This window comes from Neolamprologus brichardi, chromosome 12 (assembly GCF_056152115.1).
Source record: "Neolamprologus brichardi isolate AB-2024 chromosome 12, ASM5615211v1, whole genome shotgun sequence".
NCBI lineage: Eukaryota > Metazoa > Chordata > Actinopteri > Cichliformes > Cichlidae > Neolamprologus > Neolamprologus brichardi.
The window spans coordinates 33,239,327-33,355,514 of NC_142115.1; the positions used below are offsets into that span (position 1 = coordinate 33,239,327).

The following is a 116,188-nucleotide window of genomic DNA, read 5'->3' on the forward strand; positions in this document are numbered from 1 at the left end:
TTCAGCTAGCAGCAGCTATAACTCAGTCCTACTTTTGTTATACCCCTAACCCTATATTTTGAAGGAAGACTAAATGGACTTTTAGGAGCAAAAGTGTAAGGTGCATTTGTTGTGCTGCATTTCCACTGACACTTTTCTTTGTTGGCTGTTTGCAAAGGCAGGACAATTTAGTGAAACCAAAAATGACAGGTTCTGATTGCCTAGATTTTAGAGTTCAGGTTATTGATTGGATTCAGGTTGTCACTGATGACGACTTCAGAGGGTTAATAAGTGAACATTCTGGCTTAAAAAAAAGGAAGTAAATAATTAAAGGCTGTATGTGAATCTCATTTCATCTGTCCCACTCTTGTAAACACTGACTGCTTTTCATTTATTTTGTTGCATTTTCTGTTTTCAAAAGCATTTTTCTTTGAGTCTTCTGTCCGTATGTTTTGATTTTAAAACCCGATTTTTTTTCCATTTTGGTTGTACTTGCTCCAAAATTTTAGACACAAAAAGACAACTGGAAACAACCATCATCCTTTGAAACAGACTTGAAGGAGTTGGATCATCCTTTCCATTGTTTCAGTTCAAAGTCCAATTGTTTCAATTGTCTCATTGGGTGTAATTATGACAAAATGATGTCTGATATGAAAACAATCAAAAAGAGAAGAGGTGCCAACTCAGTTTGTAAATAACATCACTTTTGCATCACAGCTGCTCCTGGCTTTCTTTGGAAACTTATCAAGTAAAAACATCTTTTAGAATAAAAACAGTGACATCTGAGCATCATTTTACATCCTTCTTATGCATCAAATTGAATTGAAGTTTTAAAAGCTGGAGCTAAAAACGCAGAAAGCCGACGAGACTTGAAAGGATTTCGCTTTAAACATCAACATTTTTTCACTTGACTTTTTCTTTACGTCTTCCTCTCGTCCTCGTCTGCATGGATGAGCTGAAACATCTGCTCACCGTCAGCACACACTAATGCATCTGCGTGTCGGAGAGAACATGTTCTACATGTTATAACACATGTCGTCTGTCTGCTCAGCGCAGTCCATCTTCAGCTTTTGTTTCATTTCACTTTGGACCTAAAAGTGTTTTGCATTTTTAGGATTTACTCTTCTATATTTACTGCTTTTAAAAAAATAATTCTAACAGCTGTAATTAACAGAAACTTTGCAGAACTTACAGATTAATAATCAATTGGATGGATTGTAGGAAATATTTTGAGAATTTAAAATATCCCGATGGCACATGGAAGTGTGCATCATAAATGACCTCACTCAGTTACTTGCGTCCTGTATTACTCGAGTCCTTAAGCTCCAAACAGTCCAATGAGCAACAGCAGTTATAGATTCATTTTTAAATCATCTTCCTCCTCATTTGGTTTAGAATAAAATCACATTCAGGACTCCAATGAAATATTCTCATATTTACATTTACTGGCGAACAGAGAAATGAATTTATTTAAAAGAAACGGTTTCATGAGAATTTAACATTTTTAATGATGAGTAAACATACTGATCTCCTCTTTAAAAAAACACTAATGAAAGACACACAGCAGCTTTTCTCTCAAAATAATTTATTCCAGACGTGCACACAGATCAGTCATCTCTGATCATTAAAAAATAAATTAGATCTCAGTGTTTGCAGGAGAGTTTCTGAGGCTACAGCGCCACCTGCTGTCAGATGGAAAAACTCCTCAACGCTGCACACAGGCTCATCAGAGTCTCTAATAACTTAAAAAGATCATTTACTCAGTAATGCTTCAGGCTCTAAAGGATCACTCTGCTGGTTTCCTGTTTTCAGTAAATAAACGTCCGATCTTGTTGATTTTAACAAGATCCAAAAGTTAGTTTTTATTATATTATAATTTATTCTCTGCTTCCTAAGCAGCCATTATATAAAAATGAGCATAATAACTTCAACAAAATAAATAATCTGCATGGAGTGAAAAAAGGAAGTTTTCCTGATCCTCTGTTAAACTAAACCGAATATCTTTTTCAGATATTCACAAAACATGAAATAAAGGAAGAAATCGAACAATTAACTAATCGTTGTTTGAGTCTGTGGTGCGTTCACTGACACAACAAATGAAGGACGAGTCTATTTACACAGTTAATACACTAACAGACACTCAGTGAATGCTGCAGTGTCCTTGAACGTTATGCATTTGTCATTTTAAAGGTAAAACACTGAAAATCAGCAGGATGATGCTTTAAAAGCAAAACTGAGTTTTTATACAACACTCACTCGTTCACAGATAAACACAGATTTTAAATAGAGGTCGATTTATGTAACAGACGCTGTCGAAGCTTCAGGACTCCGGGAGAGTTCATCCACCATCATGCGCTTGAGTTCTGTTTGGAGACAGATTTTGGCGCACATGAGAAAAAGATCTCATTCAGGTTCTAAGTAGCTGTATTTTCTATCATATCTATTCTATTGGTGCACGTTCATAATGAGGTCGATAAATTTTTTAAATAACGAGGTCAGTGCATGTACAAGTACTCTCTTTGGGCTAAAACCTCTGACTTCAGACTGCTCTGAATACTTAATATCACAGTTTTTTTTTACTGCTTGCTCTGTATGATGTCACAGAGAGGGGGTATCCCTAATACAGTTATCTCAGACACAGAAGCCATAGAAGCTACATGCTGTTGATCTTTGCGTTAAAGTGAAAGCCAATCGTAGGAAAGCTGCCTTTTTCCATATAGACGCTGCTGATATCGAACTTTACTACATTAAACTCCATGATTAAGGTACATGTGACATATCACTGCCAGCACAGGAGGCTCAAGGCCTTGTTTAAAAAATAAAAATACTTACAGAGAGCGCAATAATTCAATAATATGCTGCATTTACTTTAAAAATGTCCCCGCTGCTCGGTAATTGTCTTATAAGGACCATTGTGCACGTCTCATTGCTTTATGTGATAAATACAGAGGCAAACTGTTTTACATTTAATCAAACTGTAACACAGCACAGATCTGCACGAATGCACAAAGGTCTAGGTTAACATTAATTATTTATATGTTATACACGAATACCATAATAATGAAAAATTTAACGCCTGATTGTGCAGCACAGAGGAAAGATGTTTATTCAGCAGTCGGGATCTGCTGAATAAACATCTTTCAGACTGACGTGGTCTGTGGTCGGTTGGAGCCCTCAGGCTCTGCTTCGCCCGTGTGTGTCTGAAAGTGAGGGTGGTCCTGAAAGGGGAGGAGCTAAAACAGTGCGTTTCAGATAAGCCGAGGGGATTACTTTGAACTGTAAATCATGAAAAGCTGTTGTAGTATTTTCCAAAAATATCAAATCGGACTCAGGTTTTGAACTGAATTCAAACAGGTAGCCGATTTACCTGCAGCCTCAGGTGTGACTCAGACTCTGATTGGACGGCTGCAGCAGCGGTCAGAGCTTCCCTCTGTCCGTCATGGCTTCCTGTATCTGCCTGTTGAGCTCGGCGATGATTCGGTCTTCGTGGGTATAAACTCCAGTCCTTAGCAACGCGTCTCTCTCTTCCAACAGGCGGCTCAGGTGCTCCTCGGCGCTCTCGCTCAGAGCCAGAATGGGGGCGGGGTCAAGCACAGAGGGGGTGGGGCCTAATCTGTCATCTTGCTGTTTTAACCTGTTGAAGAAAACAAAATGCCTTGCAGGAGTCTGTACTGTGAAGCAGGCTTTGGGGCAATATACTTTCAGGTTCAATGCTCAGATTTTATTATTACAAATGAGGCACGTTGCCATGGTAACTTATGCTGCAGATTTGCAAAACTTTTATGTTCAAGACGAGAAAAAGCTACTGCCAAAGGATGCATCAGTCCTCTGGAAAGTAGTGTAAATAAGAAACTGAATTTTATTCATTCATGTTTTAGGTGCAACTTTATTTTTTTTCCCTGTTGGCTGTAATTAAAAAAAGTAATTGCTCACAGCTGTTTGCTGGCTTATAGTGCATTTTGTCTACAGAGGCATTTCCAGTCTTAAGCGTGCAGACAGCTTTACTCCTGTCATTCTCTATGATGTTCCAACTGTTTCGTGTGAGCGTGCTCACAGCTAGATCGGGAAACTCTGGGTTGGCCGAGCTGATTTTTGCGACCACTTTGCGGTTGCTGATGTTGGGATAAGTGCAGCCACGTAACAGAAAGACACCTCGAGTCTGTTGAACTTGATCATCACCTGTTTAGCTCGTTCCTGATGCTGTCCAGCTCCTGTCTGTCCTGTCGGACCGCCTCCTTCTCCTCTGTTGCTAGGTAACGCAGCCTCATGGCTTCGAGCTCAGCCTGTTGTTTCTTCAGACGCGTCATGGCGTTTTCCTGCTCCCGCTGCAAAAAACAAAACAAAACAAGAGAAACTATGAAGCTGTGAATGTTCGTTAAATGTGAGCAGAATCAAGTTCTCTTTCACCTCACGTAACCTCAAGATCTTCACTGTGACTTCCAACACGTTTGACTTGAACCTTGGCATTCGAGCACCGGTCAACTGATCAGATCTGAACTGAGAATATTTGAAAATAAACCTCTGACCCGTGCGCTGAAATGTGTGAGTTCAGATGCCAAGAAAGTGTTTTTCCAAATTGCACACAGAGCACTGTGGTGATAAATTTGTCTGGTTTCACATTTTCATAAAGCTGGCCTGAGAAAAATGCCGCAGGGCTTCGAGAGAATTCACACGGAGACCAACAGCAACGCGGTGAGAACTCAAAGGAAACTTAATAAAAAAAATGTCCAAAAGCCGTATTTCTCTCAGCTGCTCGGGCCTCCAGCTCAGAGTTCCCAAAACCGTCCCGAACAGCAATCTGAGCCGAGTCAGCTGGACGCTCATAAATCAACAAAACCGTCTGAAGGGAGAAAACAAATGTGGCGTTCCTTCAGACCTTTAATTATAAATTTAAAGAGTTATTATTTAAAGGCTGCAGGTTATACATCCAACAACCTGCAAGAAAAAAAATCTGATATAAGAACATAAAAGATTGAAGGTGATGACATGAATCCAACATATGAACCTACTGTCTACGAGAAGGGATAAAAAGAGCATGTGTGTTAAAACCTCGCGCTTTCAAACCGTATTTAAGACATAATTAAATGTAAAGAAATGATCAAATAATCTAGATTAAAAAAAGTACAAAGTCTTTTTTGGTCAATAAAATAATAAAATGGGAGAAAAATAATGTGAAATCTGAACATACAAAAGCATAAAGTGATGTTACCAAATGTCTTTTTACTTTTAAATTAGAAAAATATTACATATTCAACACGAGAAGAGAAGCAGAAAAGCTCACTGGGAGAATTTTCTACTTTCAGTTTATTAAAAATGACCGAAAACGTTGAATAAATATGAAAACAGCTTCCGATGAATCATCTATTGGCTAATCACTGCAGCTCACGTTTTATGGAGTGATTGGAGAAAACAGTTACTGGGGTATTTCTCATTATTCTGACTGTCACCATTAAAAGTGACAAATATCTGGCTACACGTGAACCCTGTGTGAATGTTTCCAGCACTAGCAGAGGGTCAGCAAGTCATCAAAATCACTCATAACCCCAGTCGAGGGCTGACGCTAACACTTACTTTTGTTATTAAGCAAATTTGAGAACGAATTATGTGGTTAGAAATGATGATCCAGAAAAGTGGTTAAAGTAAATTCTCATGTTTGGTAATTAGTTACCGCTGGAGGTTTAAAGTTATAGTTAATTAATCAGTTAAACCATTTTTTAAATGTATTAATTAATCTGATGACTAATTTCATGATCATGTGATGTGATGTGAGATTTTAAATTAAACTGAATGAACTAAAAAGTAATGAGTCATTTAGAAACATCTAATATTTGCCCTTTTCCTTTGAAAACAGGGTGGTGGTTAGCAGCTACTCAGCTGTGACATTCTTCTCATGTCTAATGTTTTGCTTGCAAAGTTGCATTTGCAAAATCTAAACAAATAGGAAGATTTTTAGGAAGATTATGATGGACCTCTCCCATCCCAACAATGGACTCTTCTCACTGTTGAGGTCTGGGAAGCGCTTCCGCTCCCTTAAGGCCAAAACAGAGAGAATGAGGAGCTTCTTCCCCCAGGCTATTTGGGCCCTGAACCAGGTGCAGGACTGGACTCTCACACACATCACATCACCACACGCACTCTAGTTTTTATTCATGCACACTTCCTATAACTTATAATCTCTTTCTGCTATTTGCACATTTTTTACTGTAAATTTCTGTACCTGTAAACCTGTAAATTGTAAATACTGTAAAACCACTGTCATTTAATGGTCGGGCATTGCATTGCACAGCTACAAGCATTTCACCTCATATCATACTGTGTATGGTTGTGTGTGTGACAAATAAAATTTGAATTTGAAAATAATTTATTTCATTATAAAAGACAGAAAAAAGCTGAATATTTGGCACATTGGTTTTTAAAATTATTTAAAGAACTGAAATATTGAAGTGATTGCATAAAACACAGAGGCAAGCTGACCAGCAGCTTCATTGACATTAACAGAATTTGAGACCAAAAAATGCAGGAAAGTAGAAATATTTTGTCTGAAAAACAGTCCAAAATATTTAATCTGTCATATGTCAGGATCAAGATTAGCAGCAGTTAATATCAAACTATTACATGTTTCACTAACAGGTAAACAATTAATCAAATCAACCAATTGGGTTTTAGGTTTTTTGGGTTACTTGCAGGATGAAGTTTGTCTGAGCTTTAGCACAAAGGTTTTAAGTCACTTGGCCACTGGTTTTGGTTTATAGCAGCTTTATGTGCTTTTTAGCTTTATGTGGTAACTTGTTTCTTATCTTCATGCTGTGCTGAAGATCTGGAGGTTGTCCACTGTCTGACAAACAGACCAAAATATTTAATATCTGATGGCTGAACAGCAAACAAACAGTAGGAAGTTATGACAATCAACACTTTGGGTTTTTTTGTTTTTGTTTTTTTAGGGGGGGGGGGCCTTCTTTTTTCTTATCATGAAAAAGCTGAGATGCTCTCTTTAACAGCTTAAACTAAAAATTATGTTGATTTATTAGGTAACTGATTTTTAAAATATCTTTAAATAAATGATTTTCACAGGGGAGCTTAATGTTCTTGCTGCACCTCCCTGCTCTCTCTGGGTATGACAGCTGCCTCCCACTATCCACAAATCGGCACATTTGATTAATCGCTGATTCAAAATTGACTGTAGGCATGAATGTGAACCAGAATGTTTCTCTGTGTTCGGCCTACGAAGGGCCGGCAATCTGTCCCGGGTTTACCCTGCATCTCTGACCAAGCTTGCCAAAGTGAGCTGGGACAGGCTCCATCTCACTGCAGCCCTGAATCAGATCAGCTGTTCAGACAACAGATGGATCAAAGGTCTATGAAAACAGTGAAAGCTGTTTTGTCTAACTTCCGAAATATTAAATTGATCATAATTGAAAGGCAAATAAAAGTAGCAAATGTTGACAATTGTTAATTCTCCCTAAAGCGAATGGCAGTGTGTGGTTACGTGATGGTTAAGCACTTTGTTTTTGATGCACTCAAACTATGAACTCTTTTGTTTTTCCCCAGCAGAAAGAGTTTCACTGGAGTCTGGTGTGAGGTTTTGGTTTTTCCGTTTTGAAATCGGACGACAGTTTACATTTTTAGAGAACAAAATCCAAAAGTCTTTAAATTTACAGAAATGAGGCCCAAAAAGCAGAAAGTTCAGAGAAATTGTAAAATGGGAACAAAAGCTTGACGGTTAATATGTAATCATATATCAAAATAATGGACAATAACTTTCCATTGATGAGCTAATGGATTTACTGACTAACTGCGGCTTTATTTTCTTAGTATCCATTAGTTACAGTGCAGATTGACCATGATCTCATGGAGAAGGCGCACCAAAGGTCGAAGGCGATCCTCTAAATTTAACCACTAAAAGCAGTTGTTAAAATATCTTTAATAGGCTGAGCAACATTACCATCCCATACTCAGCTGACGGCGCAATAATGAGGAAGAGTGCGAGCAGCAGAGCGCCGGCAGTGGGGAGGTGATCGGAGAGGCTGGAATCTGTCTGTGCGCTCGGCTGATAGAGAGCAGATCGAGCAGCCGGCTCATTCTGGATGGGAAAACCAACATTTTCACATTACACACACACAGAAAGCTTCCACTTTCACACGGCTGATCGCCTCCTCACAGAAAAAACACACCATCTCTCTCTCTCTCACACACTCACACACACACACACGTGTGTTGACACAGGCTCAGCTCTCTGTGGACCATTAACAGTCTGTATTACAGGCCGTTTTAGGGCTAATTACTAGAAAAACAAACAGGCTAAACATTTTCTCTAGTGCCCGCTGCCAAGGACAACCTGAGGCCGAGTCCTGAAACAATCAGAGGACGAGGTGATACCGAGGCCTCAACAGGGGGGTAGGAGGAACGGGGGGCACCGAGAAAAGTAGCTAAAAGTCGAGACTCTGAAGCAGATATTACACAGTTAGGCTCTGAATCACAGCTGACAGCATCAAAATAACCACATGGACAGTTCTAACAAAATGTGGTCACCTACCTGAGAAGTGTATTTGACAGGACAGACATGGTTCTGGATGAAGGGAGACCAGTGGCCACGGATTGTAAACTAAATATAAGACAACACAATTAATCTGATTTTGGCTTCCACCATGAAAACAAAATAATCTGTATAAAATTATTCCGTTGGTTCCTTTTTCTGTTCAGCTCCCTTTAGAGGTTGCCACAGCAGATCATCTCCCTTCATCTCGCCCTATCCTTAGCACCCAACCCTATCACAACAACTATCATGTCCTCCTTCACGACATCCATGAACTTCTCTGTGGTCTTCCTTTTTTCCTCCAACCTGGCAGAGCCGTCTTCAACACTCATTCCCCAATATATCCACCATCCCTCCTCTGCACATGTCCAAACCATCTCAAACATGCCCCTCAAACCTCAACCTGAGCTGTCCCTCTGATATTCTAATCTTGTCCCTTCGGGTCACTCCCAGTGAAAATCTAAGCATCTTCAACTTCTCCCACCTGCAGCTCGACTTCCTGTCGTTCATGCATCATAGCAGGTCTCGCTACCATCTTGTAAACCTTCCCGTTCACTCTGCTGTCCTGATGTCTTGTTGATTTGATCTGTCCATCTATCTTTCTGTTATACTCATTTCTAATCCTGTTCATCCTGCTCACTCCCAATGAAAATCTTTGCATCAGCTGAGGTAACCAAAGGAGAAACTTCACTTAACAAAACCCATGTAGAAGAAAGCTCAAGGTATGCTTTGACTCTAGGGGCAAATGCCAATTTTTGGAAGTTTTTGGTATTGTTCATTAAATAAAAAAAAGAAATAAAAAAAGCTTCGGTCACCAAAAGCGATTAAATTAACGAAATTAATCTCAGCCTCTACTCAGAAGTGTCATCTCTTTGCAGATAAGATTACTCAAAAATCCACAATCATGCAGCGATAATATTTATATTTCTCCATGAATATGCAAGCGTCCAAGTGGACTTCACTCTGCTCTTCAAGTTTTTTTTGTGACTGGTCATTTATCTATGATCCATCAACTACGACCTTCAGGTGCATTTAATAAAATATAATAGGCACGACTGCTTGTCCGTGGTGTATAAACACGACCTTACTGCTCAAGCACAGACCTCCCTCTCCCCGGCCACCTCCTGCAGCTTGTCCGGGGGAACGCCAAGGCGTTCCCAGGCCAGCCGAGAGTTGTAATCTCTGCAGCGTGTCCCGAGTCTGCCCTGAGGCCTCCTCCTGGGGCCTTTTTACATCCTTTGATGTAATTGAGAGACTACGAGCATCTTGTGTAGAGCATCTAGCATGTGAAGCCCACTGGTGTGGTTCAAATCACAAAAAGTCAAACAATCAAAAATCACGACAGAAAGAAAGTTGGACTTGGAATTTCCAGTTTCATAGACGTTGTGTTGGCCTATTTTTCATTTTTCAACATTAGTGGTACTCTGAATAGATAGCTGTGTCTATTATATCAGACTGTTTGAATAAAAGAGCATCCATCTTAAGTTCCCGATTCCTGAAACACATTCAAATGAAATGTTTAAACAGACCGAAAATATAAACTGAGATAAAACGACATCCACGACCACTGTGAACCACAACATCCAGCCTTCACTGGTCCTTTATCAACGGCTGTGAGCCTGGAGATGAAGACCAGGCTGGATGCTGGTTTCTGGGATGGACGCTCCGAGAATGACTTCTCCTCCCCCGCTGTCTGACCCGCCATTACTCGCCTGTACTGTCAGAAGTCTTGAGCAGCTGGGTGGGGGATGCCTCGTACAAACACTTTCATCCCATCACTTACATGTGGACACACTTTTCTATAATCATGTGAAGTTTTCTGAGCAGCTCGCCACCTGTGGGAGTTCAGGGGGAGTTTTTCACCAGCGCTCTGTGAGCTTGTTTAGAGACATGACGGATAAAACACGAAGGAAATGAGGATGATTAGAGATAAACGAGGGTTCCTAGCTTCATATACAAAATCTCTGGTTTCCATAAGAAGCTGGGTGAGCTTCACACACAAGAGCAGTTTTGTAAATCACTTAACCCACATTTTGGCCGTCTGGAGAAAAACAAAGTGGAGTTTAAGTAATAAGGACTCACAGATGTTTTTAGAAAATGTGCAACTTGCATTGTTTGAGTAAATCGCTATACAAATACAGGCCATTTACCATTTCCTCACATGAAAAAAAAATATATCAGCAAGTTTTATTTATTCAAGAAGTGGACTGATGAGAAATTAGCCAATTTTAGGAAATAAAACTGGAATAAAATGTTTTTGAATATAGAGACGGATCAACAAGTTTTCAGAATTGTAGTAATCAATTTCATCTTGAGAACTCTTACCATCATACTGATATAATTATTAAGTCAATATCACAACCAATAGAGGTGGGAATCACCATACATCCCACGATACGATATTATCACAATACTTAACGCACGATATGATATTATTGCAATTTTTTAAAATATTTTGCGATATTCAGATTCTGTACATAAAGGTAAACTTTATCAATATTCATTTTATCTAATATCAAAGTCTCACACTCAGTCTTTCTCTCATTTCAGTTTTATTGTTGACAAACTGAACGGTTTGTATTACAGTCTAGTCCAACTTACCTGAACGCAACCATCTGGTACAATTATAGCTATTCTGAACTATGCAGTTTATGAAAACTATGCAGCCCCTTCAGCAACTGAAGAATTTGAAAGTAAATTAAAACAAAATATAATTTTACATTAAATAAAAAAGTTTTAAACTTAATTAAAATAAAACACGTCTTAAATTAAAATAAGTAAACTGTCATGTTTATTGCTGCCAAAAAAAAAGTTCAACACATTTGGACAGTGAAGGAATGTCAGGATTCTTGCTCAGAAAAAGGATCAACATGCTCTGAAGTCAGAGCACAAAAACCTTTTTTGTAACAAAATATCGATTTCTGCTGTCCCTGTATCGATACATTATTAGCAAACAAAATATCACGATACTACACAGTATCGATTTTTCCCCCACCCCTAACAACCAGCAGCCTAAATAGTGTAATGTTTGCAGGCTTTTCAACCTCACTAATTAAATGTAGCACTGAGAGCAGATGAGATCTTTGCAACAGAGGGTTAAACATCCCTGCAGCTCTGTTGTATCTGCTGTGTTTGAAGGGTTAAGGTCCGTATGTTCAGGCTGCAGGGACATGCAGAGTGGAGGTTTAAGATAAAAGCTGCAGGAGCAGAGTTGAAGAATGTCGCCCGTCTATAATGGAGACCGAAACATTTAACATTAAGCACTGGGTTTGTATTCACTCTTTGAAGTGAAATTTCAATGTATTAGTAGCACTGAAATATCGGAGTTGCGATACCTAGTTAAAGCTGAAGTTCTTATTTGTTCAATCTTTACCACAAGCAGCGACACACAAAATAAATGGTTTAAAAATAAATTATGGGACCAAAAGCTCAATAATCAGCTTTCAAATTTACAATGTTTCACATTGGTTGTTTGCATATTATAACTTCAGTCAACACAGTGAGCTGAAGAAAGAACGGCGCAAACAGTGACAACATGCAGACGAGTGTGTAAAGCTGTGATCGGGCTTTTTGTAAGACCAACTCTGAACCATGTCAATCACTAAAAACTGCAGTTCTGCCCGACATATTAGTCGTTCAACTAAACTGTGATGTCAAAACAGGCCTAAGCTTAAGACTCACTGCAGTAAAGACCAGAAATAAAAATCAAGCCCATCAGTGTTGTTGTAGAGCCAGAAGTCAAAGCGGCAAACAAAGTGATCGTGAAGGGTTTTCAAATGATCTGAGAAAGTCATCTTTTCCAACTGTCACAAAAACTTCCTCTGTCATCTGGGAATCTCTGTACTGCTGCATGGAAATAAAAGTGAAAAGCAGTTAGAGACTAAACTGCTTGTGCACCCATGTCTTCTCAACCCTGCCTCAAGCATGCCTGGTGCCAGAAGGCAAATACAGAGCGCTAGTCTATTCCTGGGGCAAAACCAGGCTCACTTAACTTTAAACAGCAACGTTTTCCTGGACTTAACCAAACTAAACCTATCTGAGTGGAAATGCAAGAAAACGACAAGAGAAAAAACAAAAATGATAAAAATCAGCCTCAGCTTTATAATAACCATCCAGAAAATGCTCTACAAACCAATTTTCACTGTTAATATCCAACCAGCTTCCTAACAGCTTACTCCATTTCAGAGTTGTGGTGGGGGGGCTGGACCGAAGCCTAGCTCAGCTGTCGCAGGGCGAGAGGCAACTGAAGTTTAATTAACGGTCAATTTACCATTTATTAACAGTGGTTATAGTAGAGTCTTTCCCATTTTTCATTGTTCGACACATTCTTTTGGCTCCGTTTGAGGTTTCTGTTCCTGAGAAAAAACTGATGTTCATTACCAGCTCTCTGACCGACGAGTGGTCAAAACGTCATTTCTATTCCAACTGTTTGCAATTTGTGTTAAATTCAGGTTCCCAGTGGAGCTGCTTGGCTCTTTATATTAAACTTCTATGAACTACCACTGTTTGTCTTTCCTGCTTTGCTTATGTGTTTTCAGCCTCGTTTTTACTTCCAGATGGACTGAAAACCATCCAGCAAAGCAACTGTGTGGAAAAAATTGGAAAATGTGTAGAGTAATATTCCTTAAAATCTCTCAGTACCGATCAAACCCTTTGACCCTCGCTGTCTGGGACAGCACCCCTCACACTGGGACTCCATAATATTTCAGGAATGACCAGTGGGAACCATCAGAGTGTCCACTGAGACCAGTAACACTGAAATACCCTCAGACAACATGTTACATCTGCTGTTTGACAGACAGTTTTATACAAACACACTCACGGCGTCATGAGAGAGGACACTTTTAGTCTGGATAGCCCCGAGGGGAGCTGAACTCAGCAGCAAGATCACATGACCAATGAAACCAAGACACGATGGAGGTTAACTGGTCTAAGCAGAGAATGATCAGTATGGACCTTCAACAACCTGTTATAAAACTTTAACCCCCGGCAGACTCTTTGCCACAGAAGTCTTTGGTTTCCCATGGAAAAGGATTGCATTTTTCTACGTGGTAAGATAAAAAGCATTTGCAGGTATGTGGGCACATGGAAGATGCTGCACTTAAAATCAATAAAATAATAAATACTCTGTATTGACCAACTCCAACTCTACTGCTACATCTTTAAAAGGTCCAGAAGACTGAAGAATGTTATCTTGTGTGACAGAAGTTTGTGCATCGCCACATTGTAATCAAGTAATTCTACCCTGTACATGTATACCCTATAATGCTACCCTGTGTTCTTCTTGTGGTCCACAATATTTTGAATGAAACACTAATCCATCAAGTTTTTTTCCCCACTTATCTAACTCAGGGTGGTTGGGGGTCAGAACGTGTCTCTGGTATCATAGGGCGAAGGGTTGAGTACACCCTGGAAAGGTCACCAGGCTAACACAGACAGACAGACAACCATTCACGCTTACAGCCAATTTAAAAGCCCACATCTTTTTGGATTGTAGGTGTATCTGGAGAGTACGTGCAATCTCCACATGTAATGTACTAAAAACTGCACTACTGAGTACATTATGTGCACTTTTATATAAGTAGTTTTACATGACTGCAAAACTGATACACAGACTGTATGATTATAGATAAAACCGCTGAAATATTTCCGAACGTATGCTTCCGTTTAACCTTTAATTTTTCTTTTTACCTGGATCTTTCTCATCACAATACACTGATGTTTTGACATAAAGTCATAGTGGGCATTTCTTTATATTCTGTTTATAGTTTCAATTAATTTTCCAAGGTTTTACATCATTTTAAGCTCACAGAAGTACAAAAAGTACCTTATTATTATTATTATTATTATTATTAATAAATAATTGTATATATTCAAATATTTACTTGAATTCTAAAAATATAAGATTCATGGTTTTTAAAATGGCCATCTGCAAATTCCAGCAACGGCCTCAGTAGTAGTTCAAATGTGAGCGGTACCCAAAGCTAAAAACAATAGATTCTTTAGGGAAAAAAAAAAAAAACTGCTAAAATGTGAAGCAAAATGTACTTGAGTGGCCTAGAAATGCTGAAAAAAGGCATTAAAAATAACCCACTTTTGCATAATTTGTCCGTCAGACGCAGGCAGGTGGTTTTAATGTTGTGGCTTTGATTATATTTGACTTCTATGTTGGACTTCAGTTCACATCAGAACAGCAACAGCCCCTTTTCTTTCCTCCATAAACTTGGATTTTGTATCAAAGCCTTTGTTACTGCTGGATCTGCTGAAATAAACTGGCCAAGAAGTCTTTGCTTCTTTCTTTTCAAGAAAATGACCAAGTGTAATTCTCTGTCCCACAACACCTAGCTTCTAAAAATACCACATTTAGCTTCTCGTCCCAAAACTTTAATCTCTTTGTGCCCTAGTATTTTTTCTTTGAAAAGACCAACTTAAGCTCCTTGTCCCAATATTTTGAATTCAAAAAGGCAGGGGCCGACCCTCTGATCTAAAACCACAGTCCTGTGTGGGTATTAATTCTCCAGCCGCTTGCACCTCCTGGGTAGAAAAGCACATTATTCCTTGGACAAGAATTTTTATGATCTGACTTGAGCTAAACAGCACGCCATGCGAGGCGCTGAGAGGAGAGAATAAATAGGCGAGGAGAGGCCGAGAAAAACCAAACAAGCGGCGGCTTTAAAAACCGCGGCGCACCAAGACGGATGGTCGTGTAAACACAGGCCTGATATTTTATAAAAAGCGAGAGTGTGACATCTGAATAGTTAGCGCCTGACTAGCTTATTGCTCAACGCAAACCCAGGGAATGATTAATAGGTGGGGGGTGACACTCAGAGCTGAACCCCCTTAGAGGTGCATAAATCACTCTGTGTTTTCTTTACAATGATGTGGCACTTAAGAGAGGGGAGGAAGGAGGGATGGGGAGGAAAAACCAAAAGAAAAAAAAGTGAGAACAAAGATGGGAAACGAAAAGGAAGGCGAACCAAAAGGAGGCAGACAGGAGGTACAAGGAAGGATACGTGAGGCAGACGAAGAAACTAAAAGAGAAAGAAGGCAAATAGTGAAGGTTACAAAGAAAGTCAAATGCCAAAATTAAGAAAAGAAAGGGGAACTAAAATGAGGAAGAAGTTTGAAGGTGATAAATAGTGAAGGCACAAGAGAAGGAGAAACTGTCAAACAAGAAGAAAAAAGGAGACAGGAGGAAACAAAAGAGGCAAGGCTGCTGTAAAAAGGAAAAATGAAAGAGAGACGGAGAGCGAGGGGGAGGAAAAATGTCCGTCCAGTTTTCCAGCTGGTTAATGTCGGTAACAGTTATTAGTTTGTCAGATAAGGTCTGTGCGTCTGCGTGTGTTTACATTAGGCTTAGTCTGACTAAAGCCCCACTTAGTGCTGTGTGTGTGCACGTAAACGTCTACCCTTGTGAGGACAAGTTTCAGTTGTAGGCCTGTGGAGTGATGACGTGCTCACTCACTTTGTGACAGACCTTCAAAGGGTTTGGTTTCAGGGTTTGGGTTGGTATTAGGTTTAGGCATTTAGTAGTTATATGTGAATCAGAGTCCTCACAAAGATAGGTGGATGAGTGTGTATGGGCTGTTAAGAACTGATGGCTGTCTACTTCAACTCTGCTAAATATTTGACACCAATGTAAAAACACACTTCGTTCTCCACCCGTTTTCTTTCTCCTTCAGACATACAAACACACACGTGTGTCTTTTCAAACTTGTGAGGACACAAAACCAACACAAATCCACTCTTAATCCTCAAACAGCATAGATATATACACTTTGATGCTTTTTGGGCCTCTGACCACAGAGTGTATACTGTAAAAGATGCATGTAGCAACGTGAAAGTGCCTTAAATCTTTTTAATGACCAGCAGAGAGCAACTCCTCCGTTTTCAAAAAGACTGCTTTCATGCGTTATTAAATACAACGTCATGGTCATTTTTTAAGTTATGGTCCCTATTAGAGTAGAGCAGCAGCAGACGTCACTAACCAAAAGCTGAATTCCAGTTTTCCATTTCCATCTTTTGCTGTTGATGCTTTCACGTAACTTCCCATGATGCACCAAACATTGCTTCTCCACTCTTTGCACACCTTCAGCTTTTGTCCAGTTTCTCTTGTAGTTTAAGTTCTGGCCTTTTTGTTTGTCATCTCTCTACGCTCCTTTATCCTCTCTTTTTACCCCCTAGCTGGTCATCGATGGTCACTCCCGCTCAATGAGACTGTTCCTAATGGAAATTTCTTCCTTTGAGATTATGTTTAAGCTATAAACTTTAAACTAAAGTGAATTACTCAACTTGGCGACCAACTGCAGGGTGATGAAATCTGTCGCAGTATTTGGACCAACACACTGAATGGCAACCAAACATTCACTCTCATATTCACACCTACAGCCAATTTAGAATCACCAGTTAGTCTAAAAAGAACATGTTTAGATTGAGGAAATAAAAAGACAACACCAAAAAAGGTGACAGCAATATAAAGTCTACAGTAACTTTTAAATTGCCTTAAAACTCAATCACACATCTCCATGCTGCTGCATCCTCAGTATGATGTGACGTTTGTGGAGCTATGGTTGGTTTCCTCTGCTCACTCTATGTCTTTAAACAGAGCGCTTACATGTCCTAACACTGACAGCTCCTCTCTAGCAGCAGATTTAAAAACCTGCAGCATCCCCTCACTGAAAAACTACAATTATCTGCTGTGAAATATGACCGCTGTCAAGACGGTCCGAGGTCAGCTCCTCTCACTCGCTTTGTTTTAATGGTAAAGTTTGGGTTTTGTTTTTGTCAGTTTCAGGTAGTGCTGTCATCATTCTGTCCTGTTCTGTCCAGATTCTGGACTACTAGTCTTGTTTTCATCCATCTGGTTACTGATGTCATTACATACTGGAATAGTCTATGAATATCAACTTGCAACATTTAGCTTCAGATGTTATTGCGCTTTTCTAAAATCAAAAATAAGTAACTGTAATTTGCTGAAAAATCCCTTTTATGTTTGGTTTGTTATGAGTTTTTAAACACATTTACATACTTAACAGGAATAACCACTGGCCCATATTTTTATACTTAGACAACTAGTATGAACATACATTTACAGCCCATACTAACATGCAAACATGCATTGTTAAGACTACCCATCCTTTAAATCTGTAACCCCGGTATAAAAGTTTAGCACTCTGCAGTAAACACCTCCTATAAGAATGGGTGAACCATACCTGTTTGAATCGAGCGAGCTCCTTTAAGGCACGCCCCCACTGCTGCTTGTAGTGTAGCTTGGATTTAGTGGCGGACTCCAGCTTCCTCTCCAGCTCCACCTGACAACGAAAAACACCTTTTGTGCTTTTTTCAATAGCATATTTATTGTGTTGCATTTTTTTTTTTGTTTTCATTTTTAGTTTATTTCTTTCAGTATTGCTTTATTTTTACTTATTTTAGAGTTATTATTGCAAAAATTTATTAATGTTATTTAACCCTTTTAGCTTAAAAAGGTTATACAGCACTGTTTTATGTAATATTGTAATATTACATGTTGTATAATATTTTTTATTATTTTAGACTTTTAGCAGCTTTTTTAGCATTTTCTCTAATATTGCTTTATTTCACTAACTAACCTGTAGAGTGCAAATTGTGTAATTTTCTGTGAGTTTCATTAAATTTCATCTTGTAATATTTTGATATATTACATTTGCTCTGTCCCATCAGCTTATTGTATATCTGTGAAGAAAACCTGGAAACCTGCACAGAAAGGTGATGTACAAATAAGGTCTGTCAGTTTTTTATTTCTTTACTCTTTTGCTGTAACTTTGACTTTAATTTCCTTATAATGAGTACCGTCTTTCCAGGTAGTACTATTCCTAAAGCAGCTGCTTTACCTTCTCTAGGGTGAGCAGGTTGATCTCTGACTGCAGTCTGAACTCGGGTCTGATGTTCTGTTGTTCTCTGAACAGCTGGAACTCTTTCTCCAGCTGTTTGTACCGAGACTCACCATCTGCAATCTGCACAACAGGAGCACAAAGAAAAGAATAGAAGAAGTCACTTTACTTTACAATCAGAATCAGTCAAACAGATTAATCCTCTATCTCTACCTGCAGCAGTAAACGGGCTCGTTCCTCCTCCATCAGTCGGCCTTTTTCTCTCTCTAGCGCCACCCGGTGGTCACACTCTTGTCGCAGTCGCCTGCTGCTCTCCTGCAGTTCCCTCTGGGTCAGCTCATGCTCGGCCCGCAGCTCCCTCTGCAGCCTCTGAGTCTGAAAACAGAGATGCACTCACTTTACTGTAGAGAAACGGTTTGGTCAGTTATAATCTTGACTAGAGTGAATGTCACTGCCTGGTCACTTCCCTCTACCTTTGTATGTGCGAAATATACGTAGAATGCATGCATTTCATATTGTCTATAATCAATACATTTTTAGATATTACACTTCGCAGAGAGCTAAAATCTACAATCTACCAATGAACACTTTGCCTGCAAGAGTCAAAGGGTCTGCTTAAATGGGGTCTTTAAGAGGTCTCAGAAAAAAATTATTATTCTGATAATAATACTAAAGGCTTTTACATACATTCTATGGTCAAAATAGCCCTGGAGAAGCTTTAATGAAGACTTCTGTGTAGCATTTCATCTTTAATCTACATGTTAAACATCAGCACAGCCGATGTTCTGACTAAAAGTGTTTTAAAAGAGCCAAAGATCTAAAACATACACTTGTATCTTTAGATTTATTGAAGTGTCTTTGTTATGCTTACATTTTCTAGAATAACAAAACCTGCTATAAAGGGGCAAGATTACACTTACATAATTTCTAGTCTATGTTAAACAAGAACTACAAAAAGTACAGTTTTACTGATAGCTGCTTTTGAAGTGTGAGCTATTAGCATTTGGAATGAATGAAGAATCGGTTTTATATATAACGTTGTACACAAGATGGTGCTACAATGTGTGGCATAAAAGTCATAAAGCGGTTCAGGTGATGGATGATGACAGATGCTGATAAATTACTGAATGATGCAATGATCCAAACACTTCATGTGATGTCTGATGATCAATTTTCTGTCTACAGTCTTTCTTCTGTCAAGCAATTCTTAAGTGTTGACAACATACTAAAACACACATTTACAGAATTACAATTACAATAATTTGTATGAATATTATGAGCCTTTGATACTGTATGTTGTGTCATCAGCTAGCATCAGACCTCCAGCTCAGCCTCAGCCAACTGTTTTTCTCTCTTCTCCAGATCAGACAAAGTCTTCTGAAGCTGCTCCTCCAGCAGGTTGTACTCCACCTCCTGCAAACACACACAGATGTGGAGAAGTGAGCAGGGGGGACCTTTCAGTAAAACTTAAGCATATATTGATATGTGAATTTGTGTAGGCGGGTGTAGACTCTCCACCTTCTTCTTGACCAGAGCTTCTCTCTCTCTGTCTCTCCTCCTCCACTCTTCTGCTAACGCCTGCATGTGGCTCAGCTCCTTCTTCCTCAGCTAAAACAAGCATATTTTATAAATGTTATATAATAGTCGACTCCTACAGGGAAAGAAATTGTTCAATTTTTGGCAAAAGTAAGAAAATATCTGAGCGCCGTAAGAATCCAATAAACTGCATGGAGCTAGTGGTTACCTGATCATCAAACAGATCCTCCTGCTCCTCCTTCCACATCTCCAGCTCCAGGGCTGTGCGGTACTCCAGAGTCTCTCTGGGGACTGTAGGACCCAGGGGCGCTGTGTGGAGGCTGAAAGCTGCAGGTCTGGGCACTGCGGGGTGGAAGGATGGCTGCGAGCGAGGTGCAACTTCATTCTGTAGATATGTAGGAAAATAAACATGTCAAAAGTGATCTAGTTGAGCTAGAAACAAACAACATTTTACTCCAAGTAATCCGTGGTGATAGAAGACTAGAAAGACCAGGCGACTTTTTTTTTTTATCTCTAAAAGAAAACTAGCATGGACAGAAAAAGGTTGTTTTTAGAGCAGAACACATTCCCAGCTCTCCAGTGTTTATATAGTTTTATTTTTGGAACATGACTCAGTTAAAAACATATTTTTCAAACCCTGGCACTCAGTTTATCCTTTGAAACAAAGGTTTACATCCTGTTTCTTTAAAAGGCACTTATTGTAGATGACGTGCTTAAAAATCATTTAAACCTTATAAAATCAACTAAAGCTGTGACTCCACATCCAATACTTCGTGTATCATGTTGGAGAGTTATGAACTGAAAGCAGCTTTTATAGAATAGCACTCTGTACCACAGATGGTGCAGCAAGTAAAAGAAGTCAGTTTTCAGTCTGACTGATGGTGAAAAATATTGCACGGAGGGATCGACTAAAACACAACTAAGTCATCTAAATCCAGAAAATCTTTGTTCTTTATCTTGTTGAAAGGAAGATGCACCATACCGGCTGTTATTTGCGCTGCTCTCTCACCTGTGATGAGTCAGACACTATGACCTCTGTGGCTTTAACCAATCCCAGGTCCTCTAGCGTTGCCATGTAACCCAACTCTGCCACCTTCTCACCAGGCCTGAGAGACAGATAGAAATGCAGCTGTTAAACAGAGGTTAATCATCATTACGTGATCCATCAGTCAGTCTGGTTTCTACCGGTGTTTTTGGACGACAGGGATTCTGTCCAGGTGAGTCTGTCTCCAGCACTGCTCTCCAGTTGATCCCAGGAATCTGCTCTTCTCAGTGCTCAACAGCTGAGACAGTTGGATGGAGGCTCGTCCAATCAGCTGGTCACGGCTGGTTGTATCTCTGTGCCAAACCTCCACCACCAGAGGAACTCTACAACACACAGTTAAAACACATGAAATCCCCCTGCTGCTTTTTTAACACTTCTTCTGAACTAACATCAAACTAATGAACATTCCTCCATTTTTTCTTTAGTGGTTTTATTAAACCACTTTTTAGGACATTTGTTACCAACCGGTTCACTTTAAAAAGTGGAGCTCATCTCATCAAGCATAGCTGGCATTCATGTACAAAGCTGCAGGAGTATGAGCTGTAGCAGGAGAGCTCGTGCCGCTACACTGAGATCAATGAGGCGTCATAAGAGAACAAGGACAACTATCGCCAGCTGCAATTCAAAACTGTGGAGCTGAAGTCTGTTCACAACATTATTTATGAATCCAGTTTAAGTACGAGTGAGCCATCTTTCTCACAAAAACACATCCGTATACATGTTCCCCAGCCTCACTACTGCCACAAATACAATCTGATTCTATGGAAACACTGTATCAGGATCAAAATGTTTCCTCTAAGAATAAGAAAGAAAGAAAAACCAGGTGACTACCAGCATGCATGGTGTTTCTGTTTGCTGCTGGCGCGGGGCGATGTCATCGGTGACATCTCGAAGGTGGGATGTCAACGTGTGTGCATGTGACAGTGAGTGAGTGGTCTATGAGTGTGTGTGTGCATGGCTGAGCCCCGGACCCTGTGGGACATGGTCACCGCTCCCTGCTGGACGCTTATACCTCTTCCCTGGGATGTGGTTGCTTGTTGGTTCCAGGTTGCGTGCTCTGGTGTGGCCGTTGGCCCGCTCCCTTTGTGAGTCAGGGTAGCTTGGTCGATCTCGTTGGGGGGGGGGGGGATTGCTGCGTGCTGGGTGGCTGTGTTATCAACTTGTAACAGGGTGGCCCGCCTCTAGCAGGTCCACTGCCTATTGCCTCTGGGAGTCTCACCCTTTGCCCGTGGGCACCCCATCTGGGGCCTCCATCCTTCTCCTCCTTGGATGGATGTGCGGGTGTTGCAGTGATGTGTGGCCTTGGGTCCTCAGTACTCTTTGGGGTCTTCGTGGTTCCATCTCCATCTGTCTGTTGCTCTTGTGGGGTTGTTACTGCAGCTTCCCACCCTCATTATCAAGTCAATTCATGACAAATACACATAAACATCTCTCAGGTGATCAGTGTATTTTCTCATTTTTGTGTTCCAGGTGCTGTATGTTTGGTTTTCTTACAGGTGCAGCAGGTGTCGATACATTGTTCATTTCTATTTGTGCTCCATCCTATTATTATACTCCCCCCCCCCCACACACTTTTTCCCCCTGCCTGTCCTACCTTACACATTGTCATAATTACACATTGTCATATTTCATCACATATAATGTAATAACTGAAATAACACAAAAGGAAATGAATAAATAATCAGATAAAAGATTCACATGAACACAAGGAGGCTATAAAGATTTTATATAGCTGTTTTTGGAAAAGCAAAATGTGTTTGGCACCACAGTGCACTCAGATCACAACTCTGATTGCAAAAGCTGCCAGACAGGACAGGATTTAAAAATTAAAAAAAAGGGCATCATGTTCATTTGCAGTGACCATTCCCTGAAAGGTGTCACAAAACATAACAGCAAAATGTTCTCTACAGCAGAACTAAGAGAAAGGAAATCACTGAAGGGTTCAATCGTTCAGGTTTTTCCTTTAATTTTTCACCCATTTATGTCATTTATACTGTCATAAAAAACAAACTTTGAAGTAAAAGGAAAAGATAATTATAGATGATAACTTAAAAGGAAACACTATTCGAGCTGCCATTATAATAGGTCTGGAGTTATTTTTCCATCAGAAGAGTTTTGTGCCTGTTGGCTGACACAGAGTCAGAGAGCTGATCCCTCAAGCAGGAGGACAAAAAGCAAACCCACGATAAACCTGACAGCTCAGCTTTGTTTAAATAATGTATGAAGGTGAGATGGTTTCTTTGCACTTATTTATGTTTTACTGTGTTATCATTAAAAATATCACCACTGGACGTTTATAAATATACAAGGTAAGTTACACTGAATATTTTTCCCTGATAATATTTACTGATACTGAATGAAAGTGAATTATTTAACTGCGATCAACTTTGATCTCCTTCCATATGTTTAAAGCATGATGAGGCTCCATCAGTTGCTATAATAGTTGCACTTCTTTAAATTTTGATGGAAGAATGAAGTTTTTTTCCCTACCTGCTGAAGGTTTCCTGTAGCTGCTGTGGCAGGGCAGCAAAGTCGAAGGCGCAGTAGGACTGAGGCAGAGACACCTCCGTGTTCCTCTGCAGCTCCACAGGAGGGTTAGTCATGATCGGAGCAGCACTGCCGAAGAACTGGTAGGAATACCTGAAGTGTGACAAATATACAACCATCAATGAACAGATAAAATTAAAACCACTGCACTAAACATTTGGATGGATTCCTAAATAGAAAATTATCTCAATCAAACACCAGACAGAAGTCCATGGAATCTTAGGATAATAATTTTTTTAAAGGCATGTTTGTTATAACCGATTTTTTAAAATAAACTGTTAGAAGTGATGATTGTGAGTAAAATACAGGAAAACTACTTCCTCTATGTTGAACAGTAGATAAATTAACCATCCACACTTATACAGACCTTTAAAGCACTAAAAGTACTTAGTTACTGGCCCCATTAACCCAGTTTTCAAGATACTTAGCAGGTAGTTTACATCTTAAACTACATTTAAACAGGTTTAATGGCACTGATAGCATTGCATGATTGCAAGTCGCAACTGGGCTTGATTTTTATATGGGAACGAAATCATGGCAGACAGGATTTGTAGGTTCTTAATGCAAATAATTTGTGTATTTCATTAATAACAACTTTAGGCCCAGAAATTTTAGTTATGCTGGAATTTGTAATTGTAATTGTTAGTCTGCTTGCTTATCAACTCCACTTATCGGTTCCACTTGCACTACAATCAGCTGATTTCAGTTTGTGTGCCAGATAAGGGAAATAGTGGTATAGTCTATAACGTGGATATGGCCGTTTCATTTTTAAAAAAAATTGGTCTAAAAGACTAGAGCGAGATGGTAAAGTTCAAACTGCATCCAGGACAGAAACAACTGCATTATGATGCTAACATGAATCTGGCTGTTTACAAGCACCTGCACAGACAGCATGCTAACACTAAGCTAGCCAAGACCCCACAGCTGAGTGAATGCAGACCCCAGTCAAGCAGCCAGACCCTGAACCTCAACAGCTAACAAATAGATGACCACTCAGGCTACAGCCTCAGTTTCCACCTGCTAATGTTTCTAAAGTAGAATCACTGTGGCGATCGCTTTGTGCTGGTTTTCATGTTTGTTTTGTGTTGCCGGTGTTGTGCTTACATACTAAGAGAAAGATCATGTGTGTGCTCATTAGGATAGTGCATTAGGTGCCGGTATGTTGGGTGTGGCCTATCGCCTTATATTGTAAAATGTAACTATAAGAAAATGCATTTCAGGTGACTTTACGGAGAAACAAGAAACTAATGCATCACATTGTGTAATTAATTAATTTCTCCAGTAAATACTTAAGTAAAACCAGTAATGACTCAGAAAAAAGAGGAAAAATACCTCCGACAAACCTTCGACCCACAGCATGCAATTAATTTGCAAGAATCGAATGTCTTCGATATCTTGCTTAGTGATGGTGGTGACTCTCAAAGTGGAGTCAATGAGAACTCCGTGAGAATTGATAAGGATATGAATTAACAAGTAATATCAATAATGGCATCAGAATCGCTAAATTCTTATCAATTCAATTGACATAATTTTTTTTTAATTGTTGTTGTAAACAAGCTGCGATTTCCAATGCTTGGCACCATGTAAATAAAACTGAATGGAAATTAAAATGCTTCCTCCTGACTCAGGCTCAGTGCTGCTGAGTGTTTGACAGATATTAATGTGAACATCTAAAGTTCCCTAAAATCTCTGCACAGCACCGTATGTGGAAAAACTCATTCTGACAGCTGAGAGCAGATAAAGTGTTTCACCTGAGCGTAGCAGCAATGGGGTGGGGTAAGCTGAGGTTTCCCAGGCTGCGAAGGTCCAGAGAGAAGCAGTAGTGATGAGCGGAGGGGGGGATGGAGACTTTGGGAGCAGAAACACTGACGGATGACATTCCACCATCCGCTGCAACCTCAGGCTGTCTGGGCAGCGATGCTGGAGCCTCCAAATCTGTAGCTGGACACCAGTGAACAAACTCAGCTCTAAACTTTTCAAACTTCTCGTGTGAAAATGACAGCTGCTTATTTTAAGTTCTACCTGCCAATCCTGTCGGCTCTCTGCCGTGCCGGAGCTCATCCAGCAGACTCTCTGCTTCGCTCTCTGTATGAGATGAAGGAGGAGGGAGAGGAGGACCGCGAGGACCAGGATGTGGAGGAGACCCTGCAGGCTTATGGACTGGAGAAGAGCTTCGAGGTCTCTGTTCAGCAGGAGGAACAGCAGGAGACAGCGCTCCACTAGCCTCTTTATTCCCCACAGACTGCTGAAAGGACACAAGACCATGCAGCAGGACATGTAGTGTGATACTCAGACAACAACTCAGGTCCATCATAAAGCATAACAAAAACAACCAATGCATCAGGAAGTTATAAAACCACAGTGGTAAAAAACACATGGAATCTAGTCTGAGGCTCTTTGCAGAGTTCTGCTCTCCCTCCAAATTGCTGTGAGTGCAAAGATTCATCCTTCATTCATCTCATGTAATTTAGAGCTGACAACATCACAATCATAAATGTTTTAGAAATTAAACTCTGAGTACTTGTTTTCATTTACCTGCAGTGTGACCTCCTCCCTCCTCAGGGTTACAGCCACTCCCAGAGTCGGCTGCAGGTCGGTGGGCAGAGCAGGCAGCGTCTGCTTGACTCGCTTCGGAGGCTGCAGGAGAAAGGCTCCCTCTAGTGTCGCTGCTTTGTTATCCAGATCCGTGGAAATACCAGCCAGAGCTGAGAGAGAAATGTCAGTGCTGCCCAAAGAGTGATTCCCACAGCACAGGTGGATCTGAGGAAGAGAAAGGACTAAGACATACAGGTACACAGCAGGTAACTGGGAGGCAGGAGCTCCCAGTCAGCACTCACCTGTAAACTGGGCTGCTGAGACAGGAAGGCTTTGAGGATCTGTTTGCTACTGCGGATGCGCACAGACGCGCGCTCTGGCTCAAAGTCAGGACTCAGGAGGTTGTGGAAAGGCTCGCTGGTTATGTCGTTCCCCAGTAAAGAATAGTAGAAGAAGAACTCTGAGCCCTCCGCTGACAGTTTCATGGTGCTGGGGACCAACTACAGCGAAACAAAAACATATCTGGTTTTAAAGGATTCTCTTTTAAAGTCTACATGTACATGTGAAGATGATTTTTCAGTTTCAGTCAGCATGATGGTAAAATACGAGTGTGTGCATGTGTGTGATAACATTATAGAGTTATATATATTTTACTATTTTATTGAAGAACTGTTTTATAACAATTTTAACTGCCACAGAAGCTGCAGATTTTCATAAAATGTATTAATTTAAAGTGAAATATGAATAAATACTTGAAGTTCACTTTTAATTAATCGATAGTTAACTCAAACATACAGTTTTTAAGAAAATGTTAGCAAAAGTCAAACGACTTGACTCGGTTGCGTGACCCTGAAGTACACCGACAGAGAAAACGGGCAGCTGTAAGTGTTAATGGTCCTTCCACATGTTCCCCTACAGAACATTTCTCAAGATTTACTTCTCTAGATATATTTCAATGGCCAGAGGCTTTCTTTCACTCATGGTGGTTCTTGCTAAACAAGTCAGGGTTGCGGAGGGCTGAAGCCTAAATTAGCTGTCATCCAGCAAGAGGCAGAATTCACCCTGGACAGTTTCAGGCTCAAAGACACACCTATGACCAATTTGGGATCACATCATGTGTTTTGACTGGGAGGAAGCCTGAGAAGCCAGAGAGGTACAAAGAGAACATGCAAACTGTACACAGAAAGACAGCTGCTGGATTCAACAGCTGCTGTGATGTAGCAGCGCGAACCACTGCAACACAGTCGTCAATTTAAATTAAAATCTGATTACATTTAGGCTATTCAACAGTGAGTTATTGTCAATATGACACTCATTTATTTGTTTATAGAGAATCACTGCTAGTACTTCTTGAATTCTGTTTTTATATTTTATCTGTTTCACTGAAGAGCACATCAGCCATCAGAGCCACGCAGCGCTTCCTTTCTTCTTTGCAGGGCTGGTCGACTAATTGGATTTCCATTTAATTACATTTTTGGCTTCTGGGGATAAAACGATTACTTTTCTGCCTTTATTTTTGCTATAAAAACCAGAGCTTTTGGTCAAAAAATCTACAGCGCATGAAATAATTGAAAATGGCTCCCATTGGTGAACCAGTAGAAAGATAATTAATGGGTGCCTGCAGGTTCCTTTGTTTTCTCTCACCCGCTCTGCTTTCGGGTTTCTGGGACGTCATTTGGTTATCAGCTTCAGCTCTCCCTCGTTTCTTATTGCCACCTGCAGACATCTTGTGGGAGAGGCTGTAGGCCAGCAGGGATTGGCTTATTTAAAAGCAACTGCTAATCTGGGCCCCTGACACCACAGCCATGTTTTTTCAATTTATTTATTAGTTTTAGTATGTTTAATATACGCATGACATTAATTAATAGTTATACTAAACATTCAAGATTAGAATTACTGCCACATTAAGCTATAAAATAAAAACACCCCAACTACACATTAATTAAGATTTATAACTAATGCTGCGCAGCGTGTAATGTGAAAACAATTCTAATTGCAATGGTTGGAGAAGAGATTGGTTTAATTTGGCAGTGAGATACTCAGTGTCTTTGCTCTCTTATTATGACACTCCAAAGGAGGCAGTCCCTGTAGGAGCAGTTGAGAGATGAAGCAATAATGTTTCAACAACAATAACCACCTGTGATGTTCTTCATCCATATTTTAGAAGTCATTCTGAGAAAACTGCTGTGCTTTTATTTCTTTAATACGTTTCTCAGCTTCTCCCAGAGTGCCTTTAGATGACCCCAAATAGCAGGCCTGGGGATGCTGTCAGCTGGGTTTATCATCATTATCTGACACGTGGAAACAGAAACAACCCATGCAGCAGTGACAACATACGAGCGAGCCAAGAAAAAGAGTGTTTCTCCATTTTCTGTTATCAAACTTTAGTCCAGATACTGGAAATTCGTGGGTGTGACATCACTTTGGCTACATTATCTTAAGCAATAACAATTCGACATTTAGGTGTGACGTGATCAGTCAGGCATCAGGGTCAGAGTTCGGTCTTTACCTGCTCTAGTTTGGTTGCGAAGGCCACGGTGACAGACAGGACAAACATGTCGGGGCAAAGATCTGCCGGCCCTACTTGATGGTATCCCTGGTCTGGGATCAGTATGGCCTCCAGCTTCTCTGGGAGGAGATCGGTCACCGAGGAGGAACCTACACCAGCATAGCAAGGAGATCAAAACAAGCAGTAAATAAAAGAGCAAAAACAAAAATCTTACAGGTTGTAGATGTGAAGAAACCACAAGTTTTATTTTTATTCACTGAAACCACCAATTATTCCTCTCCGATGTTTGCTGGTAGCAGAGAAACGCTTACACAAAACCACAAGCAAGACATCATGGCTGCAAACCAGGAACTGTGTGAACAGAAGTTTAACTCTAAATCGAGCAATGTTCACCTCAGACACATTTTCAGATGTGACGTGTACAAACTGAGATGTCAGAACAGGTTGTTACAGTAACTTGGCAGCAAAAAGGACTCAGAGTTAGGGCTGCAACAATAAACTAAATGCTTAGGTAAAAACGGCTCTTTAGCACGCCGTTGTGTTAAACGAGCGTTTCATTCACATTTGTTACTAAAAACAGACCTGCTACTGAACCTTATTTAGGCGCAAGGCATGAATAAAACGTCTGACAACATTAAGCCCATGTAGCCCCCAGTTTTTCAACAAAAACACTGATATGGCAACAACAGCAGTGATGATGACACTGTCACATACACACACACCACCGTGACTGAGAAAGTGAGCTCAGATTGAGTGAAAGAAAACGTGTTTCTAGCATCCAAAATATCCTGGAATTACCATTAAAACCTTCCCTGGGAAAAAGCTAACGTCCTTCATCAAACCACCTGGTCAACAAACTCTGACATGAAGAACTTTGTAGCTGCTCCATCCACTGCCGTTTGGTTTACACAGCAAATAAATCTGCAATAAGTCTCCAGAGGTTGTATTAAAGTCTGCAGAATGTTAACTTGGTCTGAAAGGATGTTTAAATTACACAGCTTCCTGAAGACTGACGACAGACGTCTTATTTTACGTGGCGCGATGCCTGCAGCACACACGGGTGAGTCTACAGGGGGGCATTTGGGTGTACAAGAAATTCCTCAGATTGAAAATGAAATAATACAAAATACTGTGTTAATTAAACTGCATTCATATTTTGAAAAATGAATATAACATATTTATAAAAATAAAAGCTTTTTTTTGCCCTACAAGCCAATAAAAATGTTCATAGACCAATAAACTCTGAACCACTGACCTGAGGGTTGTTAGGTAGAACGCTGAATTATTATTACGTCTACATCATTATCTTGTTGTCAAAAGCACAAAAACTTGTCTCATATTAATGTCAGAAAACCTTCCAAGATTTTGCTTTAGCTTTGACTGCACTTGAGAGTATTTATTTATTCAAAATATCTAATATTTATATATTTTATTTTTTTAAAGTTACATTTTAATATGGCACATAAATACAATAAAAGGATGTATTTTTTATGACAGACGTTATATGCAGTTAAACTTTAAAGCATTACAATTTCTAAAATAGAAAACAATGAAAAGTTCATTCTGAAAGACGTGCTTTTTGTCTTTTGAATGTTTATTATTTCTTATTAAAAAAACAAAAGCATTTCTTATCGGACTTCTCGATTAATCGACGGAATAATAAGTTGATTACTCAATTAGTAAAATAATCAATAGCTGCAACCATTCTCAGTAAAAATATTTTCTGAATTACCCTCTGTATGTAATCTTGCGAAAAAGCGGCACATAGCATTTAGACTAAGTATAAACTGTGATAATCTTAACCTCCTTGGACCTGGCGTCCACATATGTGGACATCACATTTTGGGTTATTTAGATCAAAATACTAAATTTTGCTCTACAAGGGCCTGATATCCACTTACGAGGACATTATACTGCTACTGTTCTATCAAAATTTTAAACGATATCCTCATATGTGGCTCTTATTTTTCTTAAAAACAAAAATAAGGTAAAAAAAAATCTGGTAATTCTTTGTTTTTACATTCATCGGGCCCCAATATGCCCAAATATCAAAGACAAATTAAAAATGCATGCTGTGGAAGAGTTCGGGTCTTAGGAGTTAATGAAAATATTATATTTGTTTTAAATGTAATGAGTAATAGAATAGTAGTTCTTCACCCTCATAAGTAAATGCTTAGAGTGCTCCCTTATGATTTTTTCCCTGCAGTAACAGCCGAAACACAAAGCCCTCGCAGTCAGTGCACTTTAACAGGCAAATATGAACTAAGTGAACTTCAGCTCGAGGCTCAACTTTATAGATTGGGAATATTTTCACAGAGAAATGATGAGATTTTTCTGAATGTGCGACTTTATGATCTTACAAGTGCTCACTTCACAGAAAGGAAATCCCACGATCTGAGCTCCTTCTGCAGCTATGACCCTGTAATGACTAACATAACACATGACTAATGCTATGTTATGAAAGAGACAGACCATCAGATCACTGTTCTTTACAATGTCAGTAAAAGTTACACCAGATCCACCATCAGTGCACTAATCTGTCAAAATGATGGATAAGCTCTGGAGTTGTCTGTCATTGTCAGAAAAAAAGACAAGAATTTCTAAAAATTTGATTTTTTTTTTTCACATCTAGAACCCTGGAGGAGATTAAAAGTATGCCCGGTTTAAATAGAGGCGGATTTTACACATTAAAAACTCCATGTATGCTGCCAACCCACTATTCTCCCTTCTTACATGAGTCAGTGTTTTCTCTACAACTGAGCCAAGATCTGGACCTTTTTCTTCTTACTCACACCTTATATTTAAGGGTGACCAAAACCTAAACAGTAAGCAGTAACTTTATAGAAGGATGGTAAAGGGAAAAAAACCCAAGCTTTGTCTTTTGCTCTGATTCTTTTAAGTTTCTTTAAGGCGGAAATATGGCACAGCAGTGACGACTCAGCACAGAGTCCGACTGGACTTCAGAAAGAAAAATTGTTTATTAGAATGTAGACTGTTCCAGCTCATCACCATCAAACATATGTAATACAGTTAAATAGAGAAAAGATAAAACCAAGGAAGGTGAAAACAAAAGAAAGAGAGCTGGGGAGCTCACCTTGTCGGGGCGGGGCTTTCTTGGCTTTGAACCTATCAGGGGAAGGTTCAGAGGGCTTGTTGTCATTCTCCAACACCATGCTGAGCAGTAGGGAAGGTTTCTGTTTGGTGTACTTACTGCTGAGCAGTGGATACCAGCGCGGCTCCTGATACACACAACAGACATTTATCAGAACATCAGCCCTGCACATCGAATCTTCTACCAGCACAACTTTGAACAGACAGATAGAGAAGACGTTCACCTGTTTGACCTCCTGAACTGATCGAAGGTCAAGGACAATGTAGCCGACGCTTTCTTTTTTCTTGCTGACAGGGTCAACAGCAAAACACTGAAGCTTGATGGGAGTTCGCTGCAGTCTGAAGAGACAAGGCCATCAAGAGGCATTAGTGTGACTCGGCTAACATTTCCACAACCCTACTTTAGAAAGTTTTTTTGTGGTTTGAGAGAAAACTTGTTTCTGTAATACTTCAAAAGGTAGCTGCCTAACAAATCAAAAGTATTATAAAGAACATCCAAACAGTCAGACAAACTGCTGTGATCGAACACCTGGGGACAAAGGGAAGGAAGAACTTCCTTTCAACAGGAAAAGACCTCCACCAGGGCCAGGCTCAGAGAGGAGTAGCTATCTATTGTAACAATTTGGGAGGTGAGGAGAAAAAAGAAAAAAGACACATTGAGCAACGAGGACAAAACATAATTAGCCAAACGATTAAATGAGAAAATAACCAGGGAATCATGAACTAGCCAAATAAACATTTGTTACAGCTCAACAGAAACCTCTTTGACTTAAGTCTTAAGAAAGTCCAAACATGTGAATTGTGGAAAATTAATAACAATAATCAGCCTCTGTACAGTTGTGAAGAGGCAGAGCATTAGGTACGGACATCAAAAACCTTTTTTGGTTCCTGGTTGTTGTTTTTTTTCTTCCAAGGTTGCAGTTCCAAGTAACTTTACATGTACTTGGCTATGTCCATCTTTAATATACAGTCTATGGAGGCATGTGGTTGCAGTTCTACAGTCACTTTTCAGCCTACTGTAATTTAATGGAAATTGTTCTAATATTAGTATTTTGTGGTTCTTAATTAAATAATTAGATAATAATAATTAGATTTTTACATTATTACCACAACTTTAACCTCAACATAATTTTCAAAAAAACAGCTGAGTCATCACATAGTAAATCCAGTAGAATGTGCTATGTTTCCACTGTTTACAAGCATGTAGCAAAGAAGCATCGCAGCTAAACACAGTGGGTGGAGTCAAGAACAGACAATATAAAAGATAGACATGAACAGGGCTGGAAAAATTAATCCAACGACGAAGACCTTTTGTATAAATCTATGATGAAAATAACAGCTGTATCATGAGATCAAAAATATTAAATTGCTCATAGAGCCCAGGATGTGATTAAAAAGTTTCAAAAACACATGATTAGGGATGGGTACCGGTATCCGGTGCCGTGATGGGACCGGTTCTGTCATAAACGGTAGTAACCAGACCGAAAAGCAGCGCACATTTCGGTGCTTTATTTCGGTGCTTTTTTCCTGAGCTGTGATACACTTTAGATTCTAGCCAATCATTTTACGTTTAAAACATCCCCCAAAAACCCGAAGAGTAGAGTCCTGGCCCCTAGCCCTGCCAGTGTAGCAGAAATGATGACGGATGATGATGCAGCAGCAGCCGTTCTTCTCTGGGTCAGTAGCTTGATGTTGTTTGTGTGTAATTTACGTTGAGTAGGCTAACCACGTTATTACATTAATGCATGTAAGGTAAACTAGCAAACACGTCGTAGTTACATGCGGCTGTCTTCTTGTTTGATGGCAGATACTCCCTTCACCCTGGCCAAAAAGGCTAAAATGACCAAAGAAAAAGTGGAAAACAGTTGAACATGAGAGGTTTTTGGACAAAGTTTGTGTTTTTTCCATTGTTTAAGCACTGCTTCCAGCCAAGAATGATACCATATATGCCCCATAGCTGCAGAAAAGGCTAACACTGTTATCATTTTACAAAAAAAACAGCTGAACATGAGAGGTTTTTGGACAAAGTTTGTGTTCTCCATTCTTTAAGCACCGGTTTGAGCACCGTTTAAGCACCGGCACCATTTCAAAAGTACCAGTTTGGCACCGGTATCGGATAAAACCTAAACGATACCCATCCCTACACATGATATCTAACCTGTGCTGGTGCAGCGTCCTGCGGTCAAGCTCCCAGGCCAGCTCGGTGCTGAACTGCGGTTGCTCTCGGTGCTCTACAGGATCCGTGGCCAGCTGCTCTCCGTCAAAGCTCGCCTGAACCACCAGACTGAGCCGAGGACTCTTGGGGAAGTGACGACCTAGGGATTGACACAAAGTGTTATTTTCCTAATTGTGTTTTCCGACACACTGGTTACACAGATGCTGATCAATTCTCTACTTTGTCCCACTTTCAAAAGGTTTTGATGTACACAGTAGAGAAGCACTATATAAGAATCAGTCCATTTACTTTTTACCATCTAAGTAGCTGTATTAAATGATCATGACGTCAGTATAAATCAATATGTGACTATGACTTATTCGTTAATTGAGCTGGCCATTAATGTCATGGTAAATTTGGCCTTTTAATTCGAAATAATTTAAAACTTTTGCATTCAATTCTTGTTTGTGAATGTCACTAAAGATGTATGCTGTATAACTACTCCACCTTGTAAAAAGAATAGTTTAAAGAAATCATATAAAGGCCAACAAAGGCCAAACAGGTGGACAAGAGACAGAAAGCAGTGAACTCCCACATGGGGTGTTGCACCTGGCCACCCTATCTGCTGTGTGCTGAGTCACAAATCAGAATACTAATGCATTATCTCTGAAAGCCTTAATTCATCACAACACCAACACAAAGTGATGACTTGCAAATTCAACGATGATATAGAAAGTCATAGGTGTAAGAAGCTTTCTCAGCATAAATGACATTTAACGTGACTTCTATACTGTCTCCTGTGACAGGAATAGCTGCTTCACCAGCTTAGGGCGTGTCATTCGAGCAGCAAACACTTAATGCCTCCTCAGCCTGGATTTAATTCACCGACCTGAGATCACCACCAACACTTGCAGCAGCAACAGGTTCGGCTTTTCCCCATGGGACTAACAACACCCGTTAAACGGCTGCGGTTGTGGTACCAACGAGTCAAACACGTCACGTATAAGCAAACATGGCTGGTAGCTCCAATGTAGGAGGGTTATCGGAGGATATCCAGCTCTTTAAATCGCTCACCTTCCAGAATGGACAAAACGATGAGAAGTTGGTCAGTCTTCGCAGCCATGTTGACATTTGTACAGCAAGGAAGTGAAAAAAAAGTTTTATTCAAAATGGGAAAACTCTCCTTCCCGCCGCTGCTCAGCTGAGTTTTGACGAAGATGTCAAGGTAAAGAAACGTAGTTTACATAAAGAATAACTGTACGACCGTTACAGGCAGCAAACAGCCGCTTTGTTGTCAAGCTTTGGCGCCACCCATTTTGTTTTCAAAGAGGAAGTGATGATAAAGGCGCCCGAGTTCTTAGCACCTCATGCTGGTAGGAGGTGGAACTGCAGTAAAAGTAAACCACTACTACTACTATTACTACTACTACCACTAGTACTGCTACGTCTGCTATTACTACCAGAGTTATTATAGTTTTGTGTTTTCTTAGTATTTTGTAATTTAGTTTTGATTTTTTTTTAAAATTCTAATATAACTGATTTTCATTTAGTTTCCAGTGTGGGTTTACTTATTTAAATTTACTTCCTATAGTTTGAAAATGTTAATTTTGAAAGCATTATGTTAGCACATGGAGGGAATGTGCTGAAGGTGATGTTTTGGACAGTCCTTGTTAACCACAGCCATGAATATGGTGGCCCTGAGAGGCCAAACAGACTGCAACTTAAGAAAACACCAGCAATAAAAAAAATAAAAAAAAATGCTGCAAAAGCGAAAACAGAAATAGAAAAAGAAAAAAAACAGACTTCCAAAAGCACAAGGGAAGTGTTTCTGGGGAGACAATAATCCGACGGACCAGTTGCAGGAATTTATCATTACTGCTTTCAGTTTTCCTATTTCCATTGTCGTTTTTCCTATTTCCGTTGTGTTTTGTGTGCTTTTGCAACCTTTTTTCTTATTGCTGGTGTTTTTTTTAAGTTGCAGTCCGTTTGGCCTCTCAGGGCCACCGTACATGAAGGCCTCAGGTAGGTTATGATAACAAATTTTTTTTTAACCAAATTAATATTAATGCTGAATTTAAACAAAGTTACTTTTGCAAGTTCAGAAAATCATTTCACTTATTTTTATTAAAAAAAAAATTATTTTTTTTCAAGTCTAGTTTTCATTTTAGTTTAATTTTAGTTAGTATTAATAACCTTGATTACTACTATCAAGTAAGCAAAGAGCAACACACTTAAACCGAACTTCTAAATTCAACCATGTCAAATAATCATGTATTATTTTGAATGACTGACAGATTGTTCATTAATATGAATTAACTGAAATATTTTTTTCTCGTATTATTACTATTAGTATCATCTTCTAACCGTTTTCCAACAGGACCCTATAAATCACTTGTACCTTACAGAGGACAGATGTTTGCCTGTCATATGCAAGGTGTTACACTTCATCACATAAAACAGTTTTTCACATAGTTATTTTTCAAACATTTAAAAAGCCAATGGTCAACATGCTGTTGAAACACAAATATCCTGAAGAAACAAACAAACAAACAAACAAAAAAGAAAACTTCACCGACCAAAAATGTATATAAACATCCTTTAATCATGATTGCCAAACATATGAATTAAGGCATATACAGTATAAAAAAGCAACAGCAGGTTTCATGTTTTTGTACGTTTTCAGTGTGTGAATAACTGGATATACCAGGTGGATGAATTGAACATACCAAGCAGCCTTTTAAAGACAACACTGTGTCTCCCAAAAGTTGACAGCATCTTGTAAACAGAGTTCATAGCACTATATTCAAGTAATAGAATGATCACTGATACTATGCAGGTAAGGTGTTGTGAGTGAGGCAGAGCTACTCATAGACAAGGTAGACCACTGGGATGACGTCGTCAGTCAAGGGGCCACAAGAGGTTATTTATAATAAATACAATTATACAAAAAGGAAGCCCCCTACTGTTCAGTAGGGTTATAACCCCAGTGCACACTTTCCTGGCGAGGTTATAGTCACAATTGTTTGTTTAGTACTCATTAGTTAAAACATGATTATTCTGTTAATTATATCGGGGGTCCATTTAATCTAATGGCTGTGTCTACTTTGTGATCTACAATTTTCTGTGATATTTGATCTATTTGATTCACCTTTCATATAAAGGCTATTGTCTAATTAATACTCACAAATACACATACTGCAGCACTGTGATATTGAGCTACTCATGGCTTTAGCCTAAACCAATAGTCATTAGTCAGTGCTTCCAAATATTTGGAGATCATACTGGTCATACTTGGAACTGTTTGGAGTCTGTAGCTGATATCGAAACCATTAACTGGCCCTCACTCTCGGCCATAATCCTCTTGACATGGTGGCTATTGATAATAGCTGACCATCCAGAGGCTTTTGGATCAGAGGGCTGGTGAAATAAGCCTTGGATTATTTGCTTGACTGACAACCTGAAACTATATTTGCAGAAACAGCCTATTAGAGGTCTACTGTTGGTCTTTTTTTAAGCACATATGCCAGATATAAACATTATGCCTCTGACAGTAGTTCTCCAGTGAGTTTTGAACAAATTTTGGATCATCCGTAAACATACATGCATCTACCGAACCTTATTTAAGCTGGCAGTGGTACAACACCAATGGTAAAGTCAGGCCTTTGTGTCTATCAGGGACTCTGCTGTGAGCTAGTTAACTTGTAGAAAGCATGGGAGCAAGAGCATGAGCAGGGCGAAGGATTGTGGCACTCCACATATACAGTATGTCCCCACAGTCATCACTGACAATACAAATGTGGGCATTTCAACAAAAGGATCATTCCAGTGTGCATCCACGTTTCATTATTTGAGTGCAGATTTGATCTCATTAGATATTTCTGGCAACTTTTCTATCACTGTAAATGTCATTGAAAATAAATATTGTAATCACACCAACTAGTTTTTTCCTAGAGCCCAAGAATCTTAAAATATTCTGTTTTATGCATCTAAAAACTGTTTAGCTGGTGAAGTGTTGTAATCGAAACTGAGCAGAATCTCATGCAAGTCAATGATTTAATGCACAATGTGAAAAAACAAAAGATTAACAATAAAACAGAAATCAACCCCAAGTTCACAGTCTGCATCTAGTCGTTCCATTTGATAAACAAATCGGTGCCAGTTATTGTTTTTGGTTTTTTGCCATCAACTCACTATTTTACCTGAGTGAAAATACCATGTTTCAGGCAGCCTCGAGGTTATTGTAAATAATTTCCATTAGAAAGGAAAACGTTCACTGGACTTATCCTTCACAGAGAGGTGTTTTAACAACAGAATTTATAAGCCCCAGCCCCAGCTGTTTAACTTGAGCTCATCAGATTAGACGTATCATGTCACATATCATATGATCTTTCACAGTAGATCAAACTATAACTGTTCTAATTTGCATTTTTTAGTCTATTTATAGACTTTTAGAGTAATCTGTATTTGACATGACTGCGAGCTCCAGAACTTCAGTTAGATGGACCCTGCGCATGCTTCAATAAACAATTCAGTTTTTGAAAACACGATCCCTATATTACTCATAGCCGCTGCTAAACACTGTTGCTTTCGCTGGTTTTATCAGTCTGGCTTGCTCAAACATGCAAAAACATGCATGCGATGTTGCTGTTGAATTGCAGTCTTTCTAATAGCTGCTGGAGGCTAGCTCCAAAATGAATCAATGCTCCTGCAAAAAAATTAGCTATAAAATTAGTTAATTCTGCTCTTTCATAAGAACTCTATAAGGGACGAATCTATTTTTCTGCTCAGCTTTGGATTTTGTTAAGGGGGACAGGTGTGCCAACCCAGGTAGCTGTACCTGATCACTGTCTGCTAGCCTTCACCTCTTCTCCTCTCTCAACTGTGTTTGTGCCGTTGGTGCCTTTTGAAACATTTTTAACAAAACTCTATATACATTCTACATTGTATGACCTGCTGCGCAGGACATGCTCGTGCAAAAAAAATTAAATTGTGCTTAAGTTATAGTTAGTAATTAGTGCTATGTAAATTTCTCTTATATAGCACTAATTAGCAGATATCTGTGTCTGTGCATTGCACTGTTAGAGTCTATGGATGTAACTAGCTAGCTGATAACTTAGCACCCCACTCCCTAGGCCAAATATGAACTCCAAACAGACTAACATGGTGGGAACCAAAATGGTAAAGGTGAGGCTTCAAAAGTAAAGGAAGTCACAGTGGCCATGTCCTTCTCTGATGTACAAATCTCAGATGCATGAGATGTAGATTTGCAATGCGTTCAAAAGAAATCATCTGCTACTTATACTTCACTCAACAGTGGCCTAAATATAGCACACCTGAAAAACTATCTGTACGCAAATAATGAAAGTGCATCCAGTAGGTGTGAAGATATTTCACAGACACTAACATCCCTCAGGCACACTGCCACTCATAAGAAGCACAAACTGATTGTATTCATCACGTATGAGTCTAACCAATGACATCGCCACATGTGCTGCAGACAAACTGAAGTCAGCGAGATAAACAGTGGCTCTGTTCCTGCCGGTCGTCCCCGCTCTGCCCTCTGCTCCCATACACGGCTGATGGAGATCAACATAGTGTACGATAAAGCATGTTAGTGCTCTGCCATGAATCTGTACAGAATATATACACCACTGGGTTCCTACATGGCACTGGGCAGGTCAATGTGAAGGTTTACTCTCACATAAAGACAATACAATCAACATGGTTACGCTCAAGTTACAGGTTAGTAATACAAATGTAGCGTCAGCACTATGGAGGGAGGAGGACTTCCACTTCAATAATCATAATGAGAATAATAAGGATAATAATAGACTTTTTAGCTTCCTAATGCTGTTTTTGTCCCATTTTAAAAAAAAAAACAGATCCACACTAATGTGGTAAAGTGTAAGTCATCATCAATACATTCAGTCATATCATCATCATAATACACGACAATAACTGTGCATTTCTAAAGTTAAGTACCACAGCCCTGGTTGGGCTGAGTGCACGGCGCTCTGGGATGTTTTGTTTCGTACATGCCGCCTGCTTCTGTCAAAACTCTGTAAAACCAAAAGCTCTAAAAGTCAGTGATTCTGGATTTATACAGGTAGTTCGTCCTCAAACAGGTCCTGGTCCTGCTTCCCGTCCTGCTGTTAGCTCATCAGTTCCTCTGTGATGAGTTATAAAAGTGGTTCTTCTTTTATTAGTAAGAAATGAAAGAAGTTTTTTTTTCTTGATTTTTTCTTTTTCTTTTTTGTTCTCTGCCTCTCAGCGAGGCGAAGCTTATTCAACACCATGGAATTGATGTCTGATAAATCTGCCATTCCTCATGTGAGACGTGGTCACATGGTCCTACTTCTTCCCTTCGCTGTCTGTGGAGACAGGAAAAAAAAAGGCAAACTTTACTACAATTAGGATTTATGCTAAACAGAAGTAGAGATGCATCTGTGCTGGGTGAAAACAGTCAGGCTTCCTGTTTAGATTTCACTCAGGTGACAACACAATTTCAATTGTTCAATAACAAACACTGCCTATTAACTGCTATGATTGAAATTGCAGCATTGTTGTTAGGGCTGCCACAAACATTATTTTGATAGTCGACTAGTCACCGATTATTTTTGCGATTAGTCAACTAATCAGATCATCATCCATTGGACATAAAACGTACAACTTATTGCACCAGCAGCATCTGCTGTTATATAACTATCATTAGCTTACAGCTTTAAGTGTTTAAGGTATGTGCTAACTAAAAATAAAGACAAGATGATCGTTTATTAAATTTTAATGAAATTTGGAGATTGTTCGGTGAAGTTTAATAAACTCCTTGCTATCTAAAATATAACCGGAGTATATTCTCGAGCATCTCACACTTCTGATAATCAGCTGTCTTCTTGAGGTTTATTCAGCTGTGTAAAAACTATAACTTTAATCTCAACCAAACCGATTCACTCAGGAACAAATAAAATACTAAAAAAAGCCAAACAATAACATTTTTAAGTTATCTAAGTGACTTATATATGTTTAACCTGAGTAGCGAAAGACAGCGGTGGGTTGATTTGCCGGGAGTCCGGTGTTCTCACGGACTCTAGTGAGCCTAGCCCCCGGCTAGCTATCGAGCTAGTGGGTAACAGACGTCTCCGAAAACGTCGGAGCGCTTTTGAAAATATGTGGTGTCTTGATAAACTGAGCAGATATTTGAGGTTTACACAGCTACATTCTCGCCTGAAAATATGTTAAACGTTTATTTTGTGACCCAGAAAGAATAATAAGAGTAATATTAAAACTAACTAGCTGCCGCCATTGTTGGAAACTGAGCTGTGAATTCTTGGACACAGCTTCTTCTTCTTCAGGGTTTAACGGCAGCTGGCATCCTTGTACATGCAGTGCTGCCATCTTCTGTTTCAGTCCGTTATTACACTCTTAAATCCTACTACTTATTCCTGTGTCTTTTGGGATCTTACAAAGCTTCAAACGACGCATCGACTATTAAATCAGTCGTTGACGATTTTGATAGTCGACGTAATTGTGACTAGTCGACTAATCGTGGCAGCCCTAATTGTTGTGCTTTCTGTCATGTTTTTCAAGAACCAGGGTGGACAACCTGCTTCTTAATGTGTAAACATACCATAAAACTGGCTACATCTACTTGTTGTTATCTCATGTTAATGATATCCCTAACATTGCATGAATAGCTGTTATAGTCCATGAAAATTCTTCCTCCTCTCAGAGGACACTGAATCGTGTAAACTATAAACAGGACAGATTATGATTGTTTCACTTTGTATTTTTATTCTTTAAAGCTAATAGAGTCACTATTAGTTCGTGGTTCAAAAAAAATCCTAGTTTAATCAAATTTAAATTATACCGGGCGTTGGTGCAGCCCCCTCAGTTCATCCTCTGTGTGACATTAAGATGTTTTCACTCCTGTTCATTGAAGGTGACTCTCCCGTTAAAGGTACTTATTGTAAATTCTTGTGCTTAACACCAACTTCAAACTTTTCAGAATTAACTAAAGCTTTGAAAAGAACATTAAGATTCAACTGCTACATCTTTATGACCCGCACACATATATGCTGAAGAGATATCAACTGAAGCTGAACTGGGGCTGTGCTCTACTTTCGTGTAATACCAATTTGTACCACAAGATGGCACCGTGAGTCAGTGTAACCTTGAAGCAACACCCATTTCTGTGGGAGCAGCTAAAAATAAATTAATGAGTAGCACACATCCTGAAAATATCTCAATACAGCATTTGATAAGATGCCGATACTGGCGGGAACTTTTTTTGCTAAATTCTTGAAAAGATGATTAGAAAAGACACATTTAAGCCACCCTTCTCCTGATCACTGTCCACTTACAAAAAGAAGTTTCAAACATCAGGTGGGTGGGACATATGTGCCTGAGATGACCATATTAAGGATCTCCTTGCAACAGTATATTTATATAACAGAAAGCCAGTAAAATCGAAATAGGTTCTCTTATAAGGGGCATTTTATTATTTGTTCTTTCAAGTAGTTTTTTGTAACACAACTCTTTAATACCTGAAGGAAAAACAGAGATAATTGGTACATGATCTGTAGATATCACTCCAGGAAGATTACAAATTGCTCCTGTTTTTGGATTCTACAGAGAAACGTGGATATTCTTCATTTCTCTGCAGCTGTGTGCCTCCACTGTTGCCATCACTGCTGTTAATCTCCTCTATTTCACAGCAATTTACATTTATAGACAACTGCAGTCTCTGCAGCAGTACTGTAATCATCACATTAAGCTTTTTAACTGCCTGTCAGGTTCCCTCCGGAATATTTCACAATTTTAAGCAAACATGGTGATATATGGTTTATGAAAGTATATGGAAAACACTGGAGAGAGGGTAATGATCTACTGGAGGATAATTTCAGCAACGAGGTACGAGTGTCGCACAGCCGAATAAGCAGAGAGCTGTTATTCCCAGCAGAGAAGTTTCAGATATTAGATTTATTGACCTGGCAGACGGCATGAAAATGAGACAATTGTCCAGCTCGTTTTGCTCTCAGTTTGCATTTTATGAGAGAAAATTTTAGCCAATTCATTTCATGATATGAAAACCTGGTGGATAATTTATGAGTCTGTGAGCCACAATGAGAGCAGAACAGGATATTCTGCACATAAATGATGAGTAATTTCAGCAGTAAAACAACACCCTGGCCACTTCAGTACTCTGTGTGCCAGAGCTTTAATACAAAAATGGGTCTAATTTTTATAGTATTCATATCCAAGCTAACGTAGAAAATGCTTCCATGATTTGAAGGCAATCTGCATTAAAAATCTAAGCAGCAGTTGTGCTTAATTTGTCTCCTTATTAAGGTGACATAAACCTTTCTTTTAAGAACTTGTACATGAAAATAAATAATAAAAAATGAACTAAAGCAATATATAAAGTCTAACAATAAAAACAGGCAGAAACGATAAATATATGTGCAGCATATCAGGATCTTTCAAGACAGTGAAGTAGAGACTAAAGAGCAGTATCCCAACAATGAGTCCATGCTGCTCCACCCTTTTCAATCAAAGTTGTACAAGGAAGTCTCATCAAAGATGTCTAGTCTATGTATTAAAGATTTACCCTGGTTTCCCAGGTGGAACCAGTGAAGCTTTAACATAATTTCAGTGTGTGTTTCAAACGTACCAGTTGAGGAGTGCCCTGACACCTGCTGACTGGAGACCAGCGACCTGGAGCTCAACCCTTAAAAACATAGGAATAGGAACATGAAGAGAAAGTTAGTTGTGATCAATGTTGGAGTTGTTACTCAAAAAAAGGTAATGTATTACACAGTACTTTACTTTTTTGAAACAGGTAATGAACTACATTCCTCAGCTGGTACCTGAGGAAAGTCATTTATCTAATACAACTTCTCCTTTGTGACATCACGTATGCTTTGCATGGCCTGAGATGCACTGTCAGATAATTACCAATTAACAGTATGAGAGGAATGTGTGACTTAAGTCTTTTAGAGCCTACGTCGTAGTACACTCAAGTGGCCGACACTGTTGTGTGTTGTGTGCATGCATTGCTCTGCAGTTCCACTGCCAATACACTACTTGGTGCTGAAGATTCTCTCTTTGAATTGATCCATTGTCTACAAGATGAGCCAATCACAGTTGATTACAATCTCTGTTAATGTGACATCTTGTTACATTTCTAGGGAGATGCATGTGAGGTTATGGCGTAAGTTAAAGCACGGGGATTCAGAAAGGTTTGTGGTTATGGTGCATCTATGGCATAGATTTATCACAGAAGCTTAAATCTCACTTTAGGCTATAGCCCCACACAATGATACAAATCTCTATCCTAACCACGACAAACACACAAAATATGTTTTCAGTGTTTAAGAACAAACATCAGGTTGACAACAAAGCTGAAAATCAGCAAAAGGAGTCACGTTAGCAACAGCTTTTTAGTCTGTTTCCACTTTAATATTAGCTCCTCACCCGTTTTGTGAAATTAGATAAGAAGTATTATTGATGTGTCCACTCCTGAAAACTTGCAACCACTCAACTAATTTTTGCCTCCCTGCACATGATGTGAAGTCATCTAATTGTAGCATGTGCAGGAAAAAAATGCACGTTTGATTTTTTTATTTTGAAATCCACCAATCCTGTAGGGCAGCGGTCCCCAACCCCCGGGCCTCGGACCGGTACCGGTCCGTGAGTCGTTTGGTACCGGGCCGTGAGAGTTGAGGCTCAGGTGTGAAATGTATAGTTTTCAGGGTTTTTATCGGTTTTTATCGGTTTTCAGCGTTATTTTGTTATTGTTTTTATTGTTTACTTGGTTTTCCTGGGTCTTTTCACGTGTGTTATGAATAAATCTTCTTTTTTTTTTCGGTACCAGTACTAGTTTTATTTTGTTGTATTTATCCGCGACACCTTAAAGGCCGGTCCATGAAAATATTGTCGGGCATAAACCGGTCTGTGGCGCAAAAAAGGTTGGGGACCGCTGCTGTAGGTAACTGAAGAACTTTCTTAATGCAAGTAACACCATAACTGTAATGTGATTACTATGTTACAGAAAAATGTAATGTGATTCCAGTAACATGTTACTTTGTATAGCATATCTCATTATCTAAACACTGTCTGCGTTTGTTTTGCAGATTCATACCTTGGTAGATGTCGTACTGTCCTGACATCAGATTGTAGCTCATACCCAGGTGTGTGTGATGGTGTGTGTGGAGGTGTCGGGCGAATGACACATGGTTCCTCTCTCTCTCCGTCTCTCTCTCTCCCTCAGGGGATCCCTTCTCACCAGGCTACAAACACACACACGCACGCACATACACATACAGACATACACACACACACTTACACTGTGCCTTTCACTTTTCTGTCTCCATAAGATTTTAGATGTGATCCCTATTTTGATCTATTACATTCACATCATGCCAAGAGAAGTTATTTTATATTGATAAAATCAAATCAAGAATCGTCTTGGCTAATTTTGCCAAGCTTAAGAAAAAATTGCAAAATTGTATCTCTATGATTTTTTCAGCGAACAGCAAAAAGTTTGTTTCTGCCTTCTGAAGTGACCCATGTAAGACAAGACATCCTGAAACAGTCATGCCTTTGTTAACAAGTTTGCATGGTGATAGTGTTTAAATACACACATATTCAGGCCTATAATAAGAAGCTAATGAGTAAAATCCAAGTTCAGGTTGGGAGATGTTATATATGAGATAAGCAGCCACCACTTACAGACTAGCCAAAATACCCTTACCAATCCTGGAAGAGCCTGTGGACCACAAACCATGATGTAGGAGGAGCATCTATGGGTTTTAGTGTCAGTCTGAAGTCGAAAGTTGTGCATGTTTTGTTGCGTACGTTGTGTTAGAAGCAACTTGATTCCTGCTTTTCTCCTGTTACCTGCAGGCTACTGTAACACATTTTTGGTTATTTAAGCTTTAATATATGCGCCTTAAACTTGTTAAAAAATGAGATTTGTAAGTGTGCTAATATTCAAATTATTTTATTTTTCTTTAACTGTTAAACTTCACAAAGGCTAAAACTGTCTAGGGTCCATGTACTAACCCCATGTTTGCCTACTGGTGGTGGCCAGAGGGCCCGGTGGCGCCAGTGTCCGGCAGCCTCGCCTCTGTCAGTGTGTCCCAGGGCAGCTGTGGCTACAATGTAGCTGCCATCACCAGTGTGTGAATGTGTGTGTGAATGGGTGAATGACTGAATGTAGTGTAAAGCGCTTTGGGGTCCTTAGGGACTAGAAAAGCACTATACAAATGCAGGCCATTTACCATTTACATTTACCATTTACATCTAAACACTCATTTAATGGAATAGAAATATAATCCATCACACAGTTAACTTATACAGTCAACATTTTGCCGGCTTTACTTCGTAGCTTCCAGGCTGAACTTTATTAATATAATAAGTCCAGTCTTTACGAACCAAATCATTTGCGGGACACCCACATGCAGGGCTTTTATTATATTTTTCCTCTCACTCTCTGTTGCTTTGTCAGCAAAGGAAAAACAAAACAATAACCTGATTATAAAAATAATCCTAAACCTTTCTTTGGTCATCACAATAGTTTCCTATTTAGGGGTTTATAAGGCATGTTTATGCCACGCTGATGTTATGTGATGGTCTTCATGAGTGACTGCTTTAAAATGCAGAGTGGAATCAAAGCAGTCTACCATTTTTACCCCCATCTTTATCTTTCCCTGAGGTGTTTTTCCTGTCTGAGGAAGATATCAGATCTGTGTCGTGTGAAGGAAAACAAACATCAGAAGTGTGTCGCTGTGAGCTGCAGTGTGGATGTGGCAGTAAAGCCTCTCACAGCAGGTGATTTTCCGTGATACTGATGGCTCTGCTGCTGCAGCAGCTCCATGGCTGAGGATGAGGATGAGTCGCTGCTCTGCTTGCTGCTCACCGCTCCTCCTCTGCCGGGTGGTGTCACCTCCGACTCTTCCCTGCCTGCAGTCTTACCGTACAGAGGATAATGAAAACCTATGACGACAAACACAGAAACAAAGAAACAGGCACACAGTAACTTTACATATCTATAAAAAAATACAAATTATATTACCAACTCCAAACCAGTACATTCATTTGCAATACTTAACATGATATATATAATATTTATACTTGCACTTATTAAACTTTATTATAAATCTAAATGAATTGCACTTTACATTTTTAAGAAATACACAACGTAGCTATATGACACTATTAAAACTCATATATGCAAATTGATATATTTATAATTTGCCACCAAATACTCAAAAACGTTGAATTTTCTGACAGTTATTTCATGGTTCAGGCTTTAAAGAGTTAACTAAGCCAAAAATAATCAAGAAAATTTCATAATATAGTTTTGCATGTTAAGCAAACTCATCTTTTGCTGTACACGAACGAGGAGAATGAACAGACGCAATATATATGAGAGATTATGTTGTGAATTGGTTTCATAAATAAAGGCCTGCTGTTGCAGTTGCCTTTCATACTCCAGTATAGGGGGCAGCATTGTGTGACAATATCCTTTCAGACAAAGGACCCCCAGCCATCCTGCTGAGGCTGAGCTGTCATCAGCTGTGAGTGAAGAATGAGTGACTCACCGGAGAAGCAAATTTATGTATTGCTCAGTTATGTTCACTGATATTCTCAGTATTCACAAAGTGTTGGGAGATTAGACTATATGCAGCGGAGCACTGCATAACGTATGTGATGTGTGCAAGTGTACGCACTTCAGACTGCACAGGCAACCCACTTCTTTTTGTGTGAGGAGAACAAAGAAGAAATGCTTGACTGTTTCATAGTCAGCTCATCTTCATCTTAGGATGTTATTGAGCACAAACCTGATGTGACACCAGCCTCTGTCATCAGTGAAGGGTATTGTATTTGCTGAATGGCCAATGACGGCAGGTAAAACTCATATGATGGCTAATACTATGTAACTATGCATCTTCACTCATTTAAAAGCCTTTCAGTTATTCAGTTTCAACTAGCACATCAATTCTTGTTATTGCTTCAGCTGAAACTTAAACTGAATGTTTCAGATGTAGCACTCTACTGTATTTTAAGATGAATACGCAAGTATAAGTGTAAACAAGAACTTTAGCTAAACGACTTAGCTGAGCCGAGACTAAATGGTGGAAACAGAGGTAAATAGCTAACAGTTCCCTAGATTAAGTTTTGCATTGTTCCACCTTTGTCTTCTGAGCTCTTATAACATATTTACCAAAATGTTGAACTACTAACATTAACTCCGACCGTCACTCAGAGTCTTACCTGGGTAATTGTGGACCAGGGTTGGGGACACCCCTCTGTAGGAGCCCCCACTGCTCTCGCACATTGCCAGGTAGGGTGGATAGGAGGAGTGCTGGTACTGAATGTAGGGCTGCTGAGGGGTCATTGGAGGAGAAACTGCCGCCCGGGCACTTTGTGACTCCTCAGACAGCCCTCCCATTGGCTCCTGGCCCTGATCATCCAGCCCTTCCAGCCTGTCTGAATCCTCCGTGTCGATGGCAGGCGGGAGATCGTGCGATGCATGGACCCTGGCTTTTTTAGCATCTGCACCCACAACTCCTCCTCTTTCTCCTCCACCTCCTCCTCCTGAAGTCATCTTGGCTCCGGCAGGCTCCATGGTAGCTCCCCATTCTTTTCCACTGTCTGATTCGCCCTCCTCAGCCTCCTCCCCATGCTGACTCTGTAGCTCTGAGTATTTGCTGTGAGCGAGGCGGTGAGCCCAGGTGGGGCCGTCTGAGGGCTAGATCGATGGGGACAAGTGTTGGTGCTACTTGCAGTGTTTCCCCTATAATTCTTTGTTAACAGTGGTGGGTGGGAGTCATTTTGCGGTTGGTTCAACTCCAGTCCACGTCTGTCCCAGTTTGTGTTTACACGGCTAGTCGAAGGGCTAAAACTAAATGCCTTTTTTTGGATTAAGTCTAAATGTTATCTCTTTGTCTCTTGGGATTTTTGGAGGAAAAGCAAAGCAAATTTATGACTTTCATTGCACATTTTCTTTTTAACCTGGGTGGAGAATTTCTTGTTGCGGCGGCCCACCGCTGCTGAATGACTATAGAGGAAACACTGAGTGAACAGAGCCATAGACAGACCATCTATCACTGGCTCTGGGTGTGATGTTGATGAAGGATGACGACGTTTCAACAGCAGGCGGCCATTCAGAAGTGGGATGTGAAGACTGTGGCGTCCCTCTCAATGACACGAATCAAGACACGTCTCACACATGATCAAGTGCAGAATTTAGGCCAAGAAAAAAAATGAACCTACCCTCCCCAACGCAGCTTTCGCTCAATTTGTACAGCCTTTGTTTGTTTGTTTTTTCTTTTTTACATCAGCATGGCTAGAGTCAGCGATTAATCGCATTGTGAGAAGACATGGGTTACAAATCTGTACAAGCTTATGGGTTAGAAAGGGGTTTTTTTTTAGCTTCTTTACAGCTAAGGTGGTAATTCTCTCTCTAAACATCAAAATCGTTTGCCTCCATCAAATCAAACAATTTTGAACGAAGTAGCATGTCAAAGTAGAGCTACACCACCACAGAAGCCACATGGTCTTTTTTTATTAGCACCTATTGGTTTAGCTGTACACACTGTGTGATTAATCTCTTTGTGACACTCAACAGCAGTCATTAAAGCACACCAACAACACCATCAGCGGCGGCGGCAGGTTATAGACACAGGGAGAAACTTACACTGGAAAAGGAAACATTTGAGTCCAGATCTGTCTGACTGTTTGGGTTGTGGAGTGATGAAGAAGAGGAAGAGGAGGGTGACTTGATGTCATCACAGTCTTTCATTGAGACCTGGTGCTGGTCCACCATGCCACCGTGCACTGCCTTTATGCCCAGGCTCTGTCCCCTTTCTCCCCTCTCACTCATCTCTACATAGGACAGGACAGGTTTGGCACAGCAACCTTTAGCACCGTCTGGACCTTTACCTAGCATGGGTCCACCACCTGAACACCCAACCATATGTTTAACTTCCTCACTGTCTCTCACAGTCTGTGCCCTCTGCTTGGCACTGGATGTCTGGTCACAGCATTTGGAAGATAATAACAGTTTTTGGTCCATGTACAGTCCCCTTGAATACTGGCCATAATATAGGGACTGGGCCAAAGCTGTCTGGGTCTGACTCATAGCCAGCTGTAGCTGAGACTGAGGTGGTCCGTCACCTTTCTTGGAATCAGAGAACTCGTGGGAGGAGTTTTTATCATCCTCTTTCATCTCTTCTTTTCTGTCTTTCCCCTTGCAGTCGTGGGCTGAGCTTTTGTGGAAAGTCATGTTGCTGCTGTTCTGCCTATCTGACTGCATGTATCCTGACAGGTAGTAGGGCTCATAACTGTGGTAGTACGGGGACTGAGGGTCTTTTGATGACGGGGTGCATGCTGTGGGTGGAGTTTTACCAGAGTTACTATGGTTGCTGTTGGAGCTCACCTCGGAAGAAGTCGAGGAGCCAGACTTGGATCTGATTCCATCTGACCGACATTCGGAAGATCCCCCATCATCTGCAGCATCTGAGATGTCAGAGTAGGCGGGACTGTTATTCTTGCTGCTGCTGTCTGCTGTACCCAGGCAACTACCACTTGCATCAAGGCGTGATGAGCTACCAATAGAGGGACTGGGGGCATTGTCAGTAAAGGTGTAGACCTTGTCGGCCTCAGCACGAATACTCGCCATCCTGCTCTCTTGGCTCTCACTGAGTCCATTCATTACATCCTGCTTGCTGAGGTGTTCCTTTAGAAGGCTTCCAGAATTCTCTTTCACCCCAATTTTAGACCCAACACCATCATCCATTTTTATTCCACTGCTGTCTCCATTAGGTGTTCTCACTGCATCTTTGTTATGTTTGTCTTTAAGTCTCCGCTTTTCTTTTTTCCTGGTCTCCTTGCAGTTGACCAGCGTAGCTTTGACCAGGCTTGGCTCTACAACAATGCTTAACTTTGGTTTGATGGGTTTCAAAGGAAGATTTTTACTAGTGAGGCCTACAGCTGCGATAGGAGATGGCTGCTGTGAGTTAACCGCATCTGCTGTGCTGGATGGATATGTTGTGTTGGGTATGGCGATAAGTTTAGGGGGAGCAGGGGCTGGAGCAATTGGCCGGTTGGTCCTTGACTTGGACAGCTTCTCTACCTTCCCGTTGGCCTTCTTGCCCTTATCACAGGCACTTCCCTTTTTCTCGATCAAACCTTCAGCTTCCAGTTTGGGCATCTCGACTGAGGAGTTCCTGTCTGGGACCATGCAGTTCTCCAGAACCACAGTCATGTTAGATATGATTGGCAGATTGCTAAGGTCATCAATTAGACCATCTTTTAGCAGTGAGGTTCTTCTGGTTTTGGAGTTGGCTGTGGGGCTGTGGTCGGTACTGAGAAGAAGTCGTCTGTTTTTAGGTGACCCCACTGTGGTCACCTTATACAGAGGAGCATTTTTCTTTGAGGAGCTGTTGGTATTAGTGCTGTTGTTTGTCTCTGAGAGGTCATATGTCATGTTGCTGATGCTGTCCTCGCAGTCTGATAGCCGTTCTTCGCTCTCCCCATCCTTCATGGGTTCCAGTTCAGGCTTCCGCTGCTCCTCAACCTCCAGGTGTGCATGCGTCTGGTGGTAGCGCAGGCCATTGATGTGCTTATAGCGCTTAGTGCAGTTTGGGTGGGGGCAGTCAATGAGGATGGGTGGTGGTGGTGATGAAGCACAGCCTCCTCCTGGATCCATAAACGATGGGTCAGATTTACCCTGTGGAGTGGACGGGGCGCTTCGGGATTTTGCACGAATCCTCTTCCCATTGCCATTTTTAACGTCATCTGAGGAGACCAGGCTGAGATCCAAGTCAGATGGTGGCTTGTTCTTTCGCTTCCCAGATGAGAGAGAGGCTGGTTTCACCTCCTCCACAGTGAAGAAAGAAGGAGGTGCTCGGCAGTTGCTGTTGATGAGGTTAAGACTGCCTCTTCTTCCTTTGCTGTGGATAGGTGCAGCTGTTCCGGCCACACCACCTCCGCGGCTCCTGTGCTGAGACAGACCACGGACTTTGGCAGCAGGGGTTGGCTCTACACAGGGTCGATCGGCCATGGCAATTCGCATACGCTTTCCCCGGCCACGACCACCTGGTAACTCAGGGTCACTGGAGGGTGATTCACAAAACCTAGACAGAGGAGGAGAAAAACAGTGAACTAAGTAAATTCCCTTTGATCAAATAACAGTCATACTAATCAATTAATCAAAAGCCCTTGATTAATTGATCTTTAAGTGTGACTAACTCTACAAAAGCAGAGGTTCTGACAATTTTGAGGTGGGTAATAACACAATTCAATCGAGAAAAGACTTCTACAGCTGATCTTAGATCTTTGAGAACCAACAGTTATTGCCCATAAATCTGGAAACGGTTAAAAGGCCATTCCCAAACAATTTGAGGCCCATCATTCTACCATAAGAAAGATTGTTCACAAATGGAAAAACATTCCTGGGAAAGTCCCAAAGAAGGATGTTCCAGCAAATTCACCCTAAGATCAGACAATGTAATACTGCCAGTAGACAATAGCTACTTCTACAGGTCTCTGTTAACATGTTAAATAATCAAGGTGTTATATTGGTCAACTCAAAGTCCAGACTGTGACAAGTCTGAAATGCTCTGAACTTTAAGACCTCAATTAACTGAAGCCACGATGTAAAAAAGAGTGGGACAAAATTTTTAGACAGTCATGTGAAAGACTGATAAAAGGACTTTTGGTTGACTTGTCCCAAAGTTCAAATCATTTGACTGGAGTAATCTTGGGCATGTTAAGTACAACAAAAAAAAAATATAGTGTCAAATAATAAATCAGATAAGACATTTGAGAGGACAGTGTGCACTTCCAAAAACAACCCACTCTGATGCCACAAAATACATAGAAATAATTAAACTCATTCTGCTCTGCAAAAGCAGCCTTTGTGTGAGTTAGAGAGGGAAGGTTATCCAGAAGGTAAGTCTTTAAGTTCTGAATAATAGACAAACAGAAATAGGAGAATGAGCGGGGGATTGGGCAACTTAAAAAGTAACTGTGGAAAGTGCAATTTGGGTTAGTTAATTTAGTTGTGAAAATTGTTGTTGTGGAATTCTTTCAACATTGTACTTCCAAACAGTTTGCTTTGATTTTACTCTTCCACACAAGGAAATTTACGGAGCCCTGCAGGGGACATGGGAGAAAAAAAAAATTAAGATGGACGGATCTCGCAAAAGTTTTGCGAGATCTCGCAAAACTAACTCGCAAAAGTTGAATTCCAACAATGGCGGCAGCTACTTAGTTGTAATATTACTCTTTCTGGGTCACAAAATAAACTTTTAAGATATTTTGAGGCGTGAATGTAGTTGTGTAAACGTCAGATATCTGCTCGGCTTACAAGACATCGATATTTGCAAAAGTGCTCCGACGTTTTCGGAGATCTGACACCCACCATCTCGAAGCTAACGGGAGGTCGAGACCTACTACAGCCGGGAGGAACACCGCTTTCCCGGCACATCGTGCCTCGACCTCCTGGAGATCTCGCAAAACTTTTGTGAGATACTGTGCTTACTAATGAGGATGAGGAGGGGTTGTCCTCTGATTGTTGGTGTTTTTCATCTAATTCTGTAGGATCTTTACCCTACAACACTGACTTGAGGTGACTGTTGTTATAAACTAGCGCTATATAAACAAAACTGAACAAACTGAATGCTATTCAGGACAGCCCTAGTGTTGTTGTATTTGTAGAATATGTATTCCATTATTTATTGTTGAGGTCATGACATCTTGCTTAAATCCTAAGTTGAAAACAAGATTCTCTTTTTCATGTCCATGCTTTTGTTCCTGAAAGGTTTTCATTTTTTATACCAAGAACAGCTTGTTCATATCGTTACCCAAACTGAACTCCAGAATCAGACAGAGACCCCATGAGATAACATATTACCATTCAAGGCTCATCTGAACCAATTTACCCAGTCGTCAGGCATAAAAATCGACTTTTTTCTGTACAAAGCCTGCTCCTCTTTTGATAACATAAAAAAATCCTGTACAATCCACAGTTATCTCTGTATTTGATATGGAGACATTTTGTATTCACTTGCCGTCCCTTCTACTTTGAAGTCTTTTGATGCTGTTTACCTCGGTGTCTAGCATCTTAACACTGGAGATGCTTTTCCACACTCGGATATTGTTATTCATATCAAAAACCTGTCTGCTGTGATGAGAAAAATGCCTCACTTTATGTTTATCCGCAGTGTAAAGCTTGGCTTTAGACGCCGGACTCTGAACCTTGCATCGGGGCTGGCCTTCTAATGCATTAATTATGACACGTTATCACAGGACTGATTTGTGTTAAATACCCAGTGAATAAATTCTGACCTTGGAAAAGAGTTTTGGGTATTAATCACCTTCTTAATGGAATGGACTGCAGAGCACGTTGAGACTAGACTTTCTCGTCTCCCTCTGTGATTTTAAAACGATGATATCTCACATTTCCTGTGATGTTTGTAATTGCTTTTTTCTCCATCAGTGTGTCCCTGAATGTCACCGAAGCAGCCGGAACATGCAACTGAAATTTTATGTATTTTCCTTTGACATTTCAAGGATATCTCTTCTATTTAAAACGTGTTTTTTTAATCAACTGAGTGATGATGCTTTCCGACCACTCAACTTTTTAATAATCTGAAACTTATTTTTGATATTTCATCCAATTTTAGTTAAATCTTTCAGCTGCGCTTTCACTCAAAAATGGATGAATCAATCATAGAAGAGGAAGGGTTTTATTCCACTGAATTATATAACAAAACCCACATTTGGTCACCATTGACAGACGTCCACACTGATGAGAACCCGAATGAATTTGGTGCCCGTTTTCTGAGATTAAGCAGTAATTGCCATGACAACAATCATTTACACACAGGGCCGATAATTGAGAGGTTTCATCGGAGCGAGGAGGGACTGTCACATTTTCCACTCAGCAATTACAAAAACCACTCGTCGTTTATGAAACAGTTGAGATGTAGAGTGGAGAGCGTTTTTGTTAAAGCTCATCACAACAGCTGACAGCCCCAAAGCCAATTGAGCCTTTTTATCATTTTAGCAACATTAAAGCACTTTGAAGAAATAGGTGCTCTTTCCAGTTAATCAAATAAACAATCAGCAGCAAATAAAAGCCAATAAGAATAACAATAAAATGATAAAAACGAAACGCGGTGGATCAAACAGGGAAATAAACCAGGCAGCAGTATGCCCTTAAGTGTGTTTACAGTGGGAATATGAATTGCTTGGGGCCTGATTTCAACAGTAAATGTCTGAGAGCTTATAAGAGAAACACACTGCGAAGCTCACAACCCAGCTTAGCAAACCAAATTGATGTTTTGAAAACCGAAATTCATACTAAACGATTGCTATAACCTTCAGCGCAGAGAAAAAAACTGCTGCAAAAACCTCCTGGTGACTGTATTAAGCACCACATTAGCAGGCAAGGCTCTCTATTTAATCTTTAATAATACCTTTCTTTTTTGTCTAAGTGAAAGTGAAAGACAGATCAAAATGAGCTTCCACCTAAAGACCTGACTTCTAGTTTTGAAATGTTAATGAAAGTTATTTCACCACAGATGCCATCCTCGAGTAAGGAAACATCTTTTAGAAACTTAAAGTAAAGAAGGTCCAACACATTTTTCATTGATTAGTTTTTTCTTTGTCTGTCTGTCTTTTTTTTTGGCCTAGACTACTGAAACTTTTCTCTGGAAAAATCAATTCACTGCCATTGCAAACAACCCACACAATGCACTGTGGCGTGGGACCAGTAGCAAACTGAAGTATAAAATTTAATGTGATATAAGTCCTGGAAAGGAGAATGGCCTGACATGATTTATAGCGGTCAGCAGCTCCAACCAAACCTCCCAGTTGATTTGTCTGAGCTCCACTAGTCTTGTGTGTTTCAGTGTGAGTAAAGTTTGTGTTACATATTAGAGGAAGACTCGGCACCAGAGCATATGAACTTTGACAGGGGGACATCAACTCACTTTGCTATTTCATTAAAACACTCCCACACGCAGCAAATAGATACACATGACTACTATCATTACTGTTGTTAGGGATAAATAAGCTACTTGAAAGCACATCACAAACAAACGCACACAGTGTGCTCATACAGAGAAGAGAAGTGCAAAATATCTCTCTTAGACTGCAAAGTGTAGAAAGCAGGAGATATATTTTGCAGAATATTCTCAACATGTTTCCATTTGTTTTGCAATTGTTAAGTGATATGATGCTTCAGAGCTAGCCTCACAAGCTGATGAATGATCTCTTCTTAGCTCCGGAGCAATGAGAGGGGTGCATCTCAAAATCTCTTGCCTAGGACCATCTGCTCCAAAGTCAGCGTCCTCCTCAGTCATGCTGGTTAGCGCTGTCGCTGCAAAAACACTAAGCTGTTAACTAAATAACTTGAGCTGCAGCAACTGCTTTTCTACTGTAATTGAGCACTCAATGCACTTTATGCCACAGGCCTAATTCACCCAAGCACTTTTTTTCCCACACTTAAGTGCGTTCTATCTAACATTCGCACACATTCGCACTCCAGAGAGCAACTTGGAGTTCAGTATCTTGTCCAGAAGTGCTTTGGCATGCAGAGTGGAACAGCCAGGCATTAAACCACCAACCTTCCAGCCTGCTCTACCTCCTGAGCAACAGTCACCCCATAACGTAGACAGTGTTGGGAAGGTTACTTTTAAAATGTATTCCATTACAGAATACAGAATACATGCCCCAAAATGTATTCTGTAACGTATTCCGTTACGTTACTCAATGAGAGTAACGTATTCTGAATACTTTGGATTACTTAATATATTATCATGCTGTTTACAACTACATGAATGTACTATTGCTGTGATTTATTACTGTTACTGAAGGTCCGCGGCTCCGAACTGTAGTAAAGGGACCTCTGGCTAATACGGTGGGTTCTGTGTCGGCTCGTAGCCGAAAACTAGCTTTACTTTGTTGTCTGGGTCAACTTTGCTAGCGAGAGACAGAGAGAGGCGTTGAAAGGCTGCTCCAACGGAACTTATTGTTTTTGGAGGAAAACACGAACACGGTGTACAGTCGAGTCTTAATAGCTTACTTACAACTGGGCTCGTCAGGCACTCTTCTTGGCTGCAGTGGTTATTATTATATTTACATGCTTCCAGCTCCCGTTTTTGCTCGATGACAGCTCTACTTTTCCTTTTTCTCCCTCCCTCGCTCACAGACACATAACGGGTATGGCAGTCCATTCTCCCTGCAGCACGGACTACACTGCCTATGATGCTACATTCTTTAGGGCTATACCGGTAGCATTCTGCCTATTAGCTTAGCACAACAACAACAACAGGCGCTCTCTCACCCAGGAAACACGCAGAGAGAGAGCGTCACCCTGTAACCAGGGCAACCGTAACGCTGCCGCCTGGAACAACAGAACGTAGCTGTCAAACAAAACCCAAACAGTCCTGACCCGCCACAATATGAAACAGGGAAGTACCGCCGTGTAATCCATTTATTTCAACAAAGTAACTGTATTCTAAATACCACCTTTTTAAACGGTAACTGTAACGGAATACAGTTACTCATATTTTGTATTTTAAATACGTAACGGCGGTACATGTATTCCGTTACTCCCCAACACTGTATGTAGATCAGCAGAATTTTGCTGAAGGAGCACAGTGACCTTTTCGGCTGGGCCTGGACCCCAGAAGCCTGTCTACAGTGCTGGATAGAGGCGAGGAAAGAAAGTAAATAGTAAATGTTACCTTGGAGGAGCCCAGTCGTGTTTGGTGCAGTCTAACAGAGTTCCCACGTAGGTTCTCTTCCTCCACGTCACATTCACCACCAGCACACCTGTCAGCCGCAGAGGAAAGGGACGGCAGTCAGCATTGGATTCACTGACAAGCCCATATATCAGAGTTTGGCATAGAGTTCAGAACACAACCCCTCCCACTCAGCATCCTAGATAAAAATAATTGTTTGGCCCAAAAGTGTCGCAAATCTGCAGTTTTCTTTGGACCCCATTTGGCTTTGATTGACTGCACTGGCTCAGGGAGAGACTTGTTGCCTCGACTCAGCCACAGTTACACTTTACACGTGCCAGATGTTCAGTCTGTTGTGACACACCACGATTGTCACAACCCATGTTACTACGTTATGCTCGCCTCATTACTGTTGGCTCACACAATATTTGCAAGTGCTGTAACTAAGTCGTACTTGCCAAAGCGAGTCCAGATCAAGCCCAGATGTGTCTGGAACGAAGGCTTTAATTTACAAGGGTGTTCAGCTACAACGCTGTGCTGAAATATACACACTCACATGCACACATTTAGAGGAAATAAGATCTCAAAAGTGATTTTTATACAGACATTCGATATATCAAACAGTGACACAGGTGTGTTAAAAGATCTGATGAAGTGATTTTACAGCATATCAACTGTGTCTGAAAGAAGCGTTCACCTTTTTTCACCCTTTTCCAGGCCCTCTGTGGAGCCACGGAAATTCTCATTTTTCTGTTCTGGCTTTTATCTAAAGACGAACGTGTAATGAATGATGAAACAATAAAATGGAGCAGACCGCATTTTAGAGGAGAGAAAAATCGCTGCGATGAGCAGACATCTGAGAACAGCCGCAGTTAATAGTGTGGAAATAAAAAGCCGTGGCAACCTGAAGGACGGAGTTCATGCTTTTAAGAATTGTTTTCAAAGTGCTTCACATTGTTTTGCTACAGCCTGTGAAATCACTCGGTCTGATATTACTCAAGAACATCCTCGGAGGAAAAATACAGTCTTACATTCTTGTCAGGTTTTTGTATGGAAGAAATATTTAGTCTTCAAGGTTTAAACTCTAATCTGAAGACGCTTTAGCCATCTGAAATAAATGCCTCTCTCCTCTCTCTCGCTCCCAGACTGACATTTGAAAACCATTAACCTCCGTTTTGTGATGCGCCAGCGGCAACGCCAGGCAAATCAAATTTTGGACGCATTACAGCTTTAAAACGAGGCTTGACTGCAACACACGACTCCCCGCTCTTCAATTATGTCTGATAGCCGCCACCTTCACAGAACACTCTCGCAGATAAATGAGAGGCAGGAAACGCTGCCAAGAAGGTGGATGTGATCAGGCAGAGGCCCTAAAATCTCCAGTTAAAATCTCCACTCAATGAACTGGATGGATTTCATTAGTCAAGAACTAAACCCTCATAATTTCCACTTTAAATACTCCAACAAGGCTTTGATCAAATGTATTTTCTACTTTGTTCAGCCAGGACCTGTCTCATTTTCATGCCAAACTGGAAAAGGAATGTTTAGGAATGCAGGAACGTTTAAAGACACGAGAAGGTCTGACGTGTAAAATGAAACAGATTAGTGTTATCGAGCACATTAACTCGTTGGTAATAAAAGTCAGATTTCCTCAGGTTGTATCCTCCAATTGAAGCAGCCTTCAAATGAGAAATTCAGTGGTTTCTATCAGAGGTTGTTCGACTGACTACTACACCAAATGACTTTTCAAGCATTTTTAGTGTTGCAGACAAACATCCAACGCTGCAATAAAAAGCTCACTGTTTTGCTAAAGCTGTAGTGTGCCTCCATCATCTCGCTCATGCAGTATAAGGCAGTCATAAAAAACGGTCTTCTCATCTTGACATTCAGATGACTATGAACACGTTTATCTTCTTTCTATCTTCTTGTGTTCACATTGTGCAGTTGGATTCAAAGCAATAAAAGAGAGCACATCAACGGAAGATCAATACATCAAGGAGCACTCAGACTCCAATCAGCAGAAGTCCTGTGAGAGAAAGCTCTCTAGACATGGTCTCAGTCTCTAAATGACTTCTTAGGAGAGCAAACGCTCAGATTTGGCTCAGATGCAGCTGATTTCACAGTGAGCAATGGAAAAAAAGACATCAGAGCATGACCAATACGGGGGTTTTAAGACTGATTCTTTTTTTTGTTTCTTTTAGACACATGAAACAGATTTCCCTAAAACTTTAATGCATTTGTGTCCAAACCCAGGCCTCGAGGGCCGGTGTCCTGCAGGTTTTACACGTGTCCTTGATCCATCACAGCTGATTTGAATGGCTAAATTACCTCCTCAACATGGCTGTATCCCAATTCAGCGTCTGCAGCCTTAAAGGCCGCATTTTAAGGCCGATTACGTCACAGCGACGCGACGAAGGCTGTTCAAGTTCGAAGGCTGCTCGAAATGCGGCCCTCAAATGCGTCCTTCATTTCCCTGAATTTTAAGGACGTGGCGGTGTAGACTTTGTGGCCCAACATATCCCAGAATGCATAGCGCAGCGGTGGGTGTGGATAGTTTTGCCGAAAAAAACGGCGGATGAGGGGCACCCGAAGAGTAACTTAGTAAACTAAGTACTGAATATTATGTCACTTATTTATGTGCAAATGTTTAATAACGAAGAACATTAAAACATTACTGTTGGCCACATGTCGGCAAAGTTATGTGACATTAGTGACGTTTGTACTAACTTGGTTTTAAAGCCTTTACTTTAAAATATACGCCGTTCAATAGCTGAGCTTAATCTTACCGAGAATGATCAAAGCTCATGTAGAAAAAAACAAATGAACAAAAGATTTTCTCCTTCATTTCTGTCAAACAAAGCTGTATGAAACGTTTCCAGCTGTTAGTATCATGGTTGCTAGGCAACCTGGGCAGCACAACGGAGGCTAGACCGTCCCATTTCACAAGCCTCGCACTTCCGGCCTTAGCGGTCTTTGAGTACGCGGCCCTTGAGGACCGTTGAGGCTGCGTACTTCAAGGCTGCAGACCCTGAATTGGGATACAGCCCTTGTCTTGAAGTTCTCCAGAGGCCTGGTAATGAACTAATCATTTGATTCAGGTGTGTTGACCCAGGGTGAGATCTAAAACCTGCAGGACGTTACAGAGTGCCCTCTGGTGGACAAACTATGCAACGTTAACACATCTATCATGGCTGAAGGGTGTTTCTCTTCTCCTTTTTTTACTTTTTATTTTTATTTACACATAAAAGTGAGGAACCTTCTAATGGCCAGCAGAGCCTTGTGGAAACAATCAAACATCCCTGCTACCACGGTGTCGCTGAAAGTCTCCAATGGTTCTTCCTTTTCTTGTTTTGCCGAGTGATAGAGCGTCCTCCCTTTCTGCAACTGCTCTACTGAAGGTAGGCCAGGTTGACAGACATAATAATAATAATAATAATGGATTGGATTTATATAGCGCTTTTCAAGGCACCCAAAGCGCTTTACAATGCCACTATTCATTCACTCCCGCATTCACACACTGGTGGAGGCAAGCTACGGTTGTAGCCACAGCTGCCCTGGGGCAGACTGACAGAAGCGAGGCTGCCATATCGCGCCATCGGCCCCTCTGGCCAACACCAGTAGGGTAGGGTAAAGTGTCTTGGAGACAATGACCAGCACAGAGAGCCCGGGGATCGAACCGGCGACCTTCCGGTTACAGATACGCTTCCCAACCCCCTGAGCCACGGTCGCCCCCGTCATAGCTGTCATAGCTGTCATAGCTGTGACATAACTCTGGACTCTCTGTGAAGTAATGGGACTGACCTGAGTCTGTGAGCACCAACTCCCAGGGGTGAGACGGACTGGAGAATGCTGTATGCGAGCGACTGAGTATGGACATCAGTCAGCAAAATACAAACATCCACATGCCTGCCCAAATTGGCTACATTGCTGTACAGGCAATGTGTAATGTATGCAGGAAATATGAGCAGACAAAAGGTCAACTACCAGAAAAACTGTGCAAAGCTCGCTCCCACTTCTCAGGTTCAACTCGGCATGGAAGTGGACTGTGTGTTCTACAAGCTGGGGAGCTAAGCTGAGCACTGGAGTGATGCGTAAGATGCATGTTACATGCAGATTTCACAGAGACTCAGAAAAGTCCTTTGGGGAGTCAACGTAGCTATCTGTGACAGCTGGGATAGACTCCACGACCCTCACAACCATGAGCTGGAGGATGGATTTTTCATTTATCAGCTGTTACAAACGACGATACCGACGTTTCTCCACAGTCACTTGGACTCAAGCCCACTGAAATAAGGTGTATATAAGAGATGGTTTAGCAATAAGAGTTCAAAGATGGAAAAACAGTGGTCAGCAGGGGCCGATTCCTCTGGTTAAAAAAACAGAAAAACAAAAACTGAATTCATAAGATGAAAATAATCCCACTGCTTCTGATATGTAAACACTATCCCGATTATTTTTTTATGTCAGTGACGAGTTTCAAGTCTTATTGAACACTGAAAGGTTTGTATTCATGTAACGCAGTCTGTTATCCGTGCAGCATAATGACACTGAAACTAGTTTTCGACTGCCAGCTGAGATTCTTTCTCTGCAGTCTTGAGCCTCAAATGGAGGTAATGCAAGTGCAGATGCTCCCCGAGGACTGGAAACAAACCACTGCAAATATGTGAGAAACTGCTTGGTGAGTGCATTCCTCGGTATGCCTCTGTATCTTCTGAGACTATAAAGGTTTGGATATAGCTGTAAATAAAATCCTCTCTTGATTCTGTTCAGTCACTAAAAGTTCATTTAGAGGCCAGGTGTGGGTTTTTGGAAGCTGTGTAAGGCCCAGGGGTGCAGCTGTATAAAGCTCTCACCAGTAAAGCAGCTTTTTAAATCATCAGAGTTATAAAGCTACATATACACATGGCTCCACTGCGTAAAAGTCAATATTTGTAGAACTGCAGAATAACATGTATAAGCCTCATTTAAATTCTCATCACAAATGTACACAAACAGCCCAAAAACAACATGGTTTGAGGGCACATCACCACTCATTAGTCGTGTTAGTGAGAAAAAGACAAGAAGACATGCAATTTAACCAATTTGCAACACTGACGACTCTCTTCAACAGCAGAACACAGTTATTTTATCATAATTATCAAAATGTAACATCAGAATCGTGCTCAATAATGCATTTATGAAGCATATCCTGAAATAGGCTCAGCAGATGAGACTCAAATTAAAGAAAAAATGACTAAAATGTAAAGAACTGGTCCAGTGTTTGATATGCTCCCACCTGACTAAACTGTCACTGGCTGGACAACTGACAATTTTACATTCACAATAAAAAACGCACAGCAGGACTGATCCATTACTGGCAGCAGGAGGTATTTTCACATAACTGACTTCTGGCTTAATTATATTTAAATTTACTGAACTCACTGGACAAACTAATTGACGCCATCTCAAAGACGCCAACAAGATGTGTGTAAGCTTCACAGTTCCAGTCAACAAGGAACATTACCTAAAAACACTAGTCTTACACCTGCACTCTTGAGTGGCCAACAGGGGGCGTTTCCTGTGGATGCAGATATTAGCCTGGTGGCATAAAGGCTATAGGAAAATGACTCTTTGGCTTTCCCTGATTAATGACTAAGACTATGATTAATGAATAAGTTTATGTCCTCAGTCACTAGTTTTAGTTAAATAAGTTTTATTTAACACAGCACGATGTTTATTTATAAATTAGGGACCCCATTATAGTCAAAATGGAGAATAAAGCAGGGTATGCTGTACCACATGACTGACAGGTAACTGCTGCATTAGCGTGAAGTGTTCCTTGTTTTCTCAGTCAGATCCACCTCTAGTTTGTCACATCTGGCTTCAAAACACCAAAATAGCAGTGCCAAAGGGACTTTTCAAATGTGCAATATCACAGAGGCTATTTTTATCTTCTTTAATACAGTCTGTGGTAAATAAAGCAGCTACAAGCTGGATGTGACGCCCTCTCTAAATGGAAAAATGGCTCAGACTTTTGCTATGATTTTACTGAAACAACTGAAAGGCACTTTGAGTTCACGTTTCATTACTTTTTTAAATGCTGCATAAATAAAATTGACTGAACTTGACTGAGATATTCATCATACAAAAATTAAGCTCATAAATGAACCTTTTGGGATGAAATTTTAAAGATATCTGTGTAAGCTGTACAACAATACCACAAGACATTATTTTTCTATCAGGTTTTGTCTTATCTTACCTGCAGGGTGCATCCTCGCTGCTCATCATTCTTTTATAAATACCGCTTTATGCATTATATAAATGGCATTTGCATGATTTTTGTGTGTATGCATCATTTATACATCTGGCCCCTGGTGTGCAGCTGAGGAGCACTGATTAAAGCGAGCCGTGCGCAAAGACAAGAAGGTGGCGTTCGAGCCAAATTTCAAAATAAAAAGTCAGAGGGTCTCTGACAGCTGGTCTGACTAATAAGACAGCTGAGATGATGAGGTCAATACAGGGAGGTTGACGCATACTGTGCACAAAGAAAGGGTTTTGTTTGACCTAAAAACATAAACAGACATTTTAAACTGGCTTTCCTGTAAATCAGTATGTGTCTGTAATGTGCAGGCGGCGCTCCTCGGAGTCAAGAAACAGCCGCGATGAGCTGGTTTGGTCATTTGTAACTTTAAATAGCAGAAGCAAGAATCTCAGATACTCATCACGATACAGTGATGATGCGACTGTACTAGGGGTGGGGGAAAAAATTGATACTGTGTAGTATCGTGATATTTTGTTTCTAATAATGTATCGATACAGGGACAGCAGAAATCGATATTTTGTGGACTGGAACATGCTCTGACTTCAGAGCATGTTGATCCTTTTTCTGAGCAAGAATCCTGACATTCCTTCACTGTCCAAATGTGTTTAACTTTTTTTTGGCAGCAATAAACATGACAGTTTACTTATTTTAATTTAAGACATGTTTTATTTTAATTAAGTTTAAAACTTTTTTATTTAATGTAAAATTATATTTTGTTTTAATTTACTTTCAAATTCTTCAGTTGCTGAAGGGGCTGCATAGTTTTCATAAACTGCATAGTTCAGAATAGCTATAATTGTACCAGATGGTTGCGTTCAGTTAAGTTGGACTAGACTGTAATACAAACCGTTCAGTTTGTCAACAATAAAACTGAAATGAGAGAAAGACTGAGTGTGAGACTTTGTTATTAGATAAAATGAATATTGATAAAGTTTACCTTTATGTACAGAATCTGAATATCGCAAAATATTTTTAAAAAAATCGCAATAATATCGTATCGTGCGTTAAGTATTGTGATAATATCGTATCGTGGGATGTATGGTGATTCCCACCTCTACTCAGTACATTATAAGACAGTCAGTCAGCTACATACAGTGAAACAATGAGTCAGATTGGAAGAGAAATCGGTTTGAAATGCCAAATTCCACAAATCTCCAGAGACTGATTGGATGGATTCAGCTCTCAAGTACTCAGCGCAAACGAAGGCATGAAGTCATTAGCATGAAGTCAATGAACAGAAGCAACCACGATGCACCCGACGGGCCAACGTTAGCACTGATGACTTATAGATCCTTGGTGTGGATCTTGCAATCCTCATCAGGATGACCTACAGTAGAAACACGTCTCAGATCAAGTCTACACATACACTGCAAGAGACCTGATGATGATGATGATGAGCGCTTGAACAATGGAGGAGTAAGCAATACGATACTGCTGCGTCAACATTTTGTACCGCTCCTGATAACCAATAAAAGAAATATTGCAAATACTTTCGTGATCTCAAAGGAAAACAAAAGATTATCATCTTTTTTAAAACCATATCTAAAAAAGCTAATGTCACTTCTAGTTTAATCTTTCATGAATTTCTTGATATCTTATTGCAGGCCCACGTGGATGTGAAAAATCTACTTCAGTGCTGCATTGCTTGCAATAAAGAAATGAGCAATAAAGTAATAGAACAAGACAAGCAGACAGTAAAACAAATTGACGGTTAAATAATAGCTGCACAAGGACAAGGATAAAAGGGTACAAGATGTAGGATGAAGTAGATGAAATATGTAGAAACAAAGTCCAAAGTGCAGCAGTGGAGGTTTTCCTCTTCACTCTCGTGCCCCCTGAAGCCTCGCTCGGGCTGAAACGTGACAGCGTTTCTATTTTTAGTCAGCAAGTCTCTTCTTGGGAAGAAGCCAAAACACTCAATAGGTCGTCAGTTTGTGTCTCGCTGTCATGAACGTGGGCGTTTGTGCTGCTATTAGAGAACCTGTGTGGCATTCGGGATCCCTCAAAGTCTGTTTCTAACACTTATTGAAATAAACGCCCTGACTCAATTTTACTGCTTCACAGAGGCTTCGCACAAACAAGCAACCGCTTTTTAAAAGAGAGTGAGCAATGGCTGAGTAGTGCTTGAACTAAACGGCCCTGAATTCAAGCATCTCTATCTGAGGGACTTCAGGGTTTGTTTGTTATGAGTCAGGGAAAAAGAAAATGTTCTCCGCATCGTGCGCCCTCTCTTTATCCTCTGCGCTGCTGAAAATAACAAAATCTTAATGGAGAAATTAAAAATGAATGTCTTTCCCTCGTTCACACCGACTCTGCGTTGACTCTCTGTTCATTTTCTCCCTCGCAGTCTGAACCTGCATTTGCTTTTGCTGTGAAACGAAATGAAAAAAGACGCTCGAGCTGCACTGCTGCATCCAAATGTGACATCCACACTGCACTGAGTGCAGTTTAAGTGTCTGTCGAGGCTGTCAGAATCACCCAGCTCTGCCTCGCCTGTGTTTGTGTCGCTGCTGCTTCATATTTTTCTGCTGATTTGCTCTAAGCTCTCGGCAAGCATCCCCCGACTTCCCCTCTGCAGCTGTGTGAGCACTGTCAACAGCAATCCTTAAACCTGAGCCAGTCACAGTCACTGAAGTCCACAGAATCACATGTATTTAGCAATAAAATGGGCACTTTCTCATTTAAGTGCTGGTAAATTAACGTGATTAATTACTGCTTCGTGAGATTTTGGGGGGAATTTTTGAGAGAATGAGGAATTATGTATCATGTATCAAGTCAGATTTGTCAGGAGGTTATTAGAATGGATGGCAGACAAGAAGCTTCAGAGTCCTATATGTGTAATTGCTTAGTCAGCTAAAGCAGCTTAGATAAGGTTAAAGAATAACAGTGCTAATAAAGTTGTATCAAAACAGTGCCCCTGTGATGGACACTGCGTCTCCTCCACTGCTTCCAAACAATGATTGTATTACTTGATTTTTATTTTTGGTATCTGAAGAACATTGCAGGAGAGCAAACCTGTCAAGCAAAGATTGCGATGCCACAGTTCAGATCATTTCCTCTGAATGTCCCCCTATAGACACCTCAGGATGTTACAGTAAAACTTTGCTTTGACAGCCTCATCCTGAGGGGCGAATTAACTGTGTAGGATCCCTTGAATGCTGAAAAAATGATGAGTATTATCCTGGTCTCACTTATCACCTGACACATTGCCTCCAGGCTTGGAAACTGTGGATTCTCCCACTACAAACTGCTCGGCTGTAGCTGAAGACTAAGCTCATTACTTGACGATCTTCCACATGAAATTCGGATCAGTTTGAAACGGAAGTTGATGTTTCTCGTCTGTACAAGTTTGAGGTCTGTGGTGAAATCACAGAGTGCTATTTGCATGTGGTCGTTTTCAGTTGAGCTATCCAAAAATAGCAGCTGAACTGAAAACGATCTAGAGCAGCGGTCCCCAACCCCCGGGTCTTGGACCGGTACCGGTCGGTGAGTCGTTTGGTACCGGGCCGCGAGAGTTGAGGCTCAGGTGTGAAATGTATAGTTTTCAGCGTTATTTTGTTATAGTTTTTATCGTTAACTCGGTTTTCCTGGGTCTTTTCACGTGTGTTATGAATAAATCTTCTTTTTTTCGGTACCGATACTAGTTTCATTTTGCTGTATTTATCCGCGACACCTTAAAGGCCGGTCCGTGAAAATAATGTCGGGCACAAACCGGTCCGTGGCGCAAAAAAGGTTGGGGACCGCTGATCTAGGGTGTATGAAAACATGACATTATACTGGAATTTAAGGCTATGTCCACACGTACACGGGTATTTTTGAGATTTTCCGTTTTCGTTTTATAAAATAATCCCGTCCACACGTAAAGGCAGAAACGCTGCTAGGAACATGCCAAAGCAGCAGGTGGCGCTATATTCCTAACCGTGTAGAAATGTTGGCCAATCAGAAGTCTAGAAGCCTTGGTAGGAAATAGTAAACAAAGCTGGGGCATAGAAGCAGAACCGAGTCGTATGTGTGGAGGGACAGTAACTGTGTGTGTATATGTAAGCATTTAAACACTGCAGAGAGTACAATTAACAGTAATAGTATTGTAGAAATTCATTTCACCGAAACAATAACGTGGAGCACACTGTGACGTCAAAAAAGGCGCGCATCTTTGACGCTGCGTTTTCTGCGTTTTCTCCGTTTTCCTCGTCCATACGTAAATGCAGAGTTTTAGAAAATATCCACCCTGGCCAGAATTTTTAGAAATCTCCCTTTTTTAGTGACCGAAAACGCCGTTTACGTGTGGACGAAAGGTGCAAACGCATAGAAAAATCTGCGTTTTCAAAAATACCCGGGTACGTGTGGACGTAGCCTAAATCTTATTAGGGGGTTTTCTTATAGCCCTTTTCCACTAGTAACTACTCGGGTCGGCTCAACATGGCTGCACTCAATTTTTAGGGTTTTCAATTAGGTGGCCGTACCTGGTATCAGATACTTTCTAATACCAACTCTGCCGAGGTTCCAAGCGATCTGATCCGATGAAATGTGATGTCAGCAGGTTAGTCAGTGGTGCCACTTGATGAGTCATGAGAGTGCCTCTTTCACGAAAATCGAAACCGCCATTTTTCGAACCTGGCAACAAGGGAAATGACTACACAAAAACAACACCGTAGCCCTAGAGTCTGACAAAAAGCCATACACTGAGCAGCAGGTATATCGCCCCATTGTTGTGGTGTTCAGTTCACATCCGAACGATCACAGGACTTTCATGTTGCTACAATGACTCCACGCACATTAGGGGGTACTCGATCATAATGGAAACGACCAAAACCAAGTTGAGTCGAGCCAAGTAGGTACTAGTGGAAAAGGGCTATAAGACTTGGGATGAGGAGCTTGGCTATCTGAAGGGATAATGCCTCATGGCTACCTCCCTTTGGAAGTTTTCTGGGCATAACTTATGGGATGAGTCCCTGGTGCAGAACCAGAACTTACTGGAGAGATTTCACATCTCATTTGGCATGGGAATGACTTGGGATCTGCCAGAAGGAACTGGAAAGTGTTTCTGGGGAAAAAGATGTTTGGAACACCCTACTTAGCTTGCTGCGACTGTGACCAGACTTTGGATAAATGGATAAATGGATGGATGGATGGATGGATGGATGGGATATCCACCCTTAATGACATCCAACACAAGAAAGAGTAGATTAAAAGAGCAGTGTGATGCTTTTGGCTCACAGGAATTAGCTGAACATGCACTGATATCAAATGATAAGGTTATCATTTGAAACTTTAACCACGCTCAGTATGAGCATCCCAGATCGGAACAGTGTTTGTGTTAAAAGAAATTTTAATAGTTAGATTTTATGGCCAATAAGATGAAGGAGCTACTTAGTTGTTATTACATGTGATTATTTTGTGTGTTCATTGAAATGCAAATCACTGAGCATGCTGAGCATAATTATTTACAGTACTTGTAATTGACTTAATGTCTAGAATCCAGACAGACAGACTGAGAGATCCGAAGTCATGGAGTTTGTGCAGCTTAGTTAAGAATCGAGCCAATCACTGTTTGATTAGCGCTCATCAGAGTCTGGTCCCCCACAGGGAAGAAGACGGGGAGGAGGGTTGAAGCTGAAATGGTGGTCTCTTCTTCTCCTCCTTTCTGTCTCTCCAATTAGTATTCAGCTTAATTAACATGCAACCTGCATCTCTCCCTCCCGTATCCCTCCGCCGTCACAAGGAGGGGGCTCCAGTTATCACTCCACCTCCCGAACAATAGTCCCTGAGCGGCAGGAAGAAAAACACTATCTCTCTTTGTCTTTCTGTGTCTCTCTCTTTGACTCTGACATTGTCCATCGCTTTCAGTCTGCATCACTGATGAAATGCTTCTTCTTCGTGCCTCTGTCGGTCTCCTCCTGCCTCCGTCTTTACATTCCTCTCCATCTCCTCTTATCCCTGCGGTAGTTTAAAAATACAGACTAAACCTCTGCTACAGCTCTTTCCATTTCCCCACTTCTCGCTCCATCCATCCATCTGTCAGCCTGTTGGGACAGACTGAGCACCGAATCTATTTTCTTGCTCTTTTTCTTTTCTATTGCAGCCACCCTCCATCCTTTTCCCTGTCTGTGTATTATTTATTATCTGGTGATATACTGCAGTTTATGTCTCTATATCATTATTTATTTGCTCATTAGAGTGTGTGACTCACTTTATCCTAATATAATAACGTAACGCATCATCTCCCCGATGCTGTTCCTATTTATTTACTTGCACAAACCTGGAAACACAATGCTTTGATGTTTTCATTTAGTGCCTCCACTGAGGGGTGGGGGTGGGGGAAGGTGGCGGGCTGGAGGATGTTGTCACTCCTGTTTGTTTCTTTGTTTTCTACTCAGCAGGGTATCTCAGGGAAGAATCGGTGCGAGATTGGTGGGAAGTCAGAAGCTTTTGGTGGTGAACTCGGTAACAGTATTTTTGCCTTATTAAACCATGAATTTTACGAGCACAAAGCAAATTTAAAATTCAGACTCTTTTAAAAATTTTAATTGGAAAAGGCTTGCTAATCCCTGAGATGCTGACATCAATGAGAGAATCCACACAAACTCCACAAAGAATGACACCAGCCAGATGGTGAATTTGAACCCACGACCTTCTTGTTGTGAGGCAACAGCGCTAACCACCGCACTACTGTGCTGAAGCTAGAGAGCTAATCACAAATGAGAAAAATTAGGGGCTGACTCCCAAGTTGTTCTGGAGAGACTGCACTGGGCTGGTGAGTTGTTGAGAGGGTTCAAATTGATCAGATTTCCTTTAAACAGTCAAGATAAACAAATAATTACATACACAAATGTTCGCTTTTGGAGAGAAGAAATATTTGGAATTTAGAATTTAACAGTTTACAAAAAAATATTTTGAGATGTTACCAGCTGACCAGAGAAAAAAATATATTCAGGATAAGTCTGCAGAGTTCATCTCTAAATTCATGCAACATCACAGCATTTAATACCAAAGTAGAACCTTTATAGTCAAAAGAAGATCAGACAGGCTGGAGTGAAAGTGGGTTGCAAAGCAGCTTGCAAATGCACAGTTTACATAGCAGTCCGTGCTTGAACTATAGAAGTGTATCAGCTGAACCATGATGGGTGTGGACTCATACTGAGATCAGCTGATCAGTACTACACTAAATATTGTTGAGTCTGTATTACAGTGTTTTCATCTGTAGTCTTGCGTGTCTGAATTAGCTTCTTGATTTTTGTATATCCTTTAATACTGAAAACTCATTTCCTGCTCACAAAGAAGCTGACTGTTGCTTTCTCCTTCAGTAAGGTAACATATATGCAAATAAGGTAAAGTTCATAATATCTACTGATTAAGGCCTACATTTCTTGGGGAAAAATGTAATTAAAAAAAGAAAACCTTAGATATTTCTTTCAATACTCTAACACACCCCATAGCTACATGTTGTCACTAATTAGTTAGCTTTGAAACCTGAAGTTGAGGGTTTTAGTTTGGACACAATTATGTCCTGATTCTCCTTTCTTTATTCTAATGAGGACAATAATTTACAAAATGAACATCATGTTGGTTTCAATACAGAGACATGAACTCATCAGAAAAGCGTTTGTTCAAACTAGATTTGGTTTTCTACAGATGTCTACAACATAATTGCTCCCTATTGGCAATTAGAAACAATCAGGTTTATGGCACTTCTACATTGGCTTAAATTTTAACATTCAGTTTTTATCTGTGTCACACCCCCACCCTCATCTCAGCCTTGGAGGAGGATTGAACGCTGATTTCTCATTTTTCTAAAACAAGCTTCATTTTAATTTTTCACCTGCAGTTTGTTCCTTCTTTTTAACTATTTGAGGTCATCAAGGTCCACGAGGATACATCTAAGTGTATTCAAAAGTTTTATCCACAGTTTGTTTTCTCTGACTTTGCCTCTTTGGGCCCTGTTACAAACAGTCTGAAGTGGGAGATGCATTTTTCACTTTCTTTCTTGTCTCCATCTCTTTCCTGTTTAGCAGCAGGCCAGGGTTATATTGCCCTGCACTGTGTTTGTATTTTCTTCTTTATTTTTTCCTGGGCAGAGCGAAAAGCACCAGTTAATTAATACTGGGGCACTTCTACGCCAAACTCAACACTCAGCTTCAGAGGACCAGCGGCTGGCAGAGCGAGATGGGCAGTGAGAGATTGGATTTATTCATTAAAAGCCTGCAGTAAGTTATTACACCTCCGCTGAGAGGCTGCAGTGCTGAATGCTGTCCTCGTTAACGGCCTATCAAAGTGCGGTGGCGTAGAAATCGGCGGGTGAATCATCGGGCCGTCTGATCTACAGCCCAGCACTCCCGTGGTATCATTTTGTAGTGTTGGATGTGTTTCTAGTTCTGCGTTATTTGGACTCATGAGCGCACGGTGCAACGCCAAAACTGCTCTCACGAGGACGTCCAGCCTTGTTTGAAAAGAATCGTGGTTATTTTTGTTTGTGGGACTGAAAGGTCTGGAATAATAAAAATTAGTACTATCATCTACTTTTTCTTGTAACATATGTTTTTCAAACCCACACAGATTGTAGCAATGCCCGCTTTATTTGGGCCAAGCGTATCTTTTCAGGGCACAAACAGCTGAAATATTCAACTTTTTTTTTATATGCATATTTTCACTCCAAAGAGGAAGAATTGGCAGATGATGTTCTGGCTGTGGGTTGCGAAGATGGCTGAAAGTAAAAAGGAGAAGCTAAAATAAAATCTGATCTGCAGTGACAGGACCAAATTGAGGAAGTGCACGTCGTTAAGGTTAGAGAAAGATGGCTGCAGTTGATCGATACTGATATTTGGTGATTTACAGCCCTGGTTCTGAAAATGTTGAGACCCTGAATAAAATGTAAATAATAATAATGCAATGAAAGTCCTCATTACACTATATTTACCTTTATACAACATCCCAACTTTTTGGAATTTGGGTTGTAACAGCAACTCATATCGGTAGCACTGAAGTTATCCTGGTGCAAATTTACAGACATTTTTCTGCCTGTTTCTTATGTCTTTTGTCAGAAAACGTATTTATAATTTAAAATTAATATCTTTACTGCTGGAAAATGAAGGAATGTTTCTTCTGGGTTGCCGATGAAAGGCTTGAGCCTTGTGAATAAGATCTTAGTCACTAAAATAGAATCTAAAATGAATGCAGCATATTGCGGTGAAGCCCTGAGCCTATAAACCAGGTAATCTAAAATATATTATCCAGTAAAATGTGAAAGTACAAGACAGAAGAAAATAAAAGGCCAAAAAATGTAAATTTACTACCGCTGGTCTCAGGGCGCAGACTGTAGAGCTCACTGAAGAATATTGGTGATATATTAGGTGTACAAATATATGGTTGGTAGGCTTGGCAGTGGTTTTGATTTTGTTTTAAGCTTCACCCCAAAAAACAGAAAGGTGCTTAACAAAGTAAATTGAATTTTCAATTTTTCATGCGACAAAAGGGAAACAACCTCCAAATCTTTACAAGATATTAGAGAAATCAGGGACTGTAAAAGTTTTTTTTAATGTAGATCAATCATCCAAAATTCAGCTGCGACTTGGGGCTGTCAGTTCTGTCTGTGCTTCAGTGGAAGGCAATCCTGCTACTTCTCCTATCTGCTCGGCTCATCACCCATAGTACAGAAGCCAAGCTGTGCAGATGTGCATGCAACATCAAGAAGCTGTCGGTGGACGGCTGGTTCAAAAAACAAACAAACACACCAAAGAAAACCTCACTGAACTTTGCTTTCCTCTCAAATTTTCTAAGTCTTTTTTACTTAAAAACATTTTTTTAGGGCCAGAACCTCTTTGCTGGATGTCAAAATTGTTTTACTCGAAGGACATTTCATGATATGTCATGTTCTCTAGACCCGATCCCTTTCTGTGGCACAGTGTCATCACTCTGCTGCATTATCTCCACGGCTTTACCAGATGCATCCACACAGACCAACAAATTGCCTCGTTGTTTGATGCTTTCATTTCATTTCATTTCATTTATTCATTTATTTATTTATTTATTTCACACTTGGTACAACAGTTTCCACAGTTAGTTCTTTCAGACAAACCAACAACACTTTCTATCAGTAAAGCACTGCAACCATGTGTGAAAAGGAGCAGGAAGAAGAAAATATTCTTATTAAACCCTGCCCCCTATCTACAATCCAACTTATATTGCAAGGATTGCAATATACGTTTATTGCTTAAACCTTGGTGGTTTCCCATCTTTGCTCAAATAAGAACACGGTGCATTATTTTATGCAACAGCCGAGATGCAAAGACGCTGAAAGCACAGGAGAATCATTGTTTGCTTTCTCAGAAGAGGATGTTGAACAAACTAAAAAAAAGGACTCATCGAGCTGGAGTCATAGAGCGATGAAGTCGCACATCGCTTCAGAGACTAAAAAGTGAAGCTGTCTATCAAAGTCTGTAGAAAAATTGTACCTCAGTAAACATTTCCTCCTGAGTTTATAGTCTTACTGACTCATTTTGGATCCTGGTGACTACAAATAAAGTCAGTTTTCTAAATTTTGATCATCCTAATTTTCAGAAAGGATTAGCCAGAGACAGGCTTATTGGATGATGACCTAAGCCAATACATCTTCTTAGATAGTTAAACACACAAACCCTACAGCGCAGATCCTTCAGTCACATTAAATCAGCGCCTGGTGCCAAAGGCATTAGCTGCCTCACAGTCACATCAGCTTCTCTTCAGAAGATTTCACCATGTTGCAAAAATCCATTCACCCACCCAATAAGGTCGTCGTTTACCTCACACGTTTACATTAAGGTCACTTGATAATAACTGGACCAGCTCCATAAAATAATTAACGCTCTTGAAAGTTGCATTATGATGTGCTGTGTTTTCCTGATAAGAACTCATTATGGAAATACCAAATATCCCAACGAGCCAAAACAATAAATAAAAGTAGAAATATTTCCTCAGCTCTAAGTAAAAACAGTCTGTTTCCCTCGAGCTGTCAGAAATGTATAAACGGTCCTTAAATGAAGAGTCTCCAGTTACAGTGTGATTGACTATATCTCACTGAAAACTCTGTCTTTAGTTTTAATGAGACGGACTAAAACAACAATTTGCTGGAAGCATAAACCCCTTTTTTGTAAAGAGGCCACCCTGCCTCCGAAGAATGCTTTAAACTGGATACTAAATAGGCAGGATAGCTGCAACAAATGGAAACGATAATAAAAGAAAAGCATCCCCGAAAGAGGGTTTAGACTTTTCCACTTGTCAAAGTAAACTCATGTCTCGCTAAGGATCAGAAAAGCTGCCAGGGCGTTTCAGGCATCTCAAATTCTACTGAAGCATGGCAAAGGTATTTCATTTGCCCGTGCTTGACACTTTAGCCTCTTCACATTCTCACCATCATTCAGTGCATTCCTGGAAACGCTCTGACTCACTGTAAACGAGTTTCAGGTTTTCTTCATATTTCTACTTATTTAAACCCATTCACAACAAATGACTTTGTTCTACCTCAGATTGTTTCTTGTGTCAAATCAAAACACTGCGAGGAAGGTATAAAGGTTGGAACAATACTACTGCTCCGACACACACTGAATGCCAAACACTGTATCCATTATGTTTTCTTTTTTATGGTTTTTCTACCTTCAAGGCAGCCACTGCTACAAAAGGAGAAAGGAGTATTTAATAGCCCCATAAGTCTGCAGATTCTTGAACGTAACCTGGGTTTTAATGCTTGATGTGCTAAAATTGTGTGTTCACCAGTGTGAGGTTTCAGGAAGAATGCTCACCTTCCTCTGTCTCGTGCCAAACGATACCCTCCAGGTTGACGCTAGTCCCAGGTTGGCAGGGCCCCAAGCAGGCCGAATCACCCTCCAGCGCCCCTGACGCAGCTCCATCCTGGGTGTTGGTGCCGATGGACCGCGTCCTCACCGCCAGCTGCTTAGGGTTTGAGGTGGGCAGGGCCGGAGGGGAAAACGAGGGGGCCGAGGGCAGCGAGCATCCAGGGGCCCCGGGGTGGCCTGGAGCTGGGGGAGCTGGGACCGTGAACATGGGGTCCACCTGCAGAGAAGAGGATTCATTAAAGATCAGATTATGCCACTCAGCTTAGTTTCAATATATTTAATGAAATATATCTCCATGATTGAGCTTCCGCTTCTGCTGAAATTAATGGGAGAGAAAGATGGGCAGAAATATAAGGAAAAGGATTATTAAAGTCATTTTATTATTACTGGAGTGAATCCAACTGACAGATGATTATTTCAGTGTTGGATAATGCTGCATAATGGAGGCAAGAATCGGAAGGACATTTTAGAAGAGGAGACATTTTCTCCAAATGTCACACTATTCATTATTCCACCCTCAGTCTGCAGTTACCAGCTTCCTAATACTGAGTGTCAGCTAATCATCTCTCAACTGTATCCAGACTTTAAAAAAAAATCATTTTTTCTCACTCGGTCTGGTTTGATTCATCTTCATCTCTCTTTCCTGGCTGGTGAAGTCCTCACCCTTGTGAAATGCAAACATTTCACACTCGTTGAGCAGTTTTTGAGAGCAGAGGCTTGGATGAATGTTTCCAGCTAACGCACACATACGCACAGAAGCTGCACATTATAATTAGCTTCCGCTTTTGTACAGAGTGACTCAGAACAATAATACAGTAGTGCAAGAAGATAACAATGGATACATTCAGTGTGATTATAACAACAACAAAAAAAGTGTTTCTGCCAGGAAAGTGCTTGGACCCTGTGGCTTCTGGGGCCAGCAGGGTAGGGGACAATTTAATGTTGCACTCAATCCGTGTAGCCTATCCACCCACTAATTGCTAATTGTGGAGCAGTGCGAACATTTCTGCAAACACAAGGAGGTGGAATGAGACGGAGAGGGATGCAGGAGAGTTTATTTCACGCTCTCAGCATCAGGACAAAAGTAACTGCTCAGAAATATTTGGAAATCACACACAACATATTCAGAATCTTTATTGATATTCATTGTGTAACAATAATGTGTGTGATAACTGTCAGTGTAACCAACATCATCAACCCTTTGAGGGCTGGATTCAAATTCACAGCACACCGCATTTGTTCTATTTTAATATTAATCAATGTTAAATGTGGACATAATTGTGAAGAACACTCCTATTCAAAAAAAACCCTTTCAAGCTTTTTGTGTGTGAAAAGGTTAAAAGGAACACATTAGATATTTGAACGTTTATAGATTGTCTGTAGATTTTAATGTATTTGAGTCCTCCTGCTCACTGGGTCACTGGGAGCACTGGTTGACATTATGGAGCTGTCGAACAAAAACGTGAATTTCATCTGTTTAAGATGAGGGTTTGATATATGAGAGGGATTTCTTTTCAGGTGTTTTTAAGTGTTTTGATTGTAGTAAAATAATTTCCTGTAGGTATTAAAGACATCATGGTGCCATTTTACAGTATCAGCTATTCAGATTTCAGGAATGAAGGGAACGGCAGCAGAGAACTTGTAGCAGCTTTCTCCCAATAGCATCACCCAGCTGCTTCTTATACTCACACTGAAGCTTCTGATGGGCTTTAACTTCACTTCTGATGTTTAATTATCATTTAGAAACCTGTGGCAGCATGAGGGGGCGCCCTCATGACCACTCAGCATGCATTAGAACAATACCAATATTCTTAGGTCTTCCTCTTAGCCTACTTTGGGTTTAAAGGATCTGAGGAAAGTTTATATTTCACATCACTGTGCACATTCAAACATCAAACCAATATGAGTCTAAATGTAGGAACAATAACACAGAAAAACCAATCCTATTGGTGTAACCATCACCAAGGCTTATTGTATACAAACAGATGAAAGAAACAGTAACATGTAATCTTTGTATCATTTAAAGCTCTGAACTCAAGTCTTAAATTGGGCTGGAAAAATCAAAAACCGTTTCTTTTTTGGTCTGCTAATTACAGAAAAAGAGGGAGCATAAAGGGAGTAACATGTTTTAAAATGGCAGGCAATTATAAATACGTTTCTATTAGCTCAACAAATACGAGCAAACACACAACCTCTTTCTGTGCAGTGTGTCACACAGTGTGTCACTAGCTAAAAGTATAGCTGCTGTATTTAAGACCGAGAGAACTCCAGTCAGAGATGGAGAAAGATGTAAAAAAGACAGGACAGACGTCTGCACTGATCAGCGGCATTTGAAACACTGGAAATTTCAAGCTTAGTTGCCATCATGTTGATTGTCTATGACTTATAGTTGCGTATTGTTCATATCATGAAACGTCCTTGGAAACAAACTGAGGTATTAACTTTATGTTATTTAAGCAATCCATGAAAAAACTCGGGATAAACGGGTTCGTTTGCAGCAGTTTGCAAATTTACAATAAAGTGTTGGACTGGTGCACAGTGGCTGTGGTGTTCATGGTCAGATTAGGTTACATCAAGTACGGCACAGATGAATTTGAACTGAAGCTGATATAAAGGCAGCAAACTGTCTGTCAGTGTAGGGGATGAAAATCAGCCAAGATAGCTAATGGATTAAGTTGTGTAAGATCAGCTGATCACCTGTACAAGAAGAAATCTACTGGACCTCACAACAGGAATTATTGTGATTTGTGGTGCTTTTCCGTACACTCAGCCATTTTCACCAATATTAGCGTTCCCCCATGTGCCAAATCCCACTTTAACCATTGACTGTACTTTTTTTTTCTGTTTAGGAGTAGAGGTAAAGAAAAACAAAAAACATTTGTATTCCCATGGACTGCTACATTTTATCATTATATAATTAAAAGAACAAGAGCTTCAGTTAGCTTGGCACGAAAAAAAGCTGGTAGAAATGTCCTTCAAAGAGCTGCTTTTTACTATTTTGGGTATATTTCAGAGCTTTTTTACTTTTACTTGAATAAAGAAGTTTAATGAGTACTTCAGCTTTTATAGGAGTATTTTTAACACATGTATCATAATTCTACTTAGGTAACAATTCTGCACTTTTGCCAGTTCTGCGGGGACCTGAAAAAGATTATTTTCAGGTCTGGTTAAACGCCAACATCACCATTGTTTCCCACTATATTAATCAATACTAAATTGTCAAAGAGTTGGCAGCTCGTCTTGTAACCGGAAAGTTGCTGGTTCGAGCCCCGGCTCGGACAGTCTCGGTCATTGTGTCCTTGGGCAAGACACTTCACCTACCGCCTACTGGTGATGGCCAGAGGGGCCAATGGCGCAATATGGCAGCCTCGCTTCTGTCAGTCTGTCCCAGGGCAGCTGTGGCTACAACTGTAGCTGCCTCCACCAGTGTGTGAATGTGAAAGTGAATGAATAGTGGAATTGTACAGCGCTTTGAGGGGTCCCGAAAAGCGCTATATAAATGCAATCCATTATTATTATTAAATTAGTTCAAACTCAAAAAAACAACTCATTAGTTTTTTGTGAAACGTTACGAGTCATTTCATATTCCTTCTTTGATTCCAGGCTCCAGTGATGTTTCATAAACCCAAGAACATGTTTTTCATGGTTTGTGAGTGATCTTAACTACTATCATCACCATAGTTCGATGTAATGAAACCCATGTCAACGGTGCCTTTAAGAGCTCCTCTCTTATCTTCACCACTTATTATAGTCCCAATTACAGCAGCTCTGGGAAATAATTCTGCTGAGAGAGCTGCAGCAATCAGCAGTGAAGGATTTTTCTCGCCATTATGACTCAATAAAGATTACGGGCTTGACAGATATCTCACTGCGTGATATTCTTGAGTGATTTAACACTCAAAAGAACTTCTTCACCACGCTGCGTCTGGAAGTGCCCGAGAAAACAGCAGCACTTTGTCAGGTCTGACACGGAGCTTTTCTGTAGTGTTTGGTTTCCCAGATAAAGGAGGTCCGCTGCTGTTGTGTTATTATGGAGATCAATCAGTTCCTTGCAGGTTTCTCTAAAATCTGACAAGAGAAGATTTTTCTTACTTCTTTAGAGAGAAAAACAAAAGACTCGAGGGTGCCCTGCACCTTTTTTAGAAATGCCTCTACTTTTTCTTCTACAGCAGACTTCGATACTGCCAAGTTTATTGTTGCAGCTCCAGCGCTGTGGACTGAATGTCAGCCAATATTCAATTTGAAAAGACTCACTTTGAAATCAGGGCCAAAAACTACTGGTTTCAAAATCCATAATCAAATATGATCATTAGTGTTTGAGGGAAATAGTCTCCCTGATTATCAATCAAAGGTTATAATTCACAAAATGTTATTTAATTGTAAAAAAAGTGAAATAGAATAAAGAATTTCATACTTTGGGATAAAGTCTGAAAAAGTATTAGTGGCCTTATTAAAGGTTCTCTTTTTAATTAGGCCTCAGTCACTAAAGGCTAGAGACCCGGGGGTTACTGCCAGTCACTAGAGTGAAACTGGTTCCAAGATTACGGTTCTGCACTAAAAACTAGAATCATTGCTTTGGTTGCTAGCAGGTTACCATTGTCCCACATGGTTTGTATGGAAGAAGCCGGCTTGTTTGCAAACTACTCGACAAGCATTAGTGGGACGGTGAAAAGTGCGACGTAAACTCGACACGGACATCATTCACCATCAAAGTTAAGCTTCTGAAATGTGTTGGTTGGAGTGGTAAAGCAAAATGAAGGCGAACTCTCTCTGTTGTGGGAAAAACTAAGTATGAGCATGACAATCTGCTAGTGGCTAAAGATACCAACGGGAGGTTTGTGGTACTACTACAGCTGGAGATAACTAGCAGCGACTGACCAACGAGTCAGGGAATACACATTTTTCCCATGTTGAAACTCCATGTTGAGATGTTTTCAAAAGTATTTGTTTTTTTAAACGTTTGTCTTTTTAACCGTCACCATTTGCTCAAGAGCCTTCACAGTCTCTCAGACTAACATTAGAAACAAGAACATAGAAACTATTTAAGTGGCTAAAATGACTGATTTGGTCCATTTATGCCTGTTTTAATTGTTGCTTTTGTGTTTTTCATTCTTATAAAGTTTCTTTTATCTATTGCAGACGTCAAAAAATGTAATCAATGTGTCTTCATCAACAGAGCTGTTTTCATCATCACTTTACGCATGCTTCTGCAGCAGTGAACCTTGGTACTCTAGGATTGTTAGCCATGGTTTACTATGAAATATTACAAGGCAATGATTATAAGAAGAAACCAGATTATAATGTTACAAAATATACACATATTTTTATTATCTGTTCAATATAATACAGAGATGCAGCACTCGCACCTCTTTCTTTAGAGTCTGCTGATTGCTTTTGGAAGATTTAACAATATTTTAAAAGACAAAACATATTTTATTAGTTTAGAAAACAAACTTGAAACGTGGTGGGCTGGCTCCTTTGAGAAATGCCCTGTTAGCTCTCCCTCAACCTTTGGGTTGATCATCTAGCGTTTGCTGTTCCCAGTGATATACATCGATTATTCCATGAAGCGGGACACTGTTGAGGACAAAGGCTGATACATGAAGCCAAACTGTGACATGCATATATTAAAGTGGCACAAACACTTATTACTCGTCCTTCCTTTACTACCCGAGTGATTAATAAGTGGAAGAAACTCACCAACACTTGAGTTGCCTGTTTAGTTTCTTGGCGTCCCTTGCAGTATCTGTAATCCAGCTAGTATGAAAAGCTTTGTTTCGGCTGCGTACTGCACAGCATTTATGTTAAAACCTTGATAAACAATGCAAATTTATCATGCAAAATAGCAATAAAACAAAAGGCAGATAATCCTCTGTGCTTTCTGAAACCGTCTGTTAACTCCCACACAGCTGCTGACAAAGACCACACAGGACTTCTTCAACCAAATCACAAAGCAAATTAACTATAAAAGAAGAATCACGATCCCCGGTGATTTCTGTTCTGCCGTTAACGCCTTTTTTTCCTCCCTCAGATACCCAGAATAACAACGCTTGGTTGCAAATCACACGGCAGCTACAGCCGACCAGGCTGCAGACTCACACAGCAAAATAACAATAAAAACACAGGCCTGCTCCCTTGTGAGTCAGACGCTTCGAACAAATTATCCTTTCTCACACTGTTTCTTAATTAAAAAAATCCTTCAACACACACACACACAAATATAACACACCAGAACAGGAGAATCTATTAAATAAAAATATAGGCTTCAGTTTAAATCGCAGGTCGGCTTAGTTTCATATGATCTGTAATGATATTACTTAATGCGCTGGTATTATTCAAAAATACCATACACTAAGATTGAGTGAATAAATAAATACATACATAAGGTCATTAATTAAATATGAAATAATAATGAAAATTCACTCAGGGCTCTTTCTTAGTTTGTGGCTCGGCTCAGGTCATGAGCTGATTTTGCTGTGATTTCCCAGATTAAACACCAGGTTATCTTTTGCTTTATTTTTCTAGTCAGACGATTGTTCTGTTCATAGAACCTGATCTGTTAAATGCACTGAACAGGGATCCTTTTAAATGTCTCGGTAATATTATTAACACAGTTGCGTCCAGTACAGTGCAGAATGGCATAAAATACAACACTGGTTTTCATGTGAAAACAAAAGCTTTCATAGGATCTGTGAAATGGAACAGCTTATAGAACCACCCTTTGCAGCAACACAGTCATTTTCTGTATGACCTAATCAGTCTCTCCCATCTTTGGTCTTAAAGATGGTCTCAAATTCCTTTAGTGTACAGAGGAGTTTATGGACGACTAAAAATTTCAAAGGTCGTGTGGCTAGAAAACAAGCCCAGATCATCACCCTTCCACCGCCATGCTTGACAGTTGGTATGACGTGTTTTTGCTGATATCCTGTACTTGGCTTTTGCCAAATATGGCAGTTTGTTCAAAAATCTTCACTTTAATTTTGTCTGTCCTAAAGACATTTCTCTATAAGTCTAGTAGTTTGTTTTCAGATGCAACTTTGCAGACTTAAGTCGTGCTGCTACGTCTGTTTTGAAGGCTCCTGACAACCCTTGAAAACAGGCCTTAGTAGTTCAGTCTTTTTCTAATTGCAGTGTCACGACCTTTAACAGCTAACATGCTAACTGAGGCCTGTATTGTTTCTTGGTGCATTGCTAGGTCTGACCTTGGGTTGAATTTGCTGGGATGTGCATTTGTGAGAAGATTGAAGCGTTGTGTTAATGCATCAGTCTTTCTAGAGCTGCACTTCTTTAAAGGTATTTGACAGCAAACTGTTAAAACCTCTGCTTTTACAGAAATGGTCACACTTGCTGATTAGGGGTGCAACGATACACAAAATTGACGGTTTGGTTCGATACTTTGGTGTCACGGTTTGATATTTTTTCGATACAAAAAAAATGTTCATGCCTTTTTAATTTGTCATTTATTAAAATTATAAATATATATTTTAACTCAAAAGTACAGTTTTTAAATGTAATGTTGCTGAAACAACAAAGTAATAAAAAAAATAAATCTGTCTGATCGAGAAATCACTCATCTTTGGAAAAAAGAGAGTTTATTACAGAGAAATGGCTCTTTCCAAAATAAAAGCTATACTATAAGCTTCTTCTGGGCTATATTCTCAGCAGCACATTAAACATATCAGGTCCCCATAAGGAGAATCATGTGCTAACGGCTGTCTAAATGACTCCGGTAAAGTTTGTAGCATGCGTGCTTGTTGTTTTTGTCTGCTTCCACTTTTCTTTGCACTAGGATGATGTAAATGTGCAGTCATATTCGTTGTGTTCCCACTAGTGCTGTCAGCGTTAATCTGAAATGACATTAACGCCACAACACGGCAAATCTCCGTTAACGAGCTACCACAGATCACCCCGTGCATGGGACTGTATGGCCAACACGTTAACGAGCTAACTGCGCTAACGCACTAGTTCCCACCAATGTAATTGAGCATTGCGTGGCACATCCACATACTTTTAGTTTTATCCATGACACCTTACCTTCAGGGTCATACGTCACATGAAGACCAAAATAGTTCCAAACGCCAGATCTGAATGAGGGTGGGGGAGGTTCAATTTGCCATGTTGCAAGGAGAGCTTAACTTCTGTCTTGCTAGCTTGCCCCGCGCTCAGTGAATCTGCGTTCGACTACTCCGCCTAGGCTGCACTGTCAAGCGCAGATCCACTGAGCGCTCAACACAGACAGCATCGTCAGAAGGAAAGTTGGTAAAATAAATTAAAAATTTTGTATTGTTCATACATATGCGTACCGAACCGAAAGCACTGTATCAAACGTTCAATATCAATACGAGTATTGTTGCACCCCTATTGCTGATGATCAGTTAATCTAGTCCATTTGATTAGCAGCACCTGAGTAACTCTCAGAATTTTTTCACATGACTGTAAACAAACGGTTTCATGTATCATAAAATTAGCAAAACTGTGTGAATGTAAAAATATATATTTTTATATACAAAACATATATGTTTTATTGTCAGGCAGGATTATTTCAGCAACTCTGGGAACTAGAAATGCAGACATATCTTGACTAGAGGTTCCTACAGTAGCCTTTTCTGTAGGTTGAGTTATTAAACACTTATCAAGGAATCAAAAAATAAGAAACTTGTCCAGTAATCTCAGAGTTTCTTGAGAGAGGAGAGCTGCATTCTGAGGAGCTTTGGAAATGGCCAGTTACAAGGTCAAAGTCAAATTAATTTTATTGACTCTTCAAATATTCTTTGTTTTAAATAGGCACAAGTTCAAGTTTTGTAAATAGGACTTAGTAACAGATTAGGGGCGAGCAAAACAATAGTTATGCATTTTCTACATCACCAGCTTGTCTGCCAAAGTTTTATGGATTTTCACACATTTCAGCACTTGGCTCAGTCTGTGGCAGTTCACTTACTGTATCTAAATCAGCCCAACCCTGCTTTAGACAGACTTTGCTTTTGGTTTGCTCCATAACTGCGTATAAAAAATGACTCTATAGTGGTAAAAGCCTGCGTCCAAGTACTAAAAGAGTAGAAAAACAATACAACAACATACAGTACCTCTGGGAAATAGAAAATGCAGACATATCTGTTACCTGTTGTTAATTCATCAAAAGATCAATGAGCCACAGTGAAGCGTCACTTCATTCGTCCTTCACTTCACTACTCTGCATTCACTATTGGTCAGAATTTAATCAAACTCACACAGAACAATCACCTAATGAGCGTAATGGGTCGCGCTAAATGTGTCAAGGTCAAAGTCGTAACATTTTACATTTAAAATAAGTGAATTTCATTTGAATAAAGCATCCATCTTCCTGCAGTCATATTGCAGCTATGCATGGCTTTCCTCTGAGTAATTCAGGTGTGCATTTTTTAAAACTGGACATGAATGCAAGGTCGATAACACACTTAAGTGCAAAGGATAAAGTGCTGTATGAATATGTGCGTGAAAACGTTGAACGTGTCTAGTAGTGGAGAGTGCTTTAAGTGGTGCTTTGAGATGAGAAGTGCCACATCAATGCCAAAACTGGCATTCGTGTGGCATTCGGTTTTCTGACCCCGGAGTTCTGTTAACATAATGCAAGTAAATTAAAAATAAGGTACAGAAACATATGCTGCTCCTTTTGTTGACAGCGGATGTGCATCGGTGCTTGAAAATGAGCACAGCAGTGCATCATTGCGTCCAAAGAAATTCTAAAAAGTGTGATGTTTCTGTATTGAAGAGTAAGATAGAGTATTGTTGATTACAGCAGTCACGTTGACCTGTAGATGAAATGGCTTGCGCTCATGATGCTGATTGGTTGTGAAGACTTTATGTTGTGAATCCACTCCAGTTCCTTTCTTCTATTCTTAAGTCTTTGTTCTCCTCCCAGGAACTGACTGAAACTGCATCGCCGCCGCTGCCTCATGCTCCCGCACGTGCTGATTTCGCTTGTGTTTTTTCGTAAGTACCCAGTATCTTTTTCTGTGATGCCTTCTGTGTCTTTAGAGAACAAAGATCAAAATAAATAAATAAATAAAATATGAAAAAAAAAAAAGAAAGCGAAGCCCGAGTGTTGCTGCTTGAACTAATCCACACAGGAGCACGAAGTATATCCAAATAACACTAAAATATGCATGGACCCTGGAGCTGTGCACAACACAAAGTCTCTCTAGTTCTCACTTTCCTTCAGATGATGCCCATGCTCGTTTTTCCTCTAAGAGTCAGATTCAAATCACCAGACAGTATCGAACCATTAAAAGGGATGTTTAAGCATTTCTTATTATTTCTTCTTAGTATTTGCTATCTTGAGATTACCAGAGGGTTGTAATAAAAAGCATCTTCCACATAGTTGGGGTTGAGCTTTGAGTTAGCTGGTTCCACAAACCGTAGACGAACCCAGTCAGAGACAACGAGTACCTTAAACTTTAAAATTAAATATTAAAAGCTACTCTGTATGATATCATAGCATGACCATGCTATAATATTCCTTTTGTGTTTACATTGTAGCATGGTAGCATGGTCATATTATAGCATGACCATGCTATAATATTCCTTTTGTGTTTACATTGTTGGTAAAAAAAAATGTGGGTGGTAGATGTTATTTAGATGTTAAGAAGTGACCATTTTAGCGCATTGTTAGTTGCTCACTTTGCTTGTATAATTCAATTTTTGTGCATATAAATGAGAAATTATTCTTGATAAGATATTCTAATAAATTCTAATTTGACCTTAGAACTGAAGAAGCTTCTGGGATGAGTGGTGAAACGTCTTCAAGCAACTTAAAGAAGTCCAGACGCTTTTCTTTGCAAGCTCCTTTGACTACGATGACCTGGATGACTGAGAACCTTCACAGACATCTAATGTGTCACATTCTAATAAATGTGACACAGCATGCCACATCTATAAATGTTTAACTTGAAGGTGACAAACTGTTTCCACTCTGAGAGTGAAGCAACATAAATGTTCACTTAAAAACTCCACTGCAACCACTGATTGATCATAATAGGCAACACGGTGACTTCATAATATCTGATATCTATATCTGATACTGTAACACAGATACAAGAGCCTTCGAGACGTAGTTTGGTTCCTCAACTCCCGACTGTTTAGGAGGAGTTTGCAGACAAAGAAATAAACAAACAGACAGATTCTGTTGTCTGAGAGATTTTGTGTAATATAGTAAAATATAGACTAAACAATTACTCAGTCTATAATCGATTCAGTGTCATTCAGCTCTGTAAAGCAAACTTGGCAGCAAATTAGGACCAAACACAAACATTTGTTATTTTTTATCTACATGCAAATTTTCTCGACACGGTCATGCAAACCGTTACTGCACAGCTTCCTTCATTGTTGTTATCGAGGTATGCTCAACAGGCTGAGCAGATGGTTGATAAAATAATATTTTTTTAAAAGCGGCATTTCTAGCTGCTTTTTAAACCAAAACTCTTGTTATTTGTAACATGACCAAAATAAATTAGCATAATAATTTAGCAAGTTACAAAGAGAGACACTTTTATCACAATGAAAACTCAGGATTCAACTCTACATGCCTAACCCTAATGCTTTAATTTGCCTTGCAGTACAACTCTGTGAAAGGAAGCAGGTGACAGTGAGACGTGAAATGGTAAAAAGCTGACACAAAAACAATGAGGTTTCATATTTTGGGCTCTTTCATGAAGAAAGAAAATGATTCAGGTGACATGCTGTTGCCTTGAAACCCTGAGCTGGTTTAGAAAATGCTTAGCATAGCAAGAGGCCAACATTTCAGAGAGTACTGATTACACTTATATCTGCTAATGTCCATGATCAGTTAATGTGCAAGGTTATTATGGTGAACTAAAACTAAGCTAAAAACTAAAACTAGGTATGCACAAACATTTTAGTAAACTGAAATAAAAACTAAACTTTTGAAAAAAATGAACACTAAATGAAATGACTTTGTTAACTAAGTAAGTGAAACAAAATTAAAATACAGAGAAAATATCCTTCATATTGTTTGCCTAATACGGATCTGACGGGCGTGTTTTTTGAGACTTTTGGATACAAAACTATAACACCTGCTTTCAAAAATGTCTTATTTTAATACAATAAATACAATATGTAAGTGTCACAGAAATGGCTTATGTATAAAGAAGTTTAATAGATGGTTCCAGCAGTTAAAATGTTCTTGCTTGTACATTTCTGTGGTCAATATTGTAAGGGTGTGTTTATCTTGTCACAAAGAACAAGTTTTGTTACACCGCTATTATCGCGAGGTTTGGGCGTGATAGTATAGGCTGTGAGCCCACGTTTAATAATCACGCTAAGGAGTTCAGCGAGCTATCTGCAAAGGCCTGAGTGGTTGGTCTACCAGCTGTATAAGGTATTTGTCATTTGCCATAACTGTATTGTAATATTGTAAATATTTGTAATGTATGGTGTTCTAATTATTTTATGTTTTAATTTAGAATGAACAAGACTGTAAAGGTATTCTTCTAGGACCTCCGAAGTGGCAGGCGGCCACGAGGTAATTTGTTGTTGTTAAAGCACAAGTGTTACTTTTGATAGACTGAAGCGCTTAAAGCCTTTGTGTTTTATGTTTGTAGTTTTCACGGCGATCAATAAATGCAGCGAAGCACCCGTCTTGAAGAAGCCGTGCCTGTGTTGTCATTTCGGAGTTACACAATAATACTTAAAAAGACTAAAAACTAACACTGGAGATAATAAAAATTAAACTAAACTGAATGTTTCAAACACTAAAAACTAACCTGTCATGCATAAATCTGAAAAAGAGCAATTCCCCTTTAATTTTGTGACATTTGACACTGTTGGGGTGTTATTAAAACTCTTTACCAGATTTATACTCATCTCATCTCCTTTCTGTCACGTAATAAATTTAAATCGCATGTTAAAACTCATTTTAAGACTATTCCAATACTGCACCCCTCTCTCAGACGGCTAACTTGCACGCTTGCATGTTTTCTTGAGTTTCCAAAAGTAGAATGGGAGGCAGAGCTACCTCCCAGTTTGGACTCAAGAGACAAACTGAATCTCTGCTTTTAAGTCCTCCTATTTGATAAAGCCCGGTGTGGATCAGGTGACCCTGAGCCATCCCATAGTTATGCTTCTATAGATGCCGGCAGCTGGGGGACTTCCCATGGTGCACTGAGCACTTCTTCTCTAACCCTTCACTCGTCTCCTTTCACTCCCTTATGTTTATTTGCCACTCCTGCGTGTAATTAAATTTTGTGTTTTGCCTTGCCAGAGTTTTCTTCCTGTTTAAAAGGAATTTCTTCCTTACTACCATTTCCAAGTGCTGGATTACACCGGATCATCTGATTAGTGGGTACTGTGGGATTTGTGTGTTTGTGGTGGGGTAGGAAGGTTCTCCTTATCCTACCTCCTACCCGTTTCCCCTGCTCTCCTATTTCTGGTATCCCTGATATAATCCTTGCCTGAGCCTTACTGTATTGTTTGTCTCATGAGGGATGATATCAAGATAGTCAATTATCCAGTAATCTATAAGTAAAACTTGAAACAAATGATAAATAATTGCATTTTAATGATGCTTTTCTAGGCAAATGAGGCACACAAAGTGCTTAACATTGCTATGTTCACAAATCCACATATATTTTATTGCATAAATGCACCACTTTCGATACGTATCAGACACGGTTCACTATCTCGCCCAAGGACACGTCATGTGGGCTGAAGAAGCCGGGGATTCAACAACCTGCCTTCCAATTAGTGGACGGCCTGCGCAACCTCAGCCGCCTCTTGAAATACGCCAATCACAGCATCACAGAATCAAATCAAATGACTTGATTCATTCGATCAAAATCCCAAATCAAATTTAATAAATTTCTATGAGATTATGCCTAAATTTATATTGTTCTTGCCTCTTGTAAAAGAGGCTTCAGGGACTTCAGGGATCTCAATAAAAGCCGTGTGTCAATTTCACCCTTTAAATCCACTTTGGTGAAAGGGAGAGGATGAGGAGGAGAAGAGGAGAAAGCAAGCAGAAAAATCTGCTGCAGTTCAAATAAAGCAGACTCAACTTTAATGTTTCCACCGACACACTGGAGCTTTGTGTCGAGGTTGAATCACAAATAGCTGTCCTAACTGGCATGCAGTGCTGGATTTACCCAAATTAATCAGGAGAGGGAGGCTGGGTGGTGAGAGTCAAGGGAGCCAACTGAGTTTTCCATTAATTCTCGCTCTAAAATCTATAATTAAACAAAGAGACATTTTTTCATCTTTGGTTTTCATGTTTCTTTTTTCCTCTGAATCTTGAATCGCATTTTTAAGCGCCCACAGAGCAATGCGGTTTTTCAAAAATGCCAAAAAGAATTTGAATCAATCCAATTATCCCTCCATCTTTTCCTTTTTCCGCCCATCCATCAATCCTCCTTTTTCCTTTACCTCCTTTTCGTTCTCATCCCTTTTTCTTTTCTTCCTTTTCCTCTGCTTTCTTTGTGTCCTTCCTCCCCTCTCCCTCCTCCCCTCATATTAAATCCCTCGGTGAGCAGCCTCACTGATGGTTTTTTTTTCCTCGCAGACAAAAATCATCTCTGTCTTTATTGTCAGGCTGCTGAAAGAGGAGGCGTGTGTGTGCGCGCGTAGACAATCTGTGGTTTATCGAGTGTGTGTTTGCGTTTGTGCTTCACGCGTGACTGTGTGTGTGTTTTCGCGAATAGTAGCCATTTTTCCCATTTTCTCTCTCCAGCCTTGCTCATCTCAGCTCTTCCTTTTTCAGTCTCTCTTCAGCACACACACACATGCAGACACGCACACAAAAACCACTTACCTTCCTATTGAATGACAAGCTCTAATGGCATTTAAACCAACCGAGTGAAAAACAATGGACATTACTCACCGCTGTAATAACTCCTGCTCCAAAATATCTCAACCTCTTTCTTTCCTTCAACACTGCTGCTGCACAATCAACCATTAACAATAATTACATTAGCACAATTCTGCATAAATTAATCTCCCCGAGTTGCAGTGTTTGCAAGCAGCGTTTTCATAATGATGTAATTATAAAGCATCTGAAGTGAAGCAGACATCACACGCTCTCAGTGTGACGGCTGATGAGAGACTCCGTCGGGGGAAATGTGAAACCTTAAAGATGGCAAAGATGATTGGCCAGTGAACCATTACTTCCAACTCAGTAAACAGCCTGTGCATGGGAGCTATTATCCTTTCAAAAAAGAGATTGTAATAACATGGCAACCCCACATGTGACAACCAGATGTGGCTTGCCAACCTTGAATTGCAAAAGCAAATATGAACTAAAGGAAATCCAACGGCCACCGCACTGTTTTCAAGTAGGAAGATTAATTACCGCATTTGCAGATGCGTGCAATTTATCATTTTATTGTTGGACTGAAATTTACACACTGCTTTTGTTGCATTAATGTAGCTATCAAAGGCCTCTGTGGATTACATCTAGTGCTTTAGACACCAATAAAACACATCCTGTTAGCTCTGTAACAGGATATAAATATAGTGGTTCACTGGATTAAAAAAAGAGCACAATGGTAGAGCATAAACAAGTCGACAAAAATATAACTGTTGAATAATCCTCGTGGTTTCTATGATATCCTTTGGCATCCACAGCATTTTGTGTTTTTAAGAGTGAGTTACAGTAAGAGGAACATTGTGGTTTTGTTTAACTGAGATTATTTGTATAACATTTTGTGCAAGTGCTTCGCAGTTTCAATAGAAGCACAGATTAAATACACGTGCATGTGTCTAAACATACAAACACACATTAGGAGAACAAGAGCCAAAAATAATGGGCAACCACTGGTTGGCTGAATCAGTGGTCATTTAATACAGACCACTGATTGAGCTGACCTGACAGGCTGTTCAGAAGTTCACGAGCCTCAAAAGCGTGATTGCCTCTGGTTTAAAAGATTAGAGCAAGGAATAGTTAAAAAACCCTGATCAGACCAGACCAGGAAGGCTAACTGATGGAAAAAGGTCTGAGCAGGTCTGCTGTGTAGACTGGAGCCATGTTATTAATAACATTTTTAAATGAATTAGAAAAAAGAAATGAAGGGAAATGATAATTGGGGTGATGTGTTGTGTGCTGGCTTGTTTTTAATGCAGCTGAGCTGCTGCATTCTGGACCAGTTAAAACAGGCACTTAAAAAGTTACTAACAGTTATCAAGATGAGAGAAAATGAAAGTGTGTACTAAAAATTCCACATTACTGAGTGTCAAAGGTTTGATTCTTGCAGAGTTTCATAAATGAAAAAAGCAAGACTGGATGAGCTTTGAGATGTGAGATTCAAAATTCAAATGTTGGTTACAAATAATGTCAAGGTTCTTAGTAAAAGGGTTTGATGGAGCCGATGTAATAATTGCCATCCTTTGAGAGTAGGGCTGCCACAAACATTATTTTGGTAGTCGACTAGTCACCGATTATTTTTGCGATTAGTCGACTAATCAGATCATCATCCATTGGACATAAAACGTACAGCTTATTGCACCAGCAGCATCTGCTCTTATATAACTATCATTAGCTTACAGCTTTAAGTGTTTAAGGTATGTGCTAACTAAAAATAAAGACAAGATGAGAGTTTATTACATTTTAATGAAATTTGCAGATTGTTTCAGTGACGTTTAATAAACTCCTTGCTATCTAAAATATAACAGGACACCGGAGTAAATTCTGAGCATCTCACACTTCTGATAATCAGCTGTCTGCTTGATGTTTATTCAGCTGTATAAAAACTATAACTTCTCTCAGCCAAACCGATTTACTCAGGAACAAATAAAATACTAAAAAAGCCAAACAATAACATTTTTAAGTTATCTAAGTGACTTATATATGTTTAACCTGAGTAGAGAAAGACTGCGGTGGGTTTGAAAACGATTTGCTGAGAGTCCGGTGTTCTCACGGCTCTAGTGAGCCTAGCCCCCGGCTAGCTATCGAGCTAGTGGGTAACAGACGTCTCCGAAAACGTCGGAGCGCTTTTGAAAATATGTGGTGTCTTGATAAACTGAGCAGATATTTGAGGTTTACACAGCTACATTCTCGCCTGAAAATATGTTAACCGTTTATTTTGTGACCCACAAAGAATAATAAGAGTAATATTAAAACTAAGTAGCTGCCGCCATTGTTGGAAACTGAGCTGGGCTGCGCTATGAATTCTGGGACACAGCTTCTTCTTCTTCGGGATTTAACGGCAGCTGGCATCCTTGTACATGCAGTGCTGCCATCTTCTGTTTCAGTCCGTTATTACACTCTTAAATCCTACTACTTATTCCTGCGTCTTTTGTGATCTTACAAAGCTTCAAACGACGCGTCGACTATTAAATCAGTCGTCGACAATTTTAATAGTCGACGTAATCGTGACTAGTCGACTAATCGTGGCAGCCCTACTTGAGAAGCTGTTTGAGCCGAAAACGAGCGCCCCAGTTTTTGCCATCATTGCAATGCAGGAAATTTAAAGACGTCCAGTTGAAGCATTCACTGATGTTGTTTGACTGAAAAGAAAAGTACAGCTGTTCTTATTATGTGAGATAAACACATAATAGAGATGAAAAGCAAATTAGCTACAGCCAATGGGACAGTAAGTGTAGTTAGTCTACTTGCCTATTCTAGCTGCCCTGTTTTGGTGGTGATGTACACCAATAACGTTGGCATTACCTTGCTTAACCTTAAATCCTGCTTCATAGCACAGAGCTGTGATTCGCTGCCCTTCGTAAACATACGATTTGAACAGCAGATGGGTGGGGCTTCTGTGCTCACAGCCGGAGCTGTTTGCCTGAGATATTCACTCTTTATAGAGAGCCAAGAGTAGAAAAAAAGTGCCTGAAACAGTCTGAGGCCTGACCTTTTGATGGAAATTACTAGTATATATGCTGACCTCATTTAAGACTTTTTCTTTATATAGTATCTACGACTAGAAAAAGGGAAGAGCTCACAAACCACATCTCCAAAAACCACATCCCCTGATTTGCCATCATATTGTTTGAGTCAGATGAAAGCAGCTTTAATCTGATTTGGATTTGAGCACATATGAGACACTCATTGCTTGAGTCAAAGAGCGACTGAAGCATCCCCCTGAGTGCAGCCGCTACAAGATGTTTTAGGAAAGCTGCAGTTAAATAAAATATGAAAGGAAGCGAAGAAGAAGACGATGTGAGGTGATTCTTCGACGAGTTTTCAGGTAATGACAGACGGTGGGAGGTGAGATTATGATGCTGTTTTATTTCTGTGTTTCCTGTGGCTTTGGAGGCTTTGATGAATGGATGCAAAGGAAAACCTGCCAGCCTGCAGAGCAGAGCACGTGGGCGTACTGTCATACCATGAAGCCTTTTTCACTCTGTTGGCACTGATACTTTGATAGCTAATGGACTCTCGGTCCAGCCTCCACATGAGCTGTTCTAAAAACACCCTTCACACTGCCGTTTGCTCGTCCACTTGTTCTCCTTCTCTTCTATTCAAGCTTCTGTCCAATCAAGTAAAACAGAAAATCATTTTCCTTCGGTCTGCATCAGGCTGATTAATCAAAATGCCGATAAACTGAGCCAATATTGGCATGTAGTCAGACTTACCTAGCTTTGATTGATTACATATTTATTCAAGCTGATCAATGATCTTTGTCAACCCTCTCTCGTTGGGAAAGGAAAGCAAATAAACATGTGCTGTGATATCACTCCACAAATTTCTGTCTGCAGTAATGCCCACAGTAACGACAGCAATGGAGCTGCACCCCGGCTGTGCAAAATGATTGACAGTTTGAGCTCACAGTAACAGTTTTGTTGTTCTAAAGCAACGGTAAGGCTTCAATAAAAACAATACAGCAAACAAAATCATGTGAAATCGTGATTCTTTGCTTTGGTTTGTTTTTTTAAGTGACACTCCTGGAATTACATTTTTTCATAGACCTTGTGTAAAAAGTCAGAGTTGTATGAAAGAAGAACCGAAGGCACCTAAATCTCATAAATCATGCAGTTTTTCTATTTGCAGTCATGCATTCAAGTCTTGTGGGTTGATCTTTGTTTAACAGACCGATGTACTACCTTTTGCTAGAGGCAAGGATATAAGATGCAGCAGTACAAGTCATGGCCTGTGATAAACAAGACAAAATACAAACTGCTGGAGCGTCACCACTCTGGCTCTGCGTGCTGGCTTTGTGGATCTATGGACGCCTCTGTCATCATATTGTAACCACAATGATATCACGTTGTCCAAAGCTCACTTTCTGGCCTGTCATAGGGGATGTAAAGTCATAACAGATATATGACCACAATATTATATTTTAAATGCCTAATAAATGTGTAATAAATAAATAAATCTAGAGGATAAAATGTACATTTAAAGGGTAAATCAATCCCAGGAACCCATTCTTTTGGATGGGGTTCTGGAAGTTTTCTTTTAAAATTATCTTTTTGAATCATACAGGACTTTCTCCACAAAATGTTTTTAGCATTTATTTTAAAGGTGCCATAAAATATTTACATTTTGAAAACCAATAAAACTAAGCCTCAGGGCTTATCATTATTATTATCCCCATTTTCTGACCTATTTTTCATCCTGAACTTGTCTTGTTAGTTGGAAAGAAGTTAATATGGAAATTAAAGGAGTTGATGAGGAAGTTCAACAAGTTGTGCCTCAATCACAGGATGCTGGTGAAAATCCTGTGTTGGCTGGTGAGTGGTTGCTAAAGGTTGCCAGCTCTCCGGTGAACCTGGTCACTAAGAGGATGCTGTACTAATAACTCCCTTGCGATTTCTTTGGTTGATAGCAGATTGTTGCAGCTTCCTGTCGTTCACATGCATGCTTGTCTGCAAACACTTGCTAACTAATCTCTAAGGCATAGGTGTCAAACTCTGGCCCGCGGGCCAAATTTGGCCCGCAGCCTAATTACATTTGGCCCGCGAAGCCATACCAAATTATTATTAGAGCTGGCCTACTGGTATTATACAGCTAATATATATATTGTTTAGTATTAAGCTTTGCTTGTTCCATGTTCAGTTTTTCAGCAAAACTTTTTGAGTCCATAAGAAAAGATTTATTCTCATATCTGGAGGAAGATTTTTTTTTCCAATAAATATTAATGTTAGCCGGCGACTTTGTTCCAGTTTTGAATTTTGGCCCACTGTGTATTTGAGTTTGACACCCCTGCTCTAAGGGGTAGCTAAACTTGAAAAAGCAAACTGGAAATGGAGACCATTCATCTTCAAAGTGTGTTTTCCCTTACCCTGAAATTAACACATTTAGAAAGGCACAGTTTCCCACAATTTCACTGCCACTTAGCAAGTAGTTGGCAAGTGTTTGCTGTTGGGTAGTATAAATGTTTTCCAAGCAAATTGTAGTTACCAGACTGGTCTGTAGGCCTGCATAACTGAAGCCTAAATGAACAGAATGAAAGCAAAGAGGTTATCAATGTACTAATGTGTCAGTGTGAGTTGTGCGTTAATGTCTGAATTGGGGTGTGTAACAAAAACCGTTTAGTTCTGCTGACATGCTCATTTGCCTGGTGTTGAATAATAATAATGACATCTAATGAAAGTGCAGCTTTGCTAATTTATCGTTATTGAAGACACTGATGACTCTGCCTACATGTTTGTTACATTTCAAACATGCTTCCAGGTTTTGCCACTCTTACTCTCACTGATTTATTCCAGTCTAACAGATTCAAACCTCAAACCTTTCATTTCAAATAGCTTTTAATATTTGACACAAAACATTTTCATTTAGACTCTGAGGGTTTTATTTCTTGGGGTTTCACAGTCACCATGTTTTACGAGTAAAAGCTGATATTTTTAAGGACTAGACAGCTAAACTCCTTTGTATTATATACCTAACTTAAGGCTGGAGAGTGGAACTGAAGCATACTAATGTAAGTATGTGTTTAAATAAAGAAGAGCAAAATTTAAAAAAAAAAAGGAATTCCAAGGTCACTCGCTTATTTTCAAAAGCTTCTAAAGCTTCAGATTTTCCTCATATTCACAAGAGGTCTACTTCTGCCTTCTGCCTGTCTGATTTCCATGTTTTCAGTCAATAGTCTCCCGTCAATCACAGCCTCATGAAGCCAACACACAAAACCAAAGTAAAACTCTCCTGCCAGTACTGCTCTCTGCTAAAGCACTGAAATTACAGCTGGATTTTACGCAACAAAAGAAGGAAAAATAAATATTTCTCAACAGGGTGAACATATCAAAGTCTTTTCTAGAAATGGGCGATGATGAAATTTTGCACAGTCTCAGTCTGCAGCAGTAAGCGCAACTCATCTGCAACACAACACGTCTCTTTGCAACAGGGGACTCAACTCAGCAGGTTGTTAAATGGATGTATTCTGGTTATACTCTTATATAAAAGCAACATTACTGAGCATTTGTGTCACTTTGTGGTTAAATTGCCATCCGACAGCAACTACATCATTATTTGTAAAGAGATTTCTGAATTTCTGTTTGAAATCTGTGGCGTCCTGGCTGAACTCTGAATCTAAATTAATGTGAATTTCTGTATAATGTGATTTCTTTTTTGTATGTAGAAGACAACAGTTTTACAGATTTGCAACAGATGGCATCTGATTTGGGATTTTCACCAGTTTATCACAGTTAATTGCAGCATTATCACAAATAGATTGCATGCAATTACCAAACTGACCCCAATAATTTTGGTTGTTCTGCAGTTTCCCTAAAGCGGTGCGCTATCAATCAGACCATTTGATGTGTACTAATGCAGTAAATTTAATTTTTGTTCATTACTTTTGTGCAGAAGCCGCTATCGTGCCTTTTTTTCCCCTTTAGGCATGTACTTCTACTTATTGTCAGTCTGCTTCGTCTCTGCTCTTTGTTATGCCTCTTCTCACACACAGCAGTCATTCACCACCAAACACACACACCCAGTTAAACAAAAAGATGAGGCGAAAAATTAGTACCCTGTCTCTGCAAATGCACATTTGCATTAAGCTCAAATTCAAAATTAACACCCCCATTCTCTTTTCTCATTTTCTTTCTCTGATGATGATGGTGTAGCTGTTCTGCACACATTCATGAAATTCTGTATGTGCTGCATGTACCTGCACACATTGTTGGTTATATGCAGGGTTGCCTACATAAAACTAGAGTCAGGTAGATTAAATGAAATACAAATCCCATCCTGCAAGTCAAAAATGACCTTGACTGGTGTCCTGATCACTCTGACCACTGCCCATAATAAACACATTAACCAAAGCTAATTTTCATAGCCAGAGCAATGTCAACAAATATTTAAAATAATTAAAATGTTGTCTTTTGCGTTTTCCCACCCAGAATTCAGCGTTAATGCCATCCTTTCCACACAAAGACTTTACTGGGTCGCCCATTTATTTCTTGTGAGTCTGTAGTCCAAGATGGTATCGCTGTAGTCCATCAGCTCACTGCGGCAGCTGATAATCTTTCTATTTATTGTCAAGTGTTACTTAATAAGTCACTGGAAAAGGTGTGGTTTCACGTCTTTTAATGCCCACCTACATGTGTACCCAACGCTGTGGGAAATGATGGATTTCTGTTTGTAATGCTCTAAACGCTGACGTTGTTTTACACAGACATCTTTTTATATCAATGTTTCTTCCTTGTAACATTCCCGGAATAAAACTCAAGAGTTTAACAGCTGTGAATTTTAGTCTTTGCACATTTTAGCAAACACGTGTCAGATCCCTGGTGGTTTGTCCTCCCACCCTTTAGAAATCCACATCAAGACTTCACAATCAGACATTTCGTGCCTTTAGAAAACATGTTCAGTCTTTTGGAAAGACATCTGGCTGGCTGTTAGATAACTATGTGTCCATGCTGGCTCCAGCCAATATTCTTTGAAAAAGGAAGGATAAACAACATCAAAGCTCTGCTGATTATCAACCTCGGGTGAAAACTGGACACATACTGTATGACGCAAGTTTGAATCCTGCTGAGAGCTGGTGACCTTTATGTGATGATAAATAAAAAAAGCAGGGCCCATCATAAAGTAGGGTAAAGAAATGCTAATAAATATTTGAGACGATTAATTTAATTATCCAATAAAAGTGAATATTTTTATTTAGTGCTCTATAACTGTCACTAGTGAAAAAACGACAGATTCTCTCTTTGTATCACACTGTAACACTTCCAGTCCTCATTAACACCTTTTCCCCCCTTTTTAGCATCATTAGCGCCTTACAGGTGTAAGGTGGTGAACCTGCACAGCTGCTGCTCAGTTTTATCTTTTCCATGCTGATAGTTAAAAGATGTTCCAAGCTCTGTAAGCGATCTATTTGATTTAAAATCTACTTTGGCTATTCTCTTGGTTTAACCACTCAAATGGAATCCTCAGACGAGAAAATGTTGAAACAATGTTACATTAAAGCGAAAGTCACTAAGACAGCATAGGGAGGAGGTCGGGGTAGACCAAGGGCTAATAAAACACTGGCCTTAAATGCTTCATAAACTTTTTCGAGAGAAGACAGAAAATAACCCCCTGATACTAAAAACAATCAGCAGTTAGAGCTTTTATTTGCACAAAAAGTACCAAAATTTACAGTGGCTTGCAAAAGTATTCGGCCCCTTGAACTTTTCCACATTTTGTCACATTACAGCCACAAACATGAATCAATTTTATTGGAATTCCACGTGAAAGACCGATACAAAGTGGTGTACACGTGAGAAGTGGAACGAAAATCATACATGATTCCAAACATTTTTTACAAATAAATAACTGAAAAGTGGGGTGTGTGTAATTATTCAGATTTGATCATAGTCTCAAGGTTTTGTTGTGTTTTAGAGTTTCACTGTCATTCTGGTTCTATTATTGTAGGTCTGTACCTTACAATATAAAGTGCATTGAGGCAGCTGCTGTTGTGATTCACTCTGTGTGCCTTCTGTCTCATCTATGATGTTGTGTCTTTGTCTTCCCATAATTCATGCTCTATAATGCTGCATTTCCTTGTGTTGGTTGCCAGTTTGTGTTTTGTGTTCACCAGCTCATCTTTGTTTTCCTCTTGTGAATTTTTGTATTCAGTTTTTTGTTTTGAGTTTGATATTTCATCGCTCACAATTTATTTGCTCATCCAGTCTTTGGGTCCTCACTCGACACATTAAGGGAAATACCACAAAAAGAAAAAGCACATACAAATGATTAAAAAAATCTATATATATATATATATATATATATATATATATATATATATATATATATATATAAAACTTATATATAGTGTATCTTACTTTTTTTCATTGATTGTACTTATTTGTATTTTTGTATTTCCTTCTGATATCTGTACTTGAGCTGAGGTGACACAAAAATTCCCCGTTGTGGGATCAATAAAGTCTTATCTTATCTTATCTTATATATATATATAGAAAAACCTCAATCCCACCTATCAGACACTGCATTCAGCTGTCAGGCCACCTTGTAACTTATTCCATCACCAGCCCTCCAAATGGCAACTCTGTTAGTCTCAAAGCTAAATCATTAAATCTCAGCGTCCAGTATTTCAGTGTTTTTGAGTATCTGTGTGACACAACCTGGCACAACTTCAGTGTTTTGCATTAAAGGAAAAAACAAACCATTAACCTGGTGTCAAGCTAATTCACAAAGGATTGTGGAAGAGACAGAACAAAAGGATAAACAATCTTTTTTTTTAAATTAACTAGTATTATTTTTTAAAAAGCTAATAAGGAGGATAATGATACGGATAATAAGAATAACAGTGCTCTGGGGTAACACAAGAGTTCTCTCTATGCACAATGCAAAAAAAGAGCAAGAAGGATAATGCATAATGTTTGGTATCAGGAAAAGCAAGAAATAATATGCTTCCAAGTAATAATTTATTTAAGAATAAACCATTTTCCTCTCACGTATGACCTGAGAGGAAAATGCAATATAAAGCAGTCATGTGTTCACAGCACTCCTAAAAGCACATATCAATTTGTGGAATGTGGCTAAACAAAGAAATTTTAAAAAAGGTAAAAATATTGCACAATATAAGAATAAATATAAGCGATACATATTTGATGGGCATATAGCTATATAGCTGTTCTATTGTACAGAATGAGAATATTGTTATGTTGTTGATATGAGAGAGCATTTGTCTGCACAGGTACACAGATGTGTGTGTGTGTGTATATATATGTACATATATATAGTTACCAATTGGATTAAGAAATTGTTGGCAAACTTTGGGGCAGGTCTGGATAAGCCGCTGCTTCTTCCTGCTCCTTTTCAAACACCTTTTGTTTTTGTTTTACAGATAATTTTGCTGGAATTCTTTTATGTTTATTTTCCATTTCCTGTGTTTGATATATATATATAAATATAAATAAATAAAAAAGAAAGAAAGGGTTGTGGATGATGATCGATGATGGTCAAACTTGCTGTATGTGGACGTGATGAATGTGTTAGTAGAAGTACGTGTTTAGAGCCAGCAAATATTATGATGTGGTACGGTTTACCAGTTAAGGTCGGTTGAATCATTCATCGTTGTACGTCACTGCATCGACATCTCTTCATGCTAGAAGTGAGAATAAAAACTAAACTATGTGTTACTGAGCACACTCTGTGTTTTGTAAAGTGGATAGTAGAACTCAACGTCCTCCCCGCCAACAAAAGAATGATTGGCCTACGGGCAGACTGCCCAGCCCTACTAACAAAACCTTTTCCTTTAGAGTCGTTTGCTTTCACCTCTCCCAAAAAGCTCAGGATCCCTTACAGTATAATACAGTTTAAGCTGAAATTATAGAAAAAGGTTTCATGTTTAATAAACGCATGATGTTTAGTGAGAAAAATCAAGATTACGATTACTGACCAGAATAATCATGGTTATGATTTTACAGCCTTAATGCAACCTATTTAATAAAATGCATGCCATAGCTGAAAATGTAATACATTCATTGTCATCATGAAAGCTTTCAGGCAGTGAAACACGGCACAATAGTTTTATTTGTCAGAAAAACACTTATCAAGAGTCTCAGCCTATTATCCTTCATAATCACTCACTCTTAAAGGTGCAGTTTTGGAGGATTTCAGCTTAAAACGCTGAAAACTTAAAAAGCCAAGTAAGTGCGTAATGGACCCGTAAAAAGCTGGCTGGGCAAAGTGATCTGGTTATTTGTACACGGATGAGAAAGAAGAAATGGTGCATTAAAGAGGAACATTGCCCTACATTGGCCTCTCCTCATCACTCTCCCGATGCTTGCTTCGCTTGCTTTGGATCAGCTGTTTACATGCGACACTACAACTCCTCCTGAATAAACTAAACACTGTCAACGTCATCACGGAGACCAAGCCTGCATAAACCTGTTAAAACCCACCAGGTAAACGTGACGACTCAAAAGCTGCGACTACAGCACAACGGGAAATGATGCTTCTGAAAAAAGAAAATGGAATAACCGGATATTGGCGGGTGCGTTGATGCTGCTGCTGCAAGGTGATCAGAATTCAATATTAGGCGATAGGATCCGTCAGGAGCCGAGTGTTTTTGTTTCATCCTCATTCAGCCTGCAGGGATCCAGACTGACAGACAGATAGTGATAGCAGAGCAGCCGCTGTCATTCACAGAGAAACTCAAGTGCATCTTATTGTCATGCAGATGACAGCCTGAGCCTCAGCAGCAGCAGCAGAACTGCTTTTATTTCTGCCAGTGTGGCTAGATCAGATTTATATTTTAGCGAGAGGGTAGCTTCTTGAAGGTAAATTGGAGCATTTTTCTGCAAGAATTTTTGCCTTGGTTAGTCAGTCCGTCGCTCACAAAATTCAGTACAACATATCTGCTCCACCAAGGAAGAATCACGTTTCTGCAGTTTCCTTGCGCTCTCATCGTGGTGTTAAGTCGATCATTAGCCATTTCTGGGTCCAAATGCGCTTTCAGTTCCCGAAAGCAAACAATTGTGAAACAGCTTAACTCCAAAACGTTAATGCATTATGAGGTTTAGCAGAGCTGGAATAAGTAGTAAGTTAGCTAGCTGGATGATATCTAAAGATGTGAGGTAGTAGCATGCCAATAGTTTCAGAAAAAACAAAAAGCAAAGCAACTCAGCTATAACTGTGAGAGTAAAGAAGCCACTCTCAAAAGGGTTGGTGAAGTGTTAAATTGTTTGTGATCAAACTTCATGCTGAGCGTCTCAATTGCGCACAGACAAATGCTATAGTATGGCAGCAAATAGACATAAAAAGCAAATTTCTGCCTGGAGAATATCTGCGATGAGACCATCCACAAAACAGGATTAGTCATCAATATGATGCTGTATGGTTTAGATTTCTTCCTAAGTCTCAGACAACCTGAGATTTTCTAAAGTGTTCAAATATTTGGGCTGTCATGGTTTTAAAACCTTTGCTTAACAATATGTTATATAAAATGAGTGCTAATAAAAAGCTGGAGAGGTTTGGACTCTCAGCTTAGTAGTTTCTGGAGACTTTGTGCTGATTTTCTTTTTTTAATGACAGGAAGAATAGCCATAAATTTTGGCATTCATGTTCCCTTCAGGATGATGTGTAAAAGTGATCATTTGATGGTTAATGTTTCTAACATCACATCAAAATTGGCAATTGATTATCAAAGTAATACTTTAGTTTATGATCACTTAGCTCTGAATGGAATCTTGTTTCTACCAGCTATTGCAGTTTTTAAGAGTGGTGGATGCTAATAAGCATTATAGACATTATAGACCAGCAGTCCCCAGACCAATCATTTTCTGGACTCTGTACTTTGGAACCTCAACATTGTCGTGTAGACCACAACCATGTTGGGATTTTTGGAGACAAAAGTGACTACTGGACAGAGAGTGAAGTGTTAAGCTAACTAGCAATGTGCATTCTTATATACCTGCTAATTAGTAAGCTAAGAAAAAGACAAAAAAAATACTAGAACCCTACACCCTAAAACTGAATTAAAAACATCATGTACAATATGTTTGTACAATTAAGCAGACAACAAGCTCTATTATTGATCAGACAGTTGCATAAAGAAGCATAAACATGAGCAGGAGGTCCAGTAGAGTCACTGGTGGATGGGACATCTACCAGATAGCTATTAGCTACAGCTCCCTGTGTCTGCAGCCACATATTCATCATCCCTACCTTAAAGCCTTATAAATAACTTTTCTCCAGTGTAGTTGTTATGAACAGTGTCAGGTTTGTATCTAATAGATTACTGCATAACTAAACATGACAAAGGTTTAGGAAATCCGCTCATGTTTCGTGTGTCTGATAGAAAAACGAAAATATCAGTTGATATGTTAGAATATTGAATTTTGAAAAATTATCTGAAAAAACCTACTGGATATTCAGCCAGCTCTAAATTGGAGAAGAAAAAATAAAATACAAAATTGATTAAATCTTCAGCAATACTCATATTTCAAAAACAAGTTTAAAAGAAGGCTCTTCAGTACTGTCACCAGTTCCTTCTGTAATTTGCATTTAATGTATGGTTCTGTATAATCTTCTTCCATTTGACTGTAGTTCATTAGCTCTATGCACAAGTACAAGCTCTTCCATGTATTCACTGTTTCCACAGTTGTTCTCGTCAGCAGGGCGTAACTATTTAATCCAATTTTGATTCCATTTAAATTAGATGCATCATACATCATTCATTCTCATTGTGCCTCCATTAATTTTAACCAGATTAACTTCCAAAAGGTGCAGCAGCCCAAAAATCTGTGTTTGGTTCCAGAGTAATAATTAAACACCAAGTCTCGAGATACTGGAGACATTTGATTTGAAGGCTAAACTTAAAAGCCGCAGATGACAAACGCTCAGTTTGTGGGGCTCAAGTGAAGGAAACATGTCAGAGCAGGAGGACTGCAGTGAATGAAACTGGATATTTCTGCAGTGGCTGTGGTGTTTTTTTGTTCGGCTTTAAATTCATATGCAAAGACCATGATGACACCGAAGCTAGTGGTGCATTCATCCACTGAGGTCTAGGAAGGGTTCATGTAGACGACATTAAGGGGAAAACCATCAGTCATCTGTCATACAGCTGTGAGAACACATGTTATTTATATTTTAATGAATAATTGCATTTGAGCTTTGCAGACGCCCTTGAAACTCTTGTGCAATCAGTCTGTAATCCCTTAAGCACCTTTAGCTTAATTAGTGAAATTTTCACCTGGGTGAAAAAAAGCATTAGCAAAATTTTTTTTATTTATTTTTACTTCTTCTTAATCAAAACTGTAAAATAGTACATAAATGACAGCTTGTTCATATCATTAGAAGGCCGCTGAATTTACACAAGATTCACAAAGGAATCCATCATGTCAGACTTGAAGCTTAGTTCAGTATCTATAGGCTGTACGTGTGGCCCACTGCTGTGTTGGTGTCGGATAAGAGGGTGGAACTTTATAGGGCAGCAAACTGCATCCACAAACTGTATGGATGCAAAGCAAAGACACAAATATCTGCTGATAAGTACTGCTGGAAGTATCAGACTAATAAAATTGCATTCCCAAAACAAAACATAAAGCAAAGATTTATTGGAAACCTCGCAGCAGGCTTCAAAAATGATTCCAAAGGCACCAACCACACAAATGCAGTCAAGAAGTCCAGTTCAGTGACTCAAATAATCAGAAGTGAGGCCCGACAGACAGTTAGTAGACACAGCCACCTGTGTCAGCACACCTGCCAGTCATATAATCCATGTCCCTAACTTTTAACCTAAACAAAACCCAAATGTATGACCCATAGGCTGTTTTCTGAAGGGGGATGTTATCCATAGAAGCTGACACCGGTTTTTGTATCAGGCTGTGAATGTGTGTTTTTTGGGTTCATTTTCAAATGAAAGTCAATGAGGGCATGGATTGTTTCGGAGCAAGCCTCAAGTGGCCATTAATGGAACTGTAGTTTTTAGCACTTGTGTTGACATTATTTTCCAGTCCTAGAAAAATGAAGTCAGTTCAAATGAGGAACTCCTGGGTGAGATCACTACAGTTATGTTGCTACCATTAGCGTCTAGTAGGACCAGAAGCTATGTTCTTATCTTATGATTGACAAGTCACACCATCAAAAATGCACAATCATAATTAAATTTACTTTGGTCCAATTCAGTTCAACTCAAGGTGCTTTATATTATAAGGCAAAGACAGAGAAAATAATACAGGCAAAAAACTCCAATAAACACTTAGCGACAGTGGGAAGGAAAAACTCCTTTTTAACAGGATGAAACCTCCAGCCGAAGCAGACGCAGAACAGTGAAAATGCTCTGCTCAATGCTTCAGTAACAGGACTTTGCAAACTTATGTGTGACCTCACAGTGGCTATGTCCATCTTTACATACAGTTTGGCTGCACACTCTTCACATCCCATTCCCAGTGAGCGTGATCTGCATTGGCCCCACCTTACAACCTGCAGGACCCAAAGGATCCGCTGCCAGCAGAGGTCCAATGGCCCTGCCCCGACAGGTCAGACGTGCTTAATGATATGACTAATTTGTGCATAGTGTGACTTTCTCATTTCCCTGATTCTCTAAAGCAGATGTGGAGAGTGCAAACTCAGGATGACCCACAGAGACCCATTCATGGAAATAAACTTGATTGATTTCCATTATAATATCAAATTAGCCCAATTTTCAGGGTTCTAGCCTCTCTATAATCATAGGACACCCAACAGTTGCCGAGTGGAGTCCAGATTCCTGTTGACAGGAAATGACTTACAGCCTCCACAGACTGTGTGTGTGTGTGTGTGTGTGTGTGTGTGTGTGTGTGTGTGTGTGTGTGTGTGTGTGTGTGTGTTTCACTGCTGAATGGGAATCCTTCAGATCAACAAATAAACAAAGCAGCCATTGCAGACCAGCGTTCCTCCTGTCAACAGCATCTGCCAGCAGCAGGAGGAAGCTTCAGTTTTTCCTGCCTCATAAAGTTAATCCTGCATGTATGTTTCTAAAAAACTAATAAAAAAACACCTTCTGGAGATACTCCATCTGCTTCTTTTTTGTGTCTTTGTCTTTAAGTGCATGTCCTCTGCTGTTACATCCCATTCCTCCCTCTCTATCAGACATCTCTGTCCCCATCTTACCTTTCCACCCATCCCTCCATCTCCTCTCTGCTGGATGACTTATTCAAAACCCTCCAAAAAATGATTTCCCAACCATTCCCGCTAGGTCGCTGTACCGGCTCGGGAGTGGCTCATTAAACCTCAGCAATCCGACCTGTCAACCCGCAGTATTTACGCCTTATTTTAAAAGGATGTGACCCTCGCTCTAAAGCCTGATTATATTTGATATCCTGAGTGTCTTCCTGAATGAATTAAGCAAACAAAAAGGAGGATGTCAAGGCGAGGCTAATTTTTATTCTGTGTTTTCCTAAGTTGGTGGTGCACCTGGGAAGGATTATTTAAAACCAGTACTTTCAGTTAAATGAATGAACTTCTTCAAGCTCTATCCATGACATTTGACAGCTGGTGCGACATGCAGGCTTTATCTTGAGGTGACCACTGAAATTCAAGTTGATTTAGATAAAGCTTTACAATAGCTGCCTAGAAGCTGCCAGACTTAAAGACATGCTTCTGGAAGGTTAAATTAAGCCTTCTTTATCTTATACTATGCCTTTTCTTTAACCAGTTGTTTTAGCCCCTCCCCCTTTAAGCCAACTTTCAACCGATTGGCTGCATTTCAGAAACAGAAGGTGAGTTGTGCTTGTGTGCCTAAATCAGTGGTATTAAGGACCCTTCTTTATGACATCATGCAGAAACAGTAAAACAAAGTATCTTAAATGCAGCATTTATAGCTCTTGGCTCACAGGAGCTACTTGTAAACACACTGATGTCATTATCTGAAACTTTTGCATATAAGCAGTCAACACCTGACAGATATAGTGAAAAGCATAATAAGTCCACTTGAATGAAATAATGTGACTTTGTTGTTGCTCTCACCGTGATGGACAATGACATTTGCCATTTTGTTATATTACAGCATCACATTTTAATTCCCTTTACTGCTGAGTTCTTGATGCACATGCCTTCTCCTCTAATCTCCAGGAAAAACAAGGAGCAGTGGATTAAATGGCTCTAGAAAGAGGAGGAGGAGGAGGAGGATGGAGATGGAGGACACACTGCTGCTGCTGCTGCTTCCTCCCTCCTCCTCCTCCTCCTTTTTTCTTCATCTTCCCTCCAAAAAGAAAAAGGAAATCTCAGCCTGGTAAACATCAACACAGACACAGAGAGCGGGAACAATGACACCAGCTGGGCAACAACAATGGCAAATAAATATCATGTGGCAGCATTTAACCATTCTGAGTGTCTGCTGCTCCTTTGTGGCCTCTACACCTGCATCTGACTGACCGCCTCCCTCCTTTTATTTCCGCGTTAGGCTAAATTAAAGGCAGCTTCCTGCAGGTGTGTTTCTTCTTTTGTTGCCGTGTTGCATTGTTGTTTCCCCCCCAGACAATAAAAGCAGGCTCACCTTCTCGGCTCCTCTGTGCTTCTTGGCGGCCGGCGTGTCGTCCTGCTGCCGTCTCACAACAATAGCGCCGGTTTTAACTCCACACTCCAGCGCGGTTTTCCCGGTGCTGACGGCGGCGGCACCGTTACTATTGTTGTTATTGTTTACGTTGCTGATATCTCCCGGGAGCCTGGAGTCCGGAGCGGCGCACAGGCAGTGTCCGGAGCCGTCGCGGCACAGATGATGCTCGGGAGCGGGCAGGGCGGACGACGGGAGGAAGACGGAGGGAGGAGGTGGAGGAGGAGGAGACGAGCCATCACCACCGGGCTTCTCCTTCCTCGTTCGGGCAGGAGGAGCAGCGGCGTCCCTCTCCCTGTCTCGCTCCCTCTTCCAGCCCCGGATCATGTTCTTCCCCTTTCTCTCCTCCTTGCCTTTGGCGCATGACGCAGAAGGAGCGGTCACTTCGGAGACTCCGTTCCCGCCGCCACCGTCCGCCTCTCTGCTGACCGCTGAAATCATCTCCAGACCTTCTTCAGCGACGCTGCGTCCTTGAGCCTCCCGACGCTGTTGCTGCTGCTGCTTGCCGATCCCGAAGCACGCTTCTCCGCCGCCTCGCACCACGACAGCAGCCGCTGATGAGTGATCCGCCGAAGCCGCCTCCGGTTCCTCCCGTCCCTCCCGGCCGACTCCTTTACGCTTAAGCGCGGATCTCCTCGGCTCCGACCCGCCGCCGCCAGGTGTCCGGGTCTGGAGCGAGGGCAGGGCCGCGTGTCTGTCGGCTGAGCCAGCGGCACTGAAGGAAGAGGAGGAGGAGGAGGTGATGGAGACAGAGGAGGAGGAAGAGGAGGAGAAGGCGGCGGTGTGGTTGGGTGACAGCTCCTTGCAGTCTGTCAGCAGCCCTCCATTCTCCCCAGCTCTCAGGAAACGGTTCATCTCCTCGTTTCCTTGTCTCCTTTGTCGATCTCCACAATAATCAGCATGCAAGTCATTGTCAGAGCGCCAGCCAGCCGCAGTGTGGCGGAGAGCACCGGAGCATCAGGCCCGCTTCACAAACTACCACACAGACTGAATGACAGCTCACAGTATCTGAAGCTGTCACCACCCGCAGCACAGTAAAACACGATAATCACAAATCTACACTTATGATTTCATAAAATAATAAAAAACAATACGAATAAAGTTCATAAAGTCACATTTGGAAGGTTTATTTCAATCCCAACAATAAAATGCCCCAGTAATATATGAATATGTAGCACATTACTGTTTATTTTCAAAGAGAGAATAGATGGTTTTGTTTTCCTTCGACTGTGAATGCATCTTCCCAATGTCTCAGATGCCACTTAATTACTGTCAGAAAATACAATTAGTTGGCCGCAGGAGGGCGCTGCCGTGTTTGTTTTATAGTTTATGCATCAGCTCAAGTGATTGCATGCCCACTAAATTCCAGCTCGATGTCTTTGTTCTTGGACTGCTATCGCTGCTTTGCATGATTCCGTTATTTAAACTTCAAAGAAATTTTGAATTGCTGTTGAATTCAGTGACTACAAAGATGATGACAGAGTATAACTTAGTGCAGTTATGACAGTTTAAAAAAGAAAACACTTTTTAAGGCAAATATCTGTATTTTTTAAGCTGTTTTTATCAAAACTGGCCAATGTTTCTGTATGTTCAGCTTTTATGTATGAAATTAAAGTCTATTATTAGAGATTGCTTTAGCAGAGCTGCCCAAAAGATTGCTTGGTTGCATTTTGAGACTGTTGCTAAGTTATTCTTGTTAACTTTTTAAAATTACACTTTTCATCTTCATTCTCTTTCTGAAATAACCCCGCTTTTTTCAGCTTCTGCCTCTTTACAGCCACTCTCTCTTTAAGGTAACGTTCCTCTAATTGGCTGCCCTTCACAAACAGGCCCAAACAATGGTCTTTAGCAATGACAATGTTAAAGAAAACCCTCTCTGCTTGACATCACACAGACCTACGATTAGAAAAAAATTACTGAAATTGAGTGTTTAGAGCAGTGAAGCCTAAGCCTTTGACTTTCTTTTGCATAACCATACCTTGCTATTTGAAACTTCTGCCCAAATGCTGTTTACTGTAACCAGAGCTGAAAACATATGTACCTGAGTTTAACAGTAAATCTGTTACAGTGCACCAGATAACCTTCAGTTAAGGTTGTATGATTCCAGGCCACGTTGCAAGAGCACAATGAAAACTTGCAAAGATAAGAGCTCTGCAGCGAGCAGAGTGATCTAATCACATGCACACTAAGCACAAATAGACTCACGGTAAGCACAGAAAAGCCTTTGTAATCATGGGAAATGGTGCAAGAGACACATAATTAACTAGAACTTTCTAATTTATTAAATAAAAGAAGCAGAAACTGCGATAATCTTTATGGGATGTGTGAGGCAGTGTTAACAGCGTGTCAGGAGGATGAGTATTTGTATGTTAGGTGTGCGGTGTTGTGTGGTGCAAAAACTAAAATAACCAAGCCACAGCCAACTAAACAAATAACACAACGCTGGGTGAGTGGAGAGAGAGCATACACGCTCCTGGGAGACTGTCCAGGTGTTTCCAATTGCTATGATTAACTATGCTTCTAGAAACCTGCAAGGCAGCACAGAGGGACAAACAGGCGGAAACACACAGCAGACCTGGCCAGGACAGAAGACCCTTCACACCACCAAGAGACTCTATTAGAGACCTTAATCAGATAGTTTAAGATTACCACAAAGAAATGTGAAACTCTGAAGGGAAGGCTTAAAATGCCCTTAAATATTAAAAAAAAATGACATTGAACCAAAAAAACACACAACAAAATAACATTAAAGAGACTCAAAACGATCATATAATGATGGATAGCCACATTTAGACCCAAATGAACAAAACTAGTTACAAAAAGCACACAAATACACTCACAGGGTTTAAAGACCCAAAGCAATCATAACTTCATGCAGTTAGCACTATATAAAAACCTCCATCATCCCAACATGTTAGAGACGTAAGAATGATGTATGAGCAGCATCTGTGTTTCCTTCACAGTGTGGAAGTGAAACCATCTTCACTGACAGATAAATGAACGAATCAAGAGGCCGAGGAGGAATGAAATGGCATGAATGACAAGTGTGTATGTCCAAATAATATTGTCACTCTGCTCAGTGCTTCTAGTGTGAAGATATTTTTTAATGTCTCTATTGGTTGTGATTAAGAAATAGTACTCTGCAAATCTGAACATTCAAACAAACTAAAATCATAGTCAGTGCCTGTTAATGAGAGTGGAACAGCAGTTTTGAGTAACACAATCTTTACGCATTAAGTGTGTAAAGACAAAATGTAAATTAAGGGAAACACAAATTCAAAACGGAGAACTTAAAAGACAAAAGCTGGTGAATACTTAGGTATATATCAACTTTCCTTTACAGTTTATGGTGAAGACAAATTTGGTTTCACTGCAGAAACTCCTTTATGTAAATTCCTGAAGTTTTTTCCCCATATTTGCACAAATGCTGCTCTGTTCCTACATGCGTTAAATAAGCATAACACAACATGCAAATGAGACTGGGCTTCCTTTATTTGCAGCGTGCACCTGCTTCCAGTAATAGAAATGAAGCAATCTGACTGAGAGCGAGTGCAAACAAATATATTTGGCAAAATGCTGGAGTGCTCCCGTGAAATGTGAAATTTTGTACAAAACACATTTATGAGTGTGTCAATCAGTAACCAGAGATAAAAGGTTTAGGATTGCAGGAGAAGGAAGCCTATCAATCAAACAGTGTCAAAGCATAGACCGACAGCAGATAAAATCCCTGCCGGGATCCAGCAGGTATGTCATATCTGACCTCATTGTGCCCTGCAGTATACCCGAGGAAGAATGGAGTACACTCCATCGAATCCAACACAACATGAACTGGAAGACAGCAGTGATAAATAGTTTATGATGCAGAGACGAGAGTCAGCTGTGCCTCCTGTCAAGTGTCACTTGGTGATCCTGAGAGCTTCAGTACAGACTGCTCACTATTAAAGGAAGAGGTGTGATGTCCACACCTGTCTTTGGTGCAGAGGAAACTGGGTGTCATGAGATAAAAAAAAAAAAAGTTCTTTATGGAGTGTAAAATTTTGAAGCAACAACAGCAACAAAAGCATCCCAGATGTTTGCACTACATCCAGCTGGGAGTACTCACTACTACTCTTGTTTACTTAAAACAAGCCACATTTGCTCAGATATGTAAATTGGTGTCATGCCTCTATATCTATGCTCGTAATCTTAGCCCATTAAGGGCTACGCTGTTTTGTTTTAAATTTCCATCTTTTAAAAAGCATCGGCGATTCTATCAGCGACAGCTGCAAAACTGTGGGGTCAGGCTAAACATGTATAAATAAAGCATCACATAAACAGATGCATGCATGTCATCCACCTGCCTTGAACTTATTAAAAAATATATTATTCTTTTGACTGGATGTGGCCATATATGTACCAGGGGGTTATCAGCTAAGTGCAAGTTTTCTAGCTTGGAATTCACAATTTATGGTAAATGGCCTGTATTTGTATTGCGCTTTACTAGTCCCTAAGGACCCCAAAGCGCTTTACACGTCCAGTCATCCACACATTCACACACTGGTGATGGCAGCAACATTGTAGCCACAGCCACCCTGGGGCGCACTGACAGAGGCGAGGCTGCCGGACACTGGCACCACCGGGCCCTCTGACCACCACCAGTAGGCAACGGGTGAAGTGTCTTGCCCAAGGACACAACGACTGAGACTGTCCAAGCCGGGGTTCGAACCGGCAACTTTCCGATTACAAGGCGAACTCCCAACTCTTGAGCCACAATCGCCCCGATAATTATGGCAGAAAATACTTCCTGTATGGAGCTAAAAGTGCAAATAGCTTGGAGAAAGGACCAAAGTGGCTTCGGTCTTTAACATTTAATGTTTAAAAACACACACACAAAAAACTAGACAATTCATAGTCAGAAAAGCTTCAAGATGGTGCATAAAAATGTATGTTGAACAAATAAAGATGACTGGCTCTGGGGTGTCATACTCATCTCAAGTGGGCCAGACCATCGCCCATTTAATGTTATATTAAACAGGAAGCAAAGTTTGGCTGTGATGGCAAAAAAACTGTTCAGCTCACAGCTTCAAGATGACACCTTGCTAACCAGTCTCACTTAGGGCTGTTGTTTATTTACAGTCTATGCACACAGCTTGAGTGATGGCAAACTGTCGTTTACATTGCTGTCATTACATACACTGTCGTTTATATTAGTGACTGTAGTCACTAATGTAAACAGCAGGCCTAATAACTTAGTCTGATATGCAATAAAAAGATCTCATAATTGTGTCTAATGCGTCGGAACGCCAAAAAGTGGCAATTTTTTTTTTAGTGTTACATTATCACAGTTTAGAATAGAGAAACTAGTAACAACTAATTGAGCCTGTTTAATTTTTCATAATGAGAATAAATGCAGTTGAAACACTTCATGTTGAATACAAATAAATACAATTTAAATATTATTATTTGACTGACACATACAGTATTTGGTACATCAGTTTGTTACTTTATGTCACAATTCATATGGAATATCAGGCATAAGCATTTTAAACCTGCAGTTCGTTTGGTTTATGTTTGCATTTCAAAGGACATCTTGTCTGTTTACACACCTTTGATCCAGTGCTCTCAGTATGCAGATTATTTTCTCAGATCATGTGAAGCAAACTGCCCAAACTGCCCATAAAAGTACTAAAAACCAAAAACAGAGTAATTTTGGTTATTTCATACCACGACATGGGCCACGTGAGAGTTTCGCGAGAAAGTCAGCATTTGGATCACAGACTGTCTTCACCTTATCTTTATAATCAGTTTTAAAAATGAGGGAAAAGCTGAATCAGCTATTAAAAGACCCCAGGGGGAAAAAAACACTTGGCAAATAGTTCAGCTCTGTTTGTATTTCAAAGTGCACCACGTTGTTTCTGTGTGTACGTTCCCTAAAGAGGGCTAAAGTCAGTTGTAAGCCAACAAATAGAAAGACACAACAACAAATGTTGGAGAAATCTGGCAGTTGCTAACAAATTGATGAACAGTTCTTCATAGGACTGTTGGAGAGTCCAGAGTTGTTGTTTTTACTTCAGACTATCAGTGTTAAACTAATAAGACTGTATTGCTCACTCTGACTTTTCTCTGTAATACCTGACTTAAACATGATTTTAATAAAGTTTCACAAATAAATACATCCAAAAAGTAATGTACTAAAATGGTATTTATCAGTGAAATAATAATTGTAAATAGAACCAAGAGAAATGATTTTTGTTGTTGTCATTCGCCTCTTTTATTTGCTGTCATTTCATTTCAGCTCAGTGTGAGAGTCTTTACTGGGTTAGAAAATGAGCCGAGGAGACGCAGGTAAAGCAATGATGACCACCAAAGAAAATATTTTCATCTGAGCTGGGGAGTCTTGCCAACTCAATTCAAAATATTTTGTGGCACAAACAGAGAAAACATTGTTTATAAAATGGTAACGCTTTGCTGTTACCCATGGCAGCTCTCCAGTTAGCATCCAATGCATGGATGCATCCTGATATAAACAATAGACTGGCCCTTTAGATCCATGTGTCTTTGATTCACTTTTGGACCCATATCTGATCTAAATTCAGAATCAGAGCATTCCTAAGTATGGAGAAAATGTTCCTGACAGTCTTATTACAAAAAAAATCCTTGTAGAATAAGTAAGAACGCCTTGTTATGCAGGGGAACAAGACATTATTAAAACCCACAAATGATAGACTGATCCATCCATCCATCCATCTTCTTCACTTTATCCGGGGGCGGGTTGCAAGGGCAGCAGCCCAAGCAGAGAAGCCCAGACCTCCCTCTTCCCGGTCACCTTTTCCAGCTTGTCCAGGGGAACACCAAGGTTTTCCCAGGCCAGCTGAGTGATATAATCTCTCCAGTGTGTCCTGAATCTGCCCCGTGGCCTCCTCCCAGTGGGACATGCCTGGAACACCTCACCCAGGAGGCAACCAGGAGGCATCCTTGTCAGATGCCCGAACCACCTCAACTGACTCCTTTCGATGTGGAGGAGCAGCGGCTCTACTCTGAGCCCCTCCCGGATGGCTGAAATTTTCACCCTATGGAGATGTCAGCCACCATTCGGAGGAAGCTCATTTCTGCCCAGGATCTTGTTCTTTTGGTCACTACCCACAGCTCGTGACCACAGGTGAGGGTATAGGGATGCAGATCGACTGGTAAATCGAGAGCTTCGCTTTTACACTCAGCTCTCTTGCTCACCTGTTCACCATGACGGACCGGTACAGCGTCCACTGTGATCAGTCTATCTGTGTCAAAAATATGGCCCAGGGGCCACAGCTGGCCCTCCAAATGATCTACTTAAGAATACTTGCAAGTTCACATTTTTCTAGATCTTGACAAATTCTTTGGATCAGCAAAAGCAAAATGTAATAATTATTTAGTAATGTACATGAAATGAGACGTACTGCTTTTTAAGGGCTGTTCATCATTTTGTAACTGCGTGGTTACTTTTACTTCTTTATGCAAAAAAGGTCATTTTACCATCAGTTTAATGGTCTGGCCCACTTGAGATGAGTATGACACCCCAGAGCCAGTCATCTTTATTTATTCAACATACATTTTTATACACCATCTTGAAGCTTTTTGACTATGAATTGTCTAGTTTTTTGTGCGTGTGTTTTTAAACATTAAATGTTAAAGACCGGAGCCACTTTGGTCTTTTCTCCAAGCTATTTGCACTTTTAGCTCCATACAGGAAGTATTTTCTGCCATAATTAAAATGATGTCATTAGTGCACAATTCCTGTGCAGCAATCAGGAATTTATTAAGGATATATAAGCTAAACACTTTAAATCCAAACAAGTATTGTTAAAACGTGTTTAGACAGACTGTTTTCATGACCAACCAATCCTTGGCTGAGAGCTCTCATTACACACGTACACTGCAGTGCGCGCACACACACACACACGGCCAGAACAACAGCTGGATCGTGTATCCTCACTCCGGCTGAGTGAGGATATCAACATGTTAAAAAAAACATCTGAACCTGAACTGTTGGGTCCTCTTTTCTTACCAGCACTTTAATCAGATTAACTGTAATGTAATGAGTTACAGTTTTGT

The 116,188-nt window shown here is 40.1% G+C and overlaps 2 protein-coding genes across 3 annotated transcripts; both read right to left on the reverse strand.

Annotated features, from left to right (window-relative positions):
* Positions 1-1,547: 1,547 nt before the first annotated feature.
* cep120 (centrosomal protein 120) lies at positions 1,548-35,134 on the reverse strand. Its single transcript, XM_006797678.3, has 21 exons — positions 34,894-35,134; positions 33,823-33,979; positions 31,889-32,003; positions 31,648-31,792; positions 28,554-28,702; positions 26,347-26,544; positions 26,045-26,269; positions 25,532-25,754; positions 25,261-25,450; positions 23,453-23,602; positions 21,103-21,285; positions 20,927-21,023; positions 20,126-20,302; positions 19,900-19,989; positions 19,702-19,794; positions 18,595-18,756; positions 18,382-18,504; positions 17,725-17,823; positions 4,159-4,304; positions 3,347-3,613; positions 1,548-2,342 (listed from the first exon to the last, which is right to left on the reverse strand). The coding sequence occupies exons 1-20, from the start codon at positions 34,940-34,942 to the stop codon at positions 3,397-3,399; spliced, it is 2,988 nt and encodes a 995-aa protein (XP_006797741.2). The 5' UTR covers positions 34,943-35,134; the 3' UTR covers positions 1,548-2,342; positions 3,347-3,396.
* A 1,273-nt stretch (positions 35,135-36,407) lies between these two features.
* On the reverse strand, positions 36,408-109,092 carry znf608 (zinc finger protein 608). Of its 2 annotated transcripts, none has more exons than XM_035910727.2 (9): positions 108,062-109,092; positions 75,651-75,921; positions 57,582-57,669; positions 50,261-51,959; positions 48,094-48,571; positions 46,643-46,812; positions 44,957-45,104; positions 43,487-43,543; positions 36,408-40,190 (listed from the first exon to the last, which is right to left on the reverse strand). In XM_035910727.2, the coding sequence occupies exons 1-9, from the start codon at positions 108,971-108,973 to the stop codon at positions 40,171-40,173; spliced, it is 3,843 nt and encodes a 1,280-aa protein (XP_035766620.2). In that variant the 5' UTR covers positions 108,974-109,092; the 3' UTR covers positions 36,408-40,170. The 2 variants fall into 2 exon arrangements, with proteins under 2 accessions (XP_035766620.2, XP_006797743.2); XM_006797680.3 differs by having other exon boundaries at positions 49,520-51,959.
* Positions 109,093-116,188: the final 7,096 nt, after the last annotated feature.

Excerpts from the sequence above, each read along its gene's own strand:
- znf608 (XM_006797680.3), bottom strand. The coding sequence starts at position 108,973 with ATGAACCGTTTCCTGAGAGCTGGGGAGAATGGAGGGCTGCTGACAGAC. Across the intron at positions 51,960-57,581 it reads CACGACTGGGCTCCTCCAAG|GTTTTGTGAATCACCCTCCA; the intron begins GTAACATTTACT and ends TCCTCTGTCTAG. Across the intron at positions 48,572-49,519 it reads CAAATGTTTCCTTTTCCAGT|CCCTCAGACGGCCCCACCTG; the intron begins GTAAGTTTCTCC and ends CCATCGATCTAG.
- cep120 (XM_006797678.3), bottom strand. The coding sequence starts at position 34,942 with ATGGCTGCGAAGACTGACCAACTTCTCATCGTTTTGTCCATTCTGGAA. Across the intron at positions 31,793-31,888 it reads CAGTTCAGGAGGTCAAACAG|GAGCCGCGCTGGTATCCACT; the intron begins GTGAACGTCTTC and ends TGTGTGTATCAG. Across the intron at positions 19,990-20,125 it reads AGGATCTGTTTGATGATCAG|CTGAGGAAGAAGGAGCTGAG; the intron begins GTAACCACTAGC and ends TGCTTGTTTTAG.